Genomic DNA, 144179 nt, shown 5'->3' on the forward strand with positions numbered 1-144179 from the left:
CATCTCTATCTCCGAACCACCTGCATTCTCACAAGTGCTGGCTGTGGATAACGCATCTTCACCTACAGAAATATCTCAGTCACACACAGGTGACACTTGTTTTATTACCAGGATCTACTGCATATGGATGGGGGAGCCGGTGTAGTACAGTAGGGAAAGATGTTAACAAAGCTGCCGTGCTGGCAAGAGCCGAGACCTGCAGAATCACACTGTGGCAGCGGGTTTTAGTGTCTATGTATGCATTCAGTGAGGTGACAGCACATGTGCAAAATATTGCGTGGCTTTGTAATTCCATATGTCTGAGGGGGATGAGGCCTTGGCATTCAGGGAGCTGACACAGGAAACCAGGCAGAGTCATGTTGATTAGGTAACCACCACCAGGAGCTGAGAGCGGTGAACTAACTAACTAATTAATTAACAGTTCGGCTACAACCTGCCCCACCCTCCTGTCCTGCAGATGTCTAACCTAAAATCACTGACCCTGGCCTTTACTACAACTGTAACTGTGCAGTGGCTCTCATTACTTGTACGTCAGAGCTGAACTTTAAATTAGTCAGCATGGCACCTTCATTAGTCTGGTTGAATTCACCTCCTTGAACCCGCTAACGTGCAATACTATACTTCATCTGCACATCACACAATCGTACTATCACACTTAGCCTCTCATCTACAACCAAGCGATGCCAGCGGTGGCAGCATTCAAGGTCATTTGATGAGAGCTGGAGGTGTATGTGATGTGAATTCACTCACCGGATTGATTCCTCCTGTATGTCCTAATGATCAAACCCTGGCGGATTTAGAGGATAGTCAGGTCCCTTAATGAGAGTGTGGAGGATACTGGTGTACGGGGAAATGAGATACTGTAGGTACACACTGTTACAGTAGAGAAGGCCAAATGAGAGGCTGCTTCATGGTTTGAACTACAGATCATGTTCGCAGTGAAAGAGGAATAACTCAGCTCATCTTATTAATATAAATTTGACAAGCTTGCACTCCAATATCTACAGTATCTTACAGCTTTCCGTTTTTAAGACGCTGGTTGTGTTGCGCAAGCATTTTCAGTTTTAAACAAGGAATTCCTACATAGTTAAAATGACGTGATGGGAAAAAATAGTTGGAATACAAACAACATCTAACAAAAATGAAATAAAAACCTAAGGATGGAGGTTCAGCCAAGTAAAAAACACAAAAAAAAAAACAAACACCTTTTCTCACTTTTGATTCCCAGGTTCTATTTGTAAGTTTTCTCTGCCGCTGAACGCGGTTTGTTGGGAGCGGCTGGTGATGGTTATCACTTGTGTGAGGGAAAAACCTCTCTTCACTTCTCTACTTTATCAAAGAAAAGAAGTCTTAGACTAACAGATGACATCAGGTGAAAGTGCTCGTTAATATCAGTTTGGAGAAACAGTTCACACACGAGTTCTCAAGTCAAATGTGCAAAGATTTCTGACTAATACAGGCAAGATCTCCTCTCTTATAGCATTGGTCAACACCTTTTGGCAAAGATGTAAATCACCAAAAAAGTCTTAAGTGTCAGGACTGTCAGGGTTTGTAGGGGTTTGAGGGGTAAGGGTGGACCCAAATGCAGCCAACACTTGGGAGACGGTGCGCAGAGGATTATTAAAACAGCAAACAGGTAACATGAACAGGTAACAAGAATAGAACGAAGACAGACCAGACTTGAACAGCTTGAACCACGGAGGAACAGATAACGCGACCAGACGAAGACAAACCCAGAGATAAACAGAAAGACAACAGACGAACCGACAATGACAAAGGGGAGCACAAAGACTATATAGACAAAGGAGGCAAGGGTGATTGCACACAGGTGAAACACATTAGGGCGGGGCAGACAATCACCACACAGACACAGGACCAAGACAGGAAGCAAAACACTGAGACACACAAGGAACCTAATTACAAAATAAAACAGGAAGTGAGAAAAGTCCAAACAAAACTAACAAAAGGTGTCTGCCATAGCAAACCATGACATTAAGTCCCCGCTTGGGAACCACTGATCTAGATTATGCAGGTGAGTAATACATTTTCCTTTTTTTTTTTCTTTTTTTGAATGAAAAAATCCTTCAAACTTGAAAGATCAGAGATTTTTTTCACTCATATTTTATTTATGTTTTGTGTTCTCATGAAGCTTTGCAATGGCACGGAAGTCATATAATCCCATGTCTCACCCAGCCTCCAATCATGCATGTCCATGACCTGTCTCTCACATATAAGCACTTGGTGTTCATTCAGTCTGCATACAACAATGCTGACCTCTTCATCCTCATAGCTACTCTGCTGCCTGCTTTCAGATATCTAACTCCCTTCACTTTCACAGCCTCCTCCATATTAGCATTTAGTCATGCGTGATTTTGAATGTTTTGAACATATGTTCGTGTTCAATAAATGTTATTCTCAGGGTCTGCCAGGGGGGGCTTGTGAGCTCAGGGACAGCCTGGCTTGCTCAGATCTGTTCCAGAGCAACAACGCCAAACTATTATGCATATTTCTGCAATAAATGCTTAAAACCTTGATGTGAGAATCCAGGCTGAGCTGCATTTATTCATCATGAATGTTCCCTGTTATTTTCACTGAAGGTGCAGTGAAATAAAGTTAATAGAAGAGGAGGGAAAGAGCACAATTAGGATCAACCCTGAGGAGAGGAAGAGGAAAAGAAAAGAAAGAAGACATTTGGAAGAAGTTGTTGAAATTACAGAAAAAGAAAGGAGAAAAGAGAGAGAGAGAGAGAATGGAGAGGGAGAAAAAAACAAACAATCTCGAGGCATAAAAAATGGGGGCACTGAGATGGAGGTCCGTGGTATTTCCTAGGTCGCACCCCCATAAATCAGACTCCTCTGGGTACATGGACGTGAGGGGATTTGTAGCCAGAAACCTAGTTTGGATTCAAACACGTCTTTGCTCGCTATGATTGAGCAAGCGGACGTGTATGTGTGACAGTACAACACGGACTTAATGAGATCCCAAACCAGCACCAAGCGACGCTGGAATTAGTGCCTTTCATACAGCCACCTCACCACCCTCCACCCAGCAGCCCTCTAATTCTCCCAACACTTCGACCGGCTTTATTAAAACCTGGACATGAGGCAGAGCTGAAAAATGAGCTGAACTCAATCTCGGCTTTAGACGGACGCAGTCTGGGAAGTGTGCTCTGGAGGAGCAGAGGGAAATGACCTATGAAATACAGCCTTGTCTTTAAATACAATACAGTCCTTGTTGCACACATGTAGAGTTAGAGTGTGGGTTGCACACACACACACACACACACACACACACACACACACACACACACACACACACACACACACACACACACACACTCATGCGATCCTATGCACACACATGCCAAGCTTCGGAGCAATTACGTGAACAGTATTTCATGTAAGAGATGGAAGCTGACAGGGTGCTGTTTAATAACAAAGTACTTGCTTGAGACAAAGCCTGAGCAGCACCGAATGCTCTGATACACCAGATTACAACTGAGTAAACAGCCACGCACAAAATAATGAAGGAGTTATGAAAATGATACATTTTAAATAAGGTAAATCAACACAATCTCCCGGTGTCTGCAGCCAACTCACACAGTGGGCCTACCAGATGACAGCGCTTAGAGAAGTAAAGCAAACACTGTGCTGCTTCGTATCAAAGACCTCCTGCTGCCTCTGACTGGTTTTAATGAGGAATTAGCAGTAAAAGATAAACAAACAAATTCTGATTTTACTATTCACTCTCGTCTTTCGGTGCTCCACCACGCTCCTCGTCCCCCCTGCCCATCAAAGACCCGAGCAGATCTGAGTGATGGGAGATTTCTGCACTACACACCAGAACTGTGAAGTTTTAATTTCTTGTTGCAGCTCATGCTTTGCTGTGTTCTCCTTGATTTCTTTTTTGTTTTTAAAGAGGTTACAATACTTTCCGTGTCTGACTGACCAACTTATTAGCTGTGGCTCACGGAACAGCAGGGAGTATGTGTTCCTTGTCATTTAGGCGCTTTGCTGGGTCATTAGCAGTGGAGCAGGACTGCAGCACAAGAAAGAACGATGCATAAAGAGACACGTACACACACGCACGCACGCACGCATACACGCACGCAAACACACACACACACACGCACACACACCCTTTCTCTAAATAAGCGTGGGAGGTTCACCACTGACTTCTGCCCGTGGCCTCGCTCCACAGATGATTAAAGCCAGTGGTGACAGAGAGAAAAGTGTGTGTGTGTGTAAAGGCAGAAACAAACATACAAGTGAGAATGCACACACACACACACACACACACACAGAAAGATGAAGATGAAATCTGCACAGTGGTGCTGCAACACACACAGGCGAATAAACAGCTTTTGATCAGCTTTCAGGAGAAAGCTGGTCAACAAAAATGCCTCACACACAGCGACAGCGGCAGAACATGTTCTGCTGCTCAGTAACACACAGATCACTGGCACGCTGCCAGAAACACAGAGTTCAACTTTAGACAACAAATTAACATATTAAATTGAAATCTAAAGCTAATCTGTTTTTTTTTTTTCTTCTCCTCTCCCTGTCTTTCTCTCTCATTAGCTGGCCACATTAGCTTTCCTGCAACCCTCAGAGCCAAAGAAAGCAAAAGAGAGCCTGCGGCAAAGTGACCTTCTGGGGATGGAGGGAGGCCAGGGGAATTCTCTGACACCACTGATCTCGACCAAGTTTGGTCTGAGCTCAGACAAAACTCTGATCTGATGCAGCCATCAGTGATTGGCAGGGGAGGTGGAGTGAATTTTAAGAGCTGTTTCTGTGCAAGGGAGATCATTTGACTAGAGACTGACACGTCTGGTGATGGCTGTTGGCAAATTAACCCTTGAAGAAATGTCATGAGGAGAGATTTAAGGTGAAGAAAGATCTTACGTTTGATTAAGGGGAGATGATGCACACAGGAGAAGGTTGATCAAAAACTTGGGTTGTGGTTCCTCATAGAATTAACCTGATAAATTAACTTTTGAAGGTCTTGTGTACAAAATGTTGAGATTTACAGACCCAGAGACTCAGCTCCACGAGAAGTAGCCGGGGAAGCATAATTAAAGGTTGCTGTTTGAGTTTTTCTTCATTCTCACCACTGCAGCTATATCAAATTATGTGGCCATAGCTCTCTGTGACACTTGAGAGACCTCCAGTGCCCCAGTATCACCGCTAGACCCTGTCAGTGTCAGCGCTTCTGCACACAGCATTGCTCAGCATGTCATATAACCTGCAGTTCACCGATTTTGTTTGGGCAGTCTCACACATCTGCGCACCAATAATAAATACAGACAGACAGACGGACAGAGAGAGTAGTAAACTTCTTTTTACTTATTAATTACTTATAAACCAGAAATAATGCATGTGTTGTGTCTTATTGTTTATCAAGAAAGTAACTCAAGTCATTTTCTTGCTGAATTAGATGCGAAAATCAACACCACTCTGTACATTAACTATGACGCTAGAACCAGGAGACATTTATCTTGGCTTAGCATAAATACTGGAAGCAGGGAGAAAACATTTAGCCTAGCTCTGTCCAAAGGTAAAAACATTTGCCTGCCTGCACCTCTAAAGTTTACTAATTATAACAAGGTTCAAGTGGTATGAATCTTCTCATCTGAATTTCAGCAACAATAGAGAATGAACATATTCCACAAAATGTTGATCTGTTCCTTTAAGCACCATCAATAATAATGGTAAGGTTATGAACATCAGGGATCTATTACAATGCACATGAACTACAGTTATACTGTGCATAAAATTAAACCTTATTCATGTTTCGTCTCAAATATGTCATCTCTCTGTAGTACTAGGATTTTAAATCGCATGCAGGTAAAGCTACAAGCCTTCACAATCCAACTCTTTTTTTGCAGATCCGTCACCAGATGCTATGACAGCCTCACTGGCCTTCTGAGACAATAAGGCCAAGACTGAAGGCCTGAAGGCTTCTGAAGTCAGTCCAGCAGATGCTAAGCTGACTGAATGGGAGGGAGGCGTCTCTTATAAGGTTCAACTATTGCAGTATTTCAATTTAAATTATAATAAATGAATAAATGTTGATATAAAAAAAAAGAAAAAAAAAATTAATAGTAAGTGACTAATACTTCCTACCTGCTGGCAGGTGTAAACAAAGGCTGTCTATGGGGTGAGAGGTGTTCTTTATAATATTCTGTGTCCTTGCTGAAACGGCAAATTAAATAAATAAATAAAATAATAATAATAATAAAACAATGATAATTATCTGTGTGGCTAGCAATCTGCAATGGCTCCACCAGACTGTCATGGTTTGTAATCTGTCATGGCTCAGCGACTGTTCCGCAGTAGTGGTGAGCCTCGTATTTAAGCCACTCCTGGACCCGGAGTCACTCAATCTGAAAACAATTGCCTTGGCCTTGAATTTCTCTTGTAGCAGGGTTTCTTATTAGGGAGGGAACATTTTGTTGTTGGAACACAAGAGAAGGACACAGAAGGCAATACAGTAAGTTACCCCTTCAGCTAAGATGACCCTATGAGAAATAAACAAATATATATTTATATAATTATTACCAAATCCCATGTCCTGGAAATATAAAAACAAGCTGCTAGTCAGCACTAACATCAAAACTGAAAACATGCAGCTGCATCCCTTCTGTTCCCCGGCAAGCTCCCCCTTTTTCTTACTCCACCTCTTTCTTTTGACTTGGTATGAGGCATCCCTAAAGAGTTTCTGTGGTTTCCTCTCAGCTTGTTTTGTTTGATTCAAACTCTCATTTCTTCAAACACTCTGCCAAACTCTGTAAGACAAGCCAAAGATTCAGGCACTGTGATCTGAAATCTGCTGGTTGGGTCCAAGGACCGGTGGCAGAGAGAGCCGGAACAGAGCTGACCATAGATCTGAGTAATGGTCCATTTAAGGTGGAACACGCAGTTCTGTTCCAGCAGAGTTCTGCCTGCAGTGTGGGGGTCATGTTTGGAAAGATGGCGCAGACACAGGTCCAATATGGTCCTCTTGGTTGGCAGAGATTCAGCCTGATTATATGCTGTTACACAGACATCAGCCGTAATGTGCGTGTATATCTTTGTATATGTATTATGTGAGTGTGTGAAGGAGAAGGAGGAAAACCGGATGGGTGGGGGGGTGGGAGGGTGCAGGGGTGCACTTGATGTCTTTATTCTGTCGTCTCACTAGGGGGGAATAAAGCAGGTGCTTACACGGCTCAGCACTTCCCTATAACTGTGCCAGCGCCGGGAGCAACCACACATCCAGTGTTAATCACCACGTTCTCTGCCATTTCACTCACAAGCATGCCTGTGCACACACACACACACACACACACACACGCACACACGCACACACACACACACGCACACACACACACACACACACACACTCACTAAGCCAGTGACATTCCTCTGTGCACCAGGTTTCTCTCCAGAGTCACTAGATCACTGTCGGATTAGCCCCTTATTTCCCTGCAGGCAGTTGGGGTGCCCCAAGTGTGCCTGTATTTTTCATTTTGTGCACGTGTGTGTGTGTGCGTGTGTGTGTGTGTTCTCTGCAACTTGGGACAAATGGGGACCGTATATGAGCTGATAGGGAGGCTTTAATGTAGTGTCTCCAATGAAAATGTTTTGCATCTTTTGTAGAGTTGCGTTATATTAAGGCTGAGAGAGGAGAGAGAGGGCATGTATTGATTGTTATGGGTAAATTAACAACATAGTAAGTAGCAAGACTATATGGGCTTTTCCATTGCTGGAACCTTCCCCAGAGAATACTCAGTTCCCCTGCCTGTATTTCCACTGGTGTCAGAAGTACCACTCTGTTCTTCAGAGACATGCTCTACCCTCTGATTTGCATCTTTGTGGAGAAGGATTCATGCTGCAGCAGGATAATGACCCCAAACACACCTCAAAGCTTTGCAAGAACAACTTGAAGACCACAGAAGACAGAGAAGTCCTGATTGTCATGCGACTTGCCCCCACAGTCACCTGACCTCAACCCCATTGAACATTTATGGGGGGCACTTTGAAGTCTCAGAAAGACAAGCATTGTATGACATCATAAAAAGGTCTGTGGAACATTGTGCGATCATGCTGGGAGAACATGGGTCATCAGGTTTGGCACAAACTTATAGAGTGCATGCTGTCACTAAAGCAAAAGGGGAACAAACCAAATACTAAGATGTTCTGAAATGTACATTTTTCAAAGATTCAACTTTAGACTGACATTTTTAAGCTGATATTATCATTTGTAATAGAAAATTAGAGTTACATTTGAAAGAAAAGCAAAATATAAAGATCTTGACTAGTGGTCTCAGACTTTTGGACCCCACTGTATCTAGGGAGGCAGGCATGCAATAACATATTTCAACACTCCTTCATAAAAGCAGCCCTGCATGATGTGCGAGGTGCCCATGCTCATTATTTTGCTAGTGTGGGTGTGTTTCTGTACGTACTTCACTCACATGATTACAGGCAAACAAAACTGTAATAACAGGAGGTGGAGGGAGAGTGGAGAGGGGAAGGGAAAAAAAGCAAAATCAAACAAAATAGAAATAGACGAAGATTATAGAGATTAACCAGATAAAAAAAAATAATAAGGTTGGCAAGTGAGAAAAAGATGGAAAGAAGGATGAAACAGAGAGCTGGAGAGAGTTGAAGCAAGCAAACAGTTTGGACTCTCCTGGGAAGGATCTGTTCATCCCACACATATCGAGGGATGAAGGAGAACAAATGTTCCTGGGCCCACAAGTCACATAACAAAGATCGGACCAACAGATTCCTCTGAGCTTCTATTGTTAGAGCGCAATTCCCACAAGACGCCATGAGAACGAGCATGGATAAGCAGCTCAACCTTTAGAAAATGTGTCTCCTCTTTCTCAGACTGATGCTCACTGGTTGTGGCGGGAGGCTGGGACACACTGTTCATGATGATTTTTAGCCATGTTAGTTTCGTGACTCTACGGGTGGCAATGTCAGTCTGTCAGTAAGTCCACTACTGTAGTCCAGAGTGAAATACCTGAGGTACTATAAGATGGACTGACCTGAAATCTGGAACACACATGCATGTTCCCCAGAGGATGAATCCTACTGATACTGATGCTCATCAATAGACCCTTTTCACAGAGACATTTTAACATGTCATGGCAGGAAAAACACAAGCATTAATAATAACTGCATTTGCACCATTTGTGTGTTCAGTTTCAGTGCCATGCTGTTAGTTATGCGTGCTCACTGTCATGGCTTACTGCGACATAAATATTATTACTTCAACCTGTGCTGGTTGTCTTACTATGATCACGCAATTATCCAGTTAGCCAATCATGTGGCAGCAGTGCAATGCATAAAATCATTCAGATACAGGTCAGGAGCCTCAGTTAATGTTCACATCAGACATCAGAGTGGGGAAAAATGTGATGTCAGTTACTCTGACCGTGGCATGATTGCTGGTGCCAGACAGGCTGGTTTGAGTATTTCTGAAACTGCTGATCTCCTGGGATTTTGACACACAACAGTCTCTATAGAGTTTTTAGTCAGAATGGAGCCAAAAAGAAAAAAAAAAAAATCCAGTGAGCTGCAGTGAACAGAAACACCTTGTTGATGGGAGAGGTCAGAGGAAAAGGGCCAGACTAGTTGGAGCTGACAGAAAGGCTACGGTAACTCAGATAACCATATGTCCAACCTTGAGGCAGGTGGGCTACAGCAGCAGAAGACCAAGGTTCCACTCCCGTCAGCCAAGAACAGAAATTCGACGCTGCAGTAGGAACAGGCTCACTGGACTGGACAGTTGAAGACTGGCAAAAACACTGGCGGGGAGTGTTTTTTGGCACACGTTGGGCCCTTTAATACCAATCAATCATGGTTTGAATGTCACAGCCTATCTGAGTATTGTTGCTGACTATGTGCATCCCTTTATGGCCACAATTTACCATCTTCTAATGGCTGCTTCCAGCACGATAATGTTGCAAAGCAAAGACCGTCTCAAAATAGTTTCATGAACATGACAGGTTCATTGAACTTCTGTGGTCACCCCAGTCACCAGATCTGAGTCCAGCAGAACACCTTTGGGATGTGGTAGTGTGCTGAGTCTGATTAATACTAATGAATCAGTTTAATTTAGGTGTCACAATACAATTAGCATGACACTGAACCAACATGACACTGGACCAACATGTAAAACATTTATTAGTTACACCTGTGCTTGACACATGAAATCTCTGAGAAAGGTCTATTAGCAGGTTTGTGTGTGTTTTTCTCCCATTAATTAAAACACCCCACACCCACACAAGTGTCCTCACTTATTATGACTGATGCAGTTTAATGTGACATCTCTGTCAGCCTGTTTACTTTGTTCGACCTGTAACAAAGCTGTGCGTTCTGAGATCGGGGACTGAACTGCCACACAAACAGGCACTGTAGCGCACAGTCGCTGCGTACGCTGCTGCTAGCTGTGGCTTAAAGTAAAATTTGGTGTATTGGCTGTTTCGGGGGGAAAACTAACTGTCCTGTGAGATATATGAAGTGGAAATTTGGTTTTGTTTTCTGTCTGAACACAACTTTAAACTTCATCAGGTTATTCCTCTGCCGTACAGCTGCAGAGGTCTAATCATTCAAACTAATTGAATGTGGGTAGAGCCTTTAAAAAACAGAAATTATGTTCTGCTTTTGGCACAGGACCTTGTATATTAGAAACTGTAGTAAACAGTGTCCTTTTTCAGCAGGAAACAGGGACATAAACTTTGATTTTAGATTAAACCTAGTGAATAATTTCTTGTTTTTTTTCCAGTGGAAGTCAGATATAAAAAAAAAAATAGCCTAATAATAAATGAATCATGGTGCCATAGGTATACACTATGCTCTAAAGTCAATTTGATTCAATTCAGTCACAAGTAAGATTTGATATTTTAACTTTTTTAATAAGAATTTGCCTGAAGCTGCGCCCTGGTGGCTCACCTGGTGGAGCACATGACATGAAGGCTTGGTCCTTACCTGCAGCGGCCTGGTTTCGGGCCCGACCCGTGGTCCTTTGCTGCAAGTCATCCCCTCTCTCTCTCCCTGACATTCCAGTCTCGCTCTCTGTCACTATTAAAATAAAGGCAAAAAAAATGTGTAAAAATGTGCATGAAATAATTCAATTATTTCAATGATTTAAAAAATTATGCATCTATTTCTTCTGAATTTCATCCAGACTTTGTGTTGAATCTGTAGTTGAGTATCCACACATGCAGCAAAATCTTAAAAAAAAAAAATGGTATTACAGTTCATAAAACACACACGATGTATGCAGCAAAGTCAAGTTGAGATTGTTTCTGCAGAATTATATGATATTCCCATTGTCACTTTAGTCATTATATGCAGACACATATAGGCAGGTAGAATTAAAGGTAGTTCACTGTAGGGAACAGGAAGACAGCAGGTAACGCGTCAGAAAACAGATTTCAGGCAGAGCAGAGGCAACAGGAGGAAGAGCTGGAGCCCTAATTGGAGATGAGGAGCAGCTGTGAAGGCAGGCGGCAGATCACAGATGATTAGGGCTGAGTCACAGGTGTGAGGGACAGGAGAGCACAGCGAGGGCATCTGGTGGACAGGTGAGGAATGGCCCTGACAGAAAAATGCAGGCAACAAAACCAGAAGCCACAGGACAGACAGATCAGCTGTGACCATGACAGTGTGACAGAATAAGTCAAGCTTAAAAAGATTAAATTCTTATCAAATTGGCAAGTTGTTATTTTAGAACAAGCCACAGCTGCACTCAAACAGTGTATTCTTAAAAACATAATAACTGCACTCAAAAGCTTGGAGAGGTCACAAAAAACAGAAGAGATGAAGAAAGAAAGATTTGTCAGAAAATCAGTTGTGTGTGGGGTTTTTTTACTTTGAAACAGTCAGAATATTAATATTCACATAGAGACACTGTCACGCTGGGTGAATAATAGCTAATCTAACCTTGTTGAGAATTAAAGGTTCAAATATGCTCCTAACCTTCAAAGGCAGACTTTCTCTGAGTAAGAAACCTGTGAACTTGAGCACAGAGCGACAGATGTGACACAACAATGAAATGCTTATCAAATATTAATTGTGGTCTCCCTTGACGACCAAAAACCATGTCATTAAAATGCAGAAAAGTCTTTCCGGGTGAGAGGTTATCAGGACTGCATGCAAGTCAGAGATGGGAGAGAAGAACATAGCAGCTGCAGTCTGTCTTGGAGTATGGGAAGTAAAGCCCAGGAACACATTACTTTTTTTTTTTTCACAAAGACTGATGAAAGAAATGCTGAATGAGAGAGCTAGTGGAACAGATGCTATCCCAGACGGGACATCAGGACTTCGACCTCTATAGCTAGTCTAACTTAGCTTATCTTAAATCACTTTATGAGCGATATGTCTTCATACAGTAGAAGACGTATGAAGACAAAATTACTCCTGATGCAGAGATTTAAAATGAGAGAGAATTTTAAAAGTTTTTCTCTGCACTATAACACACAGTTTTCTTCAAACTAGCAACTAGCAGCCATTCGGAGAATTGGATCTTAATGTACTTTGGCACTGTTTCACAATTCAGCTGTAATGGTTGCTGCATGGCAGCCAAGAAGGCGCATAAAGGTGTTTAAACAGAATAATTTAGATGCCCAAAGTATACAATTAAAGTACAGTCAAAAGAAAAAGGTCATGGAAATCTGATGGGTTATAGAAAGACAGTGAGAATGAGGCAAGACTCCAACCTCATGGGTCTGTGCTTTCACTCTCTCCTTTTAGCTGTGCAAGTCTCACAACAAACATATTGATCCTGTTTACATTAATGGGTATGTGGGGAGCTGCAGAGGAGAGGCCGGCCCTTCTTTGCTGCAGTCCCAGGATCACTCAGACAGAGGAGGGCTAATCTCTGACCGACCTACACCCACTGCCTGCTTCATTCCCACCCTGAGTGGCCATGAGAGGTACACCTACTAACACCTACCTATCACCCCAAATCAGTATGCAGTGGGAAAATAGTTAATACTGGCACACGAGACTGTTCTTACTACAGACTGTACTTATATATAAACACAACAGGAAAAGAGAAAAGTGAACAGAAAAGTGAAGATACTGTATGAAAGAAAGTAAATGTGCACACACACACACCCCCCACACACACACACACACATTCAGCACACACTCTGACGAGCCATGACAGAGCAAACAGACTCAAAAGTATGAAGGAAGTCATGCAGTAGTGGTGGAGCAGAAAACATAATTGCATGAGAATCAATTTTCTTTGTCAGGGTCTCATATGGGAGAAATCAGAGAGTGGGAGAAGCAACGTTTTTAAATCCTGCGAACCTTTGGTCTGCACTGAAGTCATACATCCAACCCCACGAGTACACAGATACTGTGGGGTGCTGGATCGGATGATAATTAACAGCTTTCATCACAGAATGTGAACAGTGGCACGGAGTCCCCATGAGCTGCTGCTGATGTACATTCACACAGAGGTTTAAAGGCAAGAGGAAAAAGAAAAAGCAAAAGGCCACAAAACAGGAAATAGTCAGGCCTGATGAAAAGCAGCTGGTAGGTGTAAAACACAACATGCGAAAAAACACTGCGTGTATAAAATCAAATGGAAAGACAAACTGAACATAAGCTATTGATTTATATGTGGCACATAGGATAGCTATTTAATATTATTTATTAATTTAATTGCCCACTCATTACTGTGTGTTGTTTATATGTATATATGTTTTATATTTTTACAGACAACCCCCGTTAAAATTTTAAACATTTGTATTCCAGGCACGAGAAAACCTGTGAGACTATATAAGCTGTGGGCGAGCTGCATTCTTCAGTTGGCAGTTAACGTATTTAAGTAAAGCAACTGAAGACCAGCTGACCCACAGAGCCTTTGTTATTTGTCCTCACAAGTGGGTAAATTAGGTGAAAAGGGTTTAATTGGTGGTTTGAATTATGAAACTATGGCATTACGTAATTACATTGTGACAATTATTTTAGAGAAAACTAAAAAAAAAATTCTCAGTTTTCAAATTTTTTAAGCTATATTAAGTCATTTTTGCCACGCGGGGGAAAGGTATAAACACAGCATAGCCACATTATGACCTTATAATGTGTCAGCAAACATATTAAGCATTCATTTGTAGGTTGTGTTTCTGGATACCTGGTGAATAGAAGTCTAATATTCACTCTCCTTTTAACTCAATTTTACGGTCTACCACCTACTGCGGGAAATATCTGGCTCTTTACCTGCTAAATGCTTCACTGTGTTCACCGGCTAGTTGCTAACATTGTCTGTCTACTGTTTGGTGCTGGGCCGGTGTATACACCCGAAGTTCCTTCTGATGCTATAAAATCATTAGGAAGAAACACAAACAGACAAGTTGCAAACTGGAAACCAACTGACAAAGTCAGATGGTAATTTTCTGTGGCTTTGTTACTATGAGCGACACCTTTCACATTAATTGTATTAATCTGACCTCTTTTAATACACACATATTTATTAGTGCAGCTTTATTAATTAAAATTTGTTCACTAATTAAGGAAATGCTGTTTCAATGTAAAATTAAACGAAGAAAAAAATTATTTTCTACAGCCATCGCTGATGCAGACACTCAGCTCCTGCATTTAATTCAAACATGGGTGCATTAAAAGAAGTGGATTAATTAGCGATTAGTTAAGCTGTCAATTAAAAACCCAAACAGCCTAAGTGGCCCTCCTTGTTGGTTTGACTAATGATACATTGCACATGTTTTATTAATGAAAATACAGAGGGAAAATGTATATGTTATTATTCGAACTTGGTATTGGTAATTTAGTCTATGCCCAACAGATGGTCGCAATGCACTGGAAGAGCAAAGGCCAATAACAGACAGCAGAGTGTGTTACAGTAAAGTTGGCACAAAGTGAAACTTGGGATTAAAACCATTGGAGCCGACAAACTCAGTAAAGTTACTCGGGAAAGTTTCTTTTGCAAGGAGGACTTAAAAAGAACGGCTCAGAGAGAGAGAGGTGGCAGAGTTGTTTACATCTCGTTTTGACATAGGGATTATGTTTGCTTTTTTTCTTATTCCTATTTCTCTTCTTAATCGTATTCTTCTTCACCTTTGAAGGCACCATGAAATCAAAGACAAGGTTTGGGGATGTATCTGTTACAAAAATATAAGTATATTGTTTACACACATTTCTTGAGTCAAAGTTTTACTGTCACTTAAAAAAGACACCAAGAACCTCTTATTATCTTCTTATATCCTCCTCTTACTAATGTGTTTAGTATTTTATATTATATTTTGAGATATGTTGTGTTTTCACTCTTAATTCATTCATTCATTTCCTAACATTGTGTATCTGTATTACTGGTTCAGTTATTTTGTTTTATGAAATCTTGTTATGTGCATTCACGATCATAATGATGTTGATAGATAGTATTACAGAAACACACACTCACACACACACACAGAAATATAATATAGTATAATATAATATAAATAGATTCCTCCAGCCTCATATCCATTTCCCTCGTATCTCAGAGGTTGACCCATGACCTGTTGGATGTAGAGCTTACAAAGACACAAGCCTCATTACCCAGGTTCCTCTTTGGCAGAGCGGGGTCTTATTTACCCCCGAGGAAGGACAGAAATAAACAAAGACCACTGCTGATCGAGTGATGGAAACAAAACACTGCTGCACTGAAAGGTTACAGTGGCCGCCATCCTGTTCAGTGCCCACTGGCTGTCAATCATAAAAAAAAAAAAAAAAAAACTCACAATGACACTCATCTTTAACACGGTCTCAATAATGAAAGAAAGTAATTTCTGCAAATTCCTCAAAACGACATATTTCTAAGTTGAAGTGACAAAGACATCGAGTGGCTGTGAAGCAAAGAAGTGGGATGTTATCACAGAAGCACAAAGTCCACAGGAGGAGGAGGTTGGAGTGGATGAATGAGTCAATGAAACCCAACCGACAATCAACATTGGTTTCTTTTAACCGTGACAACAATCATTCCCTTACCTTAGCCGTATGGTTATTAATGTAACCATGAAGACAAAGGTCCCTCAACCTTAATGAAGAGGTCATTTTAACCCAAACCGTGATCTTGCTCTAACCCCAACCAAATTGTTTTTTGTGCCTAAATCTTACCTTCCTTACCAATAGCAGTGTAAGATCAGATTCAGGTTTCATGTTTGAAATGGTGATTTGTAACAGTTTTGAAAGGAGTCCTGTGGGTAGTGGAGTCGTATCCAAAATCATCATGTGTTTTTCTGGATGGTGAGGAAGAACAGTGTATTTTGGCATTTGATTCAAAGGCCTTATTTGGTTTTCTGTTTTGATTTCCGGAGTTAAGTATTGGATCTTTGGCTTAAAACTTTGAACTGAAGAAATACACAAAATATTGAAAATGTATGGCAGGTAAAACTTCAAGAGCCACGGTTGAACCTCCATCTTCAATCTTCACCTTTTTAAAACATGACATCATGAGACCTCTAAGAGCTGCTCTCACTCAACAATGTCACTCTCTCCTGTCGATGAAATGGATAGGCACTATATGTAGATAGATGAATGAACGGCGTCCACAAGTGACGGAGAGGGGTCAGCATGGCGGAAGAACCTCTGGGTGCGACGAGGGTGAGGTTGTATGAGCAAATCAATGAGACGAAAAGCTGGTATTGATCCTGCTGGATTTATCCCCCCCAATGTCAACACGGAGCGTCAGTCCGCAGAAGAGACGGTGCCCTATTTGCCCTGAGAGCACCAGGATAAATCTCATTCTCCCCTCTACAGCTCATTTAATGAAGGATATAATGGTGTGAGTAGGCTGAGCGACTGTTAGCAGACCATTCTGGTGAACAGACAGTAAATCTTTTATCCTCCTCTAGAGCTGACTTTAATTTGCTGCTAAGCCTGAGTTATAAATCTGAAATGGCGTATAAGTGGCTATGTTAGCACATGGCAAATAATGTGTTCATCTTTGGTTACATGAACTTTTACGATTTAATATTTCCAATGCTGTTACAGTCATGTTGAATAGAGACCAATATTAGAGGAAAACCACTTAGTTCCATGCTGATTAATGACTGTTAAAAGAAATCAATGAACAACAACATAAAAACGAAAGAGTCAATAAAAGTTGAAAATGTTAAATCAAGTTCCCAGCCCTCTCTTGCTTCAATAAAACAAATAAACATTAAGTGAATATCGTCTCTCATTACCCCGGCGCCATATCCGATATGCGGGTAACAACCTTTGAGTTGAGAAATTCAGCTTTAAAGTGGCACTCCACCATTTTTACACATCAAAGCCACAATCTATCACTTGAAGAGAGTGACAGAAAACAGTGACAAAAAATCTTCTAAGGCTCTGGAAGGGCTTTTCAAGAATTTAAAAAAATTATGGGATCCATTGTTTCAAATCATGGCCTGCATGGTAGTAACTAGTAACACCTCACCTTTCCCTTTGGATTTACTCAAAAGAACTTTGAATAATTTGAACCTGTGATTAATAGGATAATAGGATTTATTACGTCAATGGAGGAAAAACAATAGACAGATACCAGTCTGAATTCCAATAAATATAGTAAATGGAGGAGCTGGTCACAGCTGGAGAAAAAGATGCAGATGGTGGTGAACCAGCTTCAGGAACACATCAGAACACAAAAATAAACTTTTAAATAAATAAAACACAGTGACACTTAACTCGCAGCTTGACTGATTTGCATTGTTACATGTTTGGCATAATTTTCTGTTTGTGCACAATGGTTAAATATTTAGATTTATTTTTAGATTTTTTTTTTTTTATAAACTAACTGCAGAAAACTGCACTAAAACAATAAGTATGTGAAACATACTGTTTGCAGTCAGTATAATAAGTCCTCCAACCTAAATGACTACATGCAGTAGGTCATTTCCTGAATTACTGCCCCTTTGGTGGCAGGAGACATACTGTCACAGATTAACAATTAAAAGTCACTGGTGAAAAATACATAAACTATTCTATGCTGTGACAGAGCTATGGTTAAGGTTTGCTTAGGTTCAGGCACAAGTTAAAGTTGTGGTCCGGTCATGGATAAAAGAAAACAATATTGAATGTTTCAAACAGGAAAGGGAGCCTCAGTCTGTCCTACTCTTCACTTGGACTTTGTCACTTTATTTGCTGAATAGATTGATGCAGTCTCACACGACTGCTAACAATAACAGGTAGCTATGGGTCTTAATAAGCTGCATGTACGACCAACCTGTGGGGTCTTTTTTTTTTCTCAACAGTATGTAGTAGGAACCCGGGGTACACAGCAAGTGAGTGAGTGAACATGTAAGTCACCCAGTAAATGAGTAAGTGCATGAGTAGGAGCAACTTAAGCAAATGAGAGAATGACAGAGTAAGGCAGCAAGGGAGGAAATGAGTGGTTGAATGAGTGAGAAAGTGGAGTGGAAAGTGGGTGAGCACATGACTGGCTTTGACTTTTTAAGCATGCAGTCATCAAAAAATCATCCAGATTTTTAATCCAGTGTGTGTCCGCTTGTGCGAAACCATATCTCGACCATGTGCACACACACATTCACTTCATCCACACAACTGCAGGCTCAGACGGCGCATATAAAATAATAACATATTTCCTCAGGACCACTTTAATAAATCGTCCTCCTCGGCAGAACAACTGTTCGCATATGTAAACCAGACCTTGGTTGCTAGAGCTACTGACTGCTGTCATGAGAGAGTGAGAGTAAGTGAGCAGGCGCACTGAACGGTGACCAATGAACACTCACTCATTCACTCAACGCATGAATAAGTAGGTGAGCAGTGTGAGTGTTTGAGTGACTGCATCAGTCATGTCGATGAGATGTGCCGGTAGCGCAGAAAGATGGCGATGGTGAGCGCAACTTTACATGTGGTAACTTGATAGATGAGTGAGAAAATGAGTGAGTGAAGAAGAATGAGAAAGTGAATGACAAATTGATTGATCCATTGAGTAAGAGGGTGAGTGAGAGGTTGGCTTTGTTACCGTAACCTTCAGTGGCGACAGACACTTTGCAGTGTTGAAGAACGGAGAGAAGTGTGTGTGTGTGTGAGTCTGTGTGTGTGTGTGTGTGTCTGTGTGTGTGTGTGAGAAAGGCACCTCCAGAGGTTCGCATCGATCATTGGATCACACAGGGACACCGAGGAGGTTCAGTCGTGCAGCGGCCAACAGGCAGAAAAGAGGCCACTGTGCACAACACCTGCGCACACACACGCGCACACACACACACACACACACACACACACACACACACACACACACACACATCCACAAATGTAGTACAACTCACACATGATTTCTTTCCACCTTCCTCACCCCTGAAACACTGCATACACACAAAATGAATATAAACAATGCCTCTTTTGTATGATCAACCCCTCTCACACACACAAACACACACACCACAGCAGATTTGTGTTTCTGCAGCCGGCCCAGTGTGGGACAAGACACCAACAGGGCCCTCCGCGGATGCTGTTAAGTCGGCGACTTGTCATCCATCCTTACCAAGTGACTTAAGAGTGATGTAGGAAGATGGGCCCTCAGGTGTTATTTCTGCTCATTACAGCTCAATTCTTTCAGATCCTTAACCACAACATCCACTTCCACACACCAGACTCCTCAGGACAGAAAACACCACAGAGGTCAAACTACACCTCTGTTATTTTACTCTTAGGAGACAAAAACAACAAAACTACAACAGAGAAGTGGGGAAATATAAGGAGGAAAAATGGTTTGTGGTCTAAGAATTTTTTTTTTTTTTTTTTTTGGGGGGGGGGCACTAGGTTACAGGGTTAGATGTGGTTTGTGGGAATGAGGTGAAATGTGCCTGTATTTCAGGGTCATCCCAAGGTTATTTCTGGTTCCCTGGTGGGCAAACACCTGATGTAAGTGAAAAGAGCATCACTCCCAAGGTAGGACCACTAACTAGGAGTTGCTAGGAGACAATGATTGGTGTGTGTGTGTAGATGTATGTGTTTGTGAGCATGTGTCTATTCATTGTCTGGAGAACCCATCTGGTTGTTTAAAGTACATCATATGTTCATATTGACAGGTGCTCTGTAGTCTGAGGCTTGTGAGCCAAAAATGGAAAGAAAAGAGCAAATAAAATGTTGGAAATGGAACAAATAAAAAAACCTTTTAAATACATGAAAGAAGGTCAAATATTAACACATACATTTGGATTTGAATGTTTCTTCATCGGATGAACTCTTAAAGCTAAAAAAAAAATCAAATTCATCAAACCGAATCTCTAGTTTGTTTTTCTCAGATATTGGGGCATATCTGAGAAAAACAAACTAGAAAGTGAATTTATCTTAAAGGAGTAACCCACTGATTTAGCACCGAATTCACAGAAATATAGCACAATGGACAGTCAAATAAAATGATCAAAATCTGCCTTTTTATTACACGCATTTTATTTCCTTCTTGAAACCTGGCTTTGGTCAGAGATTCAGGTGTGTTATTATACAGTAGTAGTTGCTAATGTAGCCACAAAAGGAGAAAACTACTGAGAGTCTTTCTTTAACTTCCTTCATGTTGTCTTCGCTCTCAACAAACTCCACAGGAATCAGAAACATGCTGGGGAAAACATTAGCAACCAGTCAGTTACTGCTGTCCCCATGTGGTATCTCCATTGATGCTGCAGCCCTGACATGCAGATAAATTTTTAAGGAGGCGCACACCAGCTACAGTGCAGCTTACAGTGTAATCTTGGACCCTACACACGTTACCGGTAGGTATGGCGTAGCCCACATAAGTATAAATCAAACGCAACTCCATTTTCAAACTTGTATTCTTGAGCCCTAACAAACAGTGACATCAAAGAAATTTATCAGAGTTCATGCAGCTCCCTCTGGAGCCACAAAATGCTCTTCTACAACTTTTTTCACATATACAGTAGTGATCCCCAAGACATGTAAACAGATGTTGGTGTATAAAATCGATGGAGTTCCCCTTTAAATATGTCCATATTCTATATATGGTCCTTTGAGCTGATAGCTCCAGACAATATCCTCAGGAGATGGATGTTTTTGAAGACATCAGCCTGTGTGTACAAACAGAAAAATGTATACTGGTCTGTATGTGTGTGTGTGTGTGTGTGTGTGTGTGTGTGTGTGTGTGTGTGTGTGTTGTGTGTGTTATGTGTGTTTTATTACAGCCTGGCCATCTGGTCAAAGTACTTCACGATGGACAGATAAATTATATCTGATCATGCACAACTTGTTTGGGGCCTTCCCAAAGTTCCAAACTGATTTATGCGGGAGCGTGACTCCCGCACAAGTTAACATTTGCGTCATCCTTTTGGCAAACAGAACGAAACGGAGGGGGAGGGAGAGAGAGCGAGAGAGAGAGAGAGAGAGAGAGAGAGAGGGATGAGGCCTGTCCTGAACCTTGTCCAAACTCCGCAGGCTGCCACGATGAAGGGTATATTTTTTTATCAAGGTCTGCCAGCTAGGCTACTCAGACAGTTCTATCTTCTGCTAAAATACAAACACAGAGAAAGAGAAAGAGAGGGAGAGTATAGAGGAAGAATGGCGGAGAGGCTTATCATCTGATTTTTGCCACTTACTGACACTCAGCGTTTTATAGCGTTTTTAACTTTCCAGATTAGGTGAGCACACTCAGAGCAGGTTTCTATACAAACTGTTAAATAAATCACAGAAATGGTATAATACTCACATGCAGCCAATACAGAAATAAGCAGAAGCATGATTTCCAATTTTATACTGTCACTTTGAACACAGCATGGTCAGATCACTAGCATTGTTGCAGGAAATGAATGCAGCAGTGCCCTGTGGTGCCACATACTGTAGTGAGTATAAGTCTATTAAGACAGGCTGTTGTATTGTTATTGATGCTCTTATTTAGGTAGACATAATTGAATTCCAAAATACAATATCACTCATTCATCATGTTGAGGGTTGACATTTCTATCAGGTTATTGATGCACATTCAGGTGAATTTAGTAAAGTCTAAAATCATATACAGATGTGTAGTTGGCTAAATATGATCATGATTTTGTCAAGAGACACAAGAGGGAACAGTAAATCATAGCGGCTGCACAAAATGCAATCAGCTTCCCTGCCTACTCATGTAATCCTTATCCATTTGTGAAATAAATGTTTGGAGCTTAATCATACTAAGTCACATTTCAGGCACGGCAGACACTCTCTGACCGTCGCTGAATCAGTGATGATTTAAATCTGCTTTAAATCACTCACACAGAGTTTTTCTCAACCTCTGACAAACGCCGTGCAGTTTGTTTTATCTTTGACTCAGAAGCTGTTTGACAAATCCAGCAGGACCCTTCTTTCCCTCAGTTTTAGTGCAGTGTCGATTAAAGGCCTGTGTTATTCTATATCAAGAGCCGGTTACAGATGCGTATGCCATATGTTTGATGCTCTATTGATCACTGAGGAGGAATTTGTCTTTCAGTCTGGCCCTGCTCACAGAAGGGGGGGTCCTCTCCTCTGAAAAACCTCAGAGGTAGAAAAAGGGTTAAGACTCGTCTCAAAGATGCGAAAAGAGTGGAAAAGGCCCTGCAAGGACAAACTATCGATCCTCTCCTGGGTGTGCTGCCAGTGTTTCATATAGAGGTTCATAATTTCCTCTGAATCGTACATCTCTTTCTCCCTCTGCCCCCCTTGTCTTTTGGCCTCTTTCTTCTTCTGTTGCCTTAAAACCAGACCAGAGGTGTGAATTATGTAAGCCCAAATGGATGTCATTCACCTCTGAAGTGTGAATTACAGTGTCCTGACTCACTATGAACTCATTATACACATCTGTTTCTGTGTTAGTGTTAGTTACTTCAGTGGTTTCCAAAATTAGGTGGGCAGCCTTTGGGGTTCTTGATGTTGCGGCAGGTCCCCAGCAGTATTAATTAATCTTTCCCTTCATATAAGCCACAGTGCATTTGGAAAGTATTAAGACCCCTTCACCTTTTTCACATTTTGTTATGTTGCAGCCTTGTGCTGCAATCAAAAACATTCATTTTTCCCCTCATCAATCTACATTCAATACCTCATGATGACAAAGTGAAAACAGAATTTTAGAAAAAAAGAGAAAAAGAAAAAGGAAAAACTGAAATATCACACTTACATAACTATTCAGACCTTTGGCTACAACACTTGAAATTTAGCTCAGGTGCTTCCCATTTCTCTTGATCATCTTTGACAGGTGGAGTTTATCTTTGGACACGATTTGGAAAGGCACACACTTGTCTATATAAAGTTTCACAGCTCTTGTCTACAAGTTGTGACCATGTCAACCAGAGAGTGATTTGCTTTTTCTTGTTAGTCAATCAATTCATTTTTAAATACCTGAAGGTGCAAAATTATCCATAAATTTGTGAGTGAAATAAACTGTATTTCTATAGTTCTTTTCTGATTTATCAGCCAATAAAAACGCTTCTGTCCGACCAAATGCGAAATATGGGCACAATCTCCACTTCTGTTCCTGAGTAATGGCATTGAATAATGGCCAGGAAAGTGTTTTTACAGAACATTATGATGTCACAGTTGACCTTTGACCTTTTATCATTTTTACATAATTTTATCCTATTAGACATTTGTGTGGACAACACTTTTAAATTCTTCCATATGTTGTCATGTATGAAAAGACCCAAAAGGAACACTGTGAGCAGACTACCTCATTACTATGAGCACATTATTTAAACAGCATTTGCACAGGAGTGATTCTGCCCCGTGCTTTTTAATGGTTGGTCACTATAACTGCGATCATTACAAGCATTTTCCCCTGTAAAAAGAGTCACAGTGACCTTGACCTTTGACCACCAAAATCTAATCAGTTCATCCTTGATACCAAGTGAATATTTGTGCCAAATTTGAAGCAATTGCCTCAGGGCGTTCCTGAGATATAGCATTCACGAGAATGGGACGGATGGATGGAGCAGAGGCCAAGGGTCAAGCTCCAACTAAGCTGCAATTCGATAGTGTCTTTAATTAGACCACCCTGCATCCTAAATGCCCACATTTTCAGACACCACACCTAAAGTTTGTAAATGACTGGACCATGTGTTGCGCCATGTATCTCTGCTGCTCAGGAGCTGTCACGAAGCAGAACCGCACTTCCAATTCACTCAATTATGGCAAATAAACTACATTTATTACATATACAATTATTGCTAAAGGAGGCAGAGGAATAACTAAAACATAAGACCCACCAAGCAAGAGAGAGCAGGGGAGTGGGAGGGAGAGAGGGAAGCCACCTATAACTGCTAAGCTAAAGAAACTAGCACATCTGAATAGCATGTAAACAGAAACGCCAGCAAACGGAAATTAGACAATACACTTACTGCTGCAATAAAAGCCCTCTTAAGAAATAAAGGTTTTCAGTCCACTGAAACACTGTAGGGCTTTTAATTTGAAACAGTTACATAAAGTTTGGAGTTTGCATTAATATGTAATGCAGTAACTTTAACAGGGCAAACAGATGAGGATCAAAACCAGGCTTCGTACTAAAATACCACTATGACCAATTATACTTATCAAACTGAGGGAATTAGAAATAAAGGCCTGTTACCTTCTGACGTTACGGTAAATAAAGGCCCTTCTCACTATTTGAGGAAATACAGTGACACCCCCTGAAGATGTAATAGAAACTGTTTGCACAATGGTGTAACATCATCACTCACTCAACTCTACCACTCACTCAGTCACCAAAGACTGTAGGACACTCGCAGATGTAGTGAATGCCTGTAGTCTTTGGTTTTTGCTAGCTGAAATTTTAACTCTCACCAGCCACATTTCTCTGCTACATACCCACTAATTAACAGTTAGCTAGTCACCCCAAACCACATTTTATACATTTATGCAACTGCCCTGAGTTCAAGATGAGCTATCAAAATGTTGTTACATTTTGATAGAGAGATACAACAATTATTATTTTGGACACAACTAACACAAGGACACAGGACTCAAACTTCGAAAATCTATTTTTCACTTCACAGTAAGGAACACATACATATTCTTGTGTTGCAGAAGCAGGTTTTTTCTGCTTTCCTATAATGCTGTTTGCAACTCAATAGACCACTGAACAATAGAAATTCTAACAACAACCACAACAACAACAACAGAAATCTGGTGAAACTGACAAATTGTGTTTAGATTTATGCTAGTTATGTGGCTCTGCTGCAGGATGAAAGCATTACACAGCCTTGTATCGGCTCTGTTTAAATGTGAACTATAGCATATAATTAAACTATAAGTTCAGATCCACTCATAATTCTGCATAATAATCCTATCGAGAATTAAAATGACATATATTGCAGGCTGGAGAAACCACAGAAAAAAAAGTTAATATATCCACAAAGTATTGTGTTATTTAATGTTAGACGGAATTTTAAGGTTATTGTACAGGAGATGAATAATGCAATAAAGTAGGATAAGGTCACTATATTGCACCGCATACACGCTACAAGTCCCGGGATAGTATTAAAGGAATATAATTTTTTTTTGATGCAGGGAGTTCAGCCTCCATTAAAGCATCGTGCAGAGCGCGTTTTAAACATCTGGACATTAAAGGCGAGAGTAAAACAACACCGGGTCCCAGTTTTTCCTGCTGGTCCTTTAAGCCGAGGAAGGTGCAGACCGGACCTGGTGGGGAACAGTTTGGAGCAGGAGCGGAGCAGGGAAGTTGCACCGCCCCGGTTCAGGCAGCAGGACTGGAGCAGATAAAAGCTCAGATAGTGATTGAAAGTGATGGTAAAAGGATTTAGCCTCGGCATTAACTGAGAGAGGGAGAGAGAGAGAGAGAGAGAGAGAGAGAGAGAGAGAGAGACAGACAGACAGAGAGAGAGAGGGAGAGAGAGAGAGAGAGAGAGCGGGGGAGGGAGTGAGGAGAGGAGAGGGAGGGTGGGTGATATTTTCCATAAAGCCTTTTTTTTCTCTCTTTCTTTCTGCCCTTGAGCATCCCGGGTACACCCGAGCTTGTAAAGTAGGAAGAGGAGGAGGTGGAGAGGGGGGCAAGAAGGGCGGGAACAAGCATTTGCTCAAAGTCAATATTTTATACTTTTGATACTCCTTGACGCTGGATTTCAGTCCTCTTTTCCCCGCCGTTGCCAGATCTAGGACACCGATCTACCGTGCGCAGCCATCCACGGTGTGATAAAAAAGTATCCGGCAGAAGGCAAAAACAAACAGCGAGCCGGGCAGGCAGATAACGGGAGCACAGTGGGGACCGCGGCGGGGAACGAGTACAGTGGATGATCGGGAGGATCTTTTTGGCCAAAGAGGGGGACGTGCACATACTCCATCGCCTGGCAAAGTGCTGACCCGTCTCACGGATGCACGTTAGAAGTAAGTGCTTTATCTGACATGATAAAACATCTCGCAACACGATGCATTCTGCTAAAGCTCTTTGAAGTCTGCACCGAGAAGCTGCTCCGAGTTATACACACAATATCTGGACCACTCCAGGGTAACCAGAGTGCTGAGGACACTTTCAGCTTAATTTACACAATGTTAGACAAACGCATTAATGCATTAATGTGTGAATATATAATAAACATATAGTGTGAGCGATGCTGCAGGGTGGAATGCACTACTGGGGGAAACTGACACACCCCTACAAGACTGTCAGTGCCAGGAAATTGCTTTGGCGACTTCACTTGACAACTGAAGTAAGTCAGAGTCCACAGGGTAGCGTGGGATATGTTGCGCAAGGACCTGGCTTTCTGTCAGTGTGGGATGACGGTCGGATTATGATCAATGAGTCCACGTTGCAAAAAAAAAAAATGTCACTCATATTTATTCATTTATTCATGTATTCAGTTTAAAATCGAGTCATAATTTAAGTGAATAAATCTGACAAGACCTACTTCCACTGCAGTTTGTTTTGCTTAAAGTTTATTATTAAATGAACGACATAGGCTGAAGTAAGACAGAGTGATGGACAGGCCTGTAAACAAGCTCCCAAGATAATTGCATTTATTTTGAGAAAATTCTTAACAAGTTAAATTTGTGAGGGAAATTCTCTCTCCTTTTTTGCACATTTTCTCATATTTTAAGAAAACATATGACCCAGGCTATGAAATGTCATACATTTCTTGCAGTGCATTTATTAAATAAACATCTGTAGCCTCCATGTCCAGCAATGGAGACCCATATGAGAAATTACAACTCCTGCACGCACAGGCGGCACCCGGCAGAAGCACGTGTTTTTACGCACAAGGTTATCCACACAGTACGGTGCTTTTTAGTGCGTTTTTAAATGTGCAACTCTCCATGTCAGATTTCGCCGACTCCACCGCAGGTTTGAGGTGGGTTCAACCAAATCTTGTCTTCCTTATAATCAGCTGGCTGTGCCATACATTCACGTAAAAGTTCTCCTCATAGCCTGCAGAGGAATGTGACGCTAATCACCGCAATTTACTACATAATAATTCAAGAGTTAATTATACTACAAGATCCACCCATCCACATGTATATTGCAAAGACTGACATTAAACTTTTATTCATGCAAAAGAGGAGGACTGTGCAGGATAGATTTCATCTCACGTTGTGCTCTGAAAAATATGACAGGAGTATTCCTGCATTTACAGAGAGATTACAGGATGATGATTCATTACTCATCGCACTAACTCCCTGCTTCTCTCACATTTGTCCCCATTTTGCCCCAGGACAATCAGGGGAGCTCCGTCAGTCTGAAACGTCCAATGGATATACCTGAAGACGCAGCAAACTCTCCTTCCTCTTCCCCGACCTGCTCCACTGTCTGCCTGCAGGACACCGCTCTCTGAGACATGGATCCGCGTTAACATCTCCCACCCAACTCCCTGCAACACTATGGTTAAAGTGTATGCCGAGATTAATCTCTGTAACATTATCCGCCTCTCCATCTACCGCCCATCTTCCTCAGGAAGTCAGCCGTCAAAACAACAAAGTGTCCCTCTCTCGGCTCTCTGGGGGCCGTCGATATTTGTGAAGAGACACTGAGTGAAAGTTGCCGATACAGTGTTCTCCTGTCATTTAGGGAATTTATAAGCCTGGAGGCGAGTTGTGTCACTTCACCTGCACCTCCCCATTCACACAGTACAGCAGTATGGTGGTAGGGATATCTACGATTTCCTTATGATCACCGCTCCATGCGCTTCACCTCTCCTCTGAGCTCCGTGGCCCCCTCACCCTGCGCCGGACCCCGCTCCAAACACCCCCCAGCCTGCCATGCTCCTCCAGGCCGTATTACTGCTGCTGCTGCAATGCTTGGCCTCCACTTTGGGCCAGTACGAACTGTGCAAGTCCCTGGTGAGCACGGATGAGGGCTCGGTGTGGGAGTATTACGCGTGTCAGCCAAAATCTGCGTCCATGAAAGACTACATGCGGATCAAGGTGGATCCGCCCGGAATCACATGTGGAAACCCACCGGAGAGGTTCTGCACTCTGGTGAGTTCATGTCGGGACTTGTATTGCATTTTTTACACTTTAATTATTAACTTTAAAATATAAAGAAAGAGGATTATTTGAAAGTGCAAAGAAAGTATACACAATGAAAACGTGCTTCACATTTGCAAACCTTCATTAAAATACACTTAAAATATAGTTTAAAGTGTAAATAGTTGAAAAAGAATATTTTGGGAATCACCAAGATCAAAGGGTCATGCAGTTAAGATGTAGAGTGACAACGTGAAAAGTGATGACTCGCAGAAAAAATGGTCTAATTAAGGTCAGAGGAGAATTCACACTAAGCTACAGGGATCTAAAAGGGATGACATGAGTGCAATGACTTGGCTTGGCCCGTGCTCCCTCAGAGAGGTTTTCGAGGTGTTGTTTACATTAGTATGGACTTGGCATCCTGGGATCCGGTTTGATTTGGGCTTCTAGAGGACCTCACATTTCCTCTTGTAAAATGCACATGGCCGGACCTTTTTAGTTCCAAGGACAGTGAAGGGTGAGCCGCAGGAAAACTCGTTAAAATGTCTGCTACAGCAATATTTAAAACACTTTAGCCTGCAGGCTAGTTCCCATCCCGGCTAATGTAGGTGTAATAATTTCAAATAAGGGTTATAAAATCATTGTGATCCTAAGAAGCCTGCAATTAAGCTTCCCCCTGCCTCCTCAGTGGAAAGTTTTATATTTGAATCACAACATTTGAGTTCATCCTCACTGTTGTCCACTCACTGAGTGCTGAAGGTGCAAGGCCCGTCTCAACAGCCATGAGTCAAAATTTCACAAAAGGCGTTTCTAGAGAGTGTTTAGGCCCGTCTATGTCACATTATACAATCATGTCATGCTGTTAATTAGCTGTTTGTATTCTGTGTGACTGGAGATTTGTTACCTTGAGACAGATTTTATAAACAACCCTCCAGCCCAGTCTCCCTCCCTTCCTCCAACTGAAAGTAATAACAGTACTCGGGGTCATCTGACAGGAGCAGGAAAGGATATTGTGCTCCTTGGATACCTAATGGTTAATGATTTGTTTAATGTAGAAGTAGCGGAAACCACTGTCGTCTTCAGAAAGCCTCTCCGATGACTTCTCTTGAGAGGGGAGACGGACTGAGGCAAGAGAAAGGTGGGGGGGTGGAGAAAGATGCTCGCTGCCATAACGTATTGACGTCTGCCCCCTAATGGCCCCGGCCTGGAAACTTCTATAACTATGTTTCTGAGTGAGCAATGATGAAATATTGATGGGCTCCTTAATGGGCTTCCTTACAAGGGTTGGCCAGCGTCGCTCCATCCCAAGGATCCAGAGTGTGCTGCCCGGCTGATGAGAGAGAGAAAAAAAGAGAGGGATGGAGGGTGCGACAGGAAAGAGTCTGGCCTTAGTCAGCACTTTTACATCGGACGGGATCTTTATAGTGGAAAGTTTTGGTTCTTCTCAGGTCATCTGCGGCTATGGGATTGAACAAGGCACCCTAGCGCACTAGCTGGGGATTTAGAGAGTGAAGACTCCGTGAGATGAAAGTTTACTTAAGAAGCCAGGGATGTCAGACTCAAATTCCTACATAATGAGAAAGCAGAGTGGGTTTAATTCTTATTTGAAACATTTTTGGCCATCTTGTAGGATCTTGTTCTGGCATGTAACAATCTATATTTTTTGCATACATTTTGGGTTAAGAATCACAGAGCATCTAGATATTATCTACATTATTATCTTACCCTGAAAGAGGATTAATCTGTCTGAACACACTTCAGAAGGGAATCAAGGCTATTACATCTCCTCTCCGCCTTTTCTTTTGGACACACCAACGTGGTATTGGTTGAGGGTTATTGGTATACAGATAATTTATTTTCATGCAAGCAGCAATTTTTTTTTTCTCCTCTTCCTCTTGCCACCGGATTTGGCAGCTTTACAGAAAAGCCGGTTTCTTATCTAATTGGTGTACATTTACATTCACTCACTCATTCAGCAATCCCACAAGTGAAGGGAAAGTCAGGGTACTGGAAAAAAAAGACTGCATCACCCAGTGCGCAGAGCTGCTCATCCTTAATAAGACTTGAGACATACTGCGGAAGATGCAAAATAATTTTTTCACCCCCTTCTCTCACCCTATGAGTGCTACAGTGTGTTCATAAAAACTATGGAAGAATTCACTTTTGGGGTTTTTGATGTTGAGGCATACTGTAGCTTCCCCTGCTTGCATTGGTTTACAGTAGCTTTTGGTCTCTCCATCTCCACAGGGATGCATTTTTTCTACTCTATTTATCTCTCTTGTTCCCTGGGAATGCAGCATCTTTTCTCCTCAGCCAAACAGGCCAGCATGTTGGCTTCTTTCAATATGACGGGCTTCCAGCACTTTGACAAAGATGCTACTGTCACTAGTTCTGTGTTTGGAGCTTCAGTAGTTTCTTAGTAGTTTCTCTTTATGATAGCTACTATAGGGTCTTACCTTGCAGTTGATGATGATGGAGTAAGGAGGTTTGAGGGGGGTGAGGCAGTGTGTTGCAGAGGGGGATAGTTAATGATGAGGGAGAGGTGAGGAAGATCCAAGCTTAGCTAAGCAGAAAGATGAAATCAGACCACAGTTCCACAGTTGTACACACTGTGTCGATATAAAAATGCTGCATTCAAAAAGGTCTCGCTGTGCTGTTGTTTGTTTTTTCACTTTTTTGGTTTTGAACCGAAACCTTCAATCAGCCGTCTCCCTTGGGGCCGGGAACAGAGAGCAGCCGAATGCAAATGGGGTGCGTGCATGAGTGCAGGAATGTACAGTGACGTTAACGGGGACCAGCAAGTGTGTGTGAAGCATGTGCACGAGTTGGCCGACAGCGCATGGTAGTATGTCTAAGAAAGACAAAAAAAAAAAAAATAACACACCTTCCTGTTCCACAACACATTTGCCTGTTTTAGAAGGTAGAAATCAGCCAGCTCTAAAAATAGACATGAGAAGAGAGAGAAGCCGCGCAGCAGCGGAAGGGGAGCATGCAGGAAGGGGAGGAAGATGGCAGCTGGTAGTGTGGATCAGTGCTTCCCAGACTGGGCCTATGGCCATACCTCATACTCCCTGCCCAGTGTAGTCCTGCCAGGTCCGGCTGGCGTGCCCTGCTCAGCAGTAGGCCTTCAAGGCCATGCAAAAAGGGCCACCCACACCCAGCAGTGGGCCATCCCTGATGCACCACCCTGGGGTAAAAGATAGCCCAGGTGGCCAGTGTCCTAATAATACACCCTTGGAGGTGAATTTGGGCACAGCGTGAGCAGATCTGACAGTGTAGGGCATAATTAACGAAGGGAACAGAGAGAAAGAAACAGGCAGCTACAGTAAAGAGAGCGACAGAGACTGTGACTGTACAAACAAGGGAGGTGGGGGAGGGTGTAGTGATGTAATGGCATGGCTTGCTTCCCCATTAGGACACAGTTGAAAGTGATCAGAGTGTTTAGATGTGTTGGCAGAACCGGAGGATAGTTATAAGTGAGATTTATCCCCGACTCAGGTGATACTAAGAGGGATTGGCCGCAGGGGCTTAGACAGACAGAGGTGAACTTAGCAAACCGCCATGTCTCTCCAGTCAAGATCTCAGGACTGATAGTCGTTTGATGAGGACAGACCTTATGTATTGAAGCTTCAGAGCCAGTGTTTGTTGATGTGTGGGAGAGACAGACTAGATACATTATTTTGTCAAACCTATTTGTGTCCCTTTTGATTACGGTTCATGACTACATTTTGCTGACCACCTCCGTTGCAGAGATTTGGCAATAAAGAAAAGGGCGAGGAGCAAGAGCCTCCTATAGCTTTCTAAAAAACTAAAATGCAACAGAATCAATCTCAAAAAAGAAACATAGAAAGCAGTCCTGTGGCAATGCCTATAGGTAAGTATTTCAGACTATTTCTGTTGAATTGTTTAGAAAGCTGTAGGAGAATCGATGCTGTATGCGATTCAATGCCACATACGGCAAAAACAATGTTGGGTCAGGGTGTGATTTTCCTATTTCCAAAATCTTTTAAAAATTCTTTTCTAACAGAATTTCCAATGAATATATTCTGTTTACTTGCGGTCAGACCCGGAGGCAAATGTTGGAGATGATTTCTGTTAAAATTTTCTGCAAATCCATAGGAGACTTATGCTCCTTGCCCCAATTGACATTCTTCCGTAAGTCTACATTTCCCCAAAACTTCAACAATGGAAATAGTGGGTAAAAAAAAAAGTTTTCCATAAACATCTTCAATAATACTTCAGCTACTCAATTAAAGGGGAAGTGTACTGATATTACTCATCAAAGTCTGTTTACAGGTGTCGGGGAGTATTACTGCATATGACAAAAGTTGTATAAAGCCTGATGAGCCTCCATGAAACCTGATAAATTGCCTCCGGTGATGTCACTTGAGTCAGTGTCAATTGGGGCTGGAGACCAAAAATTTAGAAAAAGAAAAACAAACAGATAATGTAGAGAAGTGAGCTTACTAGACCTCTGTAGCCTGCTCTTCATCACTGCTTGAGGCTACAGTAGCCACAACACTGAAATCTCTGACTGAACTATCATCAGTCAAGTTTCATTGTGGGCAACGTAGGCGACAGGTTTTTATAATGAAGTTAAATGCATGAAATAAAAAAAAAAGATATTGCTGGTTCAGCAGCATGTTATAGGAGTGTAATGCTAAATCAGTGAGCTACTGTTTAAGAAAAGCAAATTATGAAATAATATAAAGATCTCTGACGCACAATCCACATCTCAGTTGTCTCAAAGCTTAAACTTCATTCCTAGCTCATCCGTCTTACTTTATCTACATCTCCTCCTCTGTGATTGGTTTAGATTTAATAACATAACAGACATCAATAAAAGATAATGGCTTTTTACCTGAACTGACATTATCAGTGCACTTCAAGGAAACAGTAACTCGTCCTGATATTTCGTTCGTACCTAAATTCCAGGAAGAGTTCCTAATATAACTCGTCCTGGTCTGACTGTGGTGATCATAGCAGGACGAGCCACTGCTGCTGCTTTGGAGCAGCATGGTGTCCCCGCTCTGTCCTTCTTCCCTCCTCCTCCTCCAACACAATCATACATGCTCACAGTAAACATTTACTTTTGCTTGCACGAACACACACAGACATAAACAACACACACCGACGCAAACACACACCTAAGACACATCTACACTTGCCAACTGCTGTTTTGTACTAAGTGAGACATTTTACAGCAAGTGAACAATCACTGTTTCTGGTAATTAAAAGGCAGGTATGTGATTCGTAACTCCACACATGTACTTCACGTACACTTGTTCCAGGAAACAACACACATACACACAGATACACCATCTTCACTCAGGATAACGAGAACCTCCGGTATGATGGAAAAACCCTCCAACAAAATAAAAGATTAACGTTATAAGTGAAAAAGCAATATCCCTTTCTCTTCTCCTCTGTGGCCTTTTTAATGGGAGGGTCATTTCATTTGATGTTTCTCCATAACAAAATAAATTGTGTTCTCTGAGTGTGTGTCCCTACCTTTATTCCCCTTGCTAGCAATATACCTTAGAAACTTCTATAAGTGGAGGAAGAAATAAAGAGGAGACAGCGGGCAAGGCGGTGACTGGAAATATTTTGGGAGGACAGAAATGTTCATAAAAGTGAGGCAGGATGATATGCACAGAACAATTGTCTTCATGCTTTACTGGAGTGTAAATGCATAATGGCAGATTTCTATTTCCATAAGCAACCAGTAATGTTTTGTTACTGCTGTTGTGTTCAAAAACAGTGCAATAATTCACTTCTAAGCTGATGTTTCTGTAAGATGATTTTTCAGGTCGGAGAGCACACTCATTTTTTAGTCACAGTCTCACAATCACAAACGCTGCAGAGATAACTCAGAGATGAATCAGACTTGAGCACTTGAGGAGTTATTAATGAGTGTTTAGAATCACATTGTTATCCCGCAAGTGAAAACAAGGAAGTCACTCATGGCAGGGGCATCATGGCGGCTGTTGTCGTGGAGACAGGATCCCAGCGAGGATAATTGCTGGAGGGGCTTAGCAGTGCGGGCCACCTGCCGCAGCAGTTGGCCCGGGATCTGTGTGTGTGTATGTCTGTATGTGTGTGTGTAAGAGAGAGTGTGTTTGTGTGTGTGTGTGTGTGTGTGTGTGTATCCTGGCATAGATATACTGGACCGGGGCAGAGTGGTGGCAGGAGGCAGAGTGGGATAAGGAGGACAGGGCACACAAAGGGCTTAAACATAACCTCGTGCGTAAGTCTCTCATGGGGGATAAAAAAATCTTCCAGCCTATATAACTATACATATCACCTCTACTGTAGCTAATCCTAAAGGGCTCGGGCAGGTCAGAGCAGACAGATGAACGGCGACATGCAGCTTTTTGACCCAACAAAGGGAAAAGACATGATAAAAAACACAATTGTATTGATCCTTGCTTCTTGTCTAGTTTGTGGATTTGCTTGAACACAAACACACAATTGCTTTATTCTCTCAGACACATAAACACTGTCACAAACACACTTCAGGAGCTAACCTATATGGAGCTTCCTCTGTATCTGGGACGGTGTGACAGTGCGATCATTTTCAATAGGATTTGTAGGTCGAGGGTCATCCCCAGAACAACAGCCTACTAATCCAGTCCTGTGTGTGTGTGTAAACCTGTGTCTGGACTGAGGTCAGGGGATGCACTAACGGAGGGCACGAAAACAACAGGGCCACTACCGTGCAGAGCAGCTTTTGAATAAAAGTAGCTCTTGACTTTAACCCGCCCCCTTCATCTAATTCTAATTATCTTTTCCGTTTGCACTTGTTTATGAGCGTTGTAGATTATCATCCTAAGTGTGTTTGCGCTGACAGTGATCTCTATCTGAGTCAGTGCAAGGGAGATAATTGGGTTATCAGATGGAGAACAACGCTGCTACCTCGTTCCACTGAGGAGAAAGATAGATTATCTGCAGTTTTTGGTATAAGGATACTGTCGTTTCATTGCTGTATCTTCACATGCATTATAGTCCTGTGCAGTGTCTTCTGTGCTGTCCAGCCTCTCTCAGCAAGGACTCTGCGTTTGCTTATGTTTGGAGTTTTCCCACTCTGCGTTGTCACCATAAATCAGATGATTTATAATCTTAGCCTCGCAAAGATTCTAACTTTTGCTTTTGTTATTAGACCACTAGAGTGGGTTTGAGTGACTGCTCACTTTCCCTTGGTACAGTCCAATGACTTTATTCAAAAGGCAGCACTGTCGGCAGATGCTGCTTCTTGGCAACAGACATGAAAAACTGCAAAACGTCTGCAAAGAAGTGGTGACACATGATCTGAGCTTGCACAGTGCATCGATATGATGCAGTATTGCTTTCACGTTAGAGCTTAGGTCATAAAGAAGAAACTGCTGTTTAAAGCCATACTCCACCCAAAATCTCTAGAAAGGTTGGTCAGTGTGAATTCATGTTAGTTATCATGAATTCCAATGGGAATGTATTGAAACATCCATAGGAACTCTTCAATCCACTTCATAATCCACTCCTCCATTCTCCATCTGTATGCACATTATGTTACAAACAACATGCAAAATATGGCTAAATACACAACTTGCATCACAATCCTCATGCATGTCTCTGTTGAGCTCATTAGCAGGCATGTGTTGGTTTGCGCATGTTAAAGAGTCTACCTCCTGCTGACTGCATCCACCATTTCCCACCAAGCAGGAAACTACAAAACTCTAGCAAACTTCAACGTCTACAGAGGGAGAGTGTTTGATACGATGACTTAAAAGTCATTATCATCTAATTCTGCCGTGCTGAACGAAAGCAGTTGTGACATTACATTATATCAATGTTGAGTACTTTAACTTCAGTATCTTAGTCATGGAGATAATTTGACAAATGGTTAAGTGGGCAGTCATTTTGGCGAGGTTAATTAATTCCATGCATCACTTTAATCAGAGTAAGCATGTATCTGCATAAAACATTTCATTCTATATTGCCATGATTTTCATCAACACCCATTAAGACTTAATTTTCCTTGAGTTCAATGTCAGATAGAAATGAGCACACATCCTCTACCGTTTTGAAATGATTGTTCAAAAAATATGACAGTTGGTCACGATGAATAATGTGTTAGCTGAATATGTGTAATTCAGAAATGGGCACTTTTAGTCAAATATTGGCTTTTGATTTGAACATTTAATAGCATTTTACCCCACTTTTTCTTTTTGCATTTATCATCACTTTTCATGCATCTTAATTGTCTTAATATGTAGCCTACTCAGAAATGTGACAATAAATTCACTGATGTACCTCATCTACAAGAAGCAAAACTTGTTTTCTGCTCCAGCTGTTTTCTTTTTGCCTCAGTTTCAGACAATTTCCTATTATTCAGTCCTTAATTCTCAACCCCAGTTTATATTTATTAAAATATTAGATTGTTGCAATTTAAGATATTAAGAATTTCACACGAATAACTTTTAAAAATGTTTATGTCGTATGATTTTGAAGAGTAACAGGTCATTCAGTCTAATAAAGAATATGGCAGATGCAGACTAAATCCTTATCTCTCATTGGCTATTCCTCCACTGAGCATACATGTGATTAATCAGAGAGTTGATCTGAAAGGTCACTCCTACACAGGTTGAACTGCAAGGTTGAACAGCTTTATAGAGAAAAAGATTAAGCTAATACGTCCGACAACAAACAGTCCAAATTGCAAAAAGCTGGACATGCAGGTTAAATGTTAACGTTTTGTGCCTTGCTGAAGGACTCTACAGCAGGGAAAATATTTGAGTCTTCACTTTGCCAGTTTTGCCTCTTACTCCTGCTTCGTTCTTTGTTCTGCATTATTTAAATGTCTGAATATATTCCAAAAATAATTACTCAAGTAAATCTGCTTTTTTTGGTTGTAGTTGTTGTCGACATAATTACCATTAACTTACGAAACAGCATTTCAAGATAAGCTGGTCACATTCTTAAACACTACAATTAGAAGCAGAAATAACACCAACAGCAAAAATAATAAGAGGAACAAAACAAAGAAGAAAGGGGAGGAAGAAGGAGAGGAGGAAGAGGAGGTGGAGGTGGAAGAAAAAAGAAAGGAGAAAAAAAGCAGGATATTTATACTCTGCACTCCATCAAGAGCTTGTTAAGAAGACTGCAGTAAAATTCAGAAAGACTATTTGATTCTCACTAAATAAAAAAAGGATAACATCAGCTATAAAATTTGATCAGTTACTACAAGTGTAAAAAACAGGAGAGGGGGTTGGAAACACAATCAAGTGAAAACTTCACAGACATCAGCAGCTAATTCTTAACCTAAATAAAATCTATGTTCAGTATTGAGAGTAGATTTTTTGAAATACTTGATTGATCAAGTAATAACTCTACTATGTAATTGAAAGGATGGAAATGACAGCTTTGGGACTTATATTTTTGAGTAATGCTACAAATGTGTACAGTAAAATATAATGAAAGAAGACAGTAGCTGTGTAAGATAAAGTTAATACTCGGAAAAATAATACATTATGACCCCTTTGATACAATGAATGACTGTGACTAGATATTGAAGAAAATAATAACCCCTTATCAGTCTAATTAGTACATCCTGGGGGCATGATGAGCTTTTTGCATGTGATACAATCTAAACAACGTTAGAACTGAATTTTGCAAATTAAGCACCAGGAGAGACGTCTGTGTGGATCTCTGGGATTTCTTTGTGTAAATATTTAACTTCCATGGTGATGTGGCTGTCAGACAACTGGCTTACAACAGTAAGCTACATCAATTTTGCTGAAATGTCTGCAAATATCTCAACATGAGGAGCCAGCAACTGTGGAATTAGGGATTCTGAGAAATGGAAAGTGAATCGAGGTAAAGGGCTATGAAAACGTCATGGGAGGTACCAACACTGTCTTCTAGAAATTACATCAATATACAACAAATTTGCTACAGCTAATATGTTTTGAAGGAAGTTTAATGCTGACTAGATTAACTGTTCCAGTGGCAGAGGAAGTATTCAGATCCTTTACTTAAGTACTAATATCACATTGCATTTAAGATCTTATTTAAGTAAAAGGTATGTAAGTATAATCAGGAAGTTGTACTCAAGAGTATTAAAAGAAAAAAGATGAAAGAAAAATGGACTGTTAAACTATTATTTTTATGAACATATATATATATATGTCGATATTAAATTAGATAACTCAGCCATTAATATGTTGGCAGCGTTTTATGCTTGTACTTGGTTAAATTGGAGCTCATGTTTTATATTTTGCAAAGGACTTCAACTGATGATAATTTTTAATAAGGATTAATCTGATGCATATTTCAATCAATTGACTGTTTGGTTTGTAAAACTAAAAAGGAAAAGCAAAAAATCCTCACATTTGAGAAGCTGGAACCATGAAATGTTAATTATTTTTGCCAATAGATTCCAAATTAATTTTCTGTCATTCGACTGATTGATTAATCATTTCAGCTTGGGCAGTTGAATTTCAAGCCTCATATTTTATAAGCTCCTCCTGTATTGCAAGCAAAAATTAATTTGTAAATAACTAGTAACTACAGCTGCAAGATAAATGTAAATTCAGTAATAATTACATTTCCTTCTGAAATGAGAACAAGTTTAAAGTAATATGAAAACAACATATTCAAGTGAAGTATAAGTACCTCAGGTTTGTAGAGTATTAAGTACAGTACTCGACTCCTGCGCTTACAGGACTTTATTAAGGTTAGGGAAAGTTCACAGTGACTTCAGAAACAATGTGCTTATTTATATTTAACCAAAACTGCAATCTTTCCCTAACCTCAACCAAAGCGTTTTTGTTGACTTAACCTACCCACAACTGGGAGTCGGGATGTGAACCCCGGTCACTGGTGTCAAAATCCACTGACCCAAACACCTTGTGTCGCTCACTCAAAAAACCTAGACTCGAGCCATCAACTACGTTTGTCACCACATCATAATTGGGAAAATAATTTAGTAATACATTAACATAATTTCTAGGAGACAAGGTTAGAGGGACAGGACCTGACATTTTCTCTAACATGGAAATGTGGGACTCTGAATGAACAGAGGATGGATTTGTCTTTTTGGAAGGAAAATGCAGATGAGCGGCACGAGATCTCCTAACAGAGAGTAAGAAGCATTTCTAAGTGCAGGTGGAAAGAGGGCCACAGCTTTTTGTGAGCAGTGTGAATAATCCCGTTGACTTCTGAGTTGTGTAGAGAGGCGGTGGCTTGTAAGTCTTGTCATCACTGAAAGAGGAGGATCAATTCTCTGGAGTTAAAAGTGCAGCGGCACTCTTGCTGTCTATGCAAAGACAGTGATGATGCATGATCCTCTTGACCTTCACACTTCCTGTTGTGTTGTTTGGCAAATTACCTTTTAAACTCACTGTCCCTCAGTGCCCTTGGCGAGGAGTTCAAGGTACTCCTCATTTAGATACACACCATCGTTTATGGTAGCAATATGGATGTTTGTCTGGGAGGAGATTGGAAATTTTAATTCCATATTTCAAGATACTTTTCAGTTGCCTTTCCTATGACAACAGCTACAAACTTTGCAACATGATACTTTCTTTTCTCGTCAATTGAGACATTTTTGCTGAAATTATATTTTGACAAGGTCTGTGTGAGGCTGGATTACCAAATGGGCAAAGCAGGCCAACTGCCCCAGGGACCCCAAATGCCCCGTGTTTTCTGTGTGCCAATCACTTTGAGGTAATTTGATGCACCTTGAAAGCACATTATAAATGGAGTAACATGAGCATTAAGGTGGTTTGGGCTTTTTTTTTAACCCCTGCTCAAAAAGTATCTTTTTACACCTTTATTATATCAATTTATATTATGTTTACCTAACATTGTGTTTAATAAAATTACCACTACCTAACTAACAACAAGCAAACCTAGGGCAAGTTAATATTCTGGCATTGGAGTACTTATTGTTTCTAGAGCTCTAGGCTACAGTATAATGAAACTGCCTTAGGTAGTCTGCTGTGTGCTCTGTGTCTGATGGGTACTTAAAGGCAACAGAACACAAATAAAATGCACAAAGAGTAGGGGGCAACCTGGGAGATGAGACCCATAGCTTAACTTTGCTCCATGGCCCCGTAGAAGGTAAACTGTCCCTGACTTATTTAGATATATGCTGATTATGGGTTTCTTATTTTAAAGGATATACATTCAGATATAGAGAGATTATGATCTATAGGCTTTTTTCATTAGTTTTATTCTCCAACCCAGACTGATGTCTTACGGCTCTGTCTTAATCTCTCTTTCAGGAGAACCCATACCTGTGCAGTGACGAGTGTGATGCCTCTAACCCAGACTTGGCCCACCCTCCTCAGCTGATGCAGGACCGTGAACGCAACGGCCTTATCACCTACTGGCAGACAGTCACATGGAGACGTCACCCAGAGCCCTTGCTGGCCAACATCAGTATGTCTTGGAACAAGAGTCTGGAGCTCACAGACGACATCCTGATCACCTTTGAGTATGGCCGTCCTACTATCATGGTACTGGATAAGTCCATGGACCACGGGCGCTCCTGGCAGCCCTACCAGTTCTATGCTGACGACTGCCTGGACGCCTTCAACATGCCACCCAAACAAGTGCGTGACCTTTCGCCCGCCAACATCACACGGGTCATCTGCACTGAGCAGTACTCGCGCTGGGTCGGTTCCAAGAATGACAAGAATGTGAAGTTTGAGGTGCGGGCGCGCTTTGCTGTGTTTGCCGGACCGCGACTACAGAACATGGACAGTCTCTACACTCGCATGGAAAGTATGAAGGGATTGAGGGACTTCTTCACCTTCACCAACCTTAGGTTGAGGCTTCTCAGGCCGGCCCTCGGAGGCACCTATGTCCAGAGAGATAACCTGCTCAAGTACTTCTATGCCATCTCAAACATCGAGGTACCTGCCAGGTGAGGGTCCATGTTGACTTGACTACGGACACACTTTTAGTACTTAATGTCTTCACACATGTTCACGCTTTTTAATATAAAACCAGAATTCACCTCTAAGAAAACAGAACTGCAGAATAATATAAAATAAATTTTCAAAATAATTACCATTAAAAACATTGGATCTATACTGAGCAGCATATAAGAGGAATGTTGGACCAATGTGAAACTATGAGACTATGAAACTATGAAATTAGGAAATGGGAGCTATATTATTCAGTTATATGACAATTACATTTTGATAAAATCATCCTTTGTTTACTCTTGCATCTTCTACACTCTCCCAGGACCAAACATCACTCTTGAGTTTCAGTACATGTGAATAAATCCTCATGGAAATGAGGAAAAAAGATTTTCCCAGGGACTATTTAAGAACCAGAAATAGCAATAATTTGATCGGCTAGATAAGGGTAAGTACTAACAAGAATTATTGACATGAATCATACAGAAGTTGGGGATTGATTGAATTCAAATGATTAAAACCACTGATTAATATATATGGAATGTTCCACAATAATATTTAGTCTGTTATCATGGCTCCAGTTAAAACAAATCAGTTTATCAGATTATAATTTTAATTATATGACCTCCATATGGTTGAATATCAATTATGTCTTTCCTTACATTTAAACATGACAGACAAATGAAAACCACCTGGTGATGAACATACCCTCTGGTCCAACATTCATGCACAGACACACACACACACACACACACATACATAACCACTGTGATCTGAGGGCATTTAAAATGACCCTCTACCTCTCTCAGCATGGATCCCGGTCTGTCTGTCACTGGCCTGTGAGGACAATGATTAATGACAGAAACATACGGCCTCGGTGGTCTAACGTAAACCACCATCCACATTCTGCTAGAGGAGCCGGGAACCCTTACATGGCAACTTTGTGACAGTGAAGGATGCTCAGGCCGTCACGCGCCTGCTTAGCATCAACAAGCCATCTCTCCTACCTTTCAGAATTATTATTCCAATCAATACAGCAGGCTGACATTTGAATGGTATTTAACATCCTTGTTGGGATGGCCTGGAATAGGAGGAAGGAGGCGTAAATTTGAGTGTGTGTGTGTGTGTCTCTATGTGTGTGAGATAGGGGTGGTGGATGAGAAGGGGAAAGTGAAAATGAGCAACTGTTTGAGCGAAGCGTCGGCCGATGTGGGCGTCTTGTATATGTGTGTGTGTCTGTGTGTGTGGAGTCAGGGTATGGGGGGTGTTTGATGGAGTTCCTGAGTGGATGCTGACACAGCACACACACACGCACACACACAAACAACCCTCTGGCACAGGGGAAAGGGCCTGCAGGTATTGATCACAGCCACATTTCAGGCTCAGCACAGAATTAGAGAGAGAGGGAGAGCTCAGCCCAATACCTTGGGGGTGAAACAGTCCATTGCCAAACCAGAACCTCCATCAAACCCTGAAAATTTAATAATCATCCATCCCCTGTTTTTGAAATATTTGTGCTTATTTCTTTATTTAGTAGTTCACAAGTGCACCAAATATAAGAATTTATGATCTGACATGAAATCCCTGCTGTGCCGCTTTGCTTCAAACACCCCTGACACCATAAGCCCTTAATAAAATGATCCTCATATTTATACTTCCAGAAATCATTCTTAATTTCTCTCCTCATCCTGAGAGCAGGGCTGGTGGCTGATGACTGGTGGCAGCTGGTGATAGTGTCAGTATGTGCTGGATCTGGTAACAGAGGACCCAAATTTAGCTCTGTGGAGATGACTGAGGCCAGTCCGTCTTCCGCCCCGGCCACCCTCACCTCCCGTAACATAATCACTAATCAATAAGTTATTCTGGGCAGCCAGAAAGAGTATTAGGTGATAGTGATGGGGGGTCCTCAACAGTACAGTACAATCAGGAGTGTGATGCTTACGGCTGGGAAATTGATTTTGGGGAGCGAGACGATTAGTCAGTGTTCCCTGGACAAAAGGCTAAGCTATTTCATCTCATCTCATCTGGCCTTAGTAACATATTGGGATTTCCAATGCTTAAAATTTGAATAATGAATATTCCAGTCTGCTGGTGCTCCGGCAGGGACGGCACACTGAAATGGGTTTTATATGATCAAGACCGAGTGGCAGTGTACCGCAGGTCGCCACGGTAATGAGATATGCTGGTGTTATCGATGGAGAGAGGGTTGTAGCCACTTCCTGCCCGTATTGTATGTCCCCAAGCCTCTGGCTGCGGCTCTCCGGCTGAACCCAGTTAAAAGTAATTATTATTAGTTAACTGTTCTTAATGACATGAGCTGAGCCCTGGACAGAGACTGCAAAACAAGCCCTTTTCCCATCAACCAGTGTAAGATGTTATCTCTATGGGATGTGTCTCTTAACTGACGCTGCATTGTCAGAATGACTGGCCGGGCTCTAAAGAGCTGGCGCAGGTATGCGGGAAGCCAGGTACTCAGAGCTAAATAGTGCTGCTTTATCAATAAATACGCAACCTGATAGGCCATTAAGTGCAAACACAGGGAAGCTAGGTTTGACAGGAGGCAGGTTGTAAATTTAGATTTGTGGACGCGATGAAAACACTCAGCAAACTGGATCTTTGTTGTGAGAGGGCATTTAGGGTAGAGGGCAGCCAGAGGTGGGCAGAGAAGAGAGAAGGTCAAGCAGGGGGAGTGGAGGCAAAGTCAAATTGGACAAAGTCAATAAATATTATCATATGATTCAGCATCACTCAGTTTGCTTTGCAAAGTTCTCCCAAGGTTAACTGTAATGAGCTACAGTACTGACTACAATATATACTCGAAGTCGAGGTGTTTTGGGTTTTGAAAGCCTCGGGCTTTCTGCTCATTTTACAGGCTATATTCAACCCTTAGATGTGGCCATTTCCATATCACTGATGGGCCATGTGAAAGCCATCTCCAACCATCAAAGATAGAGTAGCAAAGCCTCAACTCTATCATCATTTACATCAGTGAAATCATATTCACCAGGAAGCTTCACTCATAAGCGGAGCTCTCAAATTCTCCCTCATTCATTGGACCCCTATCATCATCCCTGTTCCCTCTGTCCCATCTGTCAGGCACCCTGCTGGACGGTGGCGTGGACTATAGTGGGCCATGGCTAGCCTGTAGTCTCCATTATGGATTAGACTTGGGGTCATGGATTGGGCCTTTTTAATGAAATAAGCAGCAGGTCGTACGGTGGGTCTTTATAATGGAATAAAGGAAAGGCTGTAAGCTCGGGAAGAGCCAACTAAGTGGATTAGGGCCAAGATGGAGGGAAGGAGATGGAGCAGGATGAGGAGATAGACGAAGTCTGCATCGTTTTTCTCTCCTCGCTGGTAATCGCTGCAGCATCAGGTCCTCTTCTCCCAGACTTCTCAATTTGATTTGATTGGCTGATGGGGGAAGAATGGCATTTAAGAGAAGCCAAGTATGCAGCCTGAGTGTCTCTTATTCCCCTATGTCAGTAAGCCGAGCAAGGGGTGAGGAAAAAGGTTGAACACATGTACAACATTTCAGTACTGTCATTTAAAAAATTAACCCATTACTGGCATTTGAGGAAATCAGTACTGTAAGGTAAGTGCTGACTTTTTTGAAAATCAGTTTTTCCTAATTGGATTCTGCAAACTACAGAATGGTGAAGGTACAACTGTCAAAATATTGTTTTCCTATTAAACCAAAAATTTTAAAATTATATAGAATGATCCAGGCAGCAGCAAAGTTATAGGGTTTGTAAAGAACAATTTCCATGCTGATGTTGGAGAGAATTTATTTGATGATAGTGCTGCTATTTTACTAATTTACAATCTAGTTTGTAAATTAAATAAATACTAACAAGAGTCTACAGACATGCTAGCAGTTCTGTGAGGCTAGACTTACGCACAGTGGTGCTTTGTGTTAAATGCTATCCTCAGCTTGCCAACATGCTCACAAAGACAATGCTTACATTGGGGGTTTAGGGGGAACTATTGGCATAAATGAAATATATTCATTATTATGTTTTCATTTTGTAATCACCTGAAACTAATAGTTGTTGTGTTTTCGTTAGCTTAGAATGAGCCCTTCATATCCACATCGTATCTACGCCAACCATGTTGCACCGTCATGTTTCTAATTCCTACACACTGCTCCTAAATTTAAGGAATCAGCAAAGTGATTTCAAATCATCCTGAGGGTAACGTGGAAATCTATAACAAATTTCATAATAATCCACCCAACAGTTGATGACTTGACTCAAAATAACAAAAGTCAAAAATTATGGTTCATCCTCTGGGACATTGTCATCCCCACATCCTTATATGAATACCCACCACTACTACTACTACCACTGCTGCTATCAGTAGAAAACAATATAGTGATTTAGTTTCGTAAGCTCTAACTTCTAATTACATTTTATAGGCCCAGTCTTGTCTAAAGACCCTATCCCTTACCAACAACTAATTATTTTGCAGTGGTGAAAATTAGTTAAGAGCAGACCTGGCAGAAAATAAGCCATATGAATGCTAATGATATTCAGAGGGTTTTTACATGGTCGTGTTGTTTCATGCCCGCTTGACTCATTTATCCGCTGTGTGTCTGTGTTTCTCTCAGTGCCATCCTGGCCCCCCTGCTGACAGAGCTAATGTGCTGAGAGTTTTAAGCTCTCCGTCTCCTCACAGACTGGAACAGACTGGAACTGAAAACATTCCTGGTGTTTATTAGCATGTTGCAGAGAGTAGAGATAGGAGGGTCGATGCAGTTTTTATGACTTCTTTCATGTTTCTGTAGGTGGTCTGTTTGTGGTTATATCATGACAGCCGGAGCAGCAGAAGCTCTTTGTAATTTTCCATCAAATGGCAATATTTCTGCTACACAAAATATGCAACTGTAGTGAATATGAATATTAATTCTCTCAAACTTTTCAAAAGATCACTTGATATTTTTTTTAAAGAACAAACATGCTAAAATCCAAGAAAATATTTCAGTGGGATAGTTTTACAGTTTTTTAGTTGTGCGTGTAAAGTGTTATTTTATTAGAGAATTTTATTTCATGTGATCCTTTACCTATATACATCTATCATCAGCATTTCTCTCATAAAACTGGTTATGTGTACTTTGTGGCACTTGTGTGTGCACACTATTTAGAAATCAGAGAATAATGTAAGCCTGAAAACTCGGAAATCTGATTTTGAGAATGTGACACTGAAGTGACCAAAAAAATTACAATGGTTCTGGATGTCTGAAAGCCTCAAGCCCCATTACCGATCCTGATACTGATCACAATACGCAATATTTACACTTTGCATTCATGTGTTTTTCCCCATACAGATAGGATGTTCAGATACTGATGTTAATGCAAAGTGTAAATGGGTTAAAACTTTAGGGTCATACTTATAAAAACTTTAAACCAAACCGAGCAGGCAACTATGACATTTTCGCAAATATTTAGAAAAAAAATAAAATAGAAACTTAAGTAAAGTAAGTAAATGCAAAACAAATTGTTAGAGGGGAACTCCCCTTATATTACACATTGATAACTTTCCAGAGTTGTAAACTCTTGTCTGTGAGTATCACAAACTGTTTGTTGTTGTGCAGTGTTGTGGCGTTTGTTAAGCCTTTAAACACATTAATCTATTACTCCACCTGGACTTCCTGGATCGTATTTCATTGTCTCACCAGGACCGTAAACAACACACCCCCACCAATGCAGTTTTCACTCTTAAATCCCCGCTTACAGGTGCATTGTGGGTATTGTAGGTGCCAGTTTTTGACAAGGAAGAGGAATGCTTGTAATAAAAAAGATGATATCATTGGTTCTGCTGCATTGATTTTGACCCTTAAAAATTTTTTTTTTTTTTTTTTTTTTAATTGTCCATTGTGACTCTGACAATGAAACAAAGTGCGACGGAGTAGTATTTTAACAGAACAGGAAAGGAGAAAAAATCATACTGCAACAGCTGATACATAAAACTAAACTCATTTATGCAAAAAAAAAAAAAACGAATTAAACTGTAATCGAAACATACTCATTAAAACGTGGAAATCGCAAACCTTCAATAACCCTGATCTGTACTTGCAGTCACACTCCCTCCTGGGGGACGGACTAATTAGACCCTGAATGGCTTACATTGGCTAAATCCGACTGTGACAAAGGTTTGTAGTTGTAGTGGGCAGGGCAGATAGTGAAAAGTCTCTGTGGCCTCGAGGCGTGTCCATCTTACAAGGAAGAACAGATGCTTCTCCTCTGCTCCCATTTTGGAGCCTCCAGTCTTTTTGTGTCTTGATTATCCACGTAGGGTGACTTTGACTTTGGGAGCTGTCACCACTATTTTTGAATTACAACAAAGTTTTCTTTCGTGTCCTTTTGCAGAGTGAAGGTGAGAGGATGGGAGGTATAAGCCTGGATCAGGGGGAGAGGGAGAGAAAGAAAAGAGGGAGGCAGATGATGGATTAACTCCTAGTTTCATGGGACTAGCTGGGGTGTGTGATTTTGTGATGAATGATGTGAGGTGTGATGCTCTGTAAATATTATTCTCCAGTTCACATGGCCACCGCAGAGCAGAGTAACACAGTCTCCCCACGTATTCTCCATATTTTCTACCCACGGTTGAAAACTTCCTCGTCTATTCTGTTTCATGAGGAAAACTGCTTTGCACTTGAACACTGCCTCCTTTTTCCCCTCATGAATGAAATATACAATCCATGATTGATGTGTGATGAGGAAAACATGGAAGCAGTTGCTCATGTGTTGTCATCAAAGACAGGAAACCTTCATGCGTGGTCCCTCCCACCCCGTTCAGACTCCTCCTCTCCGAGTTATCTCCCTCAGAGGCAGCTGAGGCTCGGAAACAGATCACTTTTTAAATCATTCATGAGCACTCCCCAGAAAAGAAGGGCATGCAGAAAGCTGAGGGACCGCAATGAGGAATGTGTCATTGTTCCTCTCATATGCGATGATTTATGACACAACGGTTGTAACTGATTTGATAATCACAGTTTATTTCCCCTCAGAAGGGAAGAAAGTTAAAGTCAGCGATTTCGCCTGTTTTCCTTTCATTCCCCATCTTTTGTTTCACAGATGAACGTCTTTTTTTCCATCCCCACCCTCTTCAATAGATTTTTCTTTTCTTCCTGCACCTTCCCACCCCGCCTCTTACTCATCCCATAAATATCCTTTTAAATTCACAAATACAATAAAGAATTCTCCCTACTAGCGCCTGCACTGTGCCTTACCCAGCATCTGGTGAGAGGGGAATCTCTTGATACCGCAAGCGTGCTTTAAAGCTGAAAAGCATGCTGGGAATTGTAAGTGGGAGAACATGAGGTAGAGGGAGGGTGTCCTTGGAAAGATGGTTTGTTCTCAGTCAGCCACATCAATTAGCATAGCATTATTACAGGCATGGTGTGTTCAAAAACACACCGCGCCTTTACTGCGGGACTGGCGCTGTCATTACTAGCATGTAGATGGGGACAGATAAACAACTCATCAACTGGTGTCTGAACACGAGAGACAGAAAATAAGCCCATGTGTTTGACAATTAGAAACACACTGTCTCATACTGCGATCAGACAGTTTTTGATGTTGGAGACTTTTACCGCAGCATTGTCCCAAAATGGGCCGTGGAGGGACGAGAGTCTGCATGTTTTCAGTCCAACAGAACAGGAGCTGTCCTGATGTCATGGTGATCACTGATTATACTGGAGAGACTTTTGAATCAAATCTTGAGTTGTACTACTGAGCAAGTAAGGAGCAAATCAGGAAGTGATAATTAATGAATAATTAACATGTAGTTCGTGAACAACAATGAATCACAAAAATGAAGGACAATATTTGATCATTATAAGTGACTTGAGACTTGATAACAGACTGCGATGCATGGTAATTGACGAAACAATCTAAACTCAAGATCCATTCATTCGCTTGTTCCGGTGCTTTCAGCTATTTTTCCAGCAAAAAAATTGTGACAATTTGCTGCTTACCATCAGTCTTACACGATACTAAACTCTTGCAATGACAGACAAATAAAACAACTTCAAGGCATCACTTTGGGCCTTAAGCAGCCAGTATATGTCAGCTTCGGACACCTCCTCCACCCACACCATTTGTAACATTAGATTTGGGAGGGGAGGGGTTATATAACTCTTTGAAACCAACAATCTGATATTCACAAAGACCTTGTGCCGTGATTGCCCAGCTGCGTGGAGGAGAGAAAGGAGCCCGGGTTTGAATTTCCCTCTCTAGCTCTCTTTTTTCAGTCTTGACACAACTACTGTGTATTTCAGTCACTTTTCATGTGAACTGTAACGATATGAAGTCTCACCTTTCTCTGACAGTCGGCTTTTCACTCCATCTTCCAACAACTATAAACAAATTTATAGCTGATTAGTTTAAATTTGATTTCTGATGTGGTTGGACAAAGTCACCAGTGCAAAGTTTGCATAAAGTTTTCCCCACAATCATCATGCATTTTAACTGAAGTGAATTGCCAAAGTATGGTGTGATTGGCCAGCACTAGTGTTTGGATGAGTCCTGCACTTGGCCCTCAGTGACACATGTTTGAAGACCTTTGCTTTATTGTCCAGCAATTAATTTGCTGGATAATAAACATATTCACAGTTAATAAAAAAGTATGGGGTCCTTCAATAACTACAGCTCCTTATTAAGTCTGAACAAACCCGAGGTTGTTCCATTAATTGCTAAATAATGCTGGGCATTTGCTACACAAGAGAATCATTATGTGTTCAGGTCAGATCTAATCTAACCTAGAATCTAATTTCTAAACCATTTCACCACAAGTAATTCATTTATATATAGATTATTAAGCAAAATATCATAATTACTGAATAAGCGAAGCAGTTTCTGCTACAGCTCAGAGCACTGGTAAACACAAAGACCCTCAAGTTTGAGTCCTTGAACTAATTGTCTTGCTAAGTGCACTGGTGCGTTTTGAAGCCCTCCTCTCCCCCTTCCCCTTTCTCCTCCTCTGGCCCAGGGGTGGGGTAGCTCTCTTCTCGCTATGACTAATGATGTTCTCTCAGTCTCAAGGTTTTAGCAGGATAATTATATTAACCCCTGTCCTCTGGCTGATCCCAGCTCAGCTCCTCTTCCCCAGGCATCCTCCCCTTCACACTCTCACCGGAATTAGACGCTAATACACACACATGGGTATACAGCAACGCACATTACAGTTGTACACCAATGTGTGTTTTGTGTTAGCATGAGTGCATGTCTTTGTGTGCGTCCGTGCGTGCGTGTGTGTGTGTGTGTGTGTTTGTGTAAGTTTTGGTGACTTTTAGGAGACTTTTTCCAGATTACTTTATAATTTAAACTAAGAAAATGGAAACAAGTTTGTAAAGTAATGGTGGTTGTGTGGAAAATTAGGTGCATGGGTGAAGATGGGTGAAGGCCTGCGGGTGTGGGTTTGCAAATGTGTTTGCGTGCTGATTTATAATAAAATGCCTTCACACATCAGAGGTTCAAAAGTGTGTTGTGTCTCTGAAGTTCATATGGCGGGCATATTGTCTCAGGGAGAAGCTACAGATGTACAGAGTGTATTCTGTTCTCCACTCCAAAGTTTTTCATTCTGATATATACACACAACAGACGTAAAGATCCTACAGAGATCCATATCACCCCGGGGGTCTGAAGACTCTGTGGGGGGGCCAAACAACAGGAAGAACCTTCCACCAAACCCCATGTCGTCCCAGAGTTTCTGTCTCTTCATCACTTTTTCATTCCTCCCTTTGCATCCCATTCCTCCTTTACTTGTTCTTCATCTTTCATATCTTAAATAAGAGGACGTATCCACCCACACCCCCACCCCCACCCCCTCCAACTCTCACCCAATTTCCTCTCTCCCCAGGTGTCTTTGCTGTAGTGTTCATTAAAACATATTCAGCAGCAGTAAGGACTCTGCAGGGAGGTTATACTCTAATATCCAGCACAGTTACACAGTGATCTCAGGGCAATCAGGCCTGGATGGAGCAAGGCCGGACACTCTTTACTCGGAAGAAGCCTTAAGATGAAGTGACATGGCTGCCTCAGTAAGAACTGTGTCAGCTATTCTGAATGCTTCATGCTGCATCATGCTGCATGAATATTACAATGCTGGCATGCGGAGTCTTAAATTACCACCCGCCAAGTGCCAAATGCCAGTAAAATATGTCTGTGTGGATGAATTAATAAGGTTCACCCATCACAGTGGTCAGTGACTTTTGAGAGTGCATCTATTCAAGGGTGAGAACATTCAGCATATGATATTATAGGTTATTAATTATGAAATTAATTTTTTTTTTGTATTTTTTCCACAAAGAAAAAGAAAACGTTGATGTTTTTTTTAATTCAGATTTGGCCAATATGAAGCAGCTGCCAGGCAATAAAAGTGACAAAGTCGTCAAAAGAGAAAAAACACAAATTTAAAAAAACATTTTGCATGCAAATATATAGCTTAGTCTGCTATAGTCGGTTTACTCTCCGTTTTAAACCAGTAGAAGAAGAATTTCACAACCTTTGAATGATATATATTAAGTGATCGAGTGATTGAGTCACTGGCAGCTGTTTGTTGATACATAAAGTGTTGTGCTGAAAAAAGGTATCATATATTTGAATCCATATCAAAAATGAATTATAATTGGCCTTGACATTTATGACAATAACATCTGAATGGCTAATGAAAGAAGCCTTTAAAAAAAAAATGCAAGGAGCACTGGTGGCAGTGTGTTGATTCATGCACCAGTTAGATGGTAAAATACCAACCACGAAGTTAAAGTAACATATCTGTAAGTTTGAAGTGTTATTAGATGTAAAACAATGCACAGCTGTTTACAATACAATGAGCCTGAATCTTACATCTCTGGAAAGTTATTATGGCTGCAATTAGTTTTTGCTGCAACAATCTCAAGGTCTAATCTCAAGAAATAACAAGTATTTATTTATTTATTTCGCCACTGAAAGAACCATTGCTGTGCTTTCCACACAGTGCTAAAAGTGGTGTGAACATGGCCTTATGCACTCTTGGGTCTAGTGTATGCAGTTTGTTTTTATTTTATTTTGAACTTTTAGAAAAAGAATATGCAAAAACACACAAGACAAGTACACACAGGCCAAAAAACTAGGTTGCCAGAGTAGTCCATGCATGCCCACATATCTCCAGTGTCCATAGTGCTGTGACGTACATGTCTGTAGAAGCTGGAAATGTGCATATATTGTCACAGTCCGCAGATGTAGAAAGAGAATGATTTAAGATAACTCAAATACAATGTAAATTAAGCCAGACTAAAGAGGGGCACCTAAATAAAAATACTCTACTTACTTGCAGCTGATTGAGTGACATAATCAGTGAAGGGACCAAATCTTAACAAGCCAGATGATCTACTCCAAATAGACAGGAAGCCATATCACTGATACCATATCATGTCACTATTTAAGTTAACAATAAAGTTATTTACAAATTGTGTCTCATCCTCATACACAAAATATCACTGGAAACAGCCAGGGTGACAAAATCCTTTGAAAGCTGCATATTAATTACCGCTGCAGTTTGAAAGGCCAGCAGAAACAGTAAATTTCACACAGCTGGCAAGTGACCCACACCTGTACTGTTCCAATATATAGCTTGCTCTCTCACACACACACACACACACACACACACATACACACACACACACATAGACACACACAGCGTCTCTGCTGCACTCATGAGAACAGTCCTCTGAGGTCTGGGCAGGAGAACAGGATGTGCCCAGGCTCCATTATTTAGTTTTTTGTGCATACACTACATACTTCAGAGAGCAGGTAGCTCAAAGTGGGCCTGACTGTGCCTGCTGCTCTTTACATGACCCAACCTGACCAATCAGAGGGCTGCCTTCAGGTCTGAACGCCAGCTAGGCAGCACGCAATAGCCATTTACTGTATCCTGTGTAAATAATTTACTCGTACGCTTAGTCTCACAGAGTCTCGCTCACTCTTTCTCTTCTATCTCTATATCCATCCCTCTATCTGGTGCATGATCCCAAACTAAAAGACACACTTTTTAACTGAGCAAACTGTGCTAATATAATGAATCATCCCACATACACACCAGGGAGGTCACACATCCCCATGCACTGCATAGTAGAGATACACACACACACACACACTACAAACACACACAGGGTGTTGATTGCAAAGACGGTCAAGGTCATTCCTGTGCTTTGAATAATTTAAGATTTCTTTTTGCTGGACATTTCACTCCACTTTTTTTTTTCCAAAACATTGAGTGACCTCTTGACATTGAGCATATTTAGCGAGTGCATGTACTTATATGTGTGTGTGTGTGTGTGTGTGTGTGTGTGTGTACTGTGCCAGAAAGAATGGGACACCCCAAACACACAGTCCCTCAGGCCTGTCCCTGGCTCCCTTAGATGCTCCGGTAGAGTGTTTTCTTCCTTTTGGGATATGCCCAAAAAAAGACTGAAAACAGAGATGAGAAAGAGATAGAGGGAGAGGAAAAGAGTGGAAGAAGGGGGTGAGGCAGGAAATGTATCTAAAACATTCATGGTCTTTTGCTGTCGACAACTTTAATTAGACATGACAGATGATGAGCCTGGGTGGAGTGATTTGTTTAAAAAATGTCATCAGTTCTGTTATTAATGTGAGAGAGTGACCAAAGTGTGTGACAGAAATATTGTGGTTATGAAAAGAGGCAGATTGTAATTCCTCCTCACCACATGATTGCAGGGGAGGTCAGTTATAGATTACCTGTTTAGTCTAGAGCGAGAGAGAGGGAGCATACGTGTTAGAGAGAGGATGGATGGTGGAGAGAGAGGAAAAGAAAAAAAGGTGAGGTGCCGTGGTGTGGGGAGGAGAGGGAACGTTTGAAGAGACTCATGCCGCTCCCCTGCCACGGGAGACTGCACTCGAGGAAAATCGATCCTCTCCCTTCAGAGAAAGAAATTTATGAAGCTGGAACATAAACGCAGTCATGTCCAATTAGCTGCTCTGAATTTACGAGGCGAGGCGGGGGAGGAAGTGGGACGGGATGTGGTGATAAAGACTTCAGCAGAAGCCAATAAGGCATGCTGCTGATCAATGATCCCAGCTTCATGCAACTCCCACTCCTCACTTGGTCGCTCAGGATACACTGTGTTGAAGAGCTATGGTTTTTTTGTTTTGTTTTTTTTTTGTTTTTAAATAATGAGGCTACCCTCTACCAATCTGATTTTAATTTATGAACATACTAAAGATCACCTCCAGACATGTTTTAAGAAATACAAAAATACTCTGCTTTGAATTATAATTTGCAGCTGTTACAGTTCTTCTACAAAAAAGTTCAATTGCCGACTTAAAAATACATCTACTTCTTCTCCCTCACTGAAAATCCAGACTCTATGAATATGCAAGTATTTTTCATCTGAAAAGTTTAGCGAGTAGACACAGGATGTCGCCTACTTCACTAAAAAGTCCATTCTGAGTTTAAATGTGCTGGAGGCTTCACATTTCCAAATCCGACTTGTGTGAGTTGCACACTTAGACTTTCCCACTAGTTGCCACAAAATGATGCTCAAACGCACACGTCTTAAATTTAGATTTAAGGTGAGCACAGGGAAACCGCCTCAAGCAGATGAACATGAAAACACAGTTTAATGTCGCACTCGGCACATACAGCACTGAGTGAATTTGGGACGGATCAGAGGTATCAACTTTTGCAGTGCTCTACATCCTTCAGCACGGTGAACGCCAAATATCCACTTCAAGTAACAATAAGCAAAACACATTCTCGAGTGGACTCTAGATACAAAGAACCTACAAAAAGGTGCAACCTCAGAACTTACCACGAGTTGAATCAAAACTTCCAACAAAAATCATTTATTACAGACTTCACAAATGTAAGGTTAATTTGCTATTCGACTATTGTAATTTGCTGTCCATTTTTCTTCTAGTTTACCAATCCAATTAATTTTCTATACAACTCATTTGCAACCGTTTTGTTTTCCACTAAAGTATCCAACCCTGCAGTATAAGATCATATGAAAAGCAACAACAGTAATATTAAACTTTTTAATGGATATGTTTAGGCACATGCAGCACTTGGTTAAGTTTCTGGAAACATCACACTCTTGCTTTAAAAAGTCCACAGTAACTTGGAGTACTAGACATAGCGGTTTATTGACATCTAACCAATACCATAATCTTTTTCCAACCTTAACCAAAGTGCTTTTGTTGTAGAAACCCAATCACATGCAGGACTCAGAATGCAAACCCTGGTCTCTGCTGTCAAACACCTGCGCATTGCACGTTCTACCGTCCACAGTCCACAGTAGTGCAGGATATAAATGTAGAAATTCATTCACTTGAAAAAATTGCTTTTCTGCAGCAATGAAGTTGTTCAACACAATATAACTGGGACAAAAAGTATTAGTCCTATATGAATGTACATTGTAGAAAGCAGGGTTAATTTTATTCATCCCAAGCATATGTATATGGACCATCAGTCAGTCCTGGTTTGGATGTTAAGTCTTTTTCTGTTTGACAAAAGCACAGACACTCATTGCCCATTAGGCTCTCACTCTACTATTACTCCGGCAATCTGTGTAGCCGGTTGTGTGTTTTGTGGTATCAAGGGAAGGAGCTGTTGCGAGTACCAAGTGGGCCCTCTCAGTGACGGCTGATCGAACACAGAGTAGAAGAGGAGGGAGAACTCCTGCTGGGTCAGAGCCGCATCGATGCAGTCTGTCATCACAGGTTAGAGCACGTCAATGCGGACCCTCCTCCTGCTCCTCCTCCAAGCCTCACCGCCGTAGTCAGAGAGGCAGGCAGACTGACAGGGCTTTGACACAACTGCCCTACTCCCTGCTGTACTGACTGCTCAGCCCCCCCACATTGTCTACACCCCCCTTTTTTCTCCACCAACCACTCCTCTCAAACACATGTCCACAACCCAATTTAACCAATGCAGTCCTCAGTGAGCACTGGTGCAATGGGCTCTAGCAAAAGAGCTAAAGGGGTAAAGCTACACAGATAGACAGAACGGGAAAGATGGAAATAAAGAGAGATGGAGGATAAAATGGGAAATCAGAGAGGAAGAACAAAAGCAAAGACCGGAGGACTGGAACGGCTACAGTAGATGGAATTTGGGAGCAAATGTAAAAAATACAGTGGGAGGAGAGTGCAAAACAGAAAATAGAGAGGGAGTGATAGCTGTGTCCCCGGAGAGGAATAGAGGCATAGGCGTCGACTACAGTAAAGAGACAGATAAAGCCCCATTAACTGCTGCTTCCAGCTGCTTTCTCAGGCTCTGCCACCACATGACTCCCCCTTGATGTTTGTTTATCTTTCTTCTTATTTATGCCCCTAATTGCTGCGTCGCTGCTGTCTAAAACAGGCAATCCTCGTATCATTAAATACACAGGGCCGACATGACTTCACAGAGACAGACTGCATGGAGAATGGACAGAGATACACGCACACGAAACCAGAAAAGCTTGTATAGCGATACAGACAGACTGACAATTACTTTAGCTGTCTACTAGATAATTACCACATACATGTATGATGTTACTGTTCATGGTCTTACATGTACCAACCCCTGTTTCCAAAAGGTTTACCTTTATATCCTACTGGATGATTCTGCCTTACATGTCCTGGAGGAAACTGCTGTAATTGCTGCCTGGATTATGTTTATTGGTAACATTTTTTCTGTCCACAATATGCAACTTCTTGTACCATTCAGAAGTCGTAGAGAGGTGGTCATGGTGATTATTAGCAATACATCACACAGGGCTTTCATATTGGAGAGCAGGTTTCATGCCCTGTATCCTTTATCCTGTGTCCTGAGCATGGATAGGTTTTGGTTAAGCTTTTAAGAGTAAAGAGAAAGACAACGTGCATTCTTTAACCTTAACCAAGTGCTTTGAGTCGCCTAAATGCCAGCAATAAAAAAACTGATCATGGTGTAGTTTCAACAAATGTATATTGTACTGTGAGGAAAAATAAAGCAGCATTATGTTTTTTCAAAACATATTGCCGGTGCAAATTAGTATATAAATGTAATATTTAGAAGACAAGGTCGCATGTACACAGATGCAGTGGAAAAAGTAAAGATTTTTAAAGATTTTCTTCATAGTAAAAGGGTAAATATTTTCATTGGTAGTAGAAGAGTTTGCCACTAAAAATTCAAATTTTTCACAAGGAAGTAAAAGGAAGCACCGCATGTATTGGGAGTGATGTGTCTTTAGTCTTATTAATTAAAGCAACAATTCCTCTCAGACCGTGGTTTGGCTACACTGTAAACTGTTGTGTTTATTGTCCACAGCTGTCGATGCAGTGTCATTTCAAGCAGAAATCTGGCACCGGCAGTTACGATATGTGTTGCCAGTTCAACCATCTCAAATCCTCAGTGATCAGGATTATAACTTTAAAGGCATCCTGTAGAGTTTTATTGTAAACAAACAGGTTGTTTGCATTCAGTGTTTCTCACCTAAACACATAGTGTGTGTTTCCCTGAGGTCTAACAAACGCGCTGAATGCATTTCCTTCCTCATGAAACATTTGCAAAGCCGATTTTATATTTTAAGTTCAAAACATGTATTGTTTACATTCATGTCAACTCGCAAGCAGTCTTAATCTCTTTGCCACATGGCTGCCTATCTTGGCCCATTATTGACACCTGTCAGTCAGTAGAATAGTGTGAATCATTTAGCAGGAACCTGTATCACGTCATGTGCATGTGCATCCTCATGCATGTGCACAACACCCACTTAAAACACACCAAAACCATGGCACTTTAGAAACTGAAGAGAGTATGTTTCAGGTAACATAGCCAACAGACTGATAAACAGAAGTATTGACCTATAATTACACCAGCTAATTAAAACACCACCTTGTGTGTGTGTGGTTTCTAATGTAGACTTGAATGCATTTGCATCCCTTATTTCCTCCTGTGCCTAGACTCACTCTCTCTCTCGCCCTGCTTTCTCTTGCCCTTCTTTGTCTTTTCCTCCACTCACCTTCTCTCATTTCATCTCTCTCTATCTCTCTCTCTCTCTCTCTTTCTGAGTAAATAGACAGGGCTGTGATGGATCCAGCTGTCCCGTCTTAACTTCCTTCAGCTCAGAGCAGCTACTCCCACTTTGATGACTATGCAGTGAAGGCAGACATCTTGCACATTAACATATGATTGTGCACATGTATTATTTGTGTGTGGAGGGACTGAAGAGAGGGATCGGGAGAAATCCCACAGCAAGCTGTCATCCGAAAGAGAGGGAGCAGAAGAGACACAGCACTTGAAAAGTCGAAGTGTCACGTCATTCATGTGGAAGGAGTGCAAGGCTAGAAGTACTCCTGGTCTTCCCGGGCCGTACTATGTGGCAGGAGTCGGAAAAGCCGGTCATAGGGATAAAGTGTCCACAAAGTTTCAACCTGCCAGACTGTGCAACTCAAAATGATGATTAGATTAGCATAGGAGTTAGTAAATATTAAGAAGTCAGCGACATTTCAATGGGGTAAATTCATGGACCCAGATGCATCTACTCATGCAGCCTTTAATGTCAGGATATGTCAGTTGTTCAGCTAATTGACAAGAGGAAGGCCATTTCCTCTAGTGCGCTGCAGCTATTAGGCCTGTAGGGCACAAAATGCACAGCAGTATACCTAGAAAATCACTCTGCTCTTCTGTATTGATTTTAAACTACAACTTTTAGATCCTGCACTCAGCGGCGCTTCCACTTTTGAGATGAGACAGATGAGATTTATCACTGAAGATGCAGGAGATCAGAAGCAGTGATATGTTCAGCGCTGTCAGTCACTCAATGCGGGCATTAGTCACCGTGCCTCTGCTTCTCTGATCTGTTGTCTGTCATCGCCGCTCTCAGATAAATGCATCACAATCACACCAAGTAGCACCACACACACACACACACACACCTGTCTCATTTCAAAAACGTTCATGCTCTCTCACAAACGCAGGCACTATTTTCTCCATGAAAAAGAGATGTTCAATTTCCCTCTTTGCTAAGTGGACAGCTCGTGTCCTTCAGAAAGCATGCAGGAAACAAGGCCTTGTCGGTGGATGGATTCTCCCTGGCACATCCTGTCAGCTCGTCCAGGTGATCAGAGAGAAACGTGGGTAATTTATAGGACTGAGAGCAACAGTGTGATATCAGACACAACTCACCATGATCGACTGTCTTCATTTTTGTACTGTGAAGATTACTGGGTGTTTCTTAGTTTCACTCATCGTTATTCTGTATGTAAAATAATGTTGTGAAACTAGGGTTTAGGTTGATAGGCTGACAGCATAAACCAAAAAAAAAAAAATATGATGAGAAAGCGCAGATTAGTGTGAGGAAGGAAGATTGAAATAGTCATCTCTCCAGAATACAGGGGCCATTCTTTGAATATTTGATGCAGACGGATAGCTGTTCACTCCAGTGGAACAAACTGGATTGGAGTCCAGTCGCTCATCTGGAAAAGGCTGTAATTTAAAGTCATAGCTGCCGAGTGTCCTTGAGATCCTCATTTCCTTCTCAGCAGAACTTCAACCTCTGGATCAGCCCACCTGGGCCCTGCCCTCTGCTGAGGTTGTAGTGTGTACACACATACACATACACACAGGTTTATGCATGCAAACAAGCTCATACAAACACACACACTCAAGACACTTGAATTTCACCGACGGTAATTGTAAACAATACACAATTGCTCGCAAATGGTAGACTTGGATAGAGCGGGGGTAAATAGATTACCACAATCTTGGACCAACAGTTATTTTGCACTCAACTTTTGGAGTGTGTATAAATTTTTTCAGGTTACACCCTGCTGAATGCTTTGCTAGACTCCTGAATTAATTACAAAGAGGAAACAAAAAAAAAAAAAATCAATGTCATTTATTTTTTGTATTAGAATTAAATTATTGAATTGAAAAGATACTACTTCTTATATATTTATTGTATTGATCATAAGAATATTTATACATCATAATTTCATTAAGTAAAAGCAGCAGCTAATTAATTGATTAGTTTTGTTTTGATTATTCTCTGAATTGTTCTATTAATTGTTTCTTCTATACATTGTCAATTAATAGTGAAAAATCACCAATAAACTTTCTTGGAGCCCAAGGTTACCTTTTTTGAAATTTCTTGTTTTATTCAATCAATTGTCCAAAACCCCAAAGATATTTACTTTTCTATCATATATGATAAAGAAAAGCAAAAGATCCTTGAATTTGAAAAAAAATTAGCTTGGAAAATAAGTGCAATAATGAATAGATTATCCAAAGAGTTGCTAATTCATTTTCTCTAATTGATTATTTGACAACAAAACCTTTGTCTTTTGGAAGAGTTTTCACATTTTGTAAAAATGGCTTTTTGTTATTTCACTCAATCAGGCTGTAAAGAGTAAAGCTGCTGGTGAAATCAAAAACGCCACAGAATCAGATGAACTGGCAATTGTACAAACTGCACTAGCACACATCAAAATGGAAATGGATGCTGTAGCTTTGCCAGTGACTTCTAAGAGAAAACTGAATTTGAGACAAAAAAAAAATAGGGAACTTAACATGGTAACTGTGATATCTTTCTTTATATAAATGCGTTTTTAGCCAATTAATCCTGAAGTCATATTAATTTCTGCTTTTGTCGACATTTTACTGATGCATGCATAGGTGTCTACACTCATAACACCACACATACCACACACACACACACACACACACACACACACACACACACACACACACACACACACAAGGGTTTCACAAGTTTCTTCTGATATTAAGTTTATCTTACTTTTTATTTTATCTTTGTCATTTGTACAGTTTGATTTACAGAATCTGCTCAGTAAACAACATATTATGTACAATGCACGTTTTGTAACATTAATCCTACAGTTCTATTCTTGTTTTTCATCTTTTATCATAATGCAGTTCACCCACAAAAGGTTTATGTTCTGTCTCAGCACCAGACCTTCATTGGTTGATGCTTGCACTTGTCTTTTTAACACTTGACGCTCTTGCAGTTAGTGAGTGATTACAATTTTCACATGCTGCCAGACACTATATCCTTCAACACACACACATCTCACCTCACATGTGTTAAGTGTCTATTTCTATTTCTTTTAAAGGTGCAAGTGTAACCTCCATGCCTCCCAGTGCCTGCTGCAGGATGGGAACCTCCAGTGCCAGTGTGAACACAACACAACAGGCCAGGACTGTCAGCGCTGCAAGAAGGGCTTCAAAGCCAAGTCCTGGAAGGCTGGTTCCTACCTGCCAACACCCAATGGAACCCCCAACACCTGTACGTACCCAGAGCATGTTGATATGTTCCTACTGCGTTCATCCAGCTCATCAATCTGACTCACACGGTTAGATACAATACTGCTGGCTCCTTTAATATTCACTATGGATGTCCGTCAACTTGCTTTATTCCATTATGACCATTCATTTACCTACATACACACGCATGTCACGGGAGGGGCCTAAAGTGGCCACTGAAATTTCCATGTACACCATGAGTGCCTCCGCCCCAACTTAAGTCATGGTAGACACTGTTACAGATTATATCATTATCAGTATCATGTTTGTATGGTAATTTAGAAGCTACAGAGAGCAGCTGGCTAGCTTAGCTCAAAGACTGGAAACATGGGGAAACAGCTAGCCTGCCTTTCTTGAAATATAACCAACCAACACCTCTAATGCTCACTAATTAACACATTGTCTCTCATTACTTCCTGAGATTTCCACAGCAATCTGTCTGTCTGGCAGCTGCTTGGCAAGAAGTGGTCCAGCACATAACAACATCTAAAACATCAAAAATAATTGTCCTTACACTTAAACTAATGAGATATAATGTTAATATGTGAGCTTTAGAGGTGGTAGAAACTGGATTTTGTTACTGTTTGACAGAGCCAGGCTAGCTGCCCCCCAGCCCCAACTTCCAGTCCTTGTACTAAGCAAAGAAACAGCTGCTGACTGTAGCTTCATATTTGACTTACTGGCATGAGAGTGGTATCAGTCTTCTGATTTAACCCTCCCAAAAGGTCCACCTATTCCTTTAAACTGCTTTTAGAATTATTTTTAAAAGGGATTCCTACTTAAAAACAGTCAGCCTTACACTAATTATTTCACAAGATGTGAATACAACACCGACATACTATCACCTTTTGTGGTAAACTTGTCAGCAGACAGTTGCTTACTTGCTCATGCAGCAGATGTGGAACAACATCCGTGTTCCTGGCCACCTGATGGTGTCCAATATTCACTCTCCTTTTACCTCTCATTTGGTCTCCAAACAGACAAACTCCCGAGGGAAATATCTGGCTCTTTAGTTGCTAAATGCTCCGCTATGTTCACCAGCTAATTGCCGAATATTCCTGCCTGCTGTTTGATGCTGTGCAGGTAGTGTACAGAGGGTTTTTTTCTTTTTTTTTTTTTTTTTTACAGCTTTTTTTCACTGAAACAAATGAAAACTCTGCTGATGACAGCAATCAGAGTGAACCAAAACAGAGCTGTAAAACAAAATGAAGAGCCAACAGATACTAAAACGCTCTGTAGAGTTGAGGGTAACTGCAGAGTTGATGACAGTTCTCCACCATGGGAGCTAACTTAATCAATTGTTCATATAAAATATATTGATTTGTGTAGCTTGAAGATATTTAATCTAACAAGATCGGTGGTTGCCCCATTAACTGCTTGTCCTTTTATCTTTTTCTAAGCCCAACTCATTTTATATTATCTAAATGTCCTGCTAGCTGTAATTGCTGGTAGTTCAGAGCCACTAATGTTATGCTAGCATGGTGTATTGTTAGCTGATGTTGGATCACCAATAGCTCCACTACCATAGTGTGCAGTGCTCTGTTAGCTAATGTTTGGAACTATGGAGTAAAGAAAGGGAATATATCCTGCTTTAGCCCTTCTGAATGGCCAGTGAACTGGTCCAAGGGAAATATGTAGCTCTGACTACAGGAAAACTTTCATGGTCACTACACAATAGCAAAGATTGTTCTAAGACATTTACAAAGTTATTTCTTTAATTGTTCATCTTCAGTTTAGTCTGTTCTTTTATTCTCCTCTCATTTTTCCTACTGTAAAGATCCGAAGCTGTCCTCTGAAATCAATAAAGTTAATTTCATTTTTAATCAGAGGTGATGGATCACGGCATTGTATTTTTGTATAGGTTTTCTCATCACTCTGAGGTCCTGAAAAGCAGGAATAAGGAACAGAGTTGAAATGACAGGAGAAGTTGAGGCAAGTTGATCGAGAGACTGAGGTCTCTGGGTTGTCGTCACCTCAGTGCAGGGAGCAGATCAGAGCTGTGTAACAACGGTGGAGTGCATGGGGGGAAATCCTCTTGGAGAGTGTAGCCAGCTACAGTAGCTAGCTATGATAAAATAATAATCTAGGGCAGCCCCTCCCTAGTTTTCTCCTTTCAAACAATCATGGACACACTCACAGGCAGAGAGAGACATACACAGAGAGACACAGACACACAGGGGGATACACACTCACACACACCTGTACCTGCACACTCACTGCAGAGAATGGCTCTATTGTCAACCCTTTTTTTTTTATTTTTTATCATGCTGTTGTTTCCAACCCAGTTCTAATGGTACTGACACAAACCTTCAGAGCCCATGACGACCCTTTTAAACTCCTAAATCCCATTAGCGGAATTTAAAAATTAAAATGTTTGCAACTTTCTCAGTTGAAATGCTACACAAAAATGGCCAAGGCTCACGAAACAGTTTGGTCTCTACAGATTGCATTATGCATGCCAAGCTAAGCTAACTATAAATACAAATCAGGGAAAATATGCCAGAAAGGCAAAAAGTTTTTGATTCAAGCGTAGTGAAGTGGTAGCGCTCTCTTAAAACATACATATGTGATGAGGGCCTCTGAATGTGAGGGAAGGATTAACAGGTTAAATTAGGAAGGCGGTGCAGCCCCAGTAATTACTCCAGGACATTGAGAGGTGGACTACAACAAGCCCATATTTTGCAGAACAGCACTTAAGCTCTCTCTGCCACCTGAGTCTGATGAATGAGGTTGAGTCAAGTCTTTAGGCAAATTGAATGCATAAATAAACAAGTTCTCATCTCCTCTTCCCTTTCTTATTCTCTTTCAGGTACAATTGCTGGTTCCTCCTCCGGTTCTAGTAAGTAATAATGCAAAGCAAAGCAGGAGAGGTGGTACTCCACTATCTCTGTCTTCCTGTCTTGTCTCTCTCCCTTTTGATGTTTTCATTGTTTTGGAAATTTAAGTTTTAACCCCATACTTCACCTTCTGCGCGTCCCCTAAACTCCCCCCTCTCTCTCCTGTGATGTTCAGCTGGCTCTCTAGTCAGTCATTTTTCTTTTCCTGTGTCTCTCCTCTCAGTGCTGCAGTTTGGGCCCTGTGTGCTTCATTATTAATAGGCCTCTCTGTCGCCATGTCCTTTCATCACTGCACATCACACTAACCTGCGCAGGAGGAATTTTTCCACAGTTGTGCTCTTTCTTATTTAGACTAAAGACAGTGGTGTTGATGGATTGAAGAAAGGGCAGATGAGAGAGGGCTGGGTGAGATTGGGCGGTGGATGGAGCACCAAAGAGAGAGAGAGTGAGAGAGAGAGAGAGAGAGAGAGAGAGAGAAAAGACACAGAAAGATAAAGAAATGGAAGAGAAGGATGTGGGCATATGTTAGTGTGTTGTAATGCAGTGTGATTCCGGGTGAGGAGCTCAGGGATGCAGGAATAAAAGGGAATTTGATTAGGGATTCTCTCTGTGGAGAGGCTCTCAGCCTCAGAGCTGTTAGACAGAAACGATCGGCAAAGTGGCAACATCAACCCTGACAGCACTGGGCTTTTCTCCACATGGCCCAACAGTAAAAGGCTGATGCATGGATAGACTGAGCAATTGGACTGCACTGCAGAAGTCTGCTTTTCAAAAAGGTCTCCTCTCACAATTAGATACAACAGTGTGGTTATTTGGAACAATAACGGGTATGATTTATCAAAGAAAAGAATGACGTTTGCCAACGGATTGATTAGGGGTCTAGTGGTTCAGGGTCCCACAGTTTCAGCTTCTGTGCTTTAGTCAAGATTTCTACCTGTGTTGCTGAATAGTCACAATGTCAACTTTATCTAAGACATTTACTGTTCCTGAAGCTGAAGATGAGACAGAGGGTGAAGCTGATGGTGAATCACAGGGTGAAGCTGAAGGTGAAGGTGGACACGAGAGCCAACCACAGAGCACCTCAACTATCTCAGAAGCTGAAGGGTCTCCAGCTGATACCCATGAGCCGTTTGGAGCCCCTCATGCAGGTGCGGAAAAGTAGCTTAAACAGAGCCAGAGGTAGAACGTACAAACTAGATTTAATCAATACTGCATCACCTTTTTACCCCGCTACAGTAGAGTTCTTTGACAGCAGGGCTGGGTGATAAAATGATCTCTACCACAAAAACATTACCACAATATCAATAATAATCTGATGGGTAATTTTCGATAAATGTATCTGTTATGTATTTAGCTCAACCCTCATCTACACAATCTTTATTAGGATACAGCAGTAGGCGTTACGGGATCAATCCAATCAAGGAAAAAAACAAATGTCATTGGAAACATAAAAAAGGATGTCCTCACAATACAAGGAAATTACGGCAAAGAAAGGTCAACACAACATCAGTGATTTGTTAATGGTTTGGATTTCTGATGCTGGATAAACGGAGGAAACACAGCAAACCTTTTCCACCATTGGAAAAGGTAATGTTACCATCCAGCCGAGTACACAGAAAGCCAAAGTCTGCCGTGCCAAACTGCGAACTCAAGCAGTCAGGCTCGATAACAAGCCTCCATATCACCCAGCCCTATTTGACAGTTGTAGTTACTAGTTACTTTGTAGATTAAAATTTTACATAGTGCACACACTGCACTCATTTTTGTCCTGAAAGTGAAAACATCTGTCAGTGTGGTGACATGATTTCAACAGATGCCAACTGGTTTCATTAATTTTGTAGAATATGGTGTAATTTCTCCTTATCCTGTCTTCCTTCATGATTCTCACTTATTTCTAGAAAACTCCTTTAAAGGAACAGTTTGACATTTTGGAAAATATGCTTGTTCGTTTTCTAGTGGAGTTAGATGAGACAATCTATACTACTCTCATGTATGCCCATTAAATACAAAGCTGCAGTCAGCAGCTGTCTTTAGCTCAGCTGAGCACAAACTAAGTGTGCTAAGATAAGCAGTTCTGTTACCGTTGGACAGGGAGTTAGGCTAATTTGCCATCTTCATGCTTAGCTAGGTTACTCAGCCGCTGGATGCAACGTTATATTTAACAGACATGTGAGTGGTATCGACCTCTTCATTCAACTCTTGGCAAGAAAAGTGAATAAGCATTTTTCCCAATATGTTGATCCATTAATTTAAACTAGTTTATTTAACTAGGATACAGGTTGAAATAGTAATGATAATACAGCACGTATACTGCAGTATTATTTTGCTGATGATGCTTTGATATACTTTCCATTAGGACTATTTTTTAGGCTTGACTTTTTTTTTTTGACACTGTTATTTAACCTGAGTAAAGGATCTGAATTCTTCTACCACTGGCAACAGCTGAACAGATGACACAGCAACACCGTAGTGGAGCCTTACTGTGCACCTGTGACAAATCAAATGTGTGAGCCTGTGGATGTGCTTATGGACACTGACTGTGTTTTTGTCTGTATACATAATACATAATTCATCCTGTGACTTCCTGGAGGCCTTACAATGTACATGGGCCGTTTCCCTGACTTTGTATCTCTCTCTGATGTTAAAGTCAGATGGGGGTTGTCCCATCTTGAGAGTGAAGGAATCAAACTATATGGACATTCAGTCTTTATTTGTTCTGACTGACTGATTTTAGGCAACCCGGGCGCGGATGTGAGCAGATTCTGTCAGCCGCTTGAATGTACAGTAAAGTGGTCCTCAAACTCCGGCTTGCCCTGATGCTAAATTTAAACCTGCCATCTTGGTAGGCAGCGGACCTCTCATGTTCCACCAGGAAAGCACTTAGGACGTGGGAGGATTTTGGTACTGCTGTGTTGTCGTCAAAGTTTTTTTATTATTTCTTTCGGCTGAAGGAAATCCATTAAGAGCGTATGCTGAACAGCACAGCACTTTTGACTTTTGTTGTTTGGCTGACATCAGTAGGGGACTCAAAGAATTCACTGATTAGCTGTGATTTTGGAGGGACGGACAGAAGGATTAACGTTGCATAAACAGACTTACAGTCCTTTGTGAGCTTTTTAAAGCCTGCTGTGAAGGACCCAAACATCGCAGAACATAACATGTAGATTTCTTTATGTCTACAGTTGTGTGATCATGTAATTCCTCTGTACATTCATAATCTTGCTGAAACTAACTGTGGCTCCATCTGTAACGACAGACCCGATATTTAGTCAACTTCAGTTAAAATCTTTTTTTTTTAAGCAAAAATATGAAATATTTGCTATTAATAGCTTCGAAAATATGAGAGTTTGATCTTTTTCCTTTTTCAAATCAATAATGGAAGCTCCAAACTATTTTTTAAAAAAAGTAAGAATAACTGGGGAAAAAAGTGACTTTTAGACTATGGATGATTATTATTTGATTATCAGAATTGTTGGTGATTAATTTTCTATTGATCGACAAATGGATTTATCAAATAATCATTGCAGCTTTAATCCATAATGTCATGTTTGAGGTGTTATTTACTTGAAAGCTGTAGTTTATTCTTGTTTGGGGAGAAACATTCACCACCTTTAATTTATAAAATCAAAAAATGTACAATTACTTCACTTATTTTGCATTGTATAGAATTAAAAGTCAGTACAGACTAACAACAGTTCATTACACGCCTGGGACACTAAAAGAAAGATCATACCAGTGTAGAGTTGTATTTGTGCCTTTTTTTATCTCATGGTTTAGGGAAGTGTATTTGGCTTGAACCTGACCCTGATGTGAGAAACCCCTTGTTATCTGCGTATATATAATATATATATATATATATATATGTATGTATGTGTGTGTGTGTGTGTGTGTGTGTGTGTGTGTGTGTGTGTACACACATGTGTGTATGTGTAGATTTATGGCAGACATATGGTGCACTTCAGTGAAACCCATAAATCATCTTCATCCCCTCCTTTTCCTCTCGGGGATCTGAGGTCTTAGGTTCCAGTCTCACAGAGCGGCCCGCCACTACTGTTTGTACACGCACACACTGACGCACACACTGACGCACACACTGACATACACACTCTGACACATACACTGACACACACACACTGACACACACACACACTGACACACACACACTGACACACACACACACACACACACACACACACACACACACACACACAGATATGCTCACAGGTTTTATCATATAATGTGGCTGAGGGTCCTGTGACATGAATAACCAGATCATATTATAATATTAGTTATCTGGAATAATACAACCTGGAACCTCAGTTTTCTCCTCCGACTCTCAACTGCTTTCAAAGAATCACTCAAAGCTTGTAAGTTATTTTAAAATATTAGAAGCAGCAATACAGTAAAATTAGAAAAAGTTGACTTAATCTTTGAACTGTGTAGAAGAGAGTTAAAGCAACCTGGGGTATTATTTTTCAGTTTTTCATCCGAATAAAAGTTGGTTATATAAATCATATTTTCAGTACCTTTTCCAGGAATATGAAAATGCAAATCCAAGCTTAGCTTTTTTTTTGTGTGGTTTCACTTTAAAATCAATGATAAGTTTGACTGTAGCCTGTGCTGCCCAAGCAGATGCATCTCTATAAACATTACAGCATACTTATAGGTTGGACAGCATGTCATAGTAGTTGTCATGTCCCTGCCCCAGTTAAGTCAGTGAGCATGCTCAGATGAGGATTAGCGATCTATTGGCAAGAGTCTGATCCACAGAGCCGCAGCCCATTGGTCAGCTGCATGGATGGGCGTTTGGCAAGGGGGGAGGGGAGGTCAGAGAAACCAAATCCTAAAACCCCGTCATACATCTACCTATCAAGCCACCGTGACCCCACATGACCCTACTTCATCTTTTAATTCAAAGTCAGATCCCAGGGCTGCAGAGGAGCCCGAGTGCAATTCTAGCAGATGCATAAAGTCACACACTCGAACATACATGCAAAAGGACAAGTATATACAAACTTACACACACTGGTGATCTATCTGTGCACCAACATCATCTCACTCCCGTCTATTGAAATCCTTGCATTTTGATAAAGGTTGAACTTGGCCTCAGACAGACGGAGATTGGATCATGTCTGGAAAATCATGTGACATATTAATAACATCCATGCTGTCACTCAGCCCGCCGCCATTAGGTGTCCTGGCAAACGTTAACTGGTCCCGAATCGCAATGGCTTCATTAGTGTGGAGTTAAATCAATGCCTAGCACTCTGGTAATAAATGATGAGAATGCTAAGACTGACAGGTGGCATTAAACATTATTGTTATCATTTCTCAGGCTGTATTAATACAAGCGACAAATTATCTCATTATATGCAAATGCATCCGTGTGGACGACACTTAAAAATGTGTCCGAGCAGGGAGCACATGAACTACCACTGTATGCTCGCGTAAGTGTATGTGTGTGTGTGTGTGTGTGTGTGTGTGTGTGTGTGTGCCAGAGAGTGTGTCATGGGACAGTTAGTGAGTCCATCTGTACAGACAGACAGGCACATGTTAGAGGATTATATAATGAATGAGATTAGATCGTTGATGCATTGCGTGAGAGAGTGATGGCGCTGTTGTATGGCTGAAAATGACACTAAGACCTTGCCTGCCAACTATTTGTTCTTTCCTTTAAATACAGAGTCCATTGCCTTCAGCGACTCCGTTTCTGGGGTTGGAAACTCACATTTCAGCTTACTAAGGCCTCACCATTTTGAACTAAATGAAGGTAGGCACTTGCAAACTAGGTAGTATGAGACTTCCTGTGTGTAATGTAATTTAGACATGATTGTAGTGTGGCTACACTAGAGGAGAGCTGAGCTGTAAGAGAATGATATTATGTAAACTGCTGCTTTTATTGATGCTGTAGAGCTTTCAGAAAACACCCTGAACCCCAAACCTCCAGACAGCCAGAGATTAAGCCACTAGATCCCACTTCCCTGTGCCTTCTCCATCACTGTTTTCCAATGTGGACATGCTTTCCATGGACGTACTTAGTCTTGTTTATAATTATATGTTTTAGGTAACAATTGTTGATCAGTGACCAAAAGAAATCTGATAGTCTGTAGACTGTAAATCTTTATCATCAATTACCATCAGACCAGTAAATGTAAATGGGGTAATTCTAAAAAAATCCTGTTAAAATGTCAAAATATGTACAACATACATATATTGAATGTCTAGCATTGCGATTATAATATTTTCTCTCATTTACTAGCTGTTGAATGAAAAAGTGGCCACCAAATATTTATAGACTCACATTAGTAAGAAATAGTGATGATTAGCCAGGACATCAGAACAGTATAAACAGAGAAGAATAAGTGTTTTCGTGTCATCTCAAAGTTATATTGTGTCAGTGTGCAGGGCTACATGTATAAATCAGTAATTAATTAATTGCTGACGTGAAGGTGCAAAGTGAACATTTTCATTATTCATCAGCGTTCATTTCATCTCTCAGATCTAGACATGACAGAATTCAGTGTGCAAACACATATGCACACAACCATAACCACAACATTGTAAGTGTAAAACAGAGTAATACACTGACAAAGACTGTGTGATTCCCTTTTTACAACCACATTAACAATAGTCACACCTTTAACAATCACTGTGTTTTGCAGAAAAAAACACCACAATTTTCCAGCACTGAAAGGGTTGTGGAACAGCTTTTGAGTTTAGCCTATCTCAGCAGTGTGAAATCACACTTTCATTGTGTGTTCTCACTTCAGTGTGTATGAATGTGCATACTGGTGTGTGTATATGTGCACATTTGAAGGAAAAAAGGAAAGCTCGGCTTTCTTTGGATAAACAATCTGAGGCAGCATCTCTTATGCTAATGTCTTAGCCTGCTCATTCCTCATTGCATTTACATTCTCTGTCCTCATGTAACTGATGCAACAGACACCACAGCTCCACCGGCAAAAAGTAGAGTTACAGAAAGCTCAGCCCCACTAACAGACAATGTGTTACCCACCAGCCCTTTATCTGAGCCTTCACTGGCACCCCTGGGACAATCTGACACACTTCCTGTTACAACAGAGGTTCTCCCTCCTTCAGCATCCACTCCATCAGAGGAGCACCGAATTTCCTTGACACCAGAGGAGTTCACACCTTCAGAAACAATCCCCGAACACTCACATCTGTCTCACCCGGTCCCAAAGGAGTCCACACATCATGCAGTTGTTGATCATCATCATCACCACCATCATCCAATCACAGCAGAGTTCATCCTCCGTCCCCACTCTCATGATCACCATCACACAAGCCCGGTCAAAACTGAGGAAAAACACTCAGAGCCGAGGCATAGCGAGAGAGGAGGTAAGGCACACCCATAGTTCTAGATGACAGTAGATATAGTGTAGAGGCCCCTAGAAAACAGAATAATCTAATTTTGAATCAGGAGATCATTTTCATTTCCACCCAGTGTGATGGTTTTTATGGTGTGGAACCCTTCTGAAATGGACAATTTTCAGGAGGCTAAAGTCCCTAACATGCTCTTATATACAAGCTATAATCATTTTATGTTGCCCAGCATCATATTGTATGTCAGAGACGCTTTTTCAATTTATATAGTGACAGTGAAATTTAGTTAATGTGGGTGAGTGAGTGAGAGGGAGTTTAAGGGTGGAGAGAAAAACAGGAGGGTGTATGAGCACTGGCAGTGGATGGTTGGTTAAAGTCTGAGTTCAGTTGACATGGTCTTTGCATCATTCAGAGACAATGAGAGAATTGTGCAGCAGACACAGGATCAGAGTGATGAAAAGATATGACAAGGTATCAGCAAAGACAGAATCAGGACTAAGCCCAAAACATCAATTCCCAAAAAATTTAACCTCACCTAAACAAACATAACAAAACATTGCGTCGTTTACGGGCAGCATTAATATGTTAAGTGTCAAGATATAAATAAAATGATCACGTGTTGTTTGAGGTCACTTTCTGCTGGTTCTGGCATGGCGTCAACCTGCCAATGAGGGAGCAGATGAAGAGCTCCATCACTGTCATGGTTTACTAAGCCCAACAGACACTCACACACATCCTTCTTTCAGTCAGTGTGGAGCAACGGGAACCCCGAATGCTCAGGCTGCCAGTGTCTGATGTCAGACGGTTGGGCTGAGCTGATTGAGATTAATGCCAAGAACGGTACGAATCACTCCTACCCCCAAGGCAGCATGGGTTACTGAGATTAAATGCATTTATGTTCACTGCTGTGCTACATCAGCCTTTGAAACAACCGTGATTCAGAATTCTGCTTTCCCACTAGAGAGTTTTTTCCCGCCAGCATGTGTACGCACGTGTGTGTGCAACCGTGACAGATGTGTGAGAGAGTGGGTCTAGTGGGGCCAGAGTCGGACATGAGTAGAGCTAGGTAGGGGTTACTTCGATGAGATGTAATGATGGCATGATGCCAGTTGTGTGAAATGGTCCAGGGTGCTGTGAGAACAGCTGCTGGAGTCCTGTCTCACTGGAGCCCCAGGGAGGGGGAGGGATGAAGGGGGGCGAGTGGGCGGCAGATAGCCTGAAGGGGGACGCTCCGCAGGGGAGCGGGATGCTTGCAGGATGCCCCTCTCTGAAGAAGACGACTGGAGACGTACATCGCCCGTGCAAAAACACCTCAAGGGGAAACACAGATGGAAGCATGCAGCACTATATTCTCTAACGGTCTGGTGATCATTAGTCCCTCAATGACATGCATGGTGTGGTCGCTACGTGTGATTGGTTATCTGTATTTTCAATCTTAATCATCTCTGTGAGAAGGAGAGTAGTGTTTTGATTTATTGAACTGTGCCTGTGTAGCAGTAAATGGAGAGGTAGAAGTAAGAGGAGGGTTGATCCATAAACTGAACTAGTTTCACATCTCTTCTTCTTTCGTTTGTGCTCACTATAGCTCTAAAAACTTGAAGCAAAGGATCCTGGGAATGGCATAAAGCCCTCTGGGAAAGTGGAACATACAAAGAAAAAGGGAAAAGAAGGGGAAAAACTTGAGCAAGAGACAATTAAAAATGCAGTAAAAGTGGGATGTGTGTGCAAAGTTGTCTCTGGTAGTATTCTGATTCAAGATGTTTTGTGGGAGTGTAGCACCAGAGAGAACATTAAATCTCAACATAAGGAAGTACACCCATGAGAAGATGTTACTGTAATGTACTACAATCTACTGAATCTATGAATATTCAAATGGGTAAATACAATAACAAAAATAAGAGCACAGACAGATCCTGTTTCTCTATCACGGAGGGGGAACAAAGAAACCAGCTCAAGCAAGTACCAGTCAGAAAATTTTATGACATTCAGATAAAAGGAAGTGCATGTCATTTCTTTCACACCCAGAGTGAAAGCATAGTGATGAAGGAGTTTCTCAAGCCTCTCTTACTCTCACAGCTTTTTCCCAAGCCCAGGGCTGAGACCCCTGATGGGGCAATCCACTAACTGACAGGGAGAGAAAAGAAGAGAGAAGGAAAACAAGGTCTCGGAGGAAGACAGGAAGAGAAAGAAAGGCAGACGATATCAGTAATCTTTACCCACTGCAGTATCAGCCTAATTATAAAGTTCCTACTGTTCAGGTTGCTGAGGACAGAGCATGTAAAATCTACCTCACATGATGTCTTTTCTCGTTGTGTTAATGATGACTGTGGTGTGTCAGTCTCCCACAAGTCTGAGGAACACGTACACGAGACTCATGGCCACAAAACAACGTCACCTGAGCACGGAGAGAAAAGGAAGGAGGAGGAAAAAGAAAGAATAACTGAAAAGACAGGTATTTCTTTTATGTGTAGTAGAGGCAATTCTTGTAGATTTATAGACTGTAGTTTAGTTATGGTGCAGTAAATCTGCAGTAGATAAATTTGACAGCTCACAGTGAGACCCTAAATACTGAAAACAGAAATGTATCTAAATTTATCTCTTCACTGACATAATAATCTGTCAGTCAACTTAAGCTGTAGAGCTACATCATAATTTTGCCGTGTGTCATATCTTTATCTGAGACAATGACTGAAGCTGAAGAGCAAGAAATGTAATATCTTTTTATTTATTGTTTAGGATGCTGAGAAAAGAGAAATTAAATCTATCCCGCAAGATGTTTTCTTCTTGTTACATCAATGATGATTGTGGTGTTTCAGTCTCCCACAACAATGAGGAACATGCACATGAGACACATGTTCACAAAAAAACCACCTCACCTCAGCACGGGCAGGAGGCAGAGGAAAGAAACGCTGAGAGGAAAGGTATCTCATTTATATGCAGTAGTGGCACTCTTGTCAAATATACCTCATATCTTTGTTTATTGTGTCAATGACAACCATGGTGTGTCAGTCTCCCACGATTCTGAGGGACACGTACACGAGACCCATGGCCACAAAACTACACACTCATCTGAGCATGGGGAGAATAAGGGGGAAGAGGAAAACGAAAGCCACGCTGAAAGGAAAGGTATCTCCGTTGGATGTACTGTAGTAGTGCTTGTAGCTAACTGTAGTTAATTGTAGAAAAATGCAGTAGATAAACTTTCAAAACGCGTTAAACTAAAAGGTGTAAACAGCAGAAATGTATCTAAATTTTTGCTTCTTTTGTTTGTTTGACGGTCAGTCCTCCACAAGCCTGAGCAACAAGTACACCAGGCTCATGGCCAGAAAACCAAAACCTCATTTGAGCACGAAGATAAAAGGGAGGAGGCAGATGAGGAAAAAGAAAGAAAACCTGAAGAGACAGGTATCTGGGTTATGTATAGTAGAGGACAGCATATAAATCTATAGATATATGTAGTCGGGCAGATGGACAGTAGACCAAAGTTAAATTTGACAACTCATAGTAAAACTGGAAACAGCAGATACGCATCTAAAGTCTTACTTGTTATTTTAATAGCAATTGTGGTGTTTCAGTCTCCCACAAGTCTGTGGAACACGTACATGAAACTCACGGCCACAAAACTACGTCCTCTCAGCACGGGGAGGAGAGAGAGGAGGAAGGGAAAGAAACAAAAGCTGAAAGGAAAGGTATCTCTTCTATATGTAGTAGTCTTCCTAGATTTACATACTTTAGTTCTTTTGTTGTTGTGGCTGTAAATATGCAGTAGATAAAACTTTCCTCACAAGCTAAACTTGGCAACTCATTGTGTAAAATTGGCCTCTGAAAACCAGGAAGAGCAGATATGCATCAATACTTTCTAATATTAATGTTTTTAATGATTGTGGTGTGTCAGTGCACCACATGTTTGAGGAACACATACATGAGACTCATGGCCACAAAACAAAAACCTCATCTGAGAAGGGAGGAGGAGGAGCATCATACAGAGAGAAAAGCTGAGAGAAAAGGCATCTGTCTATCTCTGTGTTCTGTAGTTGTGGCTGTAGCTAACTGTAGTCAGCCTGTAGTGGTGGAAATAAACTTTCACCATGGGTTAAACTTAGCAACTCACAGTAAAAAATTAAAAACACCAGAAATGTAACTATATTTTTGCTTGTTATGCCAATGATGATTATGATTATTATGTCAGTCATCCACAAGTTTGAGGGGCGAGTACATGAGATTCATGGCCACAGAACCACAACCTCATCCGAGCACGGAGAGAAAAGGCATGAGGAGGCACACACCGAGAGAAAAGCTGAAGAGACAGGTATCCTGTGTTTTAAGTCGTGGTAAAAGTGTTCTTGTAGTTTTATATTTAAAAATTAACTTGGTGTGCCGTAAACACGCAGCTGGTAAACTTTTACCGTGAATTAACTCAGCACTTGTGACTGAAAACAGCAGAAATCTGTCTCATTAGTGACCTTAATTTGGTAGAGAATGACTGAACGGAGGAGCAAGGAAAGGAAAAGACCCGAGAAACAAGTTTAAAACTAGAGACCATCTTGTGATGGGATCATACCTGCTGCGACACCCTGCAACATGTTTTGTGATTGTATCTTGCTCAGTTGTGACACTATGGCGGTGAATATCTATCCACAGACAGACAGACATATAAACACGTGCCAAAATACTCAAAACCACCTTTGTGGTAGTTCCTGCTACAGTAGATGTCTCCAGGACCACATTTTCCCATGACGCACACAAACAGACTCACAAGATGAAAATAACAGCAGCCACACTGTCACAGCTGGAAAGAAATTATATTTACTAGTTGTTTAGGTTGCTAAGACAGGGAAGACAAAATTGATGTTTTTACTTTGGTATGTCAATGATGATTTTGCTGTGTCAGACCCCCACAAGTCTGAGAGACACGTACATGAGAGTCACGGCCACCAAATAACAACCTCATCTGAGCATGGAGAGAAAAGGGAGGAGGAAGAGCATGCAGAAAGAAAAGGTAGCTGTTTTCTGTGTGCTGTGTTAGCTGTAGCAATCTGTAGTTTACCTGTGTAGTGGTGGAAATATGCACTAAAGAAAACCCCGGGTTGCAACTCACAGCAAAACATGGTCCAACAAAAAACTAGAACCAGCAGAAAAATGCAGTTAAATATTTGATTGTTATTTCAATCACTATTGTGGTGTTTCAGTTCCCCATCAGCCTGAGGAACACTTACATGAGACACATCATGGCCACAAAACAACAACCTCATCTGAGCATGGGGAGAAAAGGGAGGAGGAGGAGGAGAAAGAAAGAAAAGGTGAAAAGACAGGTATCTGTTTGTAGTACAGTAGTAGTAGTGGAGGCAATGTTCTAGATTTACATGATAACAGCAAATAAGTAGCAGCTAAACTCGGCAATTCACAGTGTAAAATGGGCCCGTGAAAACAGCAGCAGTGCATTTAGAAAATGTGCGTTATATCAGTGACTATATTGGTGTTTCAGCCCACCACATGTTCGAGGGACACATACACGAGTCTCATGGCCACAAAACAACAGCCTCATCTGAGCACGGAGAGATAAGACATGAGGATGGGCATACAGAAAGAAAAGCAGAAAGGACAGGTATCTTCTTTAGATGTAGTGGAGGAAAAGTTTTCATAGATTTATACAATGAAGTCTAATTGTCATGGAATAAATATGCAATTGATAAACTTTTATTACAAGACAAAATTGCATTGATAACTGAAACTGATAACTGGAGGCTGCAATTATTAACATGTTTTTGCTTGTTATGTTCATGACAATCGTTGTGTGTTAAGTTTCCCACAAGTCTGAGGGACACATACATGAGACTCATGGCCACAAAACCACAACCTCACCTGAGCACGGGGAGAGAAGACATGAGGAGGCACATACAGAAAGAAAAGCTGAATGGAGAGGTATCTTTTTCAGTACCAGTGTAATGTACCTGTAGTCTTAGCAGATGAACCCGAGTTAAACTTGGCAACTTTCAATCACAAATGTGGTGTGTTAGTCCCCCACAAGTCTGAGGAGCACGTACACGAGACGCACCATGGCCACAAAACCACAACCTCATCTGAGCACGGGGAGCATGGGGTGAAAAGGCATGAAGACGCACATAAAGAAAGAGGAGGTAACTCTTTTACATGTAGTGGTAGCAATTTCCATGTAGATTTAATACAGTGTTTTAGATTATTTATAACAGGGCTGTCACCTTTTTAAAAATTCAGGTTTGAATGAATTAAAACGTGCGTTTAATATGTTCTAATTAATTCAAATGCAACCCACATTACCTAATCCCAGACTACATTGTAGAACTGATGCTGTTCTGAGATAAACTTCCACCACAAGTTAAATTTGGCAAATTACAGTGAAAAATAGATGCCTGTGAATTTGTCTCTTTAGCAGCATCATAGCCTGTCAGTCAATTTAAGATACAGGGCTCAATTCATTCAAATGTCATTTATATATATATTTATGTTATTGAGGAATAAAGTGAAGAAGATTTACTTTTTGCTTGTCATGTTAATGACAGTTGTGGTGTTTCAGTCTCCCACAACTCTGAGGAACATGCGCATGAGACTCATGGCCACAAAACCACAACCTCATCTGAGCATGGAGAGAGAAGGCACGAGGATGCTCACACAGAAAGAAAAGCTGAATGGAGAGGTATCTCTTTTAGTACCAGTGTAATGTACCTGTAGTGTTAGCAGATGAACCCGAGTTAAACTTGGCAACTTTCAATTAAAAATGTGGTGTGTTAGTCCCCCACAAGTCTGAGGAGCATGTACACGAGACACATCATGGCCACAAAACAACAACTTCTGTGCATGGAGAGGAAACGGAGGAAAAAGAAAGGAAAGGTATCTTGGCCTTGTAGATGTATATATTGTAGTTTAGTATGAAGTTGCTCAACTTTTACCATAAGTGCAACTTGCCATCATGTAGCCAAAATAGGTGCCTAAAAAGTGCAGCAGAAATGTATCTAAATTTTTGCTTCTTTTGTTTGTTTGACGGTCAGTCCTCCACAAGCCTGAGCAACAAGTACACCAGGCTCATGGCCAGAAAACCAAAACCTCATTTGAGCACGAAGATAAAAGGGAGGAGGAGGAGGAGAAAGAAAGAAAAGGTGAAAAGACAGGTATCTGTTTGTAGTACAGTAGTAGTAGTGGAGGCAATGTTCTAGATTTACATGATAACAGCAAATAAGTAGCAGCTAAACTCGGCAATTCACAGTGTAAAATGGGCCCGTGAAAACAGCAGCAGTGCATTTAGAAAATGTGCGTTATATCAGTGACTATATTGGTGTTTCAGCCCACCACATGTTCGAGGGACACATACACGAGTCTCATGGCCACAAAACAACAGCCTCATCTGAGCACGGAGAGATAAGACATGAGGATGGGCATACAGAAAGAAAAGCAGAAAGGACAGGTATCTTCTTTAGATGTAGTGGAGGAAAAGTTTTCATAGATTTATACAATGAAGTCTAATTGTCATGGAATAAATATGCAATTGATAAACTTTTATTACAAGACAAAATTGCATTGATAACTGAAACTGATAACTGGAGGCTGCAATTATTAACATGTTTTTGCTTGTTATGTTCATGACAATCGTTGTGTGTTAAGTTTCCCACAAGTCTGAGGGACACATACATGAGACTCATGGCCACAAAACCACAACCTCACCTGAGCACGGGGAGAGAAGACATGAGGAGGCACATACAGAAAGAAAAGCTGAATGGAGAGGTATCTTTTTCAGTACCAGTGTAATGTACCTGTAGTCTTAGCAGATGAACCCGAGTTAAACTTGGCAACTTTCAATCACAAATGTGGTGTGTTAGTCCCCCACAAGTCTGAGGAGCACGTACACGAGACGCACCATGGCCACAAAACCACAACCTCATCTGAGCACGGGGAGCATGGGGTGAAAAGGCATGAAGACGCACATAAAGAAAGAGGAGGTAACTCTTTTACATGTAGTGGTAGCAATTTCCATGTAGATTTAATACAGTGTTTTAGATTATTTATAACAGGGCTGTCACCTTTTTAAAAATTCAGGTTTGAATGAATTAAAACGTGCGTTTAATATGTTCTAATTAATTCAAATGCAACCCACATTACCTAATCCCAGACTACATTGTAGAACTGATGCTGTTCTGAGATAAACTTCCACCACAAGTTAAATTTGGCAAATTACAGTGAAAAATAGATGCCTGTGAATTTGTCTCTTTAGCAGCATCATAGCCTGTCAGTCAATTTAAGATACAGGGCTCAATTCATTCAAATGTCATTTATATATATATTTATGTTATTGAGGAATAAAGTGAAGAAGATTTACTTTTTGCTTGTCATGTTAATGACAGTTGTGGTGTTTCAGTCTCCCACAACTCTGAGGAACATGCGCATGAGACTCATGGCCACAAAACCACAACCTCATCTGAGCATGGAGAGAGAAGGCACGAGGATGCTCACACAGAAAGAAAAGCTGAATGGAGAGGTATCTCTTTTAGTACCAGTGTAATGTACCTGTAGTGTTAGCAGATGAACCCGAGTTAAACTTGGCAACTTTCAATTAAAAATGTGGTGTGTTAGTCCCCCACAAGTCTGAGGAGCATGTACACGAGACACATCATGGCCACAAAACAACAACTTCTGTGCATGGAGAGGAAACGGAGGAAAAAGAAAGGAAAGGTATCTTGGCCTTGTAGATGTATATATTGTAGTTTAGTATGAAGTTGCTCAACTTTTACCATAAGTGCAACTTGCCATCATGTAGCCAAAATAGGTGCCTAAAAAGTGCAGCAGAAATGTATCTCAATCTCAATCAATTCAAGCTAAATCTAAATTTGGCACTGAAGTCATAGCATTACTGTTTAGGTTGCTGAGGAAACAGCATAATATCCTCATGAGGTGTTTCTGCTTGTTATGTTGATAATTGTGGTGTTTCAGTCTCCCACAAGCCTGAGGGACACATACATGAGACTCATGGCCACAAAACAACATTATTTGAGCATGGAGAAGGAGTGCATAAAGAAACAAAAGGTATCTCTTATATGTAGCAGTAATAATGTTCTTGTACTTTTACATACTGTAGTTTACCTGTTGTGACTGACAAATTTTTACAACTTAAACTCATAGCATAAAAAAATGCTTCCCTGAAAATTGAAAGCAGCTGTTTGGATTCTTATGTTGATGACAATGGTTGTTTCAGTCTCGCACAAGTTTGAGGAACATGGACATGAGAGTCATGGCCACAAAACAACATTGTTTGAGCATGGAGAAGGAGTGCATAAAGAAACGAAAGGTATTTCTTGTATATGTAGCGGTGGTAGTGTTCTTGTACCTTTACATACTGTAGTTTACCTGTTGTGACTGATGATGACAATGGTTGTTTCAGTCTCGCACAAGTCTGAGGAACATGGACATGGGAGTCATGGCCACAAAACAACAACCTCACCTGAGCACGGGGAAGAGAAACATAACGAAAGAAAAGGTATCGCTTGTATATGTAGCGGTGGCAATGTGGTAGTTTACCTGTAGTAACAGACAAACTTTCAGCACAATTTAAACTCATAGTGAAAATTGCAAACAGTAGAAATGCATCTTAACTTTGGATTCCTATATTGATGGCAATGGCTGTTTCAGTCTCGCACAAGTCTGAGGAACATGGACATGGGAGTCATGGCCACAAAACAACAACCTCACCTGAGCACGGGGAAGAGAAACATAACGAAAGAAAAGGTATCGCTTGTATATGTAGCGGTGGCAATGTGGTAGTTTACCTGTAGTAACAGACAAACTTTCAGCACAATTTAAACTCATAGTGAAAATTGCAAACAGTAGAAATGCATCTTAACTTTGGATTCCTATATTGATGGCAATGGCTGTTTCAGTCTCGCACAAGTCTGAGGAACATGGACATGAGAGTCATGGCCACAAAACAACAACCTTATCTGAGCACGGTGAAGAGGATCATAAAGGAAGTAAAGGTATCTGTCTTATATGTAGTGGTGTAGATTTAGATACTGTAGTTGTGTTGCATTAAATATGCAGTAGATAAACCTTCCTCACAAGCTAAACTTGGCAACTCCAGTGTTAAACTGGGCCAGTATAAACAGCAGAAATATATCTGAATTCATCTATCTGCATCTGTTCAACTATATAATAGTTTAGTGGATAAACTTAGGCTGTAGAGTAAAATCTTAATCTCGCATTTTCTATTTGAGATACTAGGGGTGAGAAAAGGGAAGGAAGGGAGGACCAATTAAAAACTCAGATATTTTAATCATAAGATGTTTCTGCTTGTTACGTTCATGACTATTGTGGTGCAACAGTCCTCCACAAGTCTGAGGAACATGAACATGAGACTCACGGCCACAGAACAACTGGGCACGGGGAGGAAAGAAAAGCTGAAAGGAAAGGTATCTGTTTTACCAGTAGTGGTGGAGATCTTCTCATAAAATGTATCTCATATCATATCACCTCAATTTTGCTCATTGTGGTGTTTAAGTTTCCCACAATTTTGAGGGACACGTACATGAAACTCACGGCCACAGAACAACCACCTCATCTGAACACGGGGAAGAGAAACATAACGAAAGAAAAGGTATCGCTTGTATATGTAGCGGTGGCAATGTGGTAGTTTACCTGTAGTAACAGACAAACTTTCAGCACAATTTAAACTCATAGTGAAAATTGCAAACAGTAGAAATGCATCTTAACTTTGGATTCCTATATTGATGGCAATGGCTGTTTCAGTCTCGCACAAGTCTGAGGAACATGGACATGAGAGTCATGGCCACAAAACAACAACCTTATCTGAGCACGGTGAAGAGGATCATAAAGGAAGTAAAGGTATCTGTCTTATATGTAGTGGTGTAGATTTAGATACTGTAGTTGTGTTGCATTAAATATGCAGTAGATAAACCTTCCTCACAAGCTAAACTTGGCAACTCCAGTGTTAAACTGGGCCAGTATAAACAGCAGAAATATATCTGAATTCATCTATCTGCATCTGTTCAACTATATAATAGTTTAGTGGATAAACTTAGGCTGTAGAGTAAAATCTTAATCTCGCATTTTCTATTTGAGATACTAGGGGTGAGAAAAGGGAAGGAAGGGAGGACCAATTAAAAACTCAGATATTTTAATCATAAGATGTTTCTGCTTGTTACGTTCATGACTATTGTGGTGCAACAGTCCTCCACAAGTCTGAGGAACATGAACATGAGACTCACGGCCACAGAACAACTGGGCACGGGGAGGAAAGAAAAGCTGAAAGGAAAGGTATCTGTTTTACCAGTAGTGGTGGAGATCTTCTCATAAAATGTATCTCATATCATATCACCTCAATTTTGCTCATTGTGGTGTTTAAGTTTCCCACAATTTTGAGGGACACGTACATGAAACTCACGGCCACAGAACAACCACCTCATCTGAACACGGGCAGAAAAGGGAGGAGGAGGACAAGCACACAGAAGGAAAAGCCGACAGGAGAGGTATCTCTTCTATTTGTAGTGGTAGCAATATATGCAGTAAATATATTTTAGTGCAGTAAATATGCAGAAGATCAACTGTCACCGCGAGTTAAACTTGGCACCTCACACTGAAAAATGGGAACTGGAAAGAAACGTCTCTAACTTCCTCTCTTCAACAGCATGATAACCTGTCAGTCAACATAAGCTATGAGGCTAAATATTAATTTGCCACCAACAGCAGCGCCATATTTTTAACTGAGACAATGACTGACACTGAAGGGCAAGAAATAAAAAGCAAACAGGAGGATGAAGTGGGAAAGAATGGGTAGACAAGAAAAAGGAAGATGAATTTGACATTAAAGATGCTCTTGAAGTAAACACATTGTTGTTTCTATGTTCAGAACAGTGTGAACATTATTACATTTTCATCAAGTTTTACCTCTTGCTGTTTATAAATAGTATGAAAATTTTGCACTTTATGACACTTGGCTAAAAAACAAAAAAAAGAATATTTAACTTTTTCAACACACATGTATTACATTATAGTATGTGAACAGGTTTACAACAAATATGTGGATATTGTTGTCTTGTCAGTCATCTTTGTAATATCTAGTTTGGTTTAACAGCCTGAGATAATCATCAATAGAGATTGATTTGCAAGCTTTCGCTCCTTTGTAGTGCACCACGTCTTTGAAAAACCGGAGGGGGAAAGAGGGAGTCATGAGACCACAAAACACACTTCTGGGAAAGAGGATGAAGACAGAGAGAAGGAAAGAGAGAAAAGGAAAGGTAGAATCTGAACACGTGGTATAACAGCACAGTGATTCATAACTGGCTGCACATCGGGAGCCAAACTTTATCATGATGAGGTTAATAGGTGGCACAGTATTGCATTTATCTAATATGTTCCTGCTCCATTAAATGTGGTGATTCGAATCATTTGAGCCCACAGTTGAGTCATCTTTCTCTTGGCTGAATCTTCCACGTGTGTCATCAGTGCAAAATAAAGTTTAACCTGCCTCTTGAAAAGGTTCTGCTTTGCCGACCTGACAGAAAAACACTTTTTAAAATATTTAATGTTGACGAACCAAACTAAATGTTTCCCAGAAGAGTTTTTGATTTTAGTTTTAAAAATTCTTTCTTGAGTCGATTAATCATGTCCCACAATCGTCTTCAGCAGATGAAGTCCTGTTGACGTGGCATTGTAGATGTTCAAATTTCCATTTTTGAGCATGTTCAAGACTTCTCATCCTTGTGTGGCTTAAAGTTAGAGTTAGAGTTAATTGTTTTCCTGTGGAAACAGTGGTTGGTAAAACACTCACATAACAAGATCCACTACGCCGTTCTGAGGCTTTTGATTCTATCACATGAAGAAGAATGTGTCATATGATCATTTCTGTTGGCATTATTTTGCCAACTGCTGTTTCCAAAGTCAAGAATTAACTTTTAATCTCATCTTTGTTTTGAAAATTATTTCATATTTTCATTTGAAAACCTAATGGATGCTTTAAAAAAAAACGAGCCACATCAGATTGCAAATATTAAAAATAGTGTTAAATTAGATTTAACTTTAAATCTCTTTACTCAGGTGCAGCACTACAGTAGTTCCTTGCATGTAGACTCATTAAATCCTGATTATGATTTTTGGGTTCTCTCCAGCCACTGAGTGAGGATTTTATCAGCTTTATAGAACAAAGCAACTCCCTTCTTGTAACGGTAGAATCTAGTGGGAATCCCATCCACCTAATCCATACGACCTCTCTGTAGAACTAATGCTCACCTATAAGATAGACCTGCTCCGCCTGTGTGACGGTATAGTGCTGTAGACGACTGTGGCACAGTGAATGATGAGCAGATGACTCTTACACAAAGATTCCTTCATCCCTCAAGGGCTTCTGAAACTCTTGATCTCAGGAGAGCCCCAGGCCAGACAGTTGTTTGGGATCATATACGATGATTTCAAAGGTAAGAGACCAACATGAGCAGCACATGGTCTGAGGATACAGAGGGGAAACTTGAGCTTGGTGAGATTCTTAGATCAGTGGATTGTAAAGTCTTTTAGTCATTTGACTAAAGTGTTGAGGCTGATTTTCAGGGATAAAACCTGTGGGAAAATTCCTTTCATTGCATGTTATGTGTTTTTTCATTTTGCTCATTTTTTCCCTTGCATCTGTGACTCCCTCGTGGTTGTGTTTGCTTTATGTGCATGATCAAGGTAAGTGTTTACCTTAACTGCCCACACTAACATTTCTGTATACTGATTTCAGAAAAAGATGCTTGTTAGCAAAGTAAACCATTATTCTTTCATCCTCACACAATCTTTGATGCAGACAGCTGTCTCTCATTCTCTGTGTAATCGTCTTTCACCGTTAACAATTCACAGCTGATAAATACCAGTAAAGCAGCATCTTGACTAGTAACGTTAATTTGTGGAACAATGTCCCATTGCCTCTCTAGTCTGTGGAGTAATTGGCCATTTATATTTAATTAGGCAGTTCTTCCCACACTGCTAGCATGGTTCCCTCAGTGCTGAGAGAGGCATTTTATGGTGCTCCTCTCGCTGGCTTCCTTTAAACCAGCTCATTAATATTTCAGCTGGCATCATCAACCAAACAATAATAAAATAATAATGTGACGGCTGATTAAACAGCTAAACTCCGACTTTTTAATGTGCATTTAAATGTGTATTTGCATAAACATGCCTGGTAAACGCCTCTTTAGAGGACAGTGATGCCTTGCAGCCACTATTGCAGCCAACTTCTAAAGCTTAATAAAACCTTAATTAGGTAGCAGCCTCAGCCAAGATAATCGTAGCGAGAATGTAGAGCAAAACCCCTCCACCTCTCGCTGCATCCCTCTGCACAATGCAGATCCGACGGTAAATGATATCAGGCTTTCATTTCTCCCTCTGTGGAAAAATTACACCATTCTCCACAGCATCATTTTTTAGCTTTGGTTTAAGGGTGTGAAATTTGGAAGAAGTCTTAATTTATCAAGCGTTCCAGCATGTAGAGTAAAACTTGCATTCAAATCCTCTCAGATAATTCATGAATTACAAAGAGAAAATTTAATTACAAGCTCTGATTGTGCAGCGCATTATGAAAGAGAATTTAAGTCTGTGGAGATGAAGAACAAACTGTGAAAAGAGAGGAGAGAAAGAAGGTTTTTTCTCAGGTTAATCGGGGTCAGACTGATTCCATAGTGCCAGGTGCAGACGGAAAACTCTTACTGTACTGTATCACTCACCTCAAACTCCCTTGGTTATGATTCTGTAGCTTATAATCAACTCATGCCATAATGCAATTAAATTCCCAGACACAATTAACATGCCTGTACTCATGCGCCTGCACCCATATACATAAACAAGCATGTACACACACTCGCGCACACACTCGCAGGATAGTGGAATTCCCATCAGTAATCAGTGCAGCACAGTGAAGCAGACTCAGCAAACCTGTGAGTGTAGTAATGGAGAGGGAGTGGTCTGTCTTTATTGAACCAATATATAGTCAGAAAGGCAAGTCATAAAACACACACAGAGTCATTCATTTCTTCACTGACGTCTAAAACTAAAACTTTCCGACATCTGTTAGTGCAAGTCATTTATCACTTCCTACTGTCGTCAAAGAGTCCTGAGAGAATGCAACGGATTGAAAAAAAAGATACTATCCCACTCCAATTTTTCTACATTTAAATTGCAAGTTCAACATAAAAATGTATAACTATCCTCCCCTAAGAAATGAGTTTAAATCTGTCTCTTTTATTTTAGACTGTGAGTGCTACGGCCACTCCAACCGTTGCAGCTACATCGACTACCTGAACATCATCACATGCGTCAGCTGCAAGCACAACACCAGGGGCCAGAACTGCCAACACTGCAGACTGGGATACTTCCGCAACGCCTCTGCTGAACTGGATGATGAGAGCGTCTGCATCGGTCAGTCAACAAGGGGACAGGGGAGAGTATGTGTAGAGGGCAATGGTGTGTGTGTCACTATGGTGGTAGAGTGTGTGTTCTGGGTGATTGACAGAGAAAGCGGAAAAGGATATGCTAACTGTTACTGCCTTCAAAATTCAAGCACCCACGACAAAGGACCACACCTAGGAAGTCCAGTGATGAAATTCTAACACATGTACTTTCTTTACTTTCTTCTTTACATACTTTTGAAAACATATTTTTGTTAAAGCACTGTCAGATACAAGTTGATTGTGATTATCCACATCAGTTCAACCGTGAAGAAATTGTTATACACAATCCTATAACCACAGGGAACACAAAAGTAATTGGACATGTTAATGAACATGAACTTAAAGCCGCACTAATCAACAATCTTATGTATGCAGGATATCATGTCATCATGCTGGTATCTCTGTACATGATAACCCAAAAACAATACACTAGAAACCTCATACTTAAGACGGAGTAGATATGGACAGTTATAGATGAGCTGATCAGATTTTGGTACATATTAATGAGATAAAACTGATTTTTCTGTTAGCATTCTTATTGATAAACTACAATTACTATGAGCATACTTGTTCTTTTGTTATGTAGATCATGGCGGGACATAATGCAAGCTGAGGAGGCTATTTGTAATGTGAGAGGGGTCACTGCTAGTGACAAACCCAAAGATTTATCACCTGACTCTGCTGTCCCCATCAGTTCTACTGATCATTAAGCATCTTTCAGCACATTGTTTGTTTTGGTTCACTCTCACTCTCATCAGCATCATTTCCAGATGAAGCATGCTGCTGTTTTCAGTGACAACATTCTCATAAACCAACTGTACAATACCTACTCAGCACGAAACACCAGACAAAGACCGTTAGCAGCTAGCTGGTCTGCTGGATATGTGAATAGGCAACCGTTTTATAAAAGTTGATCAGAACAACTTTATAAAGGTGATGATATGTCAAAGTTATGTTTAGAGCTTATTTTGCTGCCCCTAAGTGTACAAAAAAAATGTATTAATGCTAAGGCTCTATCAGGCGGGAACTGCAGCCATCATCACTTCTTCTTTATATCAGGGGGTTTTTTGCCTTCAGTCTGGTCTTAAGCAAGTGTAACAATGTGCTGAAGTGACTGACTTGGTCAGTGAAGAACTTTCCATCGTTTGGATGTTCAAAACTTTTTGAGTGTTAATGGTCACTAGCCTACTGCATTGTCCTTGTCTGCTACTGTGTGTTTCAAAAGGTTTACAAGTCCAACCCCATTAACCTAATATTGATGCAAACACCCTGAAGCATCAGACTACAGTTGATTAATACTCTTTTTGGACAGTGATATATGCAGTTTGTTTGCATTCATATTCGTATTTACTCTTTCTACACTTTCTACACCTTGTTAAGGGCACGTCCTAGTAAGAGGTCACTTTGTTTGCATTGCTGTGGAGCAAAAATATGGTGTTGATTTGGATCCATCTGTAGGTGGACTGCAGGGGGTTGGAGGGTAAACTCGCCATGGTTGGGGAGCACACAGGGCCAGGCCTTGGAGTCAGCACAAATAAGGCCCCATTAGCTCATCTGCCAGCACACTGGCACACTGAGCATGGCAACAAAAATCAGTTCACACCATCTCTAGAGCAAGAAACAATGTGCCCTCTAACACTAATGCATTTCCACACATTTTACACAGCTACACATTATACACACACATTCAGTCTCAGTGGCTCATATACAATCCCAGTATTAATGCACATGACCTACAGACACACGAATACCAACCGCCTCGCTGTGGTTGTGTAATCTGGGCATCTTGGCCTGTTTCTCCTTTATGAATATTTTATAATAAATTTGTTAATTTGATCTGGGGTTTAAGTAAAAGACAAGCTATCTGCTAACATCAAGTCACAAATGCAGCGCAAATATGCAGATCTGCAATTTTTTACCATCTCTGATCTGCTACCAGCTACCACTGATCTGGATATCAGTCAGCGTCTAAAAATACACGTATTTGTAATGATAATATTGTGCAGACATCTGAGGGAAACACAGAGAATTCTAAAAAAATAAAAAAAAGATCCAAAGAGAAATTCAATGTCATCTTGTCTTAAAGAGAAGAAAACTTGAGTGGTAAATCTTTGTTAGACTTATGTGTCATGAATCTCAGTACAAAGTTCACATTTCAGTACAACAAAAAAATGTTTAGACAGGTAGCTATAAGGGAGAATTAAGGGTGTTTCTGAGGTTAACTATATGTTTGTGGTATGGTTATGATTGGCCATTTGAATCATAAAGTTTGATTTCATTTCAACAAAAAGATTCACAACTGTTCGAAATACCACAATGTTCCCTAAACTTATTCTATCTGCCTTTGAAAGCAGATATCATACCGTCAAAAGAACTTGCAGTTCTATTTAAATGGGATTAGTTTCCCAAACAACATCTGAGATACTTAGTACTTTCTGACATAGGACATCTGTCATTTCATTTTTCTGTTTAGATGAGTCGCTGTAGTCTCTTCACAGTGTTAGGATGTGTGATGGGCGCCAGTAAATTTGTTGAAAGACTGTTCTAAAACGTTAACCTCTCAGAGACCTTGGGAGTAGTTTGTGAAGAGGTGGCATTCTGCGTGAGAAAAAAACTGAGACCTATGATATGCAGTTAAAACATGCAAAATGAAATGCCTTAAATCACAGTCGTTTCTAGTCCTGACAGCATTACATGTATCACAAGCTGTGATATATTTAGTACACTGAAACTGACACAAAAAACTAAACCTGGAGAAATAAAAGAGCCTTAATTTTGGGTCTGAATCTGCAGCATCTTGGGACATCTCTGTACTCTGGAGAGACTCCACCTTATATGCAAAGTACTGTAGCTCTGAAGTGCTTCAATACCAAAGACAAATCTGTGGTGTGACACACATGCACACATTTTTGGCTGAACTTAATTCAACTGTAGATCAAATCCCCCAAAAAATTACAACAGGCAGGAATTTCTAAATGACACTCTCTCTCTTTTTCCTCCACCACTCTTCCTTCAGAGTGTAACTGCAACCAGATGGGTTCTGTTCATGACCGGTGTAACGGTACAGGCTTCTGCCAGTGTAAAGATGGTGCCACAGGGGCCAAGTGCGACGACTGTCTGCCAGGCTACTACTGGAAACAAGGCTGTTATCGTGAGTATAAGGACAGCAAATTTTTGTGGGTTCATGTCTAAAAAACCAGGGTTGAAAAAAATGTTGTAGCCTTCCAGGTCCCTCCTGAGTGCATCGCCTGATGTTTTCTTTACTCCTGGGGGAATAGATCATGTAGCTCATTAGCAGCATCAGCTGCTCCTTTAATTGATGACCCTGTCACACCTTAACCCCATTACAGGGAATCGCCTTCCTCCACCATCTACCATCTAGTCAAAGGCCTCAGTCTCAAACAGACCCACCCCCTTTCAATGTAGGTTTATTTATTACAACATGGGGCACATTGTAGTAAATAGTAGGACAGTATGTTTTAGGTTTGACATCTTACTCCAATACTCCGATGCATCAGAGCCAATTACCTTTGGTGTAATAAAAAATGTTATCTGGTGTAATTATTTCTTGTCATGGAAGCCTGATTCTCTCTCAGAACATTTTCAGGTCAAGTATCTTGTGCCGTACAACTATTTCTGCACATTTTCTAATGTCTTTTATAGCATTTTAATGATGCTATTTGTACCTCCAATCATTACTTAACACATCACACATGCAGTGTATTTTCTGCTGGGTTTCAGACAATGATTTTAACTTGACCCTGAGAAAATGCAGGCTCAAGAGAAACAGACAGAGAAAAGGGCAGCAAAAACAGAAAAGGCAGGTGTTACCTGTTGTTGTCCCTGAGGCAAAGACTGGAGAATTTATCTTGCCTCTTTCCTTCCTCCTGCTTTCTATTCTACTTTGTTCTCTCTGCCCTGAATTCTGCTCCTGCCCCTGTATCGCTGTTTCCAATCATGCATTTTCCAACATTGCCCCTCCTTATCCTCACCCACCTGTCTGTCACTTTGCCATACATCTTTCTTTGTGCTCTTTACTCCCCCACTATCCTTTTACCACCTGTCACTTTGCTACATCCTCTTTATTCCCAACTCATCTCTCATTCTCCTTACATCTGCAATTCCTTCACTCTCCCTCTTTCCAACTACTTCACCCTCTCCTGCTCTTTCTGTCTGCTTTCATCTCAACTCACAGCTAACATTTGCGATGAAGAGATGCTCCTGTGCCAGAACGGAGGAACGTGCAACCAGAACCAGAAGTGCATCTGTCCTCCAGAGTTTAAGGGGGTACTGTGCCAACACTCCCGCTGCGAGGCGGGCAAGGACTGCAATGCCGCCTCTTCGCCGCACCTCTCCATGGCCACCCTGCTGCTCTGCACTCTGCTAGCCCACCTGCTGGCCATGTTAACTCCCCACTGAGCCACGAACCCCCACCCCACCCCTCAGACCAAGGAGTGTATGTATATGTGTGTGTACGTAAGGCGAGGGGAGACCCAGAGTAGGTAGGGCCGTCCCAGCCATGGACCCAGTGAACACACACACACACACACACACACACACACACACACACACACACACACACACACACACACACACACACACACACACACACACACACTCTTCAGCAGCACTCGCAAAAGAGCACACACACACACAACACTTACTATCCCCGGTCACCTTTCAGACACTCAGACACACATACACAGACACACACACACACACACACACACACACACACACACACCTCACAGGACGGTTATGATACCGAATGTGTGCTCAGCTGTGAGAAGAAGGACAAACAGAGAAAAACAGGGAATGACCTCAGAGAAAAGAGATGCAGACGAAGGGGAAAAAAAAAAAAAAAAAAAATCATACCAACCACTGTTCCCTTTATTTCTGAGCTGGAGCAATGTGCATCAAACCAAAAAGCATAAACAAAACACTTAAATCACCACTGTTTCACTTCAAAGGGAATGGCTGTTGTAACCACAAGGACCTTTTTTTTTTCCTTTTTTTTTTTTTTCTTGGTTGATTTAAGGATCTCACCTCCTTAAGACTGATGGCCAGTGTGTGTGGTCAGACTCGGTGAGAGGACAAGACACGTTGACACGACAAACAGGTCGGGAGGCGAGCTGTGCATTTGATCCTGCTGCTGAGGCCTACATAGCATATTAACCAGGTTTCATTTCCTCTTAAAAGATGAGACTTGATTTTACATTTATTCTATTTCTGCTGCATTTTTTTAAAAAAAATTATATCTTCAGTCATTGTATCTAATGTGCCCACTAACAGTCGCTGAGATTATACATATTATATAATATCCAGGGGGTTACGAATTATAAAAATTTAGTCACTATTATGGTTGTTATAGGAATGAGTGATTGTTGCCACACTTAGCGAGATTTAATCTTCACACAGTATTCAGGAAGCAGAATTTAAGAGAATTTAACTTATCAGAAGTCTAAAAGAGAGAGAAAAGATATCAACCACGTATCAATATTATATGACATTATTTGACTATTTTTTGTAGAAATTATTTTTGTTTGGAGTTACAATAAATTATAAAAAATGACATTTACAACTATTCCAAATGAGCATTTTATTACACCGAGTGTAAACCTTGCAGTAAATATGACTGTTATTTGCCTTCTTGCTTGTACTTTTTTCATTCAATCAAGTGTCCATGATTAAATGCTGTTAACATCTTTTTTTCAGTGGGGTGAAAAAAAAAAAGAAAAAAAAAAATCAAACAAGTTGAGACAAGAGAGCCATCACTCCCAATCATCCATTTGATCTATTTCATTCACTTTGGACATGGTGTTGAATGCTCATCATTACAAATGGATTATTCCAATTTGAAATACAACAGCCTGTCTGACAATCACAAAGAACTGTTTTCCTGTCCAGAGAATATAAATTATTTTACTCTGATAAAAGTTGCAAAGAGCTTTTATATCTGAAAAATGTCACTTGCAGATGCACCACAAGTAATGGGCTAATTAAAAAATATTTTCCATAATACAAACAGTGGAGACACACTGATTCAAAATGGTCCTGGGAGACAGAGCGACTGATCCTGAGGCCAGATTTTCTTCTCTCCTCCAGATCGTTGATATTTGCAAGACTGTGCCAGTGACATATTGCATTTAGCAAAAATGTCCTTCAAGTTCTTCTTTAGCAAAACTACAACATCATTTCACTGAGAATTGTTCTATTGCTGAGTCAGCCCAGGTACACAGTGGATAAAGAGACATGAATGCTGCATTACACCAGGATACAGTGTACATCAAAAGATAAAAGCGAGACTAAGCCTGTGAGAAATGACAAGACAAGGATTCTGGTATTGCTCTTCTGTTTCTGAACTGATGGTAGCTGTATTAGCTATTCTGTGTGTAGGGTTCATCCCCTCTGAGCCTGAATGGTGTCAAGAACTGAGACTTGGGAGGGAATAGTTTATGAATGTAGAACACTGAGAAATGATATAAAGGAACACACTTCATTGTGGATCAGAGAGCAGGTAGTACTTGTAACCAGTAGGAAATGTACTGCAGTATATTGTATGCATTAATGATTGACTGTCATACGATGTTTACACACAGTACAAACATCCCAGAGGGAAAACAATACTCAGGTTCTATTAATATAAGATCCATCATATGAAATATGACAGATGTACATAGACTGAAATATGCTGATTCAGTCTTGAATTAAAATAGAAACTCTGACATTATGACAAATTCAGAAGTTCAACGCTCTAAAATTTAAAAGGAATAGTTTAGAGGTTTTGGGAAATTCACTTATTCTCTTTCGAGCTGAGAGTTTGATGAGAAGATTGGTACGACTTTCATGCCTGTACCGTAAATACAAACAGCAGACAATTAGCTTGCCTTTGCATAAAGATTGAAAGCAGTAAGAAAGCGCGAAGCCAGGCGATCAGTATCTCCAGAGCAACAGACACCTAGGTTTTTTCTAAAATCAAATTTAAACACTTTGACAAGATATATATATTGCATAGAATGATAATCATAATAAGAAAGAAAATAAATAAAACACAAGCAAATAAGAGACATTCACCAGTTTGACATTACATATCTCACAAAAATAAATAAAGAGCAAACAAAATAAAAACAAATACAGAAATTCTGTAAGTTATAAATGACACAACGGATATTTCCAGGGGGACACTAAAAACTCATCACTGGATACATGAACCACCTATCAATCATGATCGAAAAAGAATTAACAATGTTTATTTTTGTTTATTTCTCATGAAATGTGAATCTCATATTCTAGTATGGTAAATAGTTAATGATAACGTACCTACTAGCATTAGCCAATTACCAGTGCATTCAGTTTGAACTGTCCCATGGAAACTTCTATTGTGTTTTCACTTAGTTCAATGTTGTGTACGACTTGCAGCATTTCTGTGTTGTTTTCTGTATTTGTAAACTTGTAATTTGCATATGTTTAGTTAAATTGGTGAATTTGTTTCTTAATTTGCTTGTGATCTACTTATTCGAGGATTTTCTGTTAATGTGATGCATGTGTTGTCAAAATGGTGAAGATGTTCTTCACTTTCTTGTGTTCTGTTTATTTGCATCCGTTTCTTGATTTGCAGTGCACTCAGCTCTCAGCCACCAAACAAATTAAATTCAGATTAAAATTCAATGAAAAAAACAAAAGAAAACAAAACATTAAAGCTAAGGGAAAGAGGGATATCATACCTATAGTCTAATGAATTTAAGAAATTGTGAACTTATACAACAGGACACAATAGTATTTTTAGAGGCTTTAAAGAATCTGTGCTGACATTTTACAAATTATAAATATTCCATTAATACATTGTTAGTCAAAATAAAATCATGCTGCTTATTTTTTTCATGAATTAAATCTGACAAATAAGACTGGAACTGCCAAACGATGCCCCTATTCAAGACAAAACTGTCAATAATTACTGTTTATTACAGTAGTAAATGAATATTCAGATCAACCTGCCTAATTAAATTAAAATGGAGCAACGTTGTGCTTTGCTGCTTTGAGATATATAAAAAATGAATGAGAGTAAACTCTCTGAACAACACACACTTCCTCTTTTTTATCTTACCTCTGAATAGCTGAATAGCGTAAAAGAAGCTCTAAATCTTTAAATTTATGATGGCTTTTTTTTTTTATCGCTTTACAGAGAGTGAGTGGGCGTTAAAGTAAATTTGGTCAGGCACATACTGCGAGTATACGAGCCATGTTTATCAAAATGCAAGAGATGAAGAGCAGGACAAAGTACTGTAGATTCAGAAGCACAAACTATCACAGCCATGGCATGAGCATAACACTTATCATCCGATCTCATACATTGGCTTATAAAGGTAGACTGTAGCATCTGCCAGCGCTGGTGTGTGTGTCTGTGTAAGAGATCAGAGATGTGGGAGAACAGCGGCTGAATAAGTTTGTCTTTGGTCTCCTGCAGCCTCCTGAATGTGACTCAGAGTTTGGTGAAAAATGTCTCTATTTGTCCCTGTCTTCTCTGCACTGTTTTCCCAGCTGTACGACTGCCTCCTGTTTGGATTATTTTCGGCTGTGGATTTCACATGGGTCCTTGAGGCTTCCACATCTGATTGCCCTAAGACTTCCTTTTCCAGACATCCTTTGTTTTGGGGATATACAAGCCGGTTACCTTCGCCATGTGTGCCCATGGGTGTCTGCCAGTCATACTTTGTACAGGCCGACTATATTCTGTACATGACCTGATTTCTTCTAGGGTCGTATGTTTCTCTGGGGCTCCACTCAAACTGATCTCATGTTTCATCATCTTTCGTAAAAACGTGTAGGGTTAGCGATACAACAGACTTGTGTGTTTCACATCTCTGGACACTGACATCTCCACATCGATCACTACATCCTCAAGAACTCAGATCAGTTCCTTCTCCAGAATGTAAGTATTTAAAAATACAAAATTAGCGACGCAACAGTTCAACCTATACTCAGGGAATCTGCTGACACTGAATACCCATCCAATACCATTGCTTTTTTCCAACTGTATACCTCACTGCATGTTTTACTCCCTAATATGAGTATTGGCCACAAAAATCAAATATCAGTCGTTCAATTTTTGTCTAATTTAAACCACTATTGATTGATCTACTCTAACAGATACAGGACATAATGGCACCGTCCCTCCTGCCCTGGACCTCATCTACAGTTCACACCTCCAACCTGGAGTCATCGTCACAACTGCCAGCAAGAACAAACATCTTTAATGACAGATTAGAAATGTTCTTGAGGCAACTTTGCCCAGTGAAATGACTGCTTCTGTTGAGAACGTCCATGCGTGTATTAATGAAAAGACCAAACTCTTACACTCAGGTACGACCATGTGTAATGACAATGTAAACATTTACACAGTCTGCGGTTCTAAGTCTCTAAAATAACCTCCTGTGGCTGAGGCTCAGGGATCTTTTCAAAACACTCAACAATGGCTGGTTAGTCACAAAAGTGCTGTGACTGCTGTGCTGTTAAAAGGCTGTGTGTCACGCCTGTGCAGCTGATCCACTGACATCTAACTGTTGTTCAACTCCAGTGCCCTTCAAAAAAGTGAAAACAACAAAACAAAGAGAAAGACAAAACACTTTGTGCTGGGTACAGAGCAAAATATTCAGTATCCAGTCAAAACCAAACTAAATAAGTAAATACATTTAAATAAAAAATACCAACAGCTTTTTATAAAAATCAATTATACAGTGGGGCACTGTACATTTCTTCAAAAATGTCTCTTAGAACAGCAACAACGACCTAAAAAATGATTAAAAGATTAAAGGCCCATCAATGTCTTCATATATATATGTATTGTTTTTTGACACATGCACATTGCCATGTATGACATATTGCCATCTGGCATGTCAAAATGTAAATTTGGGTTGGGTGAATGTTTTCTCCCCAGTTTAAATTTATTTAATAATGTCCTGGCACACTGATATTTCTAATAAATAACTTGTATCATGCAAATCAATACTGATGACAGGGAAGAAATGTTTGTGTGCATATGAAACAGACTAACGTGAAGGAGATGGTGCAAAGAGATGTGAATACTAAAATTCTACCAACATTAAATCCACTAAAATAAATCTCCAGTCTTCCACTTGATTGTTTGGCATCACAATGAGACAAGTTGGGTGCACAGATATGGTACTGGAGCTGAACTTAGTATGAGAGGAGTAACAGAAATTATGTTTACATGAAACTATAAAACTCCACCTGTTAACACCAAAGCGGTGCAGTAGCAGTGTTGAACCTGTGAAAATCACTGAATAAAATTGCATTAATATGATGAATAATTTATGTCTCACCAGGACACCACCTAGTATGTGAATGCAACAGCCTCCGGCTGGCATTAAAAGTTTGACATCTACTGGTGCACAGTGCACACATTTGCTTCCCTTTAGCCAGGGCTCTTCACACATGGTCACAAAAATGAACAAACACAGATCTGAAAGAGGTGGTCCTGTCAAGGTCATACACTAACAATAATTACAAAAGGAAAAGTGAATCTATATTATGATTAGATTAAATATACATTATGCAACTCTGTGCCTTGAGTCAGCAGAGTGTAGCCCCCTCTCCTCCCTGATAAATGGTCAAGCTCCCCTCACTCATCTTGATGGGGTGTATACCTAAGGCATCTAGCCTGAGGCTCAGCTAAAAAAAATCAGTGAAGACACCCAGAAAGAAGTGTTGCCAGACATAAAGAAGTGCTGGGGCCAAGCCCACAGCACATACTCCCCTAAAGAGTAAGTTTAAATCCATAAAACAGACTTTTCATCATGAATACCAATAGCTTACAAGTGAAGAAATGAAATGAAACTGCTCTAACAATTGTATAAAAAGTTTTAATAGATAAAAACAGAATATTGCTAAAAAATGAGTGTCTCAATAGTACACCTGCCAACACAAATACAGTGAAAATCAGGGCCAGTGTCACAGAAACACAGCAGACTACAGAGTTAAGCAGCACTGCAGAGAGGACAGTGATGCACTGGTTCAGTGTGTCATCAGTGGATAGAGGCACGACTCCAAACAAACACTAGAATTACTGCCTCGTGGTTGTATGCCTCCACCACTCAAACCAGTTTCAGATTACATCCCTTTTTATCCAGAATCATATAATATATATATATATATATATATATATATATATATATATATATATATAATAACGATTTGTGTGAAATTTTGTCATAACTGCTATGTCAAGTCTTGAGTTATGGCCAAAACCATGTTTTGTGAGGTCACCGTGATCTTGACCTTTGTGCATCAAAATTAAATCACTTCGCCCTTGAGCCCAAGTGAACGTTTGTGCCAAATATGAAGAAATTCCCTCAATGCATTCTGGAGATATGGCATTCACAAGGTCAAAACTGTGTTTTGTGAGGTCACCATGTCCTTGACCTTTGACCTTTAGCCACCAAATCAGAAGAAGGAGGTGTTATAGAGGAATCGTGTACACAGGGCCAAAACCACAGGTCACCGCAACCTTGAGCTTTGACCTCTGACCACCAAATTCTAATCAGTTCATCCTTGAGTCCTACTGAATGTGTGTGCCAAATTTGAAGAAGTTACGTCAAGGCATTAGTGAGATATCGCGTCGAGGAGAATGGGACGGATGGACGGACGGACGGACGTATATACGTACGTGTATACAGATGGACGACAAACCCGAAAACATCATGCTCTGCTCACTGGCTCTGGCTGTCGCCAGCACGGAGGCATAACAATCTCAGTCAAAGAAATTTACATTTAAATATAAAAACTCAAAAGCATCGTGTTTTTAAGTCAGTAAGTAGAGGAAGGAGAAAACGGGCTGGGCTTTAAAAAAAAAAAAAACAACTAAAATATTCCCTCTAGCTGTTTTGTCAGTTCAATTAATGCCATATAATCAAAGTATACTGTTTATGCAAACTCTGCTTCACTCACACTATTGCCTCATAATTGCATGTTTTATTGTGCATATCTTCCAGGGCCATCAGACTCTCCATCTGCATTGTTGTTCAATACTGAAATAGATTACCAATTACCAAATAAATGTTAAGTTAGTCTTGCCTTTTATTCTTCTCTTCTTTTGCACAATAATAGGTAGTGTTAACAAATTATCAACAATTCATAAACCAACACAAACATTTGGATGAATTGTATTTTTAGATTAACAGTGAGACAATTTTTTTTTAAGGACTCTCGCTCACAGTTCTACACCCATAGAGATAAATGCTCTCTTGTGGTTGCACTGATCAGGGGTCCGATAAATACGACAACAGCTTGGTGTGCCTTCTGGATGTAGTATGAAATTGCTGGAGCTGTTTTTTGTTTATTTTTCATTTACTGCAATGATGTAAAACAGCAGTTACTTTCATTGTAAGAATTTCAGTATAACTATCAAGGGCAAGAGATTACACTTGAGACAATTTCATCTTATGTAGGCATCTTGGAGAGGCACGTGTTTAAACCTATTCAACTTCCGGTTCGAATGCACCTCGAACAATTTCCCAAGGATTGAAATCCATATGAATGTATTTACACTCAGCACACTCCATCTCCATCAGTAGCCAGCATTTCTGTCAAATCATTTCACACCATGATCAATGTTCAAAACACAATCCAAACTTCTGTAATGGTGCTACTACCTCTGATCAATACAGTTGCTGTACAGTACACCAACATCAGTCCATTTGAATTTCTTTAAATGTATGAGCAGCTTCTAAGAGGGGGTTTTTGGCTACTGTCACTCTTCAATCTGTTTCACCCTCCTTGTTAAACAGCTATTTACTAGAGTAACTCCTGCTGAAGCTGCATCTTCATTATTTCTTTAATTAAGAGATTCTGGTCAAATATGCATGGATGGCAGGTTACAGTTTTCTACATATGAAGCTTACAGATTATATTGCTCTTCACTATATCATTTTCATTGTTCCACATTGTTGTTACATCCTGCTGGAGCCTTCAAGGTGACAGCTGTGTGTTTTTTGGTTGTTTTGTTTGTTGAATAAGCAAGGGAGGAGTGCTTACAATGGGTCTTAGATTGGCTGTCTTCCATTGTCTTTGCTTTGTCTCTCACACTGTCCTTTACCACTAGATGCACTTCTGACATATCAGCCTGCCATATTTCAAACATGTTGGCATATGTTTGAGCAATGACTGCTGCTGTGCAGTATGTAACCCTCAAAACGCCTGTGCTTCAGGCCAAAAAATGAAATCTTTGTCAATTCACTAAGCTGTCATGCTCCATGTACCAGTGGGGCAGACATCAGAGCTCCAAGTGCCAGTTGTAAAAGTTAGGGCTGGGATGTCTGCCCTCTCTCCTGCTCCTACCGACGTACAGCTGCATGGAGATGTGAGAGTGGATGCCTGTGGCTCGAAGCTCATGAATGCAACTTCTAAGAATGTTAAAACACTTGTTAGTAGAAACATCTGCAAGGATTTTCATGGAACTTTCTGTGCTACGCTTTGATTGTGTCTCAGTGAAATTTCTTTGCATTTTTAAAGACTACTGTCACAGAGTTTGTGTGCTGTGAGAAGGATGTTTTTTCTGTCTTACTTGATGTTTTGGTGAATTCTGGAACGCTTTTAGGGATGTCACAGTGCTTTCAGGCGGCAAATTAAGTTTGTTTTGGAGTAGTACACTCCACAGATATATATTCACAGATACGAATAGAAAAAAGACAATATCCCTATATCCGAAATTGTGTTTTTGCATTTTGTTACAGCACCAGTACATGCACCATTGAATGCTTTTTTTGGGATTCTTAAGCAAATTCACAGCAGCATTTTCTTCCACAGATCTCAAAACAGAGAGTGGAACGGCTGGCCTGATCAAACTTTTATCATACAAAAAAGGAGCCTCAGACACATACTGAATGGAGTTGTAGATTAACACCAAACTGTGCATGCGTATCAATTGTGTAGATGATCTCTAAAGAGCACAAAGTGCTATTGAGATGCACACAAATGGGCATTTATGAAAACAATGTCATCTTTGGTTTTTAAAATTACTAATGACATTGTCAAACTTTTACTCAGATACCCAGACTGATAAAAATATGTATGCAGGTTGCAAAATGACAAATTTAGCTCATGCTTCATATAATTCAGACTCTGTGTCCAGAAGTTATATGAAAAAACTGCCAAAATGTGGAGTTCTGTCCACCCTTTGGCACAATCAGAGTTGTTGAAGATATAAGCGTGGTAATACAGATCCAAACCACTTGACCTTGGCCAGTGGTGGTTGCAGCTTTTGAATAATCTCCGCTACCTTTAGTCGGCATTCAGACCGAAAAACAGCCGTGCACACGGATTAAAAAGATGTTTGAATATAAACTATGACTTTTTTTTCTCTTACGACCCCCCCCCCCTCCCCGCTTTTTATCATTACTGGCTTATTTTTCGATAGGCTATTTTTATAATATAATTTTTATACTAGCTACAGTGTGTGATTCTCCGGACAAAGAGCAATTCTTCCCGCCACTGATGCTCCAGCTGACAGACAGTTTTCATGACAACATATTCTTGAAAGAAGTCTTTACTTTTGTGTGTAAACTTTCATAAAATATAACATACCATATATATATATATATATATATATATATATATATATATATATATAGTTGATAGAAAATAACATTATAACCTTTTGTTTCTCTTGGTGCCCTCCCATCACTGTAGAACCATCATTCCTTGGTTAGCTTAGGCTGTTAAGCTAAATGAAAATAATTTATAAACAACAGTAGACAGAAATATGTAGAAATAAAGGAGTTTCCCAGTAAGAGGGGTTGAGAGGCATAGCGTATATCCTCCAGCCTCCGTCTCCATTCTTTTTCTATTTTAACATTTCAGAATGGCACTGAAAAATCAACGATGTAGAAGACCAATGTCACATTATGCCAAGCCAGAGCCTCTTCACCTTCATGTGGTGGCTCTGAAAAAGCAGCCCAGGGTTGTGACCTGGGGGTTTCATAGTAATACAGCCAGGCCCATAACAAACAAAAAAAAACCTAATCGCAGCCATTAGAGATGGTCAGACTGTGACAAGAATTACACTCTTTGAGGAATTTGGTGGAAGAATTTTCAAGGGATCTAATTATATAATGCAGGGGATCTTTTGTTATCAAATAATAAACTTTTGAACTAAACATGCATTTCACTCCTTTATTATAAAATGATTTTCTTCTCCCACACTTTTCATAAAAACTGTGAAAACACACACCATAGTTGCCATGTTCATCATTTTAATCTTAAAATAATCTATTCGCTATCAAATCCATACCGCGCCTTGGAACAAGGCTAAAATACATGTTACATGTACATTCAAAATTTGCCTACATAGCCTAACATAAAGAACAACAAAGTCAATGTTCAGAGCGGTTGGAGATGGATGAATGGGTAGTTAATAGGACTATCACCCAGGAAACCTGAGTTGGACTCCTGTTGTGTTATTTGACTGAATTTATTATTCTCAGATTTCTTTTTTACCCCATATCATTTTATACATATCCTATCGCACTGCTATAAAAGGCACCAGAGGACGAATTTGCTTATGTTAAGAGAAAACATTTTCATTCCATAAACATGCAAATAATATGTGATGCAAAAATGACTAACACCAAGGCAAGGTGGCCTGCATCAACCCACGATTGATTTATCTCAACCTACTGCATAGTCAAGGTTTATGTTAATGTTGAAAAACATCAATGCATGTATCAAATACATGACTTACACAGTCCTGAGCAGCACAACTGTGAAAAAACCCAAGAAATTCTCACACACAACAGCAATACCTTCTGCACAGACCCGTCACTCTCTCAGAAAATGAACAAGTGAGTGAATAACAAAGTGCAAAATTAGGAAAAGAAATTCCAAATTATTCAAAGCCTCAGCAGGCTCTGTCCCAAATGAATATTGATATGACCTCCATAACCACAACACAGCAAGTAGTTAAATACACACAGCCATGCTAGCACTTTTAACCCTCAGGAAAGAAACCAGAAAGAAAAGAAAGAAGTCAAAAAGACAGACAGAGGCTGCATTTGACTTACCCTTTTTGATGAGGAAATTCATTTTCCTTTCTTTCGTGGAGCTGAATTGGTTCATATCCATACATGGTGTCCCACTTGTTGCTGTGACAGCCATTTTGCTTTTTAGCTGACACAAATGCGTCATCTCTTCTTCCATCCATGCTAGTTAGCTCGTCTTATAAAAACATTGCGGGAAGTTTGTAACAGAAAAACAAGCTAACTCTCGGCTGTTTCATTGAAATATGTTGCTAACTTTCTTTTGCTAGATGTGATGCTCACTTTAGAGTTTCTTCTTTTCGTACACCGTCCTGTTCATCTGCAGTGTCGGGGGAAAAGACTGCGTGCGCGACCGCAACTGTTAGATGTGTTTTATTAATCAAAGATTGACAAATGCAACTCGCGTAGACTCCACAGGACGGCCTCCACTTTCAGAGTGTAATGCCATCTCTGGCCACGCAGACTGGAGACGTCGACAGCCGTTACAACCCAGGGGGGCGCTGTTTCATTCATTTGAAGAAACTCGACGAGAACCGGTGAAGAATTAGGTTTAGCAAAGAAATAAGAAGACATTCATTTAAGTTTTTAAAAACAAATGTAAAAAGGAAGACATGGAAGAGGGTACTTTGTATTTTAGCAAAAATGTACTAAAAATAATATAAAACCTACAATAATTAAAAATGCTCAACCTTCACCAAAATGGAGGAGGGAGACCAGGAATAAGCCAGGGAACAAGTTATTCTAACGTTTAGTGTTTTTGTCCTTGTCATAATTTAGTCTAATGCCTATAGTGACACCTTGTTTGTTTCTTTTCTTGTGTTTTCTTTTGTTTTCTGTTTTGTGTGTGTGTGTGTTTTTGTTTTTTAAAAAGAAGAATATGCATTAATCTTATAATTATTATGACAAAGATAGCTATTTTGAATAGCGAGAAAGCTGAAGCAAAACACCCATGTATTTCTGGGTTATAACAGAGGCTCCAGGATTGTTGGCACAGGGAGCTCTAAAGCATCACTAAGTTGTTTGTGGTTTGGATTTTGAAATTCAATTATCATTCATACATTTAACTTCATTAAAGATGTGTCTACTCTCATTGTTTTATTGCTGGGACAATGAGAAGGTAGAATGTAAAATAAAAAATTCTGTTGTAAAAACACACACACACACAAACACACACACACTCACACACAGAAAAAGCAGACTTATTCTACACATACTGACACGGACAATTCTTTAGAGTTGGCATTTTTGTTGCACTCCAGGATAGGTCAACTTTATGAATATATGTGAATTATTGTTAACATATATTTATACTAAAATAAAATTATATGTAGGATGTTGTTTGGAACTCTACATTATAATGTGTTAACAAGATAAATCCTCCACATTATATGTATGTGTCATTCTGTGGAAAGTTGGGCATGCATGCATATTTTTGCATACTCATCAATGATACATCTGGTGTGTATTTTGGCAATGATATGCCAAAACCACAGGTGACACAGGTGCAAGGTGCATTCATCTGCAAGATGGAGACTTTTATTCACATGAAGAAACTTTAGCCATTGAGGACACCGGGGACCTGACCGTCATTCCTCACAGTCACAGAAAACAGCAGAGTCCACATACCTCCAGATGGCTTTCTGTAAAAACAAATTTGGGCATAAAGCACTACCTGTCACAAAGAGAGACTGAAAGAAAACACTTTTTGTTGAAGAAGAGGATGATGATTTGATTAAGGAAAACCTTAGATGCAAATAGTTTGTCCTTCATATGAAATTTCCCCAAATACATGGGAGCATACGAACAGGGATTTGGGTAAACACTGACAGTTATTCATTTCAAGCAGCAGGAGGGAATTCACAAACCCACATCTCTGATTTCAGCTTGTCCAACTGTGCTGATTAAAAATTAGATCTGAGAGAAACACACCACTCAGCAATATGGAGGTCAAGAGAAATTGGAGCAAAAAATAGTATATTAAAAAAACCAAAAAAAAAATGAGACACAAAAGTACACTTGGCAACTAAGTGAGACAAGGGAAGGAAGCTGAGTTCATCAACAAAGAAGCTCTGACATTTATGAAATGCACAACTCTGCAGAGTAAACATCGTCTCCAGCAGTGACATACCTGTAGTTTAAGTCACCTGAATACTGAGAGTTTTGCTTAGAAGACAGCACAGCTCAGTCTCAGCATCCGTTTCAAAGGAAACTGACAAAAGAAAGTGAGAAACAACCTTCTTTTTGTGGGAAAAGTCAAAATCTAGTATATGACTGGACTGCGTCATATTTGCATTCTGCCTAGTGTCAGCCGGTTTCAGCCCTTTATCTGTTTGCTTCTCTCCTACTCACTGTGCTCACATAAACAATATTTAACACAGCCGAATTCCCAATAAGGCTGTTCTCATTTACATCTTTTTTGCTGTTTTTGTTGTTGAAACAGTGACTGAAACGCGGCCCATTAAGACTACATGTCAAGCCATTTCCAAGCTGCTCCTGATTTTATACCAGCAAATGTCATTTGACAAAATCACCATACAACCAGTTAAAGACAACGGCTGTGCTTTGACTTCAGCTATATTTATTTGTACAATGGTCACTCAGAGAGAAAGTTAGAAGCTTATCCATGTCAGCTGCCATGCGTTCAGCATATAGAGGTGTGCCTGCGGAGGAGGCGCTCTACCTCATGCTTGTGGGGCAATACTGGCAACTGTCTTCATCAGAAAGTAGCTAAGATTTGTCCAAAAAGTCACTAGATTTGTTGCAAGGTGCTTTTTTGAAAAAATGTTGCTAATGGTGTCTGAAAAGTTGGTTAATATAGCGACAAAGCTGCTACATTGACTTGTCATGCCAAATAATTTTGAAAGCGCAACCGACCAATGAGGAAACTCCAACACTCAACCAACTGTAACCTTATCACTCAGTCACGCTGCTTTGGGCTGACCAATGATGTTAACTTGATTACTCAGTCAGTCAGTGAGAGACCCATTTCTAGGGCTGATCCCGCTGTTACGGTCCAGCCAAGACATTACAAGTAATTCACATAGTCACTGTATGCATTAATATAGGCTACAGTATATGATTGCATTGTATTTGAATTGTAATGTCATTGTGATTTTGATTTTGTTGCTGCTCTAATTCTTCTTTTCATTTGGGTATGAACCATAATATTCAGCAGCACACTCAAATTCCCTCAAAAAAGATTAAAATGTTCATCATCTGTAATACCTTGAAATTCTGGGGATTTTTCTCTTTTTTTCAGATTTCAAAAGTCTCCCTAAGTTGCTCTGTTGTTGTGTATTTCCACCTCTTTTGCGGTCTCTGCTCTTGTATGTCTCTCTCAAACACTCCTCTCACAGTCATCCCATTCCCGCAGTTTCTTCATGGATGGCAGAGCACTGTGTCAGCTACTGTCATACGTCTGAACGTTCAAGTGAAGGCTTCAGAGATGTATTTACTGTATACTGATGGAAAAAAAGAAAAGATTTTTCTGAGATAAGGAAACAATAGTTGTAGGCTATACTTTTCCCAAAAGGTGCCAATTTGAGACCTGTGACTGCCGTTCAAATTAGACATGAAAAGTAATCGTGCCCTAAAAAAGAAGCCCCGGGTTCACTTCCATATCAGCTGGTTGTACATAATTTGATCAACTGCACATTTGTTTAGGAATTTGCACCAGAAGTACAAATATGAGCCAAGACATGTTCCTTATAATCTAATTTTGTGGCCCTTATCTTGTGGAGGAACCATATCTAAAAGACCATAATTGTTTATATTTTGTTAAAAAAAAAACTACACCCAAAAAACCCGGGGCAGGGTGTTATTATTGGTTGGTTTCTGGGTGTCTGAAATAATGAAGCTGCAAAGTTTTGCTCAGGAGACCCCTAGCAGGTCAATCTGTAATGAGTTACTAACTTCACTTTTATTTACAGTTATATATTTGGCTTCCAGGAGCTCACATCATCATTATACTCTCCAACTGGCAAGACAAAAGATGTCTAAAGACTGCCAGGGCAAGGAACAGCAGGGGTTTTTCAAATTTCTGATTGATTCAAGAACTTTTCAATGTTACTACGGGGATGCAAGGCCTTGGGGAGATCTACTATGAGCCTCTTTTAGACATAATGTCTGGCTTTAATGAGATCTGCCAAAAGCACTTCATCACAAGAAAGAGATAGAGATGGAGTCAATAAGGTCAATTTAGAAGGAGCAAGAAAGTGAGCCTGTTCAGAGTCTCCCTGCAGACCTGGGAACAGAAGCTCAGGACTAACACCGCAGAGTGCAATTATCTGTTGCACAAAAGGTTATGGGCATCTTTACATCTCCCACAAATCTGTATACTCTATATTTTATCTGTATTAACTCCAGCAGAAAATCGGCATAGTTCAAAAATCTAGTCAGGGTATCAAGAAAAACTGATACATTCCCCTTTTGCCGCTTTGAAGATGCATGCTTTAAGTGTTTTGGTTCGTCCACAGCCAAAAAACAAAATAGTCAAACCGCCTCTTGCCTGTTCAGTAAAAAAAAAAAAAAAAGAGACTGTTCAGGTATATGTAGAACTCTGCCAGATACCCAAAGAGTGTATCAGTGATATTTGTTCAGAGGAGGACCTGACGGAGGTGATTGGTCAGCATGTCTGAAGCGGAAGCAGAGGATAACAGTGTTTCTTGTGTAACGTGTGTGTCCTGCCAGCAGGCAGCCTCTGGGGCGCCTAAGTGTACCATCTGTGACCAGGTCTGCTATGCCATCATACCCTGTGCCTCTGCCACTGATGATGAGGACGTGCTGGAGCACATGACTTCTGTTTTGGCTGCCAGAGAGGAGCCAACAGGAAGCAGCGTCATTTGTTTTCCTCTGTTGACACAGTGCTCTTTAATATCAACAGAAATAACAAGGAATAAGACAGAGCTTCTCAAACAGATCCTGCATCCTGCCACCAGACAAAACATATCTCTGGCCTGGATTTGCTGAAATCAAATTGTTATTGATCTTCTCATGTAACTCTATTCAAGACACCAGACAAGTACATCTCTCCAAATATAAAAGAGTCCTTAAATATTATCTACTGTGACACACCTCTATCTTTCTATCTCACAGCCTAATAATATGCAATTTTTCTCCATGTGTAAAATATTGGCAGGATTTTACCCAGAATAATTTGAACTCTTTGAATTCTTGAGACATAGTGGAAAGTGCTCACAGGTTCAGCATGTGCAAGCATAACTAGACCTCTGCCAAGTTGTTTGCATCTTATCCTTAATGCCCAATCTGAGGAAGGTGTCATAACAAGTAATAATTCAGTACGGCACCACGAGAACACATGCAGCAATAAATGAATAAATAAATAAACTTGTCTATATCACTGCAACTGTTAACCAAATGGCAGCTCTAAGAGATATAACAGTGGGGTGAATTAACAAAGTTGAATGATGTTTACCACACTCTGTAGATAACTAATTTGTTGCAGTATTTTTTTTAATCTGCCACCAGGCCACGGTATTGATGAGGCAGTGCCAGGAGGCTCCCAGAGGACATGGAGCTAAAGCTCTGCCAAATGTTATCAGATCTGCAATGCAGTGTACATAATGCAAGACTTTTATTAATACTGAAATGACTATTACCATCGTAATTTGTGTTATTAATGATGATATTAAACAGGTACATTAAAAGCACAAAAAAGAAAAAGATTGACGATTGCTTCATGACTTTATTGTTAAATGCATCAGGTATCAGTCAAGCACAGGTGTGATCAGTAACATGCACACTGTCACATCTACATGGAACAGAACAATCATCAGTGTTATTGATTATAGTGAAAATGAGATAGATGTGCATGCAATATGCAACCTGCCAGAGTGAGAACATAAATGCTTGTTGTTGAATTACACATACAGACACATCCAATGTCCACTTCCAAATGTTAAAAGAACAGTCCAGAGTGGAAAGTCCAAGAAGTATATCACTCATTTAACTACTTTTACCATTAGTGCCAGCATCCTGTGTATTACTGCACAGATCAAAACTATTAAAAGCATAAAAATCTTTTTTTAAATGAGACATATACATGACTTAGATCACACGCTATACATCAAGTACTGGTTATGTTGAATACGTTAATGTGTGATGCCTATACTGTGTCTTCTGGCTGCCTCAGTTCTCCCTGCTGGAAGATGTTCTGCCCTCAAGTGTTATGATTACACTTCTTGGTGTACATAATTGACATATGATGCAACTTTGTAGTCTGCAACCTCATTTCAAAGGAGCTTCCCAAAGCGTGTTTGATCTGACTTTGTTGTATTTTGTGTAAATGCATTTTTTTCTACTCAAACAGACACACGCATCATACATACCTATATCACCTGCCACCCAAAATGGATTTGAAATGATCTGAATCCTAAACTGGTTGGAGATTAGGGCAGACATCTGGACAAGCAGCTGTCACTCACCTGATCATGTCAAACATTATTACACACAGTATTTCCCAGAGTGTGACTGTGTGTTTATCTTTGTGCAATCGTGTCTTTGTCCACCTTCTCAAATTGCTGTGAAAACCTTTCCTACAGTGGAAATACTGATTATCGAACACAGGTGGACCAAGTCATGAAGGATAATGGCTGCGTTCCATTTAGCTGTGCCAGTTCTTACTGCTCACTGACTCACCTAAATGGAACAGAGCCATTGTTAATGTTAATATTAAACCTGTGCTTTTCCTGCTGCTGTGAGAAAGCCTATTATAACTGAATTATTTTTTTCTAGGTGTTGGAAAGTTCTATGAAGTTTGGACTAGACTAGATTTATGATCTGCAGGTGCTTGAGAAAATCATTTTCAGTTAAGTCCTGCTTCACCTATCTGCTTCGAATCGATCCTCGTATTCAACCTCAAACTAGGGGATTCAATAAATGAGTGTTGATATAGCAGATATTTTGATGAACAAAGATGAGATCATGAGGATGAATTACTGCGTTGGAAATGATTGATTGCTGGCCCACTGTTGGTCAGATATCTTAGCTTAAAAACTACACACCCTGTGGGGTTACAGAATTTAATGAGAATCAGGAAACATTCAAAAATGAAAAAAAAAAAAACAACAAAAGAATGTTGCAGCAGTGAAGGGTGTCAGTATGGGCAAATATTCATGATGCTGTCAGAAAGCTCAGGAAATCAGAAAAGCATGTGGACTAAGCTCCATGCAGTTCTCAAAAGGATCACTGCTGTCCATCACTGCACACTTGGTGACACGTTCCATCAGTTAAATACAAAGCATGACAAGGAGCTCCTCAGGAATAACTTACTGTTTAACTCAGTGCAGTATTCAGAAGCACTGCATAAAATGACAGAAAAACTTCATGAAAACCGTCCCGCTGCAGTCACAGCAACATCTTTAGGCACTACACAAGACATGTTCTGCATCTGTATTGTGCATTTACTGTGTTGTCTTCAGTGTATTTGACTATTTTCTGAAAAAACATTGGGGCTTTATGAGAACACAGAATATCTGGAGGTGGCCAGAGTTCAGCTTCCTTCCCAGAGCTGGACATCTGACCACAAGTCAAGCAACAAGCATCAATGGATCGCAGTCGGGGGAGGTGACGAACATCCAAGGAACTGTGTAACTGAATTACACTGTTCCTTGGCTGCTACATGAGATTTCTCTGGAAAGACAACAGTCAGTGCTGCACTTCACAAATCTGGACTGTGTGGGAGACTGGCCAGATGGCTGTAGACAGCAGCCTGGAGTTTACAAAAAGGCAGTGAAAGATTCTAAGTGCATGATGCAAAAGACTGTGGTTTGATTAAAGGAACATGGAAGACTTTTTAGTGTGAGTGAAGCGTTACATTGGTAGCATCCTGTTCAGTACTGGGGACAGGTTAACCTGCAAGGATGGTGGGAACCACCAACTAAGCCCTTTGCACAAAAGCTTCCTCAGAGAACCACACATGGAGTTCTGTCATCCAAATCACACACACTTTGATTACTTTATTTGTAACTTAACCAATCAAAAGAGGTGAACATGTTTGATGACTAACTCGTCATGTTCGCTCATTATACACACCTGTGATCGCTTGATTGAAAAGCATTTCTTACAATCCACGCAGTAGCCATTTTTGTTCTCAACTTACCTTATTAGAGACACATAAAGGCTCCAGATCTCATCGGCTGTTCGTCATTTTTATCCCACTGAAAATTAGTCTGTCTTAACCATGAGTATTATATCAGCCAAATCCAGTTTAAATTGTAATCACATTTGCATCAACAGAACCTGGCAGAACCAGAACAATAATGAGAAGCTATGGGGGGGGGGGGGGGGGGGCATCAACATCCCCATGAAGACAGAGCAGAAGGATAAACAGGTGACAACACACAAGAACATTAGGGAGGATCACAAACTATCCATTCAGACTGTGAGGATTATGAAGATGAGGGAGGCCCAGGAACACCAGCAGCTCCTGGCTGTAATCCTGAGCCTCATCTCCTGCTGGTCCAGGATTCCATGCTGGTTTAAATGGTTACCAAAGTTATTACAATTCGTCCTGAGGGGAACATGAATGTCTGTACCAGATTTTATGATAATCTATCAAATAATTGTGAAAACATTTGTTTACAAAAATAGAGTTTCAGCCTCATGATGGCACTAGAGGACAAGTCAGGTATCACAAAGGTCAGTAGGAACCAAACTCTGGGGAAAATAAACTTTTAGTCCATTAATCCATGTAACAGTTGTTGAGATATTTCAGTCTGGACCAAAGCGGATCAACTGGCTGACTGACAGACACTGCCAAGCATAGAGCAACACACCATCCTACCTAAGAAATACTGGATGTAAGTGTTTGTATGTGGGTGTTTTCAGGCAGCTTTGTTTATCAGAAAGGTATTAATTTTGTATTCATATTTATTGAGGGATTTAGATTCTTTTATGGTGTGAATGTAATAATTTAAAAAAATGTGATCCTTGACTTGATAGAAAATTGATAAAGGATAGCTAGTGCAGGAAATGGGGAGGTGGGTGTTATTATGAAAAGAGGCAAAACACAAACACAAAAAAACAGCCACTCCAGGTACGCTTTTCTGAACACAGGCCGTCTTTCATTTTCCACTTCACAGCCTTTACTACAGCTCACAGCTTCAACTTAATTCAATTCAATCTTCTTATTTCAAGCATGTATTTAATAATTTATAGGTCTTGTGGTATTTACAGTCTATGTATTCTTTATGATATAAACTCTGCTATCCGAATCTGCTTTTAAAGGATGTGATATAGTATTTTTGTTAATACATTTTTGTTGTTTGGTCCCTTTAACACCTTATTTTTGCCCCATAGCAGAAATAAGGGGTTCTTTACACGAAAGTGACCATCACCTGGAACTGTTACTGGCTGCTGTGGTAACCAGGAGAGAGTGCAGTGTAGCAGACAAAAGGTCTGGTTGTCAAATGGAAAGGCATCAATGGAAAGAGGGGAGAGAAAGCAAAGAGACGGTAGAGAAATAAAAGGTTAGGTGGTGGAGGAAGGTGACAGCCTTGGGCTGTGGGGAGGTAAGTGTGTGGTTGAAGAACAGCAGAAAAGAATTGGAAAAGGGGGAGACAGAGAGAGGACGAGGAGGGGAAAACCTGAAAAAGTACATGAGATGGAGGGAGTGCAGAAAAAAAGGGTTTGCAGGACAGTAGGTACACCAGCAAGGCTTATATTTCAGAGGACAGTTACAGATTAGATATAAATCATTGTTCACTGTTATGGATGGCAGGTTCCATTGTTGGTTGAGGGGTTCACCATTTCTGCACTGGATTCAATATTACAATCCTGCATTTTACTTTTTGAAAAATACTCTTGCCATGTGCAGCATGAAATCAGTTTGTGTTTGCATTCATTACTGACGGACTTGTTACTAGTTATATACTTGTTATATGAGTTTGTTTGGCTGCACTGTAAACAGATACACCAGTTCAATCTTCTGAAATATTTCTGACAAAGAAGTTGCTTAACAAATCCTTAAAAGAAACTGAATGCCTATTGGAAATCTATCCAAAACTTGGCTACTTAACACTTCATTTTCATTTAGTTTTTTGTTTTTACAAGTGTTTTTCAGGTTGGTGAAGTTTCAAGTTAGTCATATTTGAATCAAAAAATTCTAATCAGGTTTCTAAAATTCGATTGGTGAAATCCAGACACCAAAATTTAAGATGAGAAATTCATACTTGAACATCCACTAACAAGGTAAACTTTAAAATTGAAATGTACTAGACAATTTTCAAAATATATCTTAAAATCAGATGGTTAAAGTAAATATTTGAAAGCTTTAAATTCAGGGGTATTTAAAAGTTAAATTAAAGCAGATTGGAGACTACAGAGAGTCGCTATCAGAAACGGACTGAGGCTAGCTGGTTAGCATGCTAACTTCAGTAGAAGAAAAAAGGCAATGGTAGATAAGAGTTAACATTGGTGTTGCTTTCCACTGCTGGAGACAGCTCTTGGTGAGTAAAGGATTGAAGTCTGATGCTGAACTCGTAACGTTTCTTCTAGACTGGTCAATAAAAAGCTTTTAATGCTAATGTTGGCTATGTAGCAATAGCAAAATGTTCAAATAGCTCCTTTAAGCTAATTGTTTAGCTGTTCAACCCCACATTGTTTTCAACCCACTGTACACTACCTGTTCAGCACCAAACAGCAGACAGACACAGAGTTAGCAACTAGCTCATGGATATAGTGGAACCAGATCCAGATATTTCCCTCAGGAATTAGTAGAGACCAAAAAACAGAGCTAAAAGGAGAGTAAATACTGGATTTACATTCATAAGATGGCCAGAGACATGACCCCAAATGAATCCTAATGTTGGTCTGACTTTAAAAGGTGTAAAAAAAATTGTCAGTGTTAAGAAACAATCTTTTTCTGTTGCCCCCAAGTGGCCAAAAAAAAAAATCAAAAACAAACAGTTACTGCAGTTTAAGTATTTAGTAGTGGATACATTTCACAAACAAGCACAGCTCACTGTTACACCGAGGTGAGAGGCCTGCATGGCACTAAAGAAGTGTCGCCTTTGCTTCAGCCATACTGCAGTGCAGATTTCACCCTAATCTGCAGCATGAGAGTCCAGCTGGTGTTTCTTTGCGCTGACATTCTCAGATTTGAAAGTTACTCATAAATTACAGTACAACTTGTGGCAATTAGATCCACCTTGAAGCTGTATGAGACATTGAGGCAGAGATTTCACAAAAGCAGGTGTACAGAAGCAGATGTTGTGGTTCATGAGTACAATATTGGATATAAATGGTGCCAGGCTGCAGCTTTAGAACTGTTTTGGTGTTGTGTTTGTTTATTTTATCCTCTGCAATATTAAAATTAGTGCAACATAAGCGCCATATTGTGTAAAAATAGAACCACATGTTCACCAGCTGGCCTAAGATCAGGACCTGACAAAGACTCGTTCTACTGTTTCCCTCAATATTCTCTCTGTGTCTAAATAAAGACCAAAACAACTGCAGGTGAGAAGCCAGAACTAAAAAACATCACAGCAATCAAAGCATTTACAACATCATGCGTTGTTAGTCTACCAGAAGCTTGCCCTATGTAAATGGAGGTATTAATGGATTAATATTCCCAGTAAAGGACCTAATGCTTAGCTTAGAAACCAGCCTTTCAAAAATGTCAGCTACAGGGACAGGAAAAATGTTTAGGGATTTTAACTGGTTAACACTCAACAATACAACAGATACATAGAAACAAAAATGTGACCACAATTTGACAATACTTTTTGTCCTTCAAACAGCAGTTTTGTCATTGAACCAGTCTATGTTACAAGGGAACTTCTACCTACTATAGCAGACCTCAGGTCAGTATGTGTTGCCCCCAAGTGGAGAAACTGTGGAAAAACAGAGAAAGACAAGAGTACAGACAAGTGCAAGTACAGACATGATAAGCTTTTCACATTTACCTAAAAATTCATAATCTATATTTATAAATCATAGATGTATCAAACTTGTTGGATTTTATTGGTACATTCAATGTTGGGATGAATGTATTCAAGTACATTTTTGAAGTTTTTTATGTTTTATGTTACTTTTAACCTCCCCTCCACAACATTTGAGAAGGGTATATTGTACTTTTGTTACTTTGCCATAATCGTCTAAGAGCTTTACTTACTAGTTATTTCACCAAATAAGATTTTTCAGACAAAACAAAAAATGATGCATTTAATCATTTTGAAAAATCTCCTTATCTCAACCTCTTTTTCTTTTTCAGTGCAGATTTTCAAAAAAGTTCCAGCCTGTTTTCATTACAATTTTTCATTTTCAATCAGATTTGTATTTTCAAGATAAAGTTTTGTTTTTCATAAACATAATAAAAAAATAGTAATATTTATTCATCATTTGTAAAAATAATAATAGATTCTCAGTTTTGTTTAATAATGTGAAAAATTGGTTAAAAATGTGTAACACTTTGATAAAACTCAGTATTTTGTTGAAATAAGAAAAGAAGTGAATATATTCAGTCCCATACTTTATTCAGGTGAAGGTAAGATGGAATTGAACCAACTCACCTCAAAATGTGGAAAATGAGAAGTAACTTCCTTTGATTTTCCTTAAAAGAAATATGAAATCCTCTGACATGTCGTATTTAAAGCTTAACTACTTAAGTAATTATTTAAGTTGCATTGGAGAAGTGAGAGATATGTATTCAACACAGAAGTTTTTATGAAACGTGCAGTAAATAATTACAGGTTCCAGTTGAGAAAAGCTAAATGGCATGTGTTGTCAGTTGTACAGGGACTCTATCTTTTTCAGCATTGCAAGCAAAGCAACTGTTTTCATGCTAATTGAAACTGATGCTCTCTTCACTGTCTCTCATCCCATGTACAAAAGACAGGCCGCAGTCAGGCTAAGCAGATATGCTTGCTGGGGTGAAATGCACAGAAATCGATTGTGACATTTCTCATGAGTGTAGATAATGGACAGGATTACAGCTGACACCTAAAATCTGTGCATGTTACAGAGGATATAATGCAAATTCAAGGTGGCCTCGTCTCAACTGATTTGAATTGGAGATGTATCGTTTGCAGCACAGAGTGAACCAAATGTGTTTTTTTTGGCTAAGTAGGATGTAAGATTTAGTGAGAGAAATTAAACACAAATACCATTATGCCAATTACACATTTGTAAATATTTTACCTGTAATTTTGAAGATTTGCTTTTCTTCTGTCTTCTTTTCTGTGCTCCTGTCAGTCTGCTGCGGTGTTGTTGCCTGCCTGCAGTTTCTGAATCTGTCGAGGACAGCATGTGCAGAAGCTTCTCTTCAAAAAGTACAACATATAGACATCTGATTAAGGGTCCACCGACTGAGAATAAAGACGTCTCCTGCCAGGATGATTTTACTGTCTGTAGATACAGATATGTTCATTAAATCAATGTCGAGGTGAAATAAAGAAAAGGGAAATACAGGAAACTTTATGTTTAACATTTTCTCATAGATTTCTCATAAAAGCCAGAGAATCAACAGGCTCTGTGAGCTGGGTAAGTATTTTGGATCAGATTAAAACGATCATTTGGCTCATGAACAATGTCCATGGAGTTAAAAATGTGTGCTGCCACTGCTCAAACATTTGTTTAAATGCGGTTGCAGTTAAATTTAAAATCAAGCAGGTTGTTTGTGGTGTTTAATGTTCGATCCAAGAAGCAAAAAAAAAAAACTGTGGGTGGCGGGTTTGAACACCCTTTATGCTGTTGATTATACGTTTGATAAAACAATTGTGTTATCTGTACGAACACTTTGTTTACATGTTTTTGCTCTTCAACCATTGATTATCACAGACTCTTTAGTTGGCTGGGCCAATATAAATCTCTTCCTTAACTTTTTATCATTTAACTTTTATTTACTTTTTAAAGCCCTGACTCCCTGATTGTTTTTGCCATTTATGCTTATTTCAATTGTTGAATCTATTTATCTTATTTTACTGAATGACATATGAGATTTGACAAGGCTGATTTCATGTTCATCTCCTGAAGGAGGAAAGTTTCTCTGTGCTGAAATCAGAGTTTAAGACATGTTGTACATATGAAAAAGATTTTATGAAAATCAGTCATGGTCCTATATGTATATATACAATATAGATATAATATTTTTTATTGTATCTTTATACAGTATTACAATATGTCTTAAGGGGAATCTTTAATAATAGTTTCTTTTTGTTTATTTATAAAATCTTATTGTCCACTGATAAGTAAGTTTAGCAGTGGACTCAACTTGGAGGGTTTGCTGAGTTTTCTTTGAGAAAATGAAATCAACACGTTTTATTATCTGAGGATATGCAAAACCTTGTAAAGGAACAGCCTGAAAATTCTATTATTACTATTCATTATTATGCTGATACTTTAATATGCACAAATATACTTTAAGAGGAATAGGAATTTGTCACAACACGAATTAAGGGATAGAAGGTGAAAGGAATTAGGGGAAAGTGCTGATTATTTGTACCCTGACTGGAGTTTTTACAAATAGATAAATACCTTTCTACACAGCACTGCAGAACACACGATTTTTAAATGATGAGCCTCATCTGCACAGTTGAGATGTCTATTTACAGTAAAACACACTTTCAGAAATCTCTCAAAGTGAAATAAAATCCATTTTTTTAATTAAACATCTTTTCATGGACAAGAGCAACATAGTTTTATTATAGCCTACTGACAACAATTTATAATCAGAAAACTTGTATAGAGTTATATATAATATATATATATATATATACACAGTATATAAATATATATATATATATATAGTTTTGGGTAAAAACTGTTAGCAATATCACAATACCATTAATGGGCTATTTTATAGAACGGTAAAACAAAATAGAACCGTTTTCAAAATAATATTACAGTCATCTGACGTGTTTGGGGGGTATTTATTATATCATTATGTTCAGTATAAATCTCTGAAATGCAACTAATATATATATAAATATATATACATACATACATAATGACCTAAAACTAAAACATAAACATGTAACATGCTGAGAGTGATTTCTCTCAAGGTCTCGCTCAGAAAACTCAACCTGGCTCACCCAGGCTACAGAGTTAAGTACAACTAATCTTTCATACTGTACAAATCACTACACAGATGTGCTCCACCAAACAGCAGAGAAGCCCATTGAAGGGCTAAAAGCAGTTTGATAAAGCTCACAGACTCTCATACGCATATCGATGGTGTGCTTATGTATTGGTTGGTGGTATTAGTTACAGTAAGCTTGTGCTGTATTAACATGTGAGAGGTCCTGAACAAATCTGTGCTAATCTCATTACAGTCCTTCCTGCAGATGTAAACTGGATGCCATCTAGTGGTGCAGGTTCAAACTGGCTGAAGTACTTGCTCAGTTTGACCAAAGTATTTTCTGACATTGACTGGATTTTAGAAAACCACTGATTTTCATGTCTGTTATCCTTCCCAAGGTGAGGGTTTATCCCAGAATGATGAGTTGTCTGTTAATCGTTACAGGCGGTACTGTTTCTGCAGAGTTAGACCAACAATAGAGGAATGTCTGGAAAGAGAAAAATATTACTGTACTGCAGAAAAAGACAAATCAGTCATCCTCATTTCTCAGAAATAAAATCATCTTGTGGCAATATGACTTCATATAAATCTGGCAAATGCTTACGGTATTTACATTCTACATGTGTGCCGTATGACTGCACTTGAGCAGAGACATTGAACAGCTTCCATTTCTAAGACTGAACACACTCAAAGCTGCTGCTGCTGCTGACGTCCTGTGAGATTACACTCTGAAATTCTTGCCAATGTCTGCTGGCAGAAAATTTTACTTGCCTGTCTGTTAAAATCTGACAGAAATTCTAAATTAGAGAGACAACTTTGGTGTTTGTTGTAATAAATGTTGAGGTAGCTGTCTTCAAAAATGCATTTTGAGGACTTGGCTGAGCTTTACAGGACAGCTGAACCAAACCAGGGGACTCAAATACAAATAACAAGTTAATTACTTCATGAAATAAATCCTGTCAAGATCTTTTCCTTGATATGTATAATTTTCATGACACTTTGATTCATCCCTTTTTAATTATGTTCAGGCAGTACAAGCAACAGATTACATCATTTAACGTGTCACCACTTACTTACATCTAAGATTTAAATCACAATACACACACACATGTCAATATCTGTAATTACAATGCAAAACTTACCTGAAAAGTGCCCATTCATACAGCCTATATATATGTCTCAGCCAACCACTGAGTGATTAACATAGTTCACAGGCTTCAAATAAACAAGTCTAGTGTGGTAGAGCTGAAGTCAGACAGCAGCTTGTTAAGCTGGGGCCGCTGTTTGATTAGCAATTTAATTTGTTCCACAGGGAACAAATTAAAGTGAGCATCATTAGGTGAACAGCATTCATCCCAAATGAAAAAATGCAGTGTAAAAGAATATAGAATAAGCTGGCATTACTGGCAAGAAATCCCATAAAAACACCAAAGCCAAAAAAGTCTTAGTAGTCTTGGTATGTGTCTCAGCACTTTCTAACTTCCCCGTCCATGTGGCTGAAGCCCATTGTTCCAGTTGAAGTCATAAATATTTCAGACATATTTTCAAAAAGGCGCAGTCATTTCCTGAAATGGAGGGGCGGTCTACTTTTTTAGCAAAAGTTAATCAAACAGGATGAAATACTGCACTTGCTCAGGGCTATTTTCAGCTGCGGATTGATACATGTTTGGTGACTTGGTGGGCCTTTTCAGCAGCAAGACTGTGTATGTGGAATTGACTGGAAGTGAAACTGAAATATCCATGTTCATTGCAACGAAGGAATATGTCAGCCAGTGCAATGGTGTGGCTCACCGGTGTGTTTCTAATAGTTTTGGACAACAGTGGAGCTCTATGGCACAAAGAAATATGCTATATCAGGCTTTGGCTACACAAGCGAAGAACAAATTCTTTGCTTGTTTTGGTTTAAAAAAAAAAATTAAATATCATCAGTGTTATCCCCTTTGAGTCTCTTAACATGTGGTACAAACGTAATGTACATACAAACAGGTGACGAATTAAAGGGAAAACCTGAATTAATTAATACAGAAACATAAGAAATGCAGATACCTCAGATGATACAGTTAAGCAGTTGACTTCCTATCATGCTCCATGACATAAAAATGCTGTGTCGGCCCAACTGACCTCCATTTCAGACTAAGATGGTAAAAGGAAAAGATTTGAGTGATTTTATTTCATGATAAAACATTTCTGTCCTGATGGGATTGGTCTCTACAAGGATGACAATGCTGCCATCCACAGGACAGGAGGGTTCACTGAATGGTTTGATGAGGACAAAAACAATGTAAATCATATGCTGTGGTCTTTGCAGTCAACAGATTTCAACACCTGTGAAAAGCACTTTTCAGAGTGTTACACCAGTTTCACCATACAAATCATATTCAACTACATAACAGGACTGTGTTTATGAGCATTTCCGATATAAAAACAAACAAACAAACACCAGAAAACATTAGAAACTAATGTGTCTAAAAGATGTTCTAGTTGTATTTTGGATTTTACTGATTGGTGGTGCTGTGTTTTAGATTGTGACTTTGTAGCCCATTTAAAGTATTTTTCTATAACATTAAATATTTATAACCAAACAAAGCAACAAACAAAGTTCAAGTTTGGAAAAAAAAAACATCTTTAGGTTGTATTTACTACGAGTTTAATACTCAAAAACTGTGTGGGCGTTGTCTGTGGCCCAGTAACACAAAGAAATGCAAAACGTAAGCACGTTAATGCACCATTACTTTCCCATTTGTTCAAATGTCATTGTGCAGTGTTCATTTAGTTATTTGGTGTTTAAACCCTAAAACTAAATATCCATATCCATACTAAAAATATAGAAAAACACCATCCATTATTTAGCTTCAGAGACATTTCCTGTGATGCAATATTCATCTTATTACATTTCAAAACACAGAATGTATGTACTTAACTGTCTCAGTTACGACTGGTTAAAACCACGTTGTTATGAAAATTGCAAAAGAAAACTGGGAATTCTCCATTTCATCACTTGGTATAGAAAATATATCGTCTCTATAAGGGCTGCTGTACCATGTACGACAGACATCACATCGCCTGCACAGCACATTTATTGCCACTGGTTAGATATTTATTATCTCTTGTTACATATTTCACTCCACTACAAACAAATTATTTACAGGCTGTGGACTGATACTACATGTTTTAAAATCATGTTTTCAGCTTATTGTATGATTGTATTGTATTTAGCTTTGTGCCATGATCACAGTATTGCTATAACAAGCTTCATCCAGTGGATGTCAGTCCTCCTGTTTTTCTCTGTGAGCTCTGGACAGCTCGCAGCACCTCTGTTTGAAATGAGGTGTGTAATAAATCCACATGTGAAAGACCAGAATTAAACATCTGTTAAGGCTCAGTTCAGTAAAGATGTATCTGCAGGGGGGTGGGGGGTGGGGTGACCACCAGCTCTAAACCATCCCTCTGACTCACATCCAAAAAAGGTTTCTACTGAAGTGCTCACTGCTCATCCAAACAGTGCAGGTCAGAGAAAAGAGCTTAGAGAAACAGAAGTAGGTCGAGGTCTTCATCATTTTTATCTAGGCTACGCCTGTTCCCGACGGGTGTTTGGGGATAGCCTGAGGTTAGACCTGAGAAGTGAATCAAAAATGGAATGGGTCGATTAAATAGGGCAGATGTTTCTTTTGCTCTCTGCAAGTCAGGAGGATAGGCCTGAAGTATTTTCTCTAGCAGTGTTCAGCAGTCACATTGGGGAATAGAGTGCAGGGAGAGAAATGCATGACAAGACAAGGAGCTTGTTCATTATTTGAACTGAACAGAAGGCTATTTTTCATTTGTAACATACACTAGCCCATATAGTCTCCAAATACATACTTAAATACTTCTGTCTCTGGCAAATAAGGCATCACTTTGTTTCTTTGTTAGACATTTCACAACAGTTTGTGTCTTTGGGAAGAAAAGGGTTGTGCAGTTTCACTGACTATTATTGGCTACTTCAGATCGTACTAACACATTATTATTATTAGGCACCAAGTATCACATTAAGTTTATGTATTTAGTGTACAGAATGTATTTTGTTTCTACTCTTTATATAGCCTTTAATACTTAGTTTTACACCTAAATACCTGTAAAACTCAATACATTTCCATGAGCTTCACATGTGCTAGCATGATCTTTTCTAAACTAAGATCTAGTGAACATGGTGAATCAGCATGTTTGTGTAATGACGTACATGTTCAGCTCAAACCAAATTTGTTTGGTGAAAAAGAAAAAAGTGCTTTTTCAATTTCAAAGTGGATTAAATTACACTTTACAATATCATCAGTACATTTAATCTCCCTCCTCACTTTTGGAGTTAGGGTCAGTGATGCACCAGGACAAACAAAGGCACTGTTGTGGGATGAAAGCCCGGCCACCATCGAACACACTTCACTGATTGGTGCGCATCAGTCGAAATTGGAAAACCAGACTATGAAGTGTGAGGACACTGGACCCAGCTATTGTACATAAACACACTGGAACCATCTATTGTACATAAACACATTTTTATTCAGCCTGATATAGGTTACACATGGAAAAAAATCAAATTCTAAGAGAACTACTTCCCTTTGTGGAGCTAATGATATGACAGTTTTAAATCAGCTTCAGATCCCCACTTGACAGCTTTCAACATTAGCTGCCGTGGGCTGTGAGGAATTAAGCATAATCACATGCTACGACTGACCTGAGGCTTTTTTTTTCTTTTTTTTTTTTTCCTTTCTTCAAAAAATAATACAAAAAGAAAACATATCCCCTCAGCACTCATTATATGTTTTCTCACTAAAATGATATGGAATGTTATCTTGGAAATGCAGGTAAGAAGAAAACTGTTCTCTGCAACTCCAGAAAACAAGATAAGAAACGGAATTAAAAAAAGAAAAAGAAAAAGAAAAAAAAAAAATGATTCCCAGAAGTCTGTTCCCAGGCTGCTACTGTGTGTGAGGCATTAAGAAAAACACCACCTCAGTCCAAAGTGTGTTCAACAACAAAAACAACTGAAACCTGCTGCTGTGATTCAGTCTCATTATCCTCAAACGTGGATATGAACAGGAACCACAAGCCAACCACGGTGCTCAATAGTACAGAAGGTACATTAAATTTACACTGCTTGCAGATCAGCTTTGGAGTCTAATATGTTAGGACTGACAGTCAAAGACACAAAGCAAAGACTGATGAGGGAAAAGAGGGAGAGGGTCTTAACATTTAACTAGTGTTAGTCTTTTTTTTTTTTTTCCGACTTGTAAATTTCACAAAGTGCAAATTTTCATTTATATTACATCATAACCAATTTTAGAAATTGTTCATTTTCTATTATATAACATTGAAAAATGGTTAATTCCACATACCCCCAACCTAGCCATAACCAACCCCCCCACCCGCCGTGTCCCACCAGCTATTCATCAGAATATTAAAAAAAAAAATAATAAAAAATAAAGAAAAAAATAAAAGGAATCACTAAATACATGCTGCAATGACGCCCACCAATTTGTTTGAAACTTGACCAAAGCCTCCTTTTTGGCTCCTCGAATCTCTTACAGTACACTGTTACTGTCAGCGTGCGTTTATAGTTAAAATCTATATATTAATCTATCATTAAATAGTATGCCTCTTGCACAGTCTTGCATGCACTGAAGAGCATTTTGGGCAAGCTGTACAAGAAGGAGAGGCGTGTGGACGGACTTGCTCAGGCTGTAGGCTCCGGGCCAGGTCCAGGCACTCTTTCACCACCTGTAAACGGTTTTTGCCCTTTACTCCTTGCAACCATGTCAGTCCAAAAGATGGTTCTCCAGTGTGTTTTTGTCGAGTAAGCATTTGTCTGTGTGTGTTTGTGAGAGTGTGTGTGTGTGTGTGTGTGTGCGTGTGTGTGGTCCTAAACTCAGTTTCACAAAAGAACTGTGTAGATCACTGAAGTTTTGTTCCAAGCTTTCGCTGTCTGTTCCTAGAAGAAGAAAAAAAAAAAAGACAAAGAAGGCCTGAGTCATGCTTCAAATGCAACAGTGTCAAACATACTACAGGCCTGGTCACACCTGCATTTAAAAACACGTAAATTTCATAACACAATCAATTCATTTCAGTGTACATTGTAGGAACAAGAGGATTTACCAAAGGGTTGGGAAAGGAAATCCATGCAATTCGTCTGCATTTAGTTAAACTCTGATGGACGTGGACCTGCGTATTTTTGCCGTTTAACAATAGCAAGCTGTCGTGACGACGCTGACCTTTGAGGAACCACAGCTTATTAGCTGTGTTGAACCATCCTCTTTTATTTAACCTCCTCTGTTAGAGTATAAACTAGTCTATTTCAGAGGCATGGTTTGGAGACAGTTACGAGAAAGGGGACAATGTCACAAATACTTCTTTTGAACACTCTTTGTGAATATCTCATTAGAAAATGAGCTGACTAGCACTAGTGTGTTCCCAGCTTGGATCTAGCACAGCCTGTGTCACCTGCCTAGGACGTGTAGGTAAATTTCACTGTGCCACATGTGCTTTAATGGTGACAGATGTGGTGTAGTGGGTGATTCTATCTTCATGACAGTTGCTTACCTTGCCTCTGATCTGGTCACTGTATACTCAAACCATAAGATGTTGGGGATCAGGCTTGTGTCTCGTACCAGGAAGTACTCTGATATTGGCCTATGAGACATAAAAAGGAAATTGACAGAATATTAGAGAAACCACAATGGTCCAATTTTATCCACATATTCAGCCTGAGGATGACATCGTCTTCCCCTGTGACACAAGAAGACGAGAGAGAAATGAGAATGCTACTTACCACGCTGCTATTTTGGGGAATAATGGTGTCAGCACCTCTTGTGTGATAAAGAACCAGAGTATGCCAATCGAACTACCAGCCACTCCACCACAGAAAACCTGGCTCCAGGTGTGATACAACAGGTAGACTCTGAGAATGAGAGAGAGAAAAAGACAATGTTCAAGAAAACACAAATAGCACTTGGTGAGGCTGCTCTAAATTAAGTCCAGCAACATGCACTTAAAATAGTAACAAACTTGATGTGCTCACACAGCCAAAACGACATTGTTACAAAGGAAATAGTACAATGTGGTTTCCTGTGAGCAGGCTGGTCAGCCAAACAATATTAAAAAATTGTCTTGTCCACATGCCCAAAGTACAATGGTAACGGTAAACTATGTAAACTATCAATATTACCGCATATCAATCAACATTTCTGAAAATGTGCCGGTGCTAGCCAGCTGGCTAATTTTAAACTGCAGCCCGTTGGTGAGATGTTCTGAAACCAATGATGTGATGGTTAAAAATTAATGACAGAGAAAAACATTATGTTATAAAGACAGCAGCAACAAAATAACAATTCCCAAGATAGTGCACAGTGGACAGTCAAGTTCCCCTCTGAATTTCTCCATGGTATCTCTTTTAAAAACAGATGACAAAAAATGCACTTGCAAGGAAATTTGTCATACACAACAAAGGTGAGCCATATTCTAATATGACCACACTGTATTTAGCCAGGCTCTTACCCTCCTCTACCTCATAACGCTACCTGTGTTGCACTGCCTTATTTTAAAATGTCTGGATGTTAAAGGTCTGCTCTTCTGTATTCACCTAAGACTATAGGATTCATCTGAAAGATTTGAAGGAGGTGGGAAGGGGAGGGGGGAGGGGTCAGTCCCTTACCTGCTGTATGAGACTGATAAGGCCATGCCCAACAGGATGATGGACAGTATGTGTCTCCACAGCAGGTCCACACATCGAGCATTGTTCGTTTGATGCATTCTGAAAAGAGATTAAAAAGAGCTCACATCAAGGCATCTACTTCATGCACTTCATCTAATGAGTGATTATCAAAAAGATTAATGTAATGCATGTAGTAATGAAATACATGCCCTGTAATAAACCCACTAAATAACAGATATAAATACAAATATTATGCTTGTTTAAAATGAATATAATGTAATCATCACTGACACAACCCATGTATGCATGAAAATTATTCAACACAGCTGGGAGTTGTATAGTCTTTGTCGTTTCATATAAAAACATGTCAAGTAAAATTAAATAGCTGCTTAAAATCTCCAACTTGAAATTAACAAAAAACATATTTGATCAATTTGTGTCTTTCGAAGAATTTCTTTCGAAGTCTTTCGAAGTCTTTCGAAGAATTTCACAGCTGCGCGTTTCTACGGTTAAAATTCCCCCCACGGCAAGAAGAAACAAGCTCACCTTAAATAAAGGAAAAGAAAGAAGTAAACAACAAAGAACCAGATAAGCTGGGAATGACTGGAGGGCATCCCATACTCTGTGTGCAGGGTTGTGTGAGCCCCTGCAGAAAGAAAACAGAACCTGATTTAAATATTTAAGTACAATAAGGAGTTCATCTCACTTGTTAGTATTAATTCAAGTATTTTCGTCAGGATTATCAACCAAACCTAAGTTTATAACTAAAGTGAGAGTAGTGGCATTCATATCTGTCATTCTTATGGCAATTAGGATTTGCATATGGTTTTTACATCAATGTGATGAAGTACCTTGATTTGTCAAGTATTCAACTTAGATAACAAAATATATTCTAGAGCTGAAACTTTTAGTCAAGCACAAGAAAAATAAACAGTCGCTATTTTAATATTCAATCATTTGTCCTTTTTCAAGCACAAAAGCTTCTCAACTGTAAAGATTTACAACTTTCCCCTGTTTTATATCATTGTAAATTGAATACATTTGGGTTTTCGACTGTTGATCTAAAAAAACAAGACATTATAAAACATCAAGGTAGACTGTGGGGAATTATACTGGCCATTTTTGACTACATTCTTTTTACAGACATAACAACGAATTGACCAATCACAAAAATAACTGGAAGATTAATCAAACAGTATTAATCATTAGTTAAAATGCTATTATTTGAGGCACAACTTTCACTTGAGAGTGTGTAGTACATAGAAATAACAGGCTCTGCTCATATAACAATCAAGTGTGATAGACATCAAAATGGCCTTTTGTGATACTTTTGCATCCAACCCTGCTAATTTCACATAAAGACAACAGCTTGCTCCATCACTCACCTGCACATGGGCGCGGCTCTCTGAGAATGTGCTTCAGCACCCAGTTCACCCCTTCATTCAGGATGAGCCCACCGAAGAAGGAAATCTGTAAAAAAGAAAAAAAGAAAAGAAAAGCAGGTTTACATATGAGCAATTACAAACTTTTGGCCTTCCTAACAGCACTGCTCATGCTTTTGTGAGACAGCCAAACAGCTTCACAGAATGTCTTTAAATGTGATGATGCTCTTTTCTCGAAAACACAAGTGTAAGTGCATGTGCAGGACTCACCGTGTGCAGCTCCCGTTTAAACACTATAAGTGTAACAAAACCCACAAGGATCGCTATCGGCAGGAGACTGATGTAGGCCAGCACTTGTCCCGTCAGATCATCTAAAAACACAGTGACACAGTACTAATGTTAAGACATATTAAAAACCCCAGTAAAGTCACCTAGTGGGAGTGACACTTTTAGACAGTCAGTGAACCCGGATGACTGAAATATTTAACTGTGAGCACTGGTAAAAAGCTGTTGTGGTGGAGTAAGTATGCCATCATCAGGGGACAATTAACAGGGGACAATATTTCATTTGGTTAATTAGGACAGCTAGGTGCAACGAGGGTTATGCTAGTTACACTAATCAGTACCAGGCCAAAGAGCTAGTTGCTGCGTTAGCATTAGTCCTGGCTACAATGCTGTAAGGTGAAATAGCTAGCTACTTCCGCTACTGTTATAAATAATATTTTGAAGTTCTTAACGCCCGAATTGTGTCGAATAATTCTTATAAGACGCGGTATATTCGATAAATCCTGAGAAATTATAGCAAAGTCGATATTAAGACAGCTAGCAAGCTAGCTAGCCTTCATTGTGGACATTATCGCCAACTGCGCATGCGGCGTTGTCTCACAATTTTGCAGTACGGTCTGCGTTCCCCGCTGTGTTCGGGGTTTTACAGCGTCTCACAATTTGGCAGAGTCACCGTCGGCCGTGTCCATTCAGTAGCAAGAAAACACACGCATTGCTCGAAGATTTCATAGCGGCTAGTGGCTTACCGAGTTTCAGTAGTTAGAGGAAGATGTTGAGCTTACTTACCCTCGGGGAACTCTACGTGTGTCAGAGATATGGACCGCCATCGAGGTGGTGCCGAGCACTGCTCTTCCAACGCCATCTTACCCGGACACAACCGGGCAGTCCCAGTGTAACGCCCCAGACACGTGTCCAACCAATGGTGAACGGAGCTCCGTGTTCAAACGGGCCCCGGCAGCAGAGGAGTCGTCCAATCCCAGCTGCACACTGGAGATGAGATATTCTGCCCATAGAGAAGAATTATTGAATGAACAAAAAACACAAAAGTCCAGCACTCCATATTAACGCAGCGAACTGTACTCATTCAAAAAAATAAAATAAAATAAATAAATAAATAAATAAATAAAGTAAGGGATTTTAATGGTTAATGAAGACTACAAATAATTTTCCACCTGGGACATAATATCCTGATCAGGTTTTTGCTGGTTATTTACTGTATGTAGAAATCTACACGTGGATTCCTGTTGATATTAATTGTTTTTGTGTTTTGTGATTATTTCATTTAATTAACATCAGGCCTGTTATTACTTATGTATTGCTAATCTGTTGTTTGTTTCTGAGGATCAACTTGAAAACAAAATGATGCATTTCAATGGATATATCCTCATATTAAAATTTGAAAGGAATAAATAAATTTCAGATATTTAATATCTGACAAAAAACAGCAGACTGCTGACAGTTGTTTCTATTATTTAATCATCCTTTTTATATCAGTGAGGTCCCCCATCTTATAAGATTTTTGCTTTTTGATGTTTCATTACAGAAAGTGTTTGAAACCCATGACAAAAATAGTCATACATTCTGTCATTGTGTTACTTATGGATGGAATTGTAGTGAAAATAAATGATTCCCCTTTTTGCTGAGGACGTCCTTTCATGGACACGTGGGGGTCCCCAGATCCCACCTTGAGACATACGGAGCTAACAAAAACACCCCTCTGTATAATGAATAGCAGTTAAATATCACCACACTTCTAATATCTCTATATGTCTATAACTGCAAATGACCTTCATGAAAATATGTTGCAGGACTGTTGTATTAGACTATATTAGTTTTTGTTAGGCATATCTAATAAACTGCCAATGAGTGTAGTTCATATGCATACCAAATAACAGTAGACACACGTAACACTGCATATAATATGTATCTTTTCATGCAGGGAAACACCATCTAAAACAAATAACTGTAAACAATTCAAAACAAGCAAATCCCGCAGAAGGAGCAGAGCATCATGACTGCCCTTTGAGTTGGTCTACTGATACTGAATTCATGTTTGATAAAGGCTACAATAAAAACCCCAATTGGCTCACTCAACTTAAAAGTGTATTGGAAACTGGCAGCTTCAGATAGAGTCAGCCTGAGCTGCATTGTTGACCCTCATAATGCATTTTGCCTCCAACTGTGTCTTTACACCTTCTTTTATGTTTATTGGTGGGCGGTGTGCCGCCTAGTGGTAGCAACTTCCAGTCAAAGTGTGTTACCTTCTGGATACATCCCGAAAGGTGTAGTAGATTTTCAAACCCACGCTGTCGTCCATCTTGAAAATCCACAACACCTTTCAGGGATCTGCAGGTGGAGATGAAGGCAGCAGAACCACCTGCCCTCTGATTGGACTCTGCTTTGTGATCGGATTGTCATTGTTCAATCAGATTCAGGTGTGAAAATATGGTCAAAATTTGTACCAACCCTTCCCATAGATGCCGGATAGAACCAGATGACAGGACTGGTCTTTTATTAAATTACACATTTACACAACATGAGTAGGCTACTCAAATTCTCATGGACACACAGAGAGTGTAAAGCAGCAAACATGAAGCAAGAGTTGAGAAAAACAGCAGCTGCAAGTAAAACAAAAATCCATGAACCTCAGCTGCGAGTGAAAGAAGGTTTAAAGTTCAGAAGCCGCAGAATCCTCAAGTGAGGCTAGACAACACGCCAGACAACACAACTGTGTTTTAGTACCAGTGGATGTATATTCCATTAAAATATCAATAAATGTCATAAGTGACACATGAAAATGTAGAATGCAGGAATTGCATTACTTTTTAATTAACCCCCTCACATTAACCGATACAGCAGAAAAACATACTCTGATCTGGAAGTATAAACCTGGTTGGAAATGTCATTCTAGAAAAGTCAATGGCTTGTTTTCATCAGTCAGGCTACTGAAGTTATATAGCTAAAATGACTTTGAGCCACTCAGGGAAATGATTTACTTTGCTAACCACATAATCTACAGTAACTGCGTAGTGTATCTCCTAACAGGTCTCATCCAGATTTTGAATTGGATATAAAGCTTAATATCTGAAAGACTAATTTTGGTGTAAGAAATTACAAAAACATTTTATGGCCCCATAATGTCAGAGCCCCATTCATTGTTACAGAGGAAACGGGTGTGACATCGCACATTTTAAGCTTCTCCCTTTGGTCTCTAACTTTAGTGGAGACTTCAAATATTGACCAATAAACTCAAATAACACTCTCCCTATTCAGCCTTATTAATTTTTTAAAGATTATTATTTTTGGCATTTTGCTTTCATTTGACAGTCAGAGCAAGATATAGTCCCCAGGCCAGGAGGTGAACTGGGGAAATTTTCTAACAACAGGGAAAATTATGATTTGTGCCTTTACAACTGAGCCTAACTATTTAAGAAACATATTTGTCAATGTTGAGAACACTTAAGAATACAGTTCAAGTGGGATCTTCATATCATCTGATTCTCTAGAATACACTGCAGTGGTTTGCCACCTTGTGGACAATCTCACATTACTGCCATCGAAGTGTTTCATCTATTTTTCCTCACATATTTATACTTCTTTTACAGTATTTATACCGTTTTATACTGTTTTTACAATATAAATATAAATAAATACTTTGCCAGTGCGCAGAACACACAAGTTTCAAGTATCATTAATAAATGCTTTTTAGTCATTCTGAAAAACATACCTCTTTATAGCAACAACAAAAACATTTAGTATTAGAAAAGTTTGATTTCTGGTGGAACCATGTGACAAACTGCCGTGACGTCACCCGTTGGTTTGTGAACTGCCGTTTTGAAGCCTCGAGTTTGGAGTTTTGAGAGTTGATGAAATGGTACCACAGAGCTACTAAAGCTTGTACACATGGTGGTAATGCCCTAGCAACAGAATCTAGTTTGGTGGAGTAAAAAGCTATTGGTCTGCTTTTTATTCCATGTTTTTGAGTCAAGACTGAGGTCATAAATCCGTTTCTGCAGTCTACAGTTTGTTCGAATGTCTTGGAGTAATCTGGTAAGCCTAGTACTGATGAGCTAACCAGAAGCTGTTTTATTTATGTAAAAGCTTGTTCTGCTTCTTGTCCACTGAATGAGGTCTGATGCAGCTAGGGGCGTGTCATAGATTAGGGCTGACAATGGGGAGGTTATTATTGCATAATTGGCGATCCAACTCCTGCAAAAATTTATCATGCCCAGAAATGACATCATCTGGCGCTTGGTTTGAGGTTTTGGTGCTTGTAAAATAGCTTTTTTTCTCTCTTCATCTAAGTGTCGCCCCTCTGCTGATAGACAATAACCTAAATATTTTACTGTCTCTTTACAAAGCTGTAGTTTCTTTTTACTTACTTTATGTCCTTGTTCAGCTAGAAACTTTAGCAAATTTAATGAGTCCTCTTGACATGCTTGTTTTGTGGTTGAGGCCAAAAGAATATCATCAACATATAACAAAATCTGGCTTCCTATTGGAGGTTGAAATTTTGCTAAATTTGCAGACATAATCTGAGAGAATATTGTTGGACTTTCACAATATCCCAGAGGAACGTGGGTATAAGTGTATCTTTTCATTTTGTGGGTAAATGCAAACCAAAACTGGCTGTCTTTATGAACGGGAATAGAGAAAAAAGCATGACTGATGTCACAGACAGTGAAATATTTATTTTCTGGTTTCAACTCATTTAATAGTGTATGTGGATCTGGCACTGTTGGTGCCCTAGGTACCACAGCTTTATTCACTGCCTGTAGATCTTGTACCATCCTCCATCCAGTAGAGGGTGCTGATTTCTTAACAGGGAATAGTGGTGTGTTGTATGGAGAGTCAGGACATTCAATTATGACTCCTGCCTTGATTAGGTCGTTAATGATAGGTTCTATCCCTGCTTCAGCTTCAGGTTTTAGTGGATATTGCCTTTGATGCGGTCTAAATGATGATTTTGATGTTATGGAGACTGGTGCTACCCCTTTAATTAATCCCACATCTGCTGTCCCTTGTGACCATAATTTGGATGGAGCTTCTTTTAACAGCTGTTCTTCCTTTTCTGTTAACACATATATTTCTCATGTTCTTGATTTTGATTCATTTAAATGTGTGTTAGGTCTGGCATTGGTTACCCAGTTCAGTTTTTGGCTGTATGCTCTCAGACTGGGGGAGTATTGGATATTTTTACTTACATCTTCCCAATCTGAGGTTTCTTCACAATCTGTTACAAATGTCCCTACATCTTGCCAACGTGTTCTTTTTGGCTTTGATACAGACACATGTGGGGCTGAGAGGAATCTATACAGTTTTCTCGTTTGTGGAGTTAGATTACATGCTACTCCGCAAAATCCTGTTTCATCCCAATAAAGGTTTGTCAGGGTCAGTTTTGTTTGAGACATTTTGTAAAACTGTTTCTCATAGTCAGGATTTGGCCCTGTGGTGTGTTTATAATACTTGGTACAATGTAACTTAGCTAGTTTTATAGAGCACATGATTTTCCTTTTTCTGTTAGAGGAGATGTAACTGAGCTTGGGCCTGTAATCTAGGATATACCAGTACTGTGGTGGTTTTACACTCTGTAAAACGAATGTCTGTTTACGTTTAACCATGCGCTGTGCAACTAACCCACCATCACAGGGTACTACCGCTATGTCTAATTCTGCCAGTAAGTCTCTTCCCAATAAGTTCACTGGACAGATGTGAGACAGAACTAATTTAATCTGTGTTTGCTTATTTGTTTCCGGGTCTGTCACTGGTTTTGTTTGTGATAAAACTTCTTTATGAACTTTACCATTTGCTGATTTTACATAGATGACATCGGAGGATCTCATTATGTCTGGTACATCATCAGGATGTACTACATATCGTGTAGCTCCGGTGTCACATAGAAAAGTTACTTTACTTTCTCCAATAATTAAAGTAACTTCTGGTTTGATTTCCTGATTTAACATTAAATCAATATGTTGTAAGTTTAGTACTTCACTGTCTTCCCTTGCACTCTCTGTTTCTGTGTGTGTTGCAAGTTTTGCCTGACCTTCCTCTAGTCATGCTGTCCAGTCGTCACCATTCCCCCTCTTTCTTCGGGGTCGGTGTTTTCTTTCTCTGCAGCTACGTGCCCAGTGGCCCTGCCTACCACAGATGTAACAGGCTTCCTCATCATCCTGTGGTGCACGCCCTCTTCCTTGTCTACCAGTTCTTCCTCCCCTTCACCCCCTTCCTCGTTCTGTCTGAAAGTACACAGTCTCTCCTCCCTCATCAGTAAACACAAAGGCTTGCCCCCTTTTCTGCTTTTTCTTATTCTTAAAATGGCTTTCAGCATGTTTACAATATTCTAAAACACTAGTCAAGCGTCCAGTACGATAATCTATCATGTATTTCATCACGAAGCTACTGATTTGAGGTTGGAGTCCATTGAGGAGAGCATTTTTGAGCTGTTGTTCGTACGGACTGTCATTAGCCATGTCCGCAAGTGGAGAAACTCCGCTATGTGTATCAAAGATCTCTTTAAGTCTAGAATAGTAATGCTCTACGTCCTCATCCTCTTTTTGAACACATCTATTCACCTCAGTTCAATCTGTTTTTGCTTGATATTTAATCACAATTCTCTCCAATAAATCATCTACTCTCACTCTCAATACAGCTGAGTCATGCAGCAACAGAGTACCGTTTCCCGCATTTGGGGTCCAATCTCCGCTGATCAAACACCAATCTGGTCCCATCACTTTTCTTATTGCCCTTTCAAGTTCTACTCCATTACATCCGTAACTTGCATATAGATTTTGTATCTAGATTTGAAAATCGCCTGGTTTTGTTTTTGGATGTGGTATGCCCTCAGTCGCCTTCGCTACATCCTCATTAGTCCAGGGTCTGTATAGAAACATTGTTGGATGTTCCTCATCCCCATGTGGATTTGGCATCTCGATTAGTGGGAGTGTTTCTGTCTCTTGTATTGGATAGGTTTGTGGATCTTTATTTTGGTTTACAATTCTCCAGACAGACCCTACTCTCCCTGATCTTAATTCTCTCCCTTCATCCATTTTCTGCATTTTTAATGGGGTAACTGTGGGTGCGGCTGCCAGTGGTGCTGTTGGATTTGTCTGTTCTAACTGTCTTAAGTCATGGTCTGGGTAAGGTGGAGGATTTGGCACTGGTCCCAAAGCAATGTCTGCTCTGTGGCTTCTTCTCACTACTACATTGTCATCTTCTCTGTCGGTCAAAGTCATTACTTCAGTCTTTGTCTCAGTCTGTGTCTCTGTCTTTTTACCTTCTTTACCCTTTTTTATTCCTTCTTGCCTTCTCCTGGATTCTGCTAACCAGTTTTTTGCTTGTACAAGACCCTCATTTTTACTCTTTTTAGGTTTTCCCTTAGTTTCTTCTTCTACTCTCTTCACTAACTCCTGACAGTCCCTTGTTACCAGTTTTCCTGAAAATCCATAGTTCTTTTCCCACTTTTTAAAGAATTTTATGTTATCCTGGTCCCTTGTGAACATTAATTTTACATCTCCAGTGATTGGACCATTGTTTTCTTTAAAGCAGCAACTACTGCAATTCCCCATTTTCTTATCTGTGGCCAACCAGTTTGTATGGAGTTCACCCGAGCATCTGGTCCTGTTTGATGAGTACCGCTTCAGTTATCACCGTTAAGTTTCCACGGCCAGAGTTTGTTGACACCGTGAGGTTTCCCCTCTCTGTTACTCATCAAGACATCACACTTTCAGAAAATATTCTATCAAATTCCCGTTACAACTTTTTTTCTTTCTTTTTTTTCCCCCAATTTTTTTTTTTATTATTATTTTTAAAAAAAATAATTTTTATTATTATTTGTAAACCTAGTTTACTGTTCCATAGTTCCCTGAACTATTTTAGGCCTTCTCTTTAACGTGCGGCACAGAGTTATTTATTCCTGTAGTCTTCTCACACAGACTTTGGACTTTTCTATGTTAAAGTCTTTAATTAGACTTTACCTATTTTATAGTCTTTAACTTGACTCTCCTACCTTATGATTCAGACGTCCTGGTTTCTTTCTGTTCGTGGATCTCGTCACCTTCCCACAGTCCAGTAGATCCTGGCCTCTTTTTAACAGCAATTTTCTATGCTGGAGGACTTTAGTTCAGGAGTCCCAGACTCCCCCATGCACAGTTCAGGTCCTGTCCTGGACAGTAGGAGAGGTTGTTGAGATCTGGCTCGAAGGACCAAGTTGTTAAGTAAATTATCAAATAAACTCAGGAACACCGTCTGAAAATTCACAAGAGTAGGATATTTATTCTTGCAGCAAGGGAACAAGTTACACACCAGAGCTCACAGTGCAAATGTTCAACGGATGCAAGATTCACACAGAATTTTATAAACAGAATACGTGAGAGTGACCTTGCATTGTTGCTTAAATGAGACGGACATAATAGAGCCTTATCATAGTTATGGTGTAGTGGCCAGGAGGAACAGCGAAGGTCACTGCTCTCCTCTCGGACAACACCTGTCTTAAAAGTAAACACAACAATGGAAAGTTCTATTCAGGATAATACAGTTTCCCTTTAAGATGGTTATGTTAATCATGAAGTATCACAATTTTTCCAACAACTACACACCAACAGCTTTATGACAAACTCTTACCACTGAGTCAATCCAAAGAACTGGATGTTGGTTCTGAGCCATCAACCTCTGGCTGGCCAGCACCGTCTCTCTAACTGGCCACATAATCTTTGAGAACGAATGACCACCGAGTCCTCACGGTCGCTCTGGACCACATGGCCACTGGGTGAAGACGGCAGAGCTGGTTGCAAATGGCCTCCATCGGGCAGCTGAAGACAGCTGAAAGATAAGATCAGAGAGCAGTGTGTGTTAATATAGATCTGATATTCATTAGAGGAAACTGTGATATTTGAAGTGAATCTCACCTCTGGAGACTCTCCTTCCCAGGACAGGAGGCGTTCTTCCCCGTCGCTGCCTTGAACTGTCACCTGGGCTGCCTCTCCTGGTATCTGGGGGGGAAGACAACTTGCTATTCCTCCTGCTCTGTCTGGCAGGTGTTGCCAGGAGCTTGGAAGTACTTGGAACTGGCTTGAAGAAAAAGGTTTTGGACCAAAAGTGAAATTTATGTTTGAATGAAATGATAATACACAATATACTTGATCACACGCTATGAGACACACGCATGTAGCTGGGGTGAACTGGTTAAGGTGGAAACCAGAAGGTTGACTCCACCCTTTGTCAGCCTACGAGTCTCTGTGTACAGCCGCATACCCGGTGAGTCCCGAAAGCAGCCGAGGTGTCGCCTGTGTCTCCATATGTCCCGGACGCAGAGAGAATCCAGCAAAGAGACGTCCAGGGTGACGTGGAGATCCCGGATGAGGAGGGCCGTCTCCTCCGCCCTATGCGTCCTCCACCTTGGCAACAGTCAGGCCGAGCATCCTGCTCTTCCCCTCCAGCTAGGACCGCTATGCCTCAATGCCTCCTGTTTGCCATTATTATTACATACAATCACAAACAAAATGTCACGTTAGATACACTTTGTCACTTGTCTATCTTCATGGTTAAACTGTCTTCTGTGTTACCTTCTGTTGGTCATCAATAAAGATATAAAAAATGCTAATGCTAGCTATCACCCCACTTGTTATTTTGCATTCTTATGAAATCGTTGAATTCATTCATCAGTGAACAATGCCAGTAAGCCAGTTGCTAATGCTAGAGCTAATGAAAATGGGGGGGAGGTCTCTATGCTGTACCCGCACACGTACTTTGCCGCATCATCATTTATGTATTGTATATCATTGTTAGCATTATACTTGTAATCAATGTTATTATTGTGGAAAAGAAGCTAATTCTGATGATCAGTGCTAATGGCAATGCTAGCCCACCATTTTTTATTTGCAATCTATTGGTAGCTGCTAATGCTAATGCTAGCGAGCTAGCCCCTGTTGAGTTCGTCACCTGAACTCGCGTGTTGGTTTGATGAAGGAAACAGGACACTCATTCAAAGTTCAAATCCCAGCATTTATTAAAGCCAACAGCAATATAGCATTAGAAAAAGGACCCAGTCTTTCATATTCTTACACAGAAAAAAAATAATACAATGTGGGTTGAGTCTCTTCTTATCGGTCCATGCCGCTGTCTTCGTTGCTTTGCTCCTCCACGTGTTATCTCACCACCCTATGCGGGGCAGCTCTCGTGCCGGTGGATCTGAGAGAGATTCACACAAACAGAGACAATACCCTACTCTATTCCTCGTTTTTTGTCTTCATTCTGTTCCGGGATGTGTACCATGTAAGAGTTGTTTTTTCTAGGGTGGCCTTCAAACAATATCATAAGTTCAGTCTGTTCTTCTGTAACGTAGCACAGCAAGTTTTATAAAAAGTCACTTAGTTATAAGCATATTATGATTACATCAACAATGCACACACTGTTTTATTAAAAGCAAACAACAGATTAATATAAAATCCTCTACACCCCCAACCCTGTGTTCTGCTTGTCCATGTTTTTTTCACCAATAATGGAGAAAAAAAATGCTAATGCTATCTGCTAATGCTAGCAAGCTAGCGCCCAACCCCGTGTTCTGCTTGTCCATGTTTTTTTCACCAATAATGGAGAAAAAAAAAATGCTAACGCTAATGCTAACAAGCGAGCCCCCGCCCCCCGTCCGTCCGTGTTGACCAATAGTCACCAAAGTCACACCTCATAGCAAAGTCACACAGCCCGTTTGGATTTGACAGTTCAGACAAGGGTTTCCTTTACTCTGCATGAAAAGAGCAATATCTTCCCTAAGCTCAAAAAATCGTTTGAGGACTTTGCTCCTACTCAGCCACCGTACTTCTGTATGGTACGGCACGTCGCCGTGCTCCGAGCCCATCTCCTGCAAAAACAGCTGGAACTGACGATGATTTAGGCCACGCGCCCGAATGAAGTTCACTGTTTTCATGACTGTGGTCACTATATCATTCATCCCCAGCACCTTCCCACACAAAGCTTCTTGATGGATAATGCAATGATACGTTATCAGAGGCGTGTGGCAGTTACTTTTTTGCATTTTCTCTTTCATTAGTCCAACAAAGCCCGCTTTTCCGCCACACATTGCAGGTGCACCGTCTGTAGTTAATCCCACCAACCTTTCCCAGAGCAATGCATTTTTACTTACGGAACTTACGGACTTCTCCACCGCATCAAAAATGTCCCGTCCTGTTGTGGTCCCATGCATGGCAGCTACATCTAACAGCTCCTCAGTGACAGAAAGGTCCGACTTGACGTCTCTAATAAAAATGGATAGCTGCGCGTCTCTTCGGCCAGCTGTGTTGCCAGGTTTCCTGTTAGTTCCTTAACTCGGTCCACAATTGTGTTTCTTGATAGACTGACATTTTTAAAAGTCTGTATCTGTTCGGGACACACCTGCTCACAGACCTTCAGCATGCACTGCTTCAAAAATGCACCCTCTGAAAAAGACTTTGCAGCGCGGGCAATTTCTTCTGCCACAATAAAGCTAGCTTTCACAGAACAGGCTAAGAGATGTGTTTTGAGTGATACATAACAAGCAGAGTTGCAAGTATTTTACTGTTACATAACAGTGAGTGTTTTTTGTGCTAATAATGTTGAGTGCATTAAGATTTTAGATTACATCTTGTAGACATTCAGTGTAAGTCGGCTAACTAGCCCAATTAACAGTGAAAACATTGCATTGCATTATAAATTTTAGATTAACACAGTCATATTAAATGGCAAAACCTTATATTTACTTGACATTTTAAGGGAACTTATGAAGAATAAAGTAATGTTTTATATTACAAACTGCTGAATGTACATTACAACAGTCATATTTAATGGCACAAACTATATGGTATTCATATATTAATTTAAAAAAGAAAAACGCTGTTAATTTTATTTTAGGAAACTGGCTCCTGTGGTTGCCAGAATTTTACAGTGATAAATACAGTAGGCCCTTTTCTGCTATTATGGTAGATGGATATTAGTACTACTAAGCTAATAACCATATTTTACCATATAAATACAAGTTTTTATCATAGGAAATTGTGCTGTTTTGCCAACATAAAAATCATGTTTATTATATGGCAAAACAGCGTTTTTCTTATGGTAAAAATTTGCATTTTTAAAACCGTAAAATTAGCGGTACTAACCAGAAACACACATTTTTTCTATTTATAATAATGAATTAAGTGTGGCATAGGTTTTATCTATGCTTTTAAGATATAAGCATGTAATCTTACAAAAACTGCTAAAATTCTTTAGTTACATTTAGTATGAGACATGACTGATGTCAGGCTTTCCACAAAAAAATTTGTCATCCATCTGAAAATGGCAGTTTTAAGCAGTGTTCATTTTGTCTAACAGAACACGTAAAACTGTAAAAAAAAACAGACCTGTGGCCTGTAGTAAATTAATGCCTGTATTTAAAAACAAATAAAGTCCTGAAGCTCAAACCTTCAGTGAATCACACACATACAAGCATTCAGACATCTGACTATTCTCACATTGTTATATTTGCAGGTGTACAGTGGACTGTGGAAGGAGAGACCCGTTGTGATCAAGTGTGCTATTGAGGATCCAGTCAAGACTGACAGAGCTCCAGGCTGTACTGCAAGAGGAGATGAGCTTATTTGACAAACCCACTCGTGGAACCTCTATGGATGAATTTAAAGAGATGCTGCACAATTTCCAAAAGGTTGTTTTTTGCTCAGCAATTACAATCTCTCATCATAGTGTATTATATGGAACAACTACTGCCATACAGAGCAGAACCTGATCTAATCAAACACTCTTTCATTGAGTGTAACAAGCACACAAACTAGGAAATAGTTTGTGTATCAATGTGTTTGATATGTCTTGGATACAGAAATGTTAAATGTCTATGACAAACATGCAGACTGTTTAAATCAAATATTTTGATATCAATATATTTTTTATTTATACCACATTTACCATTACTTGCAGGCTAAGCTTGGTGAGCAGCCATCTTTGAACACCTTGGTGGACAGGGTCATCACTCTGGCTTATATTAATCAGGACGGCAAAGTGCCTCTAGCAGAGGCCAAGTCTATCAGGGCTTTTCTCCAGATCAATGAATTCCTTCTGATAGTGGCGCTGCAGGAGAAGGAGCACACGCCCAAGCTGCTCGGCTTCTGTGGAGACTTGTATGTGACAGAACATGTGGGCCACAGCTCCCTCTACAGGATAGAGGTGCCTCATTACCTGCAGGCTCTGGTCCCATTAGATTTCAAGGCTGTGTGTAATTTCCATTTCTTTTATTTATTTATTTCATTAAATGTCTTAGTCCTTTGCACTTATGGGCAAACTATGTTTCTTTGTGAAAGCCAGATTCAAAAAGGCTTCATTATTGGCTCATAGTCTATCATAAAATGTATGTATATGTAAGTTTAAGTAACCACTATTCCTACATTGTCAAGTTTACACACATTAGACAACTATAACTGACCACAGAATCATATAATTTATGAATAATTAATGACGTTATCATGTTAAAACTCATTTCTTTACAAAAAGAATTAGTATAAGTTGAATATCTTTTAAATGCTTTTCATTTATTGTTTAAAGAATGTGGGGAGAAACCGGAGCACCCGGAGGAAACCCACAGGAGATAGGAGATAGGGAGAGGAGAAAGGAGACAGGAGAGAGGAGAAAAGATGAGTATTACATGTCATCGAAATGACATGAATCGCGTTTTTTGGAGAATGTGGGAAGAAACCGGAGGACCCGGAGGAAACCCATAGGAGAGAGGAGACATGAGAAAGGAAAGAGGAGACAAGCAGGAGAGAGGAGATAGAGGAGAGAGGGCTATTCATAATATTTACCTTGAAGTAAAAGAGAAAAAAAAAGACATTTTTTTCCTTCAAGATGAATATTACATGTCGTCTAAATGACAACTCTATTTCCTTATCGGAAGATGTTGGAGATGCCTTTTCTCATAGAAGAGAAGAATCTGGAGATGGCGTTGCGTGGATTTGGTGATGTCAGTTGTCTTTTGAAAGAGGAAGCAATGTAGTTTGCAAGTTGTGGTTCCTGTAACTTCATGGAAATCAGAACCATCTCTGCACAGCGCCACTTCTTACAAAGGTCCTTGAAAATGGTCTTGTCGAGGTGTTGAATTGTCTCTGGGGTAATGTGGAAATTGGTGCCTTTGACTTCAGCCCATGTTTTTTCAAACAGATGTTGAATGATGACACCTGAGTCTTCAGAAAAGTTAACTTTTGCCTTTCTGAATGCGCGGGTAACGAGTTTTTCCACGAGAACCCTGACAGACATTTTGTTTTTTTCTGCCTGTGCTCTTGAACCCTGCAGAGGTTCAGACTCACAAACTGAGGCAGACGCTGCCGCAGCTGCCTCACAAATTGAGACTGACGCAGACGCTGCAGCAGCTGCCAAAGGTGCTGTTTCCTCTTGGAGCTGTAATGATGCCAATGGCTCAGTGTCCATTAAAGCAAGTGTCACCCTGCGACTGTGGCCGGCAGCCTGAGTTTTCAGCCACCAGCTAATCAGTGCTTGGAAACAAACCACTCTGCTCTGTATGTCAAGATACATGTTGGGATGGGACTGAGGTGGTCTTGGAATTATCTCTGGGGTCATGTGAGAGTGGAGCAAATCACTAAGTTCTGTTGTGAACACTTGGGTATTATCAGGTGAAAGGTCGATGAATCTCTGCAATGCCTGATCTTCATTTCCACTTGTTGGGTTTTCTGCATCTTCTGCCAGAAGCAGAGAGTCAACACTAGCCATGAGTGACTCGATTGACTCTCTGCTTTTAGTTTTGGCGTCCCAGTGGAATTTAGTCTTTAATTGTGTGACTATCCGATGAAAGGATGCGCTGATAAATCTCTTGGCAAAAAAGGTCTTTAGCTTTGCCTTCACTCCTTTCAAAGGAGTTGTGTGGCTCTTCTTGTATTTGGGGCTTGAACTTGAACATCTTGTTTCTTTCAGACTCTCTGTTTCTTCAGTAATTGACTGAACGATGAATTCTGCCAAACTTTGAATCTCCAGAGAAGATCCAGATTGAAGCAGCTCAAAGTCAGAGTTTGGGACTTCAACCATAAGAGGTTCTACAAGTGCACTGACCTCCTTGCTAATTAGCGTATGTACGGAGGTGGTCTGGCTTTCTTCACATGGTGGTGATTGTCGAATTCTCATTGTGGCTGCAAAAGCCTTCAACATTTTGCAGGCATGACCAACCATCCTGTTAAGCGTGCGGGGTGGAGTGACATGCTGTAGTACAGGCTTCTCAGAGCAAATGTTAGCGAGGAGGACAGAGTTGACACTTTCTGTAACTTCTTTCCCAATCAAGACTGACAGTCGTTCAGAGCCAATATTCTTGTCTTGCTCTTCGGTGTTCAGTACGTCTGCAAAACATTGAGCGAGTGTACTGCCCAGACTGGACTGAATAGCCACGTCAGATGGTAATAAATTTTGTTTCTGAAGGGCCGTCAATACTGTTTTTGTTGCAAATGACATTATGTTCAGAAGCAGGTCTGCCAAAATAACCTTGATGGTAACATCAGGGGTACCGGCTTTTAATAATGCCCACTGTTCTTGTGTCATCCTTGTCAGACAGGATACAACAAATGGGCGAACAGTTTCGGATGTAATCTCCGGCATCTCCACTATGTCTGGTAATTCTCTTGAATCCATAGCAACGTTTTGTGTTTTATACACTTCTTGATTTAGTTTTCACGTACGGGTCTGTCAGTGGAACACTAGCAGCAATGAAAACTGAATGTGTTGGAGGGACAGTTGTAAATATTCCTGTCAGAAATATTTGCAGAGCTGGTTATTCAGTACAAATATTATGTGAATATAAAGTAAACGAGGAGCTAAATATCAAATATCAGCGTAATGTCATTCACTGTGCTAAAGTGACATAAATGTGATTAAACTCATTGTTACTTATATACTCAGTATATGTCTTTAATACATCATTAACTACGTCATTCCAACTTCAAAGGCATTCCAGGTGACGTGTCCGATCAAAGGATTGACTTTTCGTTAAGCCCTGCCCCCTACAGCGACTGTAACCTAGCAACCGTTGTAAGCACCTGCGCCGTGTCTCAAAACGATACTACCCCGCCGTTGACATCACGCAGCTCCCCCACATAAAAAAGTGTTCGTTGCCTCGCCCCCGCCGGTTTTAACACGGCACGGCACGGCACGGCACAGCTATGCTAACTAGCTGCTAGTCCGCTTAATAGGTTTTAAAACACGCACATTTACCGACGGAAGCCTCTCCTGCAGTCTGCAGACAGACCCGTCTTGTATGCATTGGCACATTTGTCGCTTTCATATATGGGTCAGAAGGAAACATGACGTCAGGTGGAGAAAGCCTTTTCAAACCAACCAGCTACAGCTGATAAAATATGCATCAACAGTTATCATTTCAGCCGCAAAACTCAACCAAAGATTAGACGCCTGCTTTTTGCTTCTTGTCTGAAAAGAATCATTGTTAAATAAACTCACGAATAAGATGGCCGAGCTATCATGGACAGTGAATTAAAAAATAAATTCTTTAAGGAACAG

General features: G+C 40.1%; 5 protein-coding genes across 6 annotated transcripts; 4 read left to right on the top strand and 1 right to left on the bottom strand.

Annotated features, from left to right (window-relative positions):
• The first annotated feature begins 25881 nt into the window (after positions 1-25881).
• ntng2b (netrin g2b) lies at positions 25882-92920 on the top strand. Its single transcript, XM_056403512.1, has 8 exons — positions 25882-26309; positions 27632-28394; positions 40646-41289; positions 61387-61559; positions 64386-64415; positions 87013-87180; positions 90229-90363; positions 91408-92920. The coding sequence occupies exons 2-8, from the start codon at positions 28176-28178 to the stop codon at positions 91629-91631; spliced, it is 1593 nt and encodes a 530-aa protein (XP_056259487.1). The 5' UTR covers positions 25882-26309; positions 27632-28175; the 3' UTR covers positions 91632-92920.
• On the top strand, positions 76128-78676 carry LOC130186400 (histidine-rich glycoprotein-like). Its single transcript, XM_056403514.1, has 7 exons — positions 76128-76756; positions 76947-77057; positions 77243-77362; positions 77560-77679; positions 77775-77894; positions 78311-78430; positions 78526-78676. Exons 1-7 carry the CDS (start codon positions 76606-76608, stop codon positions 78639-78641), a joined length of 858 nt encoding a protein of 285 aa, XP_056259489.1. The 5' UTR covers positions 76128-76605; the 3' UTR covers positions 78642-78676.
• Positions 78848-82341, top strand: LOC130186399 (histidine-rich glycoprotein-like). 2 transcript variants are annotated; one of them, XR_008830281.1, is made up of 9 exons: positions 78848-79195; positions 79393-79512; positions 79608-79727; positions 80144-80263; positions 80359-80457; positions 80716-80808; positions 80978-81070; positions 81164-81507; positions 81660-82341. XR_008830281.1 is itself a non-coding variant. In XM_056403513.1 (8 exons), exons 1-8 carry the CDS (start codon positions 79084-79086, stop codon positions 81304-81306), a joined length of 900 nt encoding a protein of 299 aa, XP_056259488.1. In that variant the 5' UTR covers positions 78848-79083; the 3' UTR covers positions 81307-81718. The 2 variants fall into 2 exon arrangements, 1 of the variants encoding a protein (XP_056259488.1); XM_056403513.1 differs by having other exon boundaries at positions 81164-81718.
• Positions 82383-84154, top strand: LOC130186401 (sarcoplasmic reticulum histidine-rich calcium-binding protein-like). Its single transcript, XM_056403515.1, has 4 exons — positions 82383-82620; positions 82966-83052; positions 83142-83264; positions 83922-84154. Exons 1-4 carry the CDS (start codon positions 82506-82508, stop codon positions 84041-84043), a joined length of 447 nt encoding a protein of 148 aa, XP_056259490.1. The 5' UTR covers positions 82383-82505; the 3' UTR covers positions 84044-84154.
• A 29888-nt stretch (positions 92921-122808) lies between the features above and the next one.
• Positions 122809-128555, bottom strand: dolpp1 (dolichyldiphosphatase 1). The gene is made up of 8 exons (XM_056404389.1): positions 128433-128555; positions 127632-127732; positions 127365-127449; positions 126526-126625; positions 125980-126078; positions 125098-125226; positions 124869-124958; positions 122809-124260 (listed from the first exon to the last, which is right to left on the bottom strand). Exons 1-8 carry the CDS (start codon positions 128506-128508, stop codon positions 124224-124226), a joined length of 717 nt encoding a protein of 238 aa, XP_056260364.1. The 5' UTR covers positions 128509-128555; the 3' UTR covers positions 122809-124223.
• Positions 128556-144179: the final 15624 nt, after the last annotated feature.

This window comes from Seriola aureovittata, chromosome 18 (genome assembly GCF_021018895.1).
Source record: "Seriola aureovittata isolate HTS-2021-v1 ecotype China chromosome 18, ASM2101889v1, whole genome shotgun sequence".
Taxonomy (NCBI): domain Eukaryota; kingdom Metazoa; phylum Chordata; class Actinopteri; order Carangiformes; family Carangidae; genus Seriola; species Seriola aureovittata.

What these genes read in the sequence shown, in the direction of transcription:
- ntng2b (XM_056403512.1), top strand. Translation starts at nt 28,176, where the DNA reads ATGCTCCTCCAGGCCGTATTACTGCTGCTGCTGCAATGCTTGGCCTCC. An exon ending in AACATCGAGGTACCTGCCAG is followed by an intron (nt 41,290 to 61,386) that starts GTGAGGGTCCAT and finishes TTTCTTTTAAAG; the next exon opens with GTGCAAGTGTAACCTCCATG. An exon ending in TGGTTCCTCCTCCGGTTCTA is followed by an intron (nt 64,416 to 87,012) that starts GTAAGTAATAAT and finishes CTTTTATTTTAG; the next exon opens with ACTGTGAGTGCTACGGCCAC.
- dolpp1 (XM_056404389.1), bottom strand. Translation starts at nt 128,508, where the DNA reads ATGGCGTTGGAAGAGCAGTGCTCGGCACCACCTCGATGGCGGTCCATA. An exon ending in AGAGCCGCGCCCATGTGCAG is followed by an intron (nt 126,626 to 127,364) that starts GTGAGTGATGGA and finishes TTCTTTCTGCAG; the next exon opens with GGGCTCACACAACCCTGCAC. An exon ending in TTATCAGTCTCATACAGCAG is followed by an intron (nt 125,227 to 125,979) that starts GTAAGGGACTGA and finishes TCTCATTCTCAG; the next exon opens with AGTCTACCTGTTGTATCACA.
- LOC130186399 (XM_056403513.1), top strand. Translation starts at nt 79,084, where the DNA reads ATGTTCGAGGGACACATACACGAGTCTCATGGCCACAAAACAACAGCC. An exon ending in AAGAAAAGCAGAAAGGACAG is followed by an intron (nt 79,196 to 79,392) that starts GTATCTTCTTTA and finishes TTGTGTGTTAAG; the next exon opens with TTTCCCACAAGTCTGAGGGA. An exon ending in CGCACATAAAGAAAGAGGAG is followed by an intron (nt 79,728 to 80,143) that starts GTAACTCTTTTA and finishes GTGGTGTTTCAG; the next exon opens with TCTCCCACAACTCTGAGGAA.
- LOC130186401 (XM_056403515.1), top strand. Translation starts at nt 82,506, where the DNA reads ATGGCAATGGCTGTTTCAGTCTCGCACAAGTCTGAGGAACATGGACAT. An exon ending in GGATCATAAAGGAAGTAAAG is followed by an intron (nt 82,621 to 82,965) that starts GTATCTGTCTTA and finishes GTGGTGCAACAG; the next exon opens with TCCTCCACAAGTCTGAGGAA. An exon ending in AAGAAAAGCTGAAAGGAAAG is followed by an intron (nt 83,053 to 83,141) that starts GTATCTGTTTTA and finishes GTGGTGTTTAAG; the next exon opens with TTTCCCACAATTTTGAGGGA.
- LOC130186400 (XM_056403514.1), top strand. Translation starts at nt 76,606, where the DNA reads ATGTTTTTACTTTGGTATGTCAATGATGATTTTGCTGTGTCAGACCCC. An exon ending in GGAGGAGAAAGAAAGAAAAG is followed by an intron (nt 77,058 to 77,242) that starts GTGAAAAGACAG and finishes TTGGTGTTTCAG; the next exon opens with CCCACCACATGTTCGAGGGA. An exon ending in AAGAAAAGCTGAATGGAGAG is followed by an intron (nt 78,431 to 78,525) that starts GTATCTCTTTTA and finishes GTGGTGTGTTAG; the next exon opens with TCCCCCACAAGTCTGAGGAG.